Source organism: Ochlerotatus camptorhynchus, unplaced genomic scaffold (genome assembly GCF_037179485.1).
Source record: "Ochlerotatus camptorhynchus isolate MF236.1 unplaced genomic scaffold, CSIRO-AGI_Acam_v1.1 ptg000257l, whole genome shotgun sequence".
Taxonomy (NCBI): Eukaryota; Metazoa; Arthropoda; class Insecta; order Diptera; family Culicidae; genus Ochlerotatus; species Ochlerotatus camptorhynchus.
Window position 1 is genome coordinate 1529049 of NW_027040747.1, and position 114388 is coordinate 1643436.

Consider the following 114388-nt stretch of genomic DNA (forward strand, 5'->3'; position numbering starts at 1 on the left):
TCATTATTCATTATTCATGAACATTCATATGTTCATCAGTGCATGACCTCATATCCATCGGTGCACTCGTCCATGTGACCACTTTTTTTTTCTATATGTCGATTGTTATCTCTGCCCCTTCAAACGGACTAGTAGCCTAATATTGTTCTATATCTCGATCTCTCTATATCTCGAAAACCCCTTCAATATCGAGATATGGACAGTTGACTGTATGGAAAAATAAGATAAAGATAATGTTAAAGATAAAGATAGAGATAAAGATAAAGATAAAGATAGAGATAGGAGATAGGAGATAGGAGATAGGAGATAGGAGATAGGAGATAGGAGATAGGGGATAGGAGATAGGAGATAGGAGATAGGAGATATGAGATAGGAGATAGGAGATAGGAGATAGGAGATAGGAGATAGGAGATAGGAGATAGATATAGGAGGTAGAGATAAAAATAAAGATATTCCTTGTTATTACCATATTATCCTTCTCACAAAGAAACTATTCATGTGCCTAACCAGTAAGTCAAAAAAGTCATGTTATCGTAGCAGCTGATTGATTAAATTTACGACCAATACAAAAATGATCCCAGTGTTCTTTTAGGGATGAATGATCTTAAAGGTTAAAATCCCTCAAAAATAAATAATCAAATAACAAACATCCAGTGTTTTTTTTTTTCATATCATCCTTTTGCCACCTCTGCGATATCAGCTGATAGCTGCGGCCAGTGTAACAAGAATGATTTTTTTTTATCTAGTTCATTTGTAAGGCTCAATCGCGTTAGCTTTACGGAGCCGATAATTCATTGTTCTTTGTTTGTAACAAAATTCACTTCATTCTATGTCTAGTAGGAGTTGCGCCGAATACTCGCGGCTTACTCGAGGTTAGAGGGGTACATTGTCGAAGGATAGGAAAAGGGGAGGATCTTGGGGGTAAGGTTTCGTTGTCTCACGAGAGCGATGTCGCCAGTATGAAAGTGTGGTTCTAGATTCGTCTGGAGTTTGACAAGAATGATATCTTTGTTTGCCATATATGATTTATAGGTTCATTTACTTTTAGATTTGTCATGAAAAAACATAATATAAAAAAATTTAATTTTACATTCTGAGTGCTACCTTCGTAGTTGAACACAGTTTAAGCAGTTCTAATCGCAATAAAAATATTGATTTTACACAATCCAAGTAAATCGAGAACAGTGGATACGGTGATTGATGATTCCAACACACGCCTTCGTTATGCGGTATGTAGAAAAAAAAACAAAACAGTTTCATTTTCAAGACTTATCCACGACTCGCTAAAATATAAACAGTGCTTCAATAAGGATAATCTCCATGGCTTGGTACCCATCATAATCATTATTTTATTCTGTTTTGAGTTTCAAGCAATCATACACACTTAATTGCATTCTCGATGTTCGGTACTTTTATTAGCGGACTATACTCGGCAAAACTATTAAATTGCTACACATTCGGCTATTTTACCATGTTTATACCGAAAACAGTAACGTGAGTAACTGAAGACCAGTATTTTCTAATATTATTTACTGTGTTTTGCTATTTTCATTACTGATATGTTCTGTAAACTTAAATTCTCTCCTGTGGCCAATTATTTCAGTAATAGCTCTTACTGACGTCTCGCTACTTTTACTAAAAATTCATCACTTCATTACCGAACGTTTGTTAAAATTTACTGAACAAACTGTTATTTTTGATTTCACGTGGAACATCTGTCAAAAACTTCAAAAGCGCGCCATTTTGTATTGCTAATTTTGTCGTACGCAGTGAACATTGAACTGTTTTAGTTTTTCTAAAAGTTTTCACTGATCTTTGTCTAAAAAAGGGAATATGGACGGAATTTTCGAGCGGATCGAACAGTGCGATGTAGGAGCGAAGGAAATACTTTGTAAGTACATTTACTTTCATTATGTTTTCTCCGTAGAATACTGCGACGGTAGACGACAGCATAATCTGTTTTTTCTGCCGGCGATCGGTTCCCGGATACTTGGAAGGCTTAGGACACCACTTATCTTGGCACATACAAAACGGGGACTTTCAAAAGGATGCAATTTTTTATGATTGCACCTTCCAGAGGTGTCATATGCGGTACACAAACCAAAAATCCCTCAAGCGGCACATTAAAGAGAAGCATCCGTTGCTGTCGGAAGCTTCTTCCCCAAAATTTAAGGAACTGCGGGAACCTCCTCTCCTTGAAGAGGTCTATCTAAGACAACATGAAAGTAACACCGGGGGTAAAGCACAACCGTCCGAGGAAATGCTTTCTCTCGATGAAATTAAAAAAATAGCTTCGTTGAGCATTTGTCGCTTAGCTGGTGACGTTGGGCTTCCGCAAACCAAGGTTTTGGAAACTATCAAAATTTGCGAAAATGTTGTTTGGCAAGTAGCAGAATACTTGGAAAAGAAGGCTGTTATTTTCCTTGCATCAAAGGGCGTTGATATAAACAACGATGAGGCGCAACAGTTCTTCAATTCGTTCAGGAACATGGATCTGTTTGCGGATGTTAAAACGTGTCCTCTTCGAAAGTCGTTTCTTAAAAGTATGGCAGTGAATATACCAGAGCCAGAACCAAAATGTGTAGGTAAACGAACCGTAACGAGCCATGCACAAGATATGCCGTACGAAATGTATGTCAATGAGACATTTTCATACATCCCCATTATTGACACCCTCAAGCTTATTTTTCGAGACCCGCACAACCGACTTTTGCTGACTGAAACAGATCCTCTAAACACTAGAGAGGTTCTAGAGTACAGCTCTTTCAGGACAGGTTCTCTGTTCAATAGTAATGGTTATTTTAAAGAGCATCCAAATGTGATCCGTCTCTCTTTATACCAGGACGACGTAGAACTGGGTAATGCCTTCAGTTCTCGAGCAGGGAAAAACAAAATATCAAACGTATGCTTCAAAGTTCAAAACTTTCCAGAAAAATGGAATAGCTCACCCAGTACGATTTTTCCAACAATTTTTGTGTCGTCGAGTCTTGCAAAAAAACACGGTTATAACAAAATCTTAGAACCTTTAGTTGCTGATCTTAAAAAACTTGAACAAGGTGTAACTGTTTACTATGGTGAAGAAATATTCGTACTCCAAGCAACAGTTACGGTGTTCTGCGGAGATTCTTTGGCCATACATGACGTTTTTGGTTTACTCGGACCGAGTGCGAAATATTTTTGCAGAGTGTGTACGATTTCCCGGCCAGAGTTTCATGAGGTTCCAACAAGAGAGTGTCCTTTGCGAGACACTGCATGGTATGACGCTAACTTGAAAGCTGTTCAAGATGGTGAACAAAGTCCTTCCGAATGTGGTCTCAAAGCTTGTGGAAGTATTTTGAATGAGTTACAAAACTTCCACATAACAGAAAACTGGTCACTCGATGCTATGCATGACCTGGCCGAAGGCATCATTTCGTTGACGTTACAACTGGTGTTGAACCGCTATGTAAAGCAAAAGGTGTTATTCTTCACTAAATCATTTATTAATCATCGAATCTCCACATTCAATTTTGGTTATGTGGACCGCAAAAATCGACCTATGGCCAACATAACGGATGAAATGATATCTGCCCCGGGCGTACACAGAATGAAGCAGACGGCAACCCAAAACTTCGTGTTTCTCAGGGCTTTTCCATTTTTGTTTGGACACAAAGTACCAGAGGACTGCAAATATATGGTAATGATTGGGCATCTAATAAATATCACTAGAATCCTTCTTTCACCTGTCGTCTCAGCTGATATGCTAGCTTGGTTTGATGAGCATGTGCGCTTATACAATAGGCTATTTTTTGAAAATTTTAAAAAACGAATAAACAAAAGCCAGAATCTCCAACATTATTCGGAGCTTATTCGACGAAATGGAAGCGCTAAACAATTCAACTGTTTGCCATTTGAACAGAAAAACAAACCATTAAAAAACCAGGCTGCGACTTGTCGTAACTTTAAAAACATCTGCAAAAGTGTTGCCGAGCGACAATGTTTCCGTACCGTTATTGATCTACTTGAAAATCCATTCAGTGATAAGATCACGTTTAGACCTGGTCCAAGAATGCATAAAGATAACACGCTTAGCAAGTTTTATCTGGATGAAAAATATCAGTTCGTTTTCCGTCCTAAAAGTATAATAATCAATGGCATCGAATTTCGAAACAATACGGTAGTTGCTGTCAAGAACCACGACAATCTATTGTTTCCTAACTATGGCATCATCCGCGAAATCATGGAACTGGATGGCCGGATATACTTTCTGTTACGAGTTTGTGAAACTGTATGCTACCTATGATGAATTTGTACAAGCTTACGAAGTGCAAGTGAGTGGAGGAGACCGTTTCATCAGTATTGAAATCATTTTTCAACACACGACATTTTCATTTTGGAAGAAGTACGACAATTCCACCAAATATATATCGAGGCGCTTTTATAACCAAGACTATTGAAAATATCCTAAATACATTATGTTTTTAAATAGAATCTTCATCATAATTAAGGTTTGTACGCTTGAAAACATTGTCTATAGCATTGATAATAATGTTTCCTCTATCTCCGTGTAGTACGCTGATCCATGCACCACATTCATAACATATTTTCGTATCTGGAGCTATCCAATGAATCCGCTTATCAGCTACTAGAATCAGCTGACGTCTCCCGAGGTATCAATGAACCTATTTCCGATCACTAAAATTGAATAATGGTACAATGTTTTATTAGGTAAGCTTATGTGGAATGAAATACATACACTCGAAAGTTCAGCACACAGCAGCAAAAAGTCGACTAACGATTAGCCAACACCATTTCCCGCAATAACTTTCTTCAATTTTCCCAGCGAAGTTCTTAAATAAATGCAAAACATAACAAAAACAACGCTGTTCACTTTTTAGATTGCTTTGATCAAGGTTCCTATTTTTGAGCTAAGAAACTTATTATAGAAGCTTATACAGTTTCAAGATAAACAAGGAGGACCCAACTTTTCCGTGTTCAAAAATTTGTTAATGTGACACCACTGGATGCATCAAGGGCCAAACCAAGGTGACTACATATAGGTGTTCTAATGTGTCAAATTCATGATTCAGCCATGTTGGATTTTTGTATGGGACAGCGACCGAGTTTGTTTACAATTTGCTCTAAAACTGCACTTTCCCTTCCCCCCCCCCCGCGACCTCCACGCCTATATAGTGACAAAGCTGTATCACCATGTATGTACCCACCATGGGCCAAACCGTAAAAAATAGAAAATTGCAGTTGCTGATATTTTGATTAGTGTTTATTTGATCAAACATTTTTCTAACGTCATTTACATCAAGGTGAGTACATATAGGTGTTCTAATGTCAAAGATTGTTGGAGGAGCAACCGAGTTTGTTTACAATGTGCAACAACAGAAGGATTTTCGAACATTCTCATTTATTCTCATTCATAAGTGCTGGTCAGTTTTTTTTAATTAGGTTGATTTGTTTTTTCATTTTCAGTGGATGAAGGCATAGACGACTTACAAACTTTCATGGAGCTAGATAACAACGATTTTGCACGCCTTAAGCTGCGTACCAAGGTTATCAAACTAATTCAACGCATACAGAAGGAGCTTTACGACGACACGGTTATTGAAGAAAGACTTGAGGAATATCACGAAGGAGATGACCATCAGGAAAAATATAAAGATATGACAACAGAGGAAACTGAGTCTCACGAAGAGGACACATTGGAAGGTTTTAACGAATACCGGGGAATGATTCTGGAAACGGTAAGTAAGAGTAAATTACGTTTTCATCAGCATGTAGATCTTGCTCCAAGCATTTAGGGTTTCTTTTCCGAAGTAGATGACACACAGGAAAGAATATTGTTTACCCCTTGCATGAAATAATATCGATGCTGATAAAGACGTATTTCGCTGTAATTTTAAGTAATGAAAACAAATGTGCAATGAACGTTTGATTTTTAGGTCATCGACATAAATCTAATTTTCAAACGCACTCCGAACGGTAAAGCAATAATGGAACTACTCAATGAAGGGCAGAAACCAAGTGACAATTGCATGAGTGCAATAAAACGGATTCTCTGCGACTATCTTAAATCGGTGTATGGATTGTAAGTATGAATGTATTTAATTTTGTGATCATTTCTAAAATGTAACGATTCTTATTACTAGCCGCCCGTCTGCTTATCACAAAAACCTCCTGGCACAAAGTCTCGTGCATACATACCCGGCATTGTCGTCGTCAACTCCGGATGTACCGCAGGCATTATGGTTTCATCCCAACGGTCGGGGTAAACACCGCCACAGTGGACGTTTGCATTATCATATGGAGTATTTGGCAAGGACATCAGGAGATCGCGTAATAAATCGACGTAAATTACAAGCTGAGGAGATCAACGTTGGAGGAGAGGTTGATGTCGGTCCAGCCAATCCGGAACAAGAGGTTGATATGGAAGCAGTGGTCAGTAGTAGATGTTTTGTGTATTAGTTTATATCCATAATTGTATTTTATTTACATTATAGACGCGAGAATTTAAGTTTCTATGTCCTGGACCAAACACCAAACTACGTGCTGAAGAGCTTTGGCATCTTACTTTCAATGAACGGGAAGATTTGCGCCAAAAACGAACATTCTACACGTATCTTGAGATCTATCCTGTTGCAACTGCCTTCAATGGGTCCATGGTAAGCATCTGTTATTGATTGCGAGTGTCGTTACAGTTTTACACTCTCAGCAGATTTTTCTACCAAGTAGACAAAAAGGGTTCCTGAGCAAAGTACGTTAGCAAAATGAAATCAAATCTTTGTTTGCTGTTCCTATTTTAATCAAAACTATTTTGATTTTAATTTTCGCGACAAAGGTCTGATATAATTTAAAGCTTTCATTATGCAGTCAAGAGTTTTTTTTTATTGAAGCAACTTAACACAACGCAGCGCAACCGGATCTAATGTGGGTGGTCCTTTTCAGTGTGAGAAGCATGGATGCTAACCATTTATGCCCAGCCCGTTGATTTAATAGAAAGCAAATTAACGAATCAGTTTTTTGACTTGATATCCTTTTTAACTCGGTAGCCTCTTCAATATTGTGTTGGGAAGAGCCCACACTTATGATATTTGTATACGTAATTACAAATTTACTCTTTTATCATAGATTTCTTTGGAATTTCACATGATGTACCCGAATGCTCCGGATTTCCAAGAAAAACTCGAATATCTGCAACCAAAATTGTTGTCACGCTATCGCGATCTTTTCAAACATGTGAAAGACGGTGAGTTAAAATGTTTAGAATCTGATAACAATTATTCTACTGCTGACCTGTTGCCTTTTTAAGATTTCATTCGAATGCTCATAATAATACGGCAGAAGAGCCCGATTCGTGGAGCCAAAAGGACCCGGGACGCAGATCCAGCAAAGGACAATACTGTAAAAGGAATCGTAGAATGGATTAAGGTGTGTGCTGTTGTGTCAGTTATGGCTACTGGGAAAATAAATTGTTACATGTTTTTGTTATGTTTATGGTTACAGCCTGAAGACCCGTATCCCGATACGAATGAAGTGCCAATGCTTTATGTAAAAGGAAATTTTCTGGAGAGTGGATCAAGTGCAGCTGTTACATGGAAGCGGAATAACATTTTGATGGAATCGGATCTGAAGCACTGCTTCCGTGTGCTATGTGAATCAATGGTAGTATTCAACTCTGCATGCCATCCAACGGATAAACAGTTCTACACATTCATCTCGAATGTTTTGCTTGGAATTGGTCAACTAACCACAACTGGAGAGCGACTTATGCAAAGCATCGAATAATTAACCTGTATTTGCTTTCATTTCGTTTGTTTGCCATGATAAAAATGCTTGTATTTTTTTTTTTTTGTTTATTAATTTATTTGATAAGGCTCAACCGAATTAACTTTACAGAGCCGAGGATTCTTGGTCACTATACAATACATCTTAAAACTATAGTCAAAAGGTACAACACAATAAACACTTTATCTTCCGCTATCCAAAAAGCCTCCTCCATCAGAACTGGAGCCGCTTCCAGTAGTTTCATTGTATGGCAAATTGTTGTATGCCAACGAGGGTCAGAGCGCGTCCATTGCAGCAATGGACACAAAACGTGGTCAGCACTCACACACTCATCACGATACGGTTGCTTTCCAAAGTCGACGACGCATCGACCGAAAGAACTGCTGATGAAGAACAATTAGGAGGACCACACAATGGTTGCTGTCGAGAAAACAGACGATCGCGTAGCACACATCGAGAGTGGCCTGCTTTTGTCGACAGCCGAGTGAACACTGAATGCTTGTATTTGTTATCCTTAAAATTCTGCATCTGAATGATTATTTTCGCGGAATATCAATAACATTTATATTATTTTTTGCAGCACATTTTTCTTTAAACCATAGAGAGACGAACCAGCCTATGTAATCATTCTATAAAATAATAAATAAAACTTCACTATAAAAGAAACTCACGTCTATCCTTTCCCATATATGTCTATATAGGAATCCCCCAAATAGTGTGGAGGGTGGTGAAGTCCACCTACAGCGATTTCTTGGTTGTTTTACTGCCAATTGAACTGATAATGTGTAGATGAATAGTTTTTAATTCCTCATTATTATAAATTCAGTTAAATTGGGTGGAGGACAGCTGAGAAATAGCGGTGGGTGGACTACACCACCCACTACGCTATTAAAAAAATTTCCGAAAAAAAAACTGCTTTTCAGTAAATAATTTAAGGAACAAAAAATATTCTTTAATTACTGAACTTCGTCAAAAAAAAATACTGAGTTACTCAGCTATCGATCAATGCAATTTATATATTTTTGCTGAACAATTTTCAAAAATGTACTGAGTTGTCCTCACGCTAATACAGTCTATTCGGTTAGATTTGACAGCTCGCAAGAGTGTCATGATCTATATTTTTGCCGAAAGTTTTTCAAAAAATTACTGAGTTGTTGTCACGCAAAAACAATCCTTTCGGTTTTTTTTGACAGCTCGCAAAAGTGCCTTGACTACCGATTGCTCAGCATCTGTTGAAATTACCGAAACGATCGCCGAGCGCTCAGCTGTTCTAATCTCGTCAAAAACTATACTGAGTTCGGTAAAAATAAGTTAGTGTGTACACACTTAAATTTTTTCGCCGAGATTCCAACAGCCGAGTAATTCTGCAATTTATTTTGCTGAGATTCAGTCAAACAATTGCCGAGACTCAGCTAACAAATAAAATTTTGCTGAGATATCAGCTAACAAACAGATATTTTGCAGTGATATCAGCAAAAGTGAATGCCGAAGTAATCGGCTGTTGGAGATTTTACCGAGCTAGATTAAGTGTGTAAAGTTTTAAAAACAATTTGAGTTATGAGGCCATTTTGGCGCCAAAGTGGGTTGCCTGAAATTTGAAAATTGCTTGTCTATACTATCAACCGACATACAGTCAGTCAATGGCATCGATGATCTCTCATGCAAAATTAAATGTCACCCATCTCCAAGGCCACACCAGAAAACTTTTCATCATTCACACTAATCTATTTGGATCACCCCTAATGATGAAACGAAACCTTGTCGCGTGCGCTATCGTTTAATCAGGGTGGCCAGACCTACCGATTTATCGGTAGTCCTATCGATTTTCGGGATCCCTACCGATTCACAGACGAAAGGTTAAAAACTACCGATTTTTCACTTTTCTTACCGAGAATCACAGATTTTTAGTAATCTTGACAAATGTTCAATAACTTCCAATGTTTTGTTTTCCGTGTAGTCATAATTAGAAATATTGATTTCGGCACGTTTAATACCATTGACAGACATACAAAGCAGTACCGTTGTACCATAGAGGTAACTCTAAGACTAGTAGGTCCCGAAGAAACGTGCTCAACTTTTTTGCTCAGCTCTGGTACTATCTTCGGTCCCAAGCTAATCGATTCACCCCTCGAAACATAGGAAAATCCACGAACCCCTCATTTTATCTGTAAAACTTTCATAACGAATCAAAACAAACATAGTGTAGTGCTGAAATTTCGACTAGAATGGGATACGTTAATCGATTTGCTTGGGACCAATAGGCTAGTCAAGTAGTGAGCCAATTTAAAATCGTTAGTTTTGTATTGATTGTTGATAAGAGTCTCCTCTTCCTCTTAGGTTTAAAGCAGAAGAACTGAAGGACAGTGTATTGTTCTGAAGCAGAGTATCCCCCCCCCCCCGCTCACAAAGGTTTCAAGTTTCGGGAAAGCCTTCTTGAGACGGCCTACCGATAACTACCGATACAAGTTTTGAGAAGCTACCGATAATGAAAAAAATAATCTGGCCACCCTGCGTCTAATACAAACGCATTCTCTCTATCTAATAAAGTGCGCAGTTTTCTAAACTAATTCATTGGCCTTCCTTCTGCAATGGAAGGCGGTGAAAATTTCGCAAAAATCAGCAAAATATTGCACCAACCACCGTTTTGTTTTGCTACATCATCGTAGAGAGGTAGGTAGATGAATGACATTTGCATTCTGGTTTATAACCGTCCACGACTGGTAGGGTGAGACCCCTATACCATCACCATTGCATCCAACCCCCTCCCACGACATTTATGATTCTTCAGACAGCAAACCGAAGTAACGCGACGAGACAGCGGGAACAGGTTTTCCCACTAATGCAGAAGCTGTAACGGATCGGGTGTGTAGACCCAGAAGTTTTATGAGAAGAGCAATTTTGGCAGGCGCGCAAAAAGGAAATTGTGCCATCCTCTTCAGAGCAGCGAACTTCGCCGAGGTTCAGCTCGTTTTCGGAAATTTAATTAGTTCAAGGTAAACCACTAACCATCATCGTCCATTGTCAGTCTGTGGCCGTTGTATAGTAGTTGTCACCGATGTTGTCAAATTTGGCGAAACAAATTGGTACGTTTGTGGTTCAACCGCTTTGCTGTTTTCTTGTGCGCAGGTTCTGCCTTGTTGAAAGTTTGTTCTTTCCTAATCTTCTGTGCGGCGCGCGGTGGAGGGAATTACAGTTGTTTGACACATTCTTGTTGACGCTCTACGGAGATTTTCAACGATTGATTACGCTTTCGATTAATACTTATAGTTAGCTTCAGCATATTGAAATGGGTACCATTAGAAAGTAGATTTAATTTACTTTATTTTTCAATCACTATAGTTATGAATACAGTCACATACGAACGCTGTTAGAAGTCGAACACGTGATGACGAAATCAAAAATAATTTTATTCGACTTGTTATCATAGAGATTTTTCGATAAATATTTGCTTTTTTTTATATTCTCCAAACATTGTCTAAAGTAAAGCCCAATTGGAATTAACAGCCACACAGATACTAAGAACTATACTTGAGATGTAGAGGCGAAGAACCAATTGGATTGGGTGAGCGGTGAGCAGTTTAATGATTTGGTGACGTGACTGGTGGTAGAATGTGCCCTCGGGGCTTATACATACCTTCAAATCGAGGGCAGCTCGATGAAAACTTGTCGTAGGCATACGAAAGCTGTTTGACAACAATGAGTTCGAGAATCTTCAACGTATTAATAGGTATAATACAAAGATTTACTTACAATGTCAATGCGATAGCTGTCATGCGAATGAGGATGAAGTAATTGAGATCCAAGTACCGTGAGGTACTTATTCACCACTCGACGGCTATGTAATGCTCAAAAATTGAATTACCTATGTACGTTTGACCGACTAATTTACTCATCTCAAGCATGCGGATCATGTTTAGGCATCTTCACTGTTATTTCACTGATCAACATCGGTAAGGATAGCTTTTGTTTGCATCCACATGAATGGTGAATGGAGACCCAATCTCGGTCGAGGGTCCCATTTACCGCTCACTCTAAAAATAAACATAAAATAGACATTATGACCTGAGCGCGAACTAAAAAGATTTTGAAGATTAGATTAATCGTGTTTTTATTAGGGTTTTTGATCTAATTTCCGTCCTACTAAGCACAACCCGCGCTTTACCTCTCTTTTCTGAACGAGTTTAAACAAAAAATGGAATATTTCTGTCAAAAATGACTTGCAAATTTATTCACCTTTCCATACGTACCGTTGGGTTTGATAAAGAGTCACAAATTGATGAGATATTGTCTAAAATCTAACACTGCTTCTTGATTCTAAATTCGTTCTACGAGTTTCAATTCCGTCCTAACGCATTGAAACGCCATTAGATTTTCTTCGTCCTACGGATAAACGTAGAAAAAGGGGATGTGCTAGGAGCGCTTCTTTTGTTTTGAGAACAATGAGCGTAAATATTCATAAAATGCACTCTAACAGGGTTTATGTTGTAGCTAATGAACTAGCGCATCGGAACAAACCTATTATTGATTTGTGCACGGTGAAATAATTGATATTATTGATCTCTTCTGATCGATAGAACGGAAATGGGCGATTACGACGAAGTAGCGCTCTACCCTACTTCATGCACAAATTTAACGATTTACCAAGTTGGACATGCTTAACGTCAAATATAAGACCTTAAGTGGTCATATTAAACGATCGATGATGAGATAAAAGTATAGAGTTGATAGTTCCGTTCAGTACGGAAGTGTGAAAATTGTATGTATAGAAAGTAGAAAGCGAGCAAAAGACAATTTTGATGAAGGTACGAATCGGATCATCCCCTTTACCAAACTCATCCGTTGATGAGGAATGGTGAAGGGTGTTGTAAAATTTCAAAATAGCGTCTTTGAAATGATTCAAAAAATTCTAGCAAGGAAACGGCGTTTCTGATCGAAATCAAAAAAAAGTTTTTAATTTATTTCAAGTTAAAATTTAAAAAGCAAATCATGTTTTCATTGCATAAATAGTTGTGAGCGAAAAAAAAGGAACAGATATGTTGGTGTTCATATTTTCGCTCATAGAATAGGAATTGTGCCCGTTTAAAAGTTGATGCACTACACTGCCGTTAGGTGCTAAAGGGTGTTCCACATCAAATTGCATCACGGAAAAAACGCTGTAGAAAATTACCCGTTGAATATTTTCTATTGAAAATTTTGGTAGAAGTAGTTTAGAGTGTATTGTTTACACTGTATTTTTATCGCTGTCAGTTTTTCGAAAGTCGGAAAAAATGGCGTCACCCAAATAGCAACGTCGCGAATTGATTTTGCGCAAGCACCTGGAAAATCCTCAACTCTCTCATCGGGACTTCGAAAAAAAAACTCGGAATCCTGCAGTCAACGGTGAGTCGTGTGATTAAACGTTACTACGAAACTCTGAGCATCGAACGGAAGGAGAAATGCGGTCAGAATGGATGTTTTATTAGAAATCAGGATCACAAGCGTGTCGTGGAAGCGTTTAAGCGGAATCCGAATGCTTCGGTCAGGGATGTGGCCAAAAAGTTGAATCTGTCCAAGTCTTTCGTTCAGAAAGCCAAGGACCGGGAGGGACTGTATACGTGTGCCCAGCACAAGTTTGATGTTCCGGAGGAAGTAAGGAAGCAGAAACTTTCAAAGTTTGCCAAGAAATACATGATTTGGCAAGCGATCTGCTCTTGTGGTAAACGGAGTGCGTCGTTCGTGACTACCGGGACTGTAAACAAGGAGATCTGCCTCAATGAGTGTCCACAGAAGCATCTGCTTCCTGCAACACGAGGGCCCTATGATCTTCTGGCCGAATCTAGCTTCGTGCCATTATTCAAATGTTGTCCTGGAGTAGGAATGGGAATTCCTGGAAAGTGCTTAGGTGTACTTTTTGGAACTTCAAGTTGCTAGGAGTACGCATCGGAACTTTTTGGAGCCTGAAGTTCCTCGTGTGTTTTCTATAGCTTCTTAAGTAGCCATGTAGCTGATGTTTCGGTTTGAGAACACTTAATTTTACATGAAATGTTTGTTTACGTTCTATGATTTACGTCCAATATGGATTACGTCTCGTGTAAAATTAGTTATTTCTAAGTCTGTAAATCTACACTAACATGACAAGATTTGATGGTTTAAACATGATTGAACATGTTTTGAAATTATTTTTTAATTCAATGGACTTTAAAATGAAAGTCAAAGTTTTACCGAACGGTGAGCTGTTCTGATTTTGGTAAAATTTAACGAACACGAAAAAAAATCTTAGTGTTACCGTATCAAATGCTCACTTTAAGTCTGATATTTGACGCTAATCATCTCCAACTATATGCATAATTGTTTGTTATTTGCAATCATTGACATTTGTGCTAAGACTCGCAGATTCGGCACTGATGAAGTCTAGAAGTAATAGACGAAATACGCGTGTCTGTAAAAGATAAGCAATTATAACGGACTAAAAGGAAATAAATCAACACACTCAAGATGCTCCTCAGTACTGTTAAGTGTCATACATAATAGCAAAAACACCTTTCTAAAAATGTCCGCAGGTAAACACAAGTTTGAACAACCTTTGATTTGAAAAGGCACGGGTTGCGCGCAATCTTTAGCCATACATATGAAGTACATTGTAATCATAATCAACTCCTAACTCTGATTGACGACACAAAAATAAATAAATAAAATAGCTACGTTACATTTATATATTTTAAGATATTTTGGTCCAATTTCACCCTCATAAGGTTGTCCCTCCCATTGGCTAGTTTTTGCACCTTGTTGGGCGGGATTAATTTCATGCTTTATAGTGGAGTGTTGAAGATGGTAGGTTCTGGCTCATGCCACGATAGAATGGCGCCATGGGCGATAGGGATTACTAAGCTTCCCCCTCTCTGATGAACCACTGCATGAGAAAACCAAAGATCTAGTCCAGCAGTGATAGTATCACACGTGTTACTCCTTTGTTTGAGAGCCGCGTTGTAGTACGTTTACGGCACTGACGTTGGGTGCGATACTGGCGGGTTTATTTTATTTATTTTTACGGACATAGAATTATTTGGGTTTGCAAGAGAATTATACTATTGAAATATTTCACAAAGTGCCCAACGGTGCTACTTCTATTTGCGTGACAAGCTTTCATTGTTGTTTTCATTGAGGTTTTACTCAGGGAACAATGTTAAACATCATTTTTGTACATGGTACTGTAACTTATCTTATATGTGCTTCATTTTGATTTGGGATAAGTGTTTGAACTATGGCTCGGGATTTCCACTGTGGCGTGCTTCTATTGTGACATACCCATGCGTATTTTTGTGGAGCGACATAGTGGACGCGTGTGAGCATAGTTGGAGCATATACCCTATGTAATTTAAAAATCAGCTACGAAACTAACTTCAAAATGAAGCATTTTAGTCACCTGGGTCGAACTAAGATATAATAAATAGGTATGGGTCAAAATCAAAAGTACTTGAAACACGTTTAATTTCAGATTACAAGGACAAATGCAGGTACTTAATAAAGCATGGGTTATGATTGATTAGGTGAAATAGAGGTTTCAATAATTTATTAAATTAGACTAATGAGATATCATAATCATCAACTGAACTTAAATAAGAAACTTCAGAAAGTCTAATAAAATTATGTAGATTAACAAAAGAATTAGGATGCGGGGGTCCGATTAAGGAGGCAACTAACCTTTAAAGTTGTAGAATAAATCTTCCTATTTTGTCTTGAACTTCAATAAGAAAACGCAAGCAGATTAACAAGGAGAGGAATAGTTTAGAAAATAAGTTAATGTAGAGGTATGTGACAATTAATAACTTTTAATCTTTTGTACACACTTAGAAATACCTAATCTTACACGTGACGGAATCCATATTTGACATAAAGGATGAGACGTTAACAAACATTTCATGTAAAATTAAGTGCTCCGAGACTGAAAAGTTCGAAAGTACGTTTGATTGAGCTGAATTTCGCGTCTATTATGACTCAATTTTATGTTAAAATTGACGCTCGTATATGTCAGTCTCAGAGCACCTAAATTTACATATTTTTTTCTAAGTGTGTATGTATTGTTTTCCCCTGAGTTTATTGTACTCGATTACTATATTATTCTCTCAATACGTGAAATCTCTGATATATGCGGCAGTCCTAAGTATGTACCTAAAAAAGTAAAAAGTAAAAATGATAAATGTATCCATACAATATTGAAAAACGTTCTTTAAAAAACATCCAAATGATCCATTAAACACCACAGAAAATCTCTAAACAAAAGTGTGAATTATCCATTAAAAATATCAATATGATCCATATTTTATGTAACACTTAGCAACACAATTGTAAAAATGTACCGCCAAATGTCTAAAGAATGAGCATTGAAATTGTGAAGTCCTTGAAAATGATCCATAAAACATTCAGTTATGAACCTTAAACGAAGAAAGTGATCCATAGAAAATCAAGTTAAAAATATAGGCACGATCCATAAATTATATGTTTTTATTTAATTTGATCCATAAACCTTGGAAAATTGCTCCATTACTGTGGAGCTAATCAGGTTTACTGTTCTGCCCGTGTATTTTTTTGTCAGAAGAGCTGAGAGCATCTAAAAAAAATATTCTATAAAATATTCCATAGAAAGCTCCTTAGCACTCCGAACACGATGCCTCCGGAAAAAATGTGTAACGGAAAATTGGTAATGTTTAAAAAAACCATTACTCAGCAATTTATAAAAAGGTTTAAAATTTATTTATAAATTGCTGAGTAACGATTAACGATTGATACTCATTGATTTCAAACTCATCAATAAATAGCTGAGCTATGATTTTTCAAAAATTAAGAGTTTGCCGTTACACATTTTACCAGAGGAGTGTTAAGAAGAATATTATAGAAGCTTTTTTTGGAAGCTAATTCTAGACGCTCACCCGTTGCTTTGCACTTTTAACTAAAACACCACGGGTATGTCAGTAAATCTAAGTAGCTACGTAGTAATCGAGCAACTTTTCAAGGTTTATGGATCAAAATTAAAAAGTTAGTGTCCAAAAATTGAACAATATATTTTTAATTTAATAGATCATGCCTATTTTTTTTTTTTTTTTTTTTTTTTTTTTTTTTTTTTTTTTTAACTCTTTATTTGTTCCAAATTCAAAATAAATTACATTTCATTTTTAACCTAGGTGCTCCAGTTACTACAGTAACTTACCAGCCTTAATTGTTATGATATATATCTAAGTGTTTTTACATTGTTCCTGTCTTGGCAATTCAGTATTTTAAACAGGTTTTTTAAACCTGCATGTCAGTATAACAATTGGTAGCTTAAAACTAAATAACTAAAACTAAATCTTATCTAAGTATAAAGGGAATTAATCGTTGCAATTGAGGATTGTAACGATTTTTGCCGGAAATTATTAATTATTTTGTTGGACATTTGTGCTAAAGTCTCAACATTCGAAATTCTATGTACTTCGGTAGTACTGTACCAGGGAGGCAACTTCAAAATCATCTTCAGAATTTTGTTCTGAATCCTTTGAAGTGCTTTTTTCCTGGTAGTGCAACAACTAGACCATATTGGCACAGCGTAAAGCATGGCCGGTCTAAAAACTTGTTTAAATATTAGAAGTTTATTCATCAGGCAAAGTTTGGATTTCCTGTCAATAAGAGGATACAAACATTTTATATATTTGTTACATTTGGCTTGAATGCCCTCAATGTGATCTTTAAAAGTTAATTTATGGTCAAGTATTAATCCACGATATTTCACTTGGTTTGACCAGGAAATTGGAACTCCGTTCATAGTGACTATGTGACTACTACTAGGTTTCAAAAAGGAAGCCCTGGGCTTATGTGGAAATATTATAAGTTGAGTTTTGGAAGCGTTGGGAGAAATCTTCCATTTTTGTAAATAAGAAGAGAAAATATCTAAACTTTTCTGAAGTCTGCTGCAAATAACACGAAGACTTCTTCCTTTAGCGGAAATGCCTGTGTCATCAGCGAACAAAGATTTGTGGCAACCCTGAGGCAAATCAGGGAGGTCCGAAGTGAAAATGTTATACAATATAGGCCCAAGAATGCTACCCTGAGGAACTCCTGCTCTAACAGGTAGTCGATTAGATTTGGAATTTTGATAATTTACCTGCAGAGTTCTGTCAGTTAAATAATTTTGAACTAATTTCATAATGTAAAGTGGAAAATTAAACTTTTTCAATTTAGCAATCAAACCTTCATGCCAAACACTGTCGAATTCTTTTTCTATGTCTAGAAGAGCAACTCCAGTTGAGTGGCCTTCAGATTTGTTTGAACGAATTAAATTGGTAACTCTCAAGAGTTGATGAGTAGTTGAATGCCCATGGCGAAATCCAAACTGCTCATCTGCAAAAATTGAGTTCGTATTGATGTGAAGCATCATTCTATTCAAAATTATTTTTTCAAAAAGTTTACTTATTGAAGAAAGCAAACTTATTGGACGGTAGCTAGAAGCTTCAGCTGGATTTTTATCCGGCTTCAAAATTGGAACAACTTTTGCATTTTTCCATTTATCAGGAAAGTATGCCAAATGGAAACATCTGTTAAATAATTTTACCAGGAAAGACAAGGTACTCTCTGGGAGTTTTTTGATGAGGATATAGAAAATTCCATCATCACCTGGAGCTTTCATATTTTGAAATTTTTTAGTTATAGACCTTACTTCGTCCAAATCAGTCCCCCAGGAATCATCAAAAATATTTTCCCGAGAGAAAATATTCCGAAAATCCCGAGCAACCTGATTCTCAATAGGACTAGTAAGACCCAAACTGAAATTATGGGAACTCTCGAATTGCTTAGCAAGTTTCTGAGCTTTTTCCAAATTTGTGATCAACATTTTACCACCTTCTTTAAGCGCTGGAATTGGCTTTTGAGGTTTTTTCAAAATTTTTGTGAGTTTCCAAAAGGGTTTGGAACTCGGGTCTAATTTAGAAACATTATTTTCAAAAGTTTTGTTCCTCAGGGTAGAGAATCGCTGAGGCAGCTCTTGCTTCAACTATAGAAGTAGTCAGAGATTCAAGAGCATAATTAATTTCATCTTTGGTTTGCAAAGGAATATTTGGATCGAAGTTATATTCCATAAATGTTCGATATTGCTCCCAATCAGCCCTATGGTAATTGAAAGTAGAGCTGTTGGGATGAGAAATTATTTCTTGAGATATTTCAAAAGTTACTGGAAGGTGATCAGAACCGAAGTCAGCATGGGTAACCAATTGGCTACAAAGTTGACATGAATCAGTTAAGACCAAATCAATAGTTGAGGGATTTCTTGCAGAAGAAAAGCATGTTGGACTGTTTGGATATTGAATAGTGTAATAACCTGCAGAACAATCATCAAACAGAATATTGCCATTGGAATTGCTTTGAGCATTATTCCATGAGCGGTGTTTTGCATTAAAATCACCAATAATGAAGAATTTAGACCTATGACGGGTAAGTTTCTGGAGGTCACCCTTGAGAAAATTCTTTTTCTGGCCTACGCATTGGAATGGCAAATAGGCAGCCATAAACGTAAGTTGTCCAAATTTTGTTTCAACAGAAACTCCCAAAGTTTCAAAAACTTTGGTTTCAAATGAAGAAAGAATTTTATGTTTGATTCGTCTATGAATAATGATGGCAACGCCACCACAGGGTCCATCAAGACGATCATTTCTATAAATCAAGTAATTTGCGTCCTTCTTAACCTTATGGTCAGGTTTAAGGAACGTTTCAGTTATAACGGCAATATGCACGTTATGAACTCTCAAAAAATTTAAATAGCTCGTCTTCATTATCTTTAAGAGATCGAGCATTCCAATTTAAAATGTTTAATGCTTTAAAATCCATTACTGAATTTTAAAGTCATGACAATATTATTTGCAAATTTTACTCCAGTTTGAATAGCATCAAACATGGAGTTAGATTTAAGCATATCAGAAATCATGTCAATTAATGATTTCTGTAAAAATTCCATTTTAGGGGCAGTAATGCTTACTAAATCAAAATTGTCAAAATTTCCGTTAGAATTACTTTGGCTAGTATTTTGATTTCTACCCGCTGCAATAGCAGCATAGGTAGCTCCATTAACTCGCTGAACATTGTTAGCAGCGAGGGGAGTAGGTACAGATGAAACATTTGAAGCAGGGGTGATATTTGTACCTACGGGTACGAATGTAGAATTTGTTCCTCGCTGACCGTTGTTAACAGCAGAGGAATTTGTACCTGGTCGGAAACGTGGAGCGTTTCCTACCTGTCGGTTAGAACGAGATTGTAGGATCGCTTTGCGAGTCTTACATTCCCAAAAATTGGATTTGTGGTTTTCACCACAATTTGAACATTTAAATTTCTTAGGATCTTCCTTCACAGGACAGTCGTCCTTTGCGTGAGAGGAATCACCACAATTCATGCATTTAGCTGGCATGTAGCAATTTTTAGTTCCGTGACCCCATCCCTGGCACTTACGGCACTGAGTGAGGTTTTGGAAATTTCCTCCAGTCTTCCTGAAATGTTCCCACTTCACTCGGACATAGAGCATAAGGCTAGCTTTTTCTAAGGCCTTAAGGTTGTTTAGTTCACTAGACTTGAAGTGAACTAAATAAAAATCATTAGAAATCCCGTTGCGCGAATCGCCAGGACGGGATTTCATTTTCATTTTGATTACTTGGAGTGGCACAACTCCAAGTAATTTTGCCAGTTCATCTTTGATCTGATCCAGGGATTCACCACTGGGCAGTCCTTTCATGACAACCTTGAACACACGTTCAGTTTTGGTGTCGTAAGTAAAAAATTTGTGCTTCTTCTCAGTAAGATACTTGAGAAGACATTTAAATCCGTCCAAGGTTTCAGCCAATACACGACATTCACCCCGACGTCCAATTTGTAGTGAAAACTTAACTTTCACGAAATTCAAAAGTTCCATGCGAAGAGCATGGAAATCGGTAGTGGTTATCACAATAGGGGGAATCTTTTCCTTCTTGGCATTAAGCCGGGAAAGTTTACTAGAATTTTTCTTGGATGATGGATCATTCTCATCATCCGTGAGCAAATCAAATTGATTACTCAAATTAATTTCTTCAGAAGGGGGGTCAAGAGTTTGCCCCTTTCTTTTGCGTTTAGGCGCCATGGCGGCAGTAAATTTTTTATCCAAATCGACTTCCAAGCAGATTACTATAAGAATCTGAAGGATCGAAGAGGAATTTTCCAAATCGATATCCAAGAAGGATTACCTCGGGTAGGGTCCAAACAAGGATCGAAGAGGAATAAGAGGAGTTGAACAAGGTAGAAAATTTTTACAGGTTGAGCACTGAAAAGTGCTGTTTAAATTTGTTGTAGCTTTAGGTAGTAGTAACACTTCCTTAAGCAAAAAGCAAATAGATCCGCACGGCAAGAGAGCACGATGCGGACTGATAGATCATGCCTATATTATTAAGTGCGCAAACTTGGTTTTCTATGGATCACTTTCATTAGTTTAAGGTTCATTGCTAAATATTTTATGGATCATTTGCAATATGTTTCTGAGAAATTCGTGCAATTTCAATGCTCATTCTTAAGAAATTTGGCGGCACATTTTTACAATTGTTTTGCTAAATTTTACATAAAATATTGATCACATTGATATTTTTTATAGATCATTCACACTTTTTTAGGGATTTACACTGGGGTTTTGTGGATCATTTTTGTGTTTTTTAAGGAGCGTTTTTAAATTTGCTATGGATCATTTATTGCTTTTTATATTCTAAAGTATGTTTGCCGATATATGCGGTTAACTTATGTCTTAGTGTTCAAGTACTTACATTCTGAAACAGCAGTAAATGTTAATCCATGAACTAAACGCTACGTGACTGTAAAATCGATCTATCCTTATGTGGTATTGATGCATGTTTAACTTTTTGCAGCTGTCGGAATCAATGCGCCTACATCTACGGAGCTTACGCAGAAGTGATTCGCAATTCGGTAGAACTTGCTAAAGGTTTTTTTGAGCTTATGTAGTTTAAGATTTGTTCGGTACGGTCGCGAAATCTTGAAATGATTGATACGTTCTTCAAATTAACTATTTTGATACAAAGCTCAATAGTAAAATAAGGAGAATATCTAGGAAGGAAACCAAAATTAATCAACTTGCCAACATAGGCTATCACATTAATTTTGGTGGCACTCTTTAAATGATAATAAGCCTTTTTTTCTCGTTTCAGTTATCTCGCACGGCTCTCGGAACTCGTGCGGTTTTCGCAACTTACATAATTGAGATATTTTGTTCGCAACGGATTTACTTATTCAATCGGTTTACTACGCGGATGTATCTACGCGCACACGTCACAGCATTTTTTTTCCATAACTATCTTGAAACAATACTCACGGAATCCAGTGTTCAAGCTTCCAACATAGGCTAGTCCTTCTGCTGTATTGTCAAAGATAGAAGCAAAATTTATTCAAATGGGTCAAGTCCGGAAAACTAAGCTGTCACGCAGCTCCAGCTTGATACCCAAAAAAAACATGTCACCCTCCATAAGGTTGTGGTTTGATTTAATTTTTATTTAATTAAAAAAAAATATGCATCAATTTCAATCAACGATTTCCATGTCAGTCGTAAATAATTCATTGATGAATATATTCACATGTTTAAACATGTTTTCCATAATAAAATGTGAATGTTGAAAGGTAGGGATAGATTTTTTTGGTTTTGGTAGCCCTATTTTTTTTCTTGATTTGTTTTTGATACTGAGTACCATCAACCGGTGGAAACTAACGATTTTAAATTGGCTCACCACGATTAACTTAGCACCGAAGAGAGTACCAGAGCTGAGTCAAAAAGTTGAGCACGTATCTTCGGGACCTTCTGGTCTTAGAGTTACCTCTATTATACCACTGCTAGCGAACTCAGGGAAGCAGCTCCCTAACCTGGACCATACCTATCGATCAATCAACTCATGGACCGGGGACCAACGGCTTTAATTCCCATCCTAAGGAAGGCGTGATCAGAGATTTTATGCCTTAGAAATTCCCGGTGGTGCTTTTTCGGTGAGAGGCTATCACGCTTACCACCACACCACCAGTTTTTAGCCCTATGCCATCCCTACTTACGGTACATAGGAAAATTGCTCCTATATTCCAAATTCAGATTACAAAATTGCAGCGAAACCACTTTCGACCAACGAAGTATTGAGTTTTCATTGTTTCTATAAACATGTAAAACAAATAACGTCTAGACAAAACATGTAAATATAAGAATGAAAAACTGAAAAATAAACTTTAAATGTAGGGGAAATGTCTCTAATATTGACCTATGGATCTAAGATTGGGCCCATCGCTAAAAATCTGCTATTTATCAATTTTATCTAGATGAACGCGTTATTGGGACGTTACTAATGGATATTTTTGGTTGCTATTGAAAATTTATTCGATTGCTGAATTTATGTATGGGCCCAAATTAGGGACACTTAGGCCGACATTACTTGCATTTCCCTTACTTATGATAGACAAAAAGTTTCGAAAATCAAGGAAGAAAAAAAAATGGTACTTTTGTAATTAAAACTTACTGCTCCAAAACAGTGCGTCCAAGAATGGTGTCAGAAGTTAATCTGTAGGCAATGTTATGCACATTTTCAAATATTTATTTTTGTAAATGGAGGATGACTGACTTATGAAAAAGGGGTATTTACATTACAAAAAATAAAAACCAAATTTGACTTTCCAATATTTGATATTATTTCAACGATATAAAAGCTTGTCCGTCTTACCGCATCACTCTGTTCACAAATGCAGCTTTCATGTGGATTACATTGCATCCTACATAACAGTGAATAATAAATTGGCTCCAATTTCTCCAATAATAAAATGTTTGGACCCAATCCGCTTAATTCCAAAACCCAGACAGTAGTAATTGTCCAATTGAGACTCATTTCGATACCCAGGCTCGAAATATTACTCAACCAAACTTCTAAAAATGAAAACACTGCGTCACCAACAACCCCCGATCAGCTGCCAGTTCAGCAACTTGTTCTTTTTCGTCGTTGCAACCCAAGCTGCTGACGGCAGTGGGGTAAACCACTGCATGCCCACCGACCCGAAAACTCTTTCAGGTAGGGTAAGCGTGATGAACCGGAGAAGAACCCCTCCCAGGCAGAGCCTACCTAGGTGTATTGCCATTTTCCTGTCTATTTTTCGCCTCGTTCCGTACGGAGCCTCTTGCCCGTATACCTACATTCACATTCAAACGCAAAATACGAGATCTGGTGGGCAACTTTAGAGCTTCGATCGCTGCTAACGGCAAACCGCAACCATCGATTGGCAGTTGAGTTTCGATCGTCACCGCGTCAAGATGACTGTGTCCTACGGAGTGGAAAAGTGTCCCCAGAAGTTCGCTGAGTACCGTAGTACTCTGACGAAAAAGTACCAGCAGATAGCCAAGGAACAGCTCCGCGAAGAAGACACCCTTCGCACACAAGCTCTAGAAGGGATGAGAGCTTGGATCGCCAAACACCCCTACATCCGAAGGTGTCGCACGGATCCGTTGTTTTTGTTGAGATTCTTGCGACAGAGGAAATTCTCGATCCCACTGGCATGCGAAACACTGGAACGATATCTGTCCATGCGACAGACCTTCCCCCACTTTTTCCAAAACTTGAGCCCATCCCACGAGGACATGCGCGATCTGGCAGCAGATGAAGTGTTCCAAGCTCTGGGTTTTGACGAAAACGGACGCATTGTGATTCTGATCAAGTCCCGGCATTTCAACGTCGAAAAATACACGCTACACCATCTGGTTCGCTATCTGCATATGTACATGGAAATTCTGTCCTGCGACGAGAGGATCCAGGTGGCCGGAATCGTGCTGATAATAGACTGCTTCGAGACGACGATGATGCACTTTACGTTGTTCAATTTATCCGACGTGAAGAATATGATGCCGTACATCAACTTTCTGCTGCCGGTGCGCTGCAAGGAGGTGCACGTGATTCGGTTGCCCAAGATGAGTGCGACGCTGGTGGATATTTTGTTCACGTTCGTCAGTGCGAAGATCAAGAATCGGTTTTTCGTGAGTATCTTTTTCATGTTGCTATTCGAGTGTGTGTGTCTGAATTTGCATAAAAGTGTCGGAAAGTGGGTCACGAAAGGATCTGCCACACTCGCTGAAGATCGGTTGGTGATTAATACCGTTGGTTGTGTAGACAGAGCTACGTTTTTTGTTATGGGGAGGAACTTTCCATAAGTTTTGAGCAACGAAAAGAGGACAAGGTTGTGTTGAAGCCAAATGTCACATCTAGTGAATCTATTTTAAGGCATTCCAAATTAGTGTTTTTGATATTGAATTAGCAAGCGAAAAGTTCATAATGTTCTTTATATAACAGAAGACATCATATCAAGAAGACTGGTGACTTTGCGATTGTGCATGTCTCATAGAAAGTGAGCATGTCTCAAGAGAAAATGGAAGAGTTTCCTCACAGCAAAAAAAAAATATGAATTTTAATGGTGATGTAAATATCCAAGCATGCTAAAATTGAAGCATGTAAACTTCATTTTCACGTAAACTAGCAACTTGCAAGAAATGTTGCTTATACCGCAGACACACTTGGACGACAAACTATGAGCATGAGCATTATTTGTATAATAAATTATAAGCACATCCATGGTTACACTAGTAAAGTTTGTGTATAGTTGTTGTATAGTGCTCATAATTATGTGTTATAAAAAAATGCTCATGCTCATAGTTTGTCATATAAGTGTATCCGTGGCATTACATAGATGGATGGTTGCATACAATATTTTGAATATTTCATGAGCTGACTCATTTATAAATTTGTATGATATGTGTCGCTTCGATTATGTACTTCTTAGTGACAAAAATGTACACTACTTTTTCGAACTGTGCAGTTTTTTTTTTAAATGTTGTCTTCGATTTTACGTACCGGGGCTTGGGTCGACACAACAATAGTAGCCCGATGGTAGCAAATCGGTCGTAAAAACTTCTATATGACTTATGTCAGTCAACTTTTCACAACGAAAGCGTGCTACTCGAGAAGTCCTATAGTTACAGATACCATAATCGAATCTTCAAGCCAATGAACACGACTTAGTGAAAAGGCACATTATGAAACTATACTACCGTGCTAATTAAATTAAATTGCACCGTATGATATTTTTTGCGCCGATCGATAGGTAGAAGAAACCTTCAGCACGTCCAATCAGTATTGGCTGTATTTCAGCTTTGTTTATATAAGCAATAATTAACATGGATTCCGTAGAAATCGATCAGTCCTCAATTGGGGATCAATCTAATTCTGCGCATGTTTGCCCGGGGGGAGGGGGGGGGGGTGTACGGATTAAAAAAAAATTATTGAAGAACTGTGAAGCGATTTACTGGAAAAACTTTTCCCACTCATCTGTATCGGATTCAAGAAAAAATAATGCATTTTAACTATTTATTTGAATTAGGGTATACGTCCCTAACCTCGGTTTAATATGCAGCCATAGATTACGTTTTTAATCATAACTCATCAATTAATTTACCTGCAAACGATATTCTACTGCTAAATGGTATGCTTAGATATGCTTATCATGTCGTTTGCTATCAGGAACCGCAAAAAGTTGAAAAACTTACTTTTTTTAAGACAAAAACTCACCAGGGAAATGTATGTAATATCGGTCTATTGTCCCCAAATTGGGTCTATTTATGGATGCAACTTCGTCCTATCCTGTTTGATTCTCAAAAAAAAACGCTCTTGGTAACGTTTTCTTATGTATTTTTTTTATCACTATCACTGTTAACTTAATACTCTTCATTCCTCAAAACATTTCTTAGAGAAAATTTTACGAAAACTACATTAAATCACTCAAGTTAAAAATTAAAAATTAAAAATTTCGCTTATCGTCTTTCGACCGCAGAATATCTAAATCAAAACATTGTGATGTTCATTATACAGATTTGGCAGAAAAAATCTCCCTTCCTGTTCGTTCCTTATCATCCAAATGCAAACCACATTGTTGACGTTACTCTTATTGCTATATGCTGTCAAATGAATTTCATGGGCCAAAGTTAGGAACATAGAAAAGAAATGTGTCCCTAAAGTTGGGTCCATGATTTACTTGTGAAAACGTTGTTAAACAATTAAAATAAACATAAAATATTCAAACAGTAACTGTGAGTTTTACGTCTAGTGTGTATTATCAGGTAATTCCATTCAATAAATGCCATAATCAGGCCATTTGATGATCGTCAGTGCAACCTTCCCATCTTAACCTTAGAAGTCATGGCGGCTAAAAACTCCGAACAGAGTGATATTCTCAACCAGTTTTATTACTTACGAGAGCTGAAAATGTATTGAAATGTTGTGATATAAATTGATTTGTGTGTGGTACACATTTATCAATCATCAGTGATCAATATTTTCCTTATTTTTTGTGTAATATTCCTTAATTAATTATTTATTTGCGTGATAGGCCGAATGAAAGGACTAGACCCACATTACATACCGTAACCCTACTTCTGCGTGGAAATCTTTAAAATTTGTCGAACCTCGAACAATTGAAGAACAATTGACACTTCTCAACAAGGGATTAGGATATGCGATCCCCTCAAAACCTGACGTGGAAGAGGCCATTGTTGACATGGAGACTGCAATTACTCACACACTTCCTATTCAATTACACGAGACTGCCAGGAATATTATTTCAGAGACAATACAAAACGGAAAGGGTCATTCACTTAGTAAAACCGGAAAAGAAGAAATACGAATCTTCAAAGAACTAAAAACAAAGCCGGTATTCTATACAAAAGCGGACAAAGCTAATGCAGTAGTGATGTTGGACAAAGAGGACTATGACAATCAGATGACTGAGAAAATTACTAGATATTACCCATATAGACAGTTGAGCATTGACCCCCTCCCATCTATGGTTAAACATGTGGATAAAACGTTGAAAGAGTGCAAGGCGTTTATTGGCAGCGAATCAATTGACAGTTTCAAACCCTATTCTATCTAGGATCAAAGGTTTACCAAAAATTCACAAACCAGGAAACGAAATGAGGGAGATTATCTCGGCTGAAAGATCCCCCACTCATAAGCTTGCCAAATGGCTAGTAAGGGAATTTCAAAATATGCCTAAACCCCTTACCACTCGCTCAGTTTACAGCACACAGGAATTCGCAAATCAACTTCAGGCATCAGGAGAGATTCGGGAAGATGAAGTCATGGTTTCGTTTGATGTCACAGCACTTTTTTCGAGTTTACCAGTAAAGGAAGCCATCAGCCTTTTAGAGGATTGGCTTCTAAAGCAACGCACAGTGGGAAAAAATCGACATAAAAGGAGCAAAATTCATTATCTCTAATCAGCGCTGATTTAACCTTTGCAAATATAATCATTCTTATGGGAAAAATTCTCAGGAATCCAGTGGGAATAGTCATGTGCAGAATAGGACAAGTTGGGGTTTTTGGAGCATTTTACTCAAACTTCTTAAAATTTTGTAAAAATGACTTAAAAATACCTCATTGTGGTTGATATACGTTCTGAAATATTGTGACTCTTGTAGAAAAACATCTTGAGAATCCATTAAAAATGGCTTTAAACATCACCAGTCTGTGCATACTATGCATTTTAGACAATTTTACCCCTATTACGTGCGGACGAACAATTAGGACCATCGTATTTTCACTCTCGCTTAAATTGTGTGGAGTGGATGATTCGGACAGCAGCAAAAAAAAAAACGGTACCAAGACACCCGGCCCTCACACATCCGGACGTGAAATCTAAAGCCAGACAGATGGCGAACAAACTCGAAGGGCGTTTCAAGATGCACGTAAACCGGCCGAAAATTGGAGGTAGTGGAAGTTCCAATAATGGAAACATGGCCAGAAGGCTACTCTCTGAGCCAGAAAAGTTTGCAAAAGTTCTTAATGCGGATGCTGATGTGATGAGAAACCTGTGTTTGATAAGCTATTTGGCCTTGTCACACCAATTTTTGAACAAGGACAAGTTAGCAGAGTTGTACAACATCTTAGAAGAGCAGGTATACAATGAGTTTCCGTTTATAAGAAATCTACCTCCATACAAACATTTAGCAGAATACGTAGATAAGTTGGTAAGATCATTGGTTACTAATCTACGCATTATAAACAAATTAATTTTGTTTATTTTAAAGCCATTTCCATTGCATTTTGTTGATAAATAAGCTGGTGAATCTTGCCACAAAAGTTACAAATATATCCCCATCTTGCTCGCAAAACATCTCCAGAGGCTAATTTGTCAGATTTGATAAAGTCTGCATTAGCTCGTTCAGATCCCAAGATCGAGTTTTATATCAACTTCCTGTATCCTAACCCTGTCACTGTAAAAAAGATAAACCGTCACGTCTTAACCTTGAGTAAGTCATGAATTTATGATTTCACGTCACACGCATCGTAAACAGAATCGGTTTGAGCAGCAGGGTTAATATTTTCCATTATTTTTCATCAAATCCAATATTTTTGTCAGTGTCTGTTTTTATCATTTACCATCACACGCAAGGATTAGCGCTTCAACCCAGTGTAGGTTAAATGCGTTTGTTTTAAAAATCTTCGCTGTTACGTACGAGCGAAATGAACAACGAATACGCGTTTGTTGATATTCACCAGTGCTTAATTATCCAACCCAAAATTGTCAAAATCAGAAATGATCCTCAGAAGCAAAATAATTAAATTCATTTTGGGCAAAGTGATTATTTTTAATATTGTTGACTCCAGAGCCCAAAACCAGGATTTTAACATCAATTCAGCATGAGGCATTAATTTGCCATCGGTTTGTGTGTAAAAACTTGCACGACACGTCCTTCAGCGCTATATTTGTTAAAAATGAAAATAATCATTATGCATTTGATCGTCAAAATCATCCCCGCCAAGATGAAGACGAATAATAATATTGACATCAACGGAGGCGATAATGAAAATCCAGCCACGAATGAAGAAAAACAAATGTTGATTACAACACTCTGAAGTTGCATTGATATAGAGAAAGCTGTTATGTCAAAATTCAGATTCCTGCAAGTAGTTGGTCTTGTTGTTAAGGTTGTCTCATTTTCAGCTATTTTGAGTGTGGAATAAATGATTTTTATCAGCACAGATCTTTGTATTTTCTATTTACTGGTTCATAGAAATAATCGTTTGGAGGGATATAGGTAAAAAAAATAAGCGGTAAGGAACATACTCTGTAAGGAATTACCTACTAGGATCAGTTGAAACGGAACTGAATTGGAAAAAAGCTCTGATATTTAGAAAGTTTATTGATTGTTGTTTGTTTCCTTACACACGAAACACGGATTGTGCAACATCTGAAATAATTAATTTTATGTGATACATAAAGTTATTGAATGATATTTCTACGGTATGTGAGGTTCACTTAAGATGGGATTATCACCATTAGATGTTTTCAGTAGGACAGTGCTTGAGGGTTTTATATGGCGTATATGATTTTAGTTTTTTCTTCAATAAAAGGAGGCAATCGGGCAAAATGTTTAGTTATCTAAATATTGCGAAAGATGCGACAAGCATGTTTTGAAGTTTTAAACATATTTACAATGATATAATAAACGAGTATTCGATATTACATGCGTGAATTCGAATAATACTTGATTTATTAAATTAAAGGAGATCATCAAGAAAATAGGTAATAAGCTGATATGATCACAAATTGAGACAATCACCATTAAATTTCTCATCCATTTTTACAGAGGGAAAGTGCGCGAACGATCAAAATAACAGGCCTTAATTCGTATAAAAGTATATCATGACTTGTTTTCTTCAGTAAAAGGGGGAAATTGGGTAAAATGGGTAATTTACTGAAATTTTCTCAAGATGAAATCATCACCATTCGATTCCTCAGTCATGTTTACAAAATAAAGTACACGAGGGTATAGTATGACAGGCACTAACGCGTATAACCGTGTAACACTACTGATTAACTTCATAATTAAGGGAGTATTAGGGAAAAAAAATGGCTCCATACATCAGCCTACCTTTCAATGTAATCTAAAACGTATTTTTTTGATCCCTAAGGTGTTTTCCTTCAAGAAGGACTACCATTGGACAGGTTTTCTTATCACTGACTACTGTCTTTTAAAAAATATCGAAAATAAGGTAATAGGGGTAAAATTGACTAAAATGCATAGTCTGCACAGACTGGTGATGTTTAAAACTATTTTTAATGGATTCTCCAGATGTTTTTCTACAAGAATGATAATATTTCAGAACGGATATTAACCACAATGAGGTATTTTAAAGTCATTTTTACAAAATTTTAAGAAATTTAAGTAAAATGCTCCAAAAACCCCAACTTGCCCTATTCTGCACAGGACGAATCTATTCCCACTGGATTCCTGAGAATTTTTCCCATAAGAATGATTATATTTGCAAAGGTTAAATCAGCGCTGATCAGAGATAATGAATTTTGCTCCTTTTATGTCGATTTTTTCCCACTGTGCAACGTGAGGATTCTGCTTGGAAAAACAAAGTTCGGTCATATCTGAAGCTTACTCGTCTTTGTATGGAGGACAATTATTTCATTTTCAGAGGATTTTTTTTTATAAACAAACTAAAGGCGCTCCTATAGGCAATCCGCTTTCTCCATTTTTATGTGAATTGTTCATGGCTAACCTAGAAAATACTCAGGAGGATAGGAATTTGTTGCCCAAATGTGGATGACATTTTTAGCATTGTCAAGAGGGAAGATTTATCAAAAACTTTGGAGGCCATAAGTAACGTTCACAAGGACATCAAATTTACTCACGAAGAAGAGAGAAACGGCAAACGCCCCTTCTTAGATCTTAGAACGAAACTTCTTCGTTCAATTCTGAAATCAATAGGAAACCAACAAATACAAAGAGAGTAATACCAAGCACTTCAAACCATTCCCATCAACACAAAATGGCCGCTTTTCACCACACGGTTCACAGGATGCAAACTCTTCCTCTTAGCGATGCAGGCAAATCAAAGGAAATAGCTCACATTTTTTAAATCGCTAGATTTAATGGGTATCAAGAAAAAAAAAACAATTCAAGCAGCAATCGATAAAAAAAAACAAGGGATCATTTTAGGCGTCTTTCGACAACTCTTATACCAGCAACTGAGAGTTTAAAACGGGTAGCGGTGAATTTCGACAAAAACATTACCAAACCATTGATTTCGAAGTTTAGAAGTTAATGTCTTAGAGAAAGCCGGAGTCTACAAAATTTCTTGTCCAGATTGCAATAAAATCTACATTGGTCAGACTAAAAGGACTTTGGAAACAAGGTTTAAGGAACACATCGCAGAGGTAAATCACTTTGCGAAATCACATCGTTTAAAAAAGCAATCATTGCGATCTCTCTTCGCTTTTTGAGCTCATCTAAATTAATTAGCATACAACGCGATGCATAGCATGGAAGTGAAAAACTCGTATAACCCAACTTTCTTAGAGCAAACAACAAGAACTGCTTTTGAACTGATTCAATGCGGTTCACATGTGTATCATGATATGGAGCCCAAACTATGCTCAATATTCGAGAAGAGGCCTCACATATATGCTTGCTTTGTAGATAATGTTATTGTAGTGATCAGTTGGAGTCGAGGATAACACCTATGACTCTGACTTGATACGATCTTTGGATTGTTTTCTGGCTAAGAGTAATTGTGTCGTGTGTTATTTACATCGTGCTTTCTTGTGAACGATATAGAATTGCATTTATTAACATTTGGTTCTAACATTTTTTTTTTCTTACACCATGTTGAAATATTTGAAGATCAGGTGCTTTAAATATCTCCACGAAAAGTTTCATGTCTTCAGTCTGTGTGGAACAAGTTTGGGTGGCCGTAGAACTGAGCGATCGCACACTGTACCTATGAGCGGTGTATATTTCACCTGACCGGGTTCGTGACAACCCATTGCCGGTCCGTTTTCACCATAATGGAGAGTGCGACACCAACTGATGAGATAATCGTTCTGGGTGACTTCAATCTACCCGGTGTTTCCTGGAAACCATCTTACAGCGGCTTTCTCTACCCAGACCCTGTACACTCTGTATTTCATACAGGATCAGTTAGCCTTCTCGACTGCTATAGTACAGCAACACTATCTCAAATAAACCACGTAGTCAACGAAAACAACCGTAAAGGGTGTCCACGATGAAATTGCCACACACAAAATTGATTCGCAAAATTCGAGTTTTCATCCGATTGCCATCAAATTTTCAGGGATTGAGAAATAACTATTAAACTTCATTTTACCATTTTACTCGTATTTTATTTACAGTCCATACGCAAATGCCCGCACCTTGGCCTTAACCCCGGCCATAAGATTCTGCACAACCTGTGAATCAACCGTTTTTTGCATCTAAACCCATACTTTCTTCAGTTCCTCGACTGTCTTCACTACCTTAGGTCGTTTAAGAAGGTGCTGCTTCATAATCGCCCAGTACTTCTCGATGGGGCGGAGCTCCGGAGTGTTGGGAGGGTTGAACATTTTCGGCACGACATTGACCTTATTGTCCGCATACCACTTCAGCACGTCCTTGGAGTAGTGGCATGAGGCCAAATCCGGCCAGAAGATTGTTGGGACGTTGTGGGCCTTCAGGAGAGGAAGCAGCCGCTTCTGGAGGCACTCTTTTATGTACACCTGTCCGTTCATCGTGTCCTGGGTCACGAAAGGTGCACTCCGCTTCCCGCACGTGCAGATGGCTTGTCAAACCAGGAATTTCTTCGCAAATTTGGACATCTTCTGAGTGCGGACATGCTCCGGAACGCTGAACTTATCCTTGGCCGTGAAAAACAGGTTGCCGGGGATCTGTTTGAAGTCGGCCTTCACATATGTTTCGTCGTCCATGATGCAGCATTCAACTTTCGTCAGCATGTTGAGGTACAACTTCCTGGCACGGGTTTTGGCGGACTTGTTCTGCTTCTCGTCGCGATTAGGGGCCTTTTGTACCTTGAACGTTCGAAGCCCAGCCTTAGTTTTGGCCTTCTGGACAAAACTTCGGCTTAGGTGCAGCTTCTTAGCCACATCCCTAACGGAGGCGTTCGGATTTCGGTTGAAGGCCCCAACTACGCGGTTGTGATTTTTGGTTTTGTACGGAATACTTTTTCCTTCACTTCTGGGCTTCCGATCGGTGGTCAACCGTTCCTCGAACCGCTTAATCACTCACGACACCGTGGAATTCGCGATTCCCAACGTTTTAGCGATGGAACGATGCGAGAGATCCTTGTTCTCGTGATGAATGCGCAAGATTTTATCACGCACGAGCTGTTCTTTCGACTCCATTTCCGCGAGTTTTGATCACAGGACTTTAAAACTTGCAGGATGTAAATAATGCACTATGAACTAAATCCACCCAAATTTTCATTAAATTCTACCCAACGGTTAAAAAGTTAGAGCAATTTCATAGTGTGGCAATTTCATCGTGGACACCCTTTAGCCTGGACCTCTGCTTCGTTAGCGTTCAGGACACCGCTCCTTTCATCTCCACGGCACCTTCTCCACTAGTAAAGCAAGTACATCATCACCCTCCCTTGGTTGTCACTGTTGCTGACAATCACGATCGGGTCTTTGACGACATTTCCACGACCGTGTCATACGATTTCCGGAAAGCCGATCACCGTAGTATCGTCAACGTGCTATCTAGTATAGATTGGGAGAGCATCCTCGATCCTGATAATGATGAAACCGCTGCCGCAAACATTTTCACATGTCTTGGCTTATGTCATTGGCAGGCACGTTCCGAAAAGAGTTCACCGTAAAATTTCTTATCCTCCCTGGCAGACGAGTGAACTGCGTAGGTTGAAGTCGACCAAGAGAGCCGCATTAAGAAAATTCACTAAGTATCGTACGCTTTCGCTGAAACGTCACTACGTTAGGCTCAATTATGAGTTCAAGCGAGTTAGCCGTCGATGCTATTCGCGATATCAATGAGGGATTCAGAGGAAACTCAAGTCGTACCCGAAGTCATTCTGGAATTACGTAAATGAGCAGCGCAAGGAATCCGGCCTACCTTCTTCAATGGTGTTGAATGGAGCAGTTACTTCCACTCCTCAGCAAATCTGTCGCTTGTTTTCTGAGAAGTTCGCCAGTGTTTTCACGAATGAGAGATTAACTGACGAACACGTTACCCTAGCAGCTAGTAATGTTCCACTGTACGGTCAAACACTGGGTGCGATGGATGTCAACGTCGAGATGATTTCCACTGCCGCATCACAACTCAAGTCGTCCTTCAATCCAGGACCCGATGGCGTTCCATGCGTATTCCTGAAAAAGCATATCGCCAGCTTGCTGATGCCCATGCTTCACCTATTTCGATTGTCCATCTCAAGTGGTACATTTCCATCTTGTTGGAAATTCGCACATATGTTTCCTATCCACAAAAAGGGCAGCAAACGGGATGTGGACAATTATCGTGGAATTACGTCGTTGAGCGCAGTTTCGAAGTTATTCGAGTTAGTCATCATGGAGCCTCTACTCTCTCATTGTAAGCAGTATCTAAGTGGTGATCAACACGGCTTCACTTCCGGTCGTTCTACTTCCACAAATCTGCTGTGTTTGACATCGTATCTTACGGAAAGCATGGCAGAGAGGACTCAAACAGACGTCATATACACCGACTTGTCAGCTGCCTTCGATAAGCTAAACCATGCCATCGCGATTGCCAAGTTGCATAGACTTGGGGTCAGCGGCAACCTCTTGCGATGGTTTCGTTCATATCTCACTGATCGGCAACTGATGGTTGCCATTGGTGACAACCGGTCCAATATCTATCTAGCTACGTCAGGAATACCTCAAGGAAGTCACCTGGGACCTTTGATTTTCTTACTCTACTTCAATGACGTAAACTTGGTCATCGAAGGCCCACGACTATCGTATGCAGACGATCTTAAAATCTACCTACGAATCCACTCGATTGATGACTGTCACTTCCTTCAACGTCAGTTCGAAGCCTTTGCCAGCTGGTGTAATTTGAACCGAATGGTGGTTAACCCCACTAAGTGTTCAGTGATCACTTTTACTCGGAAGAAAGAACCAATCACATTTGAATACAAACTTATCGGCACTGTAATCGACCGTGTGAACCATGTGAAAGATCTGGGTGTTATTCTAGATTCTCAACTTACGTACAAGCAGCACATCTCGTACGTTGTCGACAAGGCGTCTAGGACATTGGGATTTATCTTCAGGATAGCAAAGAATTTCTCCGATATCTACTATTTGAAGTCACTGTACTGTTCCTTGGTGCGATCCATTCTGGAATATTGTTCTGTGGTCTGGAGTCCAAACTACAACAATGGTGCTGAGAGAGTTGAGTCCGTTCAAGGCCGTTTTCTTCGATTCGCTCTGCGGAAGCTGCCTTGGAGAGACCCGTTTCATCTGCCCAGCTATGAAAGTCGTTGCCAGCTGATTGATCTGGAGCCTCTCCGAACTAGAAGAGACACCTCTAGGGCCCTGTTCATTGCGGACACTTTACAAGGTAGAATTGATTGCAGTGCAATCTTGGGGCAAGTCAACATTAACGTCCAACCCCGTGCGCTACGTAACAACGTTATGCTGAGATTGCCACTTCAGCGCACAAACTATGGCATGAACGGTGCAATAGGTGGGCTGCAATGAGTGTTCAATCGAGTCTCGGGCATCTTCGATTTCCATATGCCTCGACAGCTGCTACGAAGATACTTCTCATCGTTCTTTTCTGGCACAGTTAACCGTGAATGATTGTGTGTTTTATTTATGTATTTTATTCTTAGTTTTTATTTTTTGATTTACCTATATAAGTTACTTAAATCATCATTGGGACTTTACATAGCCTGTTGATGCAGACAAATAAATATATAGAAACATGAAGAAATTTCAAAATATGTTCTATATCGTTGACAAATAAAATAAACAGTAAAGGACCAAGATGTGAACCTTGTGGCGCACCAAATGTTACATTAACTATGGTGGGCAGATTACCTTCAAATCTTACCTTTTGCGTCCTCCGTGATAGGTACACGACTCGATCCATTTCAGTAGACTAGGATTGAAGCCTAACTTGGATAGCTTAAAAAGCAAGAGTGGTAATATCAACTCTGTCAAATGCTTTTCTAAAATCAGTATATATAGCGTTTCTACATAAGGAAGATACAAATCGGTTTGATCATCTCTCTTTACCAAACTCCCTCGTTGGAAAGGAATGGTGAGGGGTATCTCCCCACCACCACTGACAAAAAAAGATGATCACCGACTCGCTCATGTACCGACGATGTCTTTGAAACAGTTCTATCGATTGTACCGCACTCAAGTTTTTATCTGAAGGAAGGCATCCAGTCGTAGGTTTGGAAATTGCAGCTATTGTTACCTCTACCACGGTATGTGCTCCTGTCATCGTCGATTTGACGATCTCGAGGGGACACGGAAAGGGGAGGTGCTGCTACTGTACCTTTCGACCAATAACAGTAATTGATGGTAAGCTCCCATCCAGAGTTATGTAGTTTAACTATTTGTTTGTATTACTTCTGCGTGAAGTCAACGATTTACATAGTAGAAGATGCTTATTTCAAATTACGGAATTAAAGTGGAAACAATAGCTGCAAAAGTTTAACCCCATTGAACGTTCCTAGCTTGTATATGCGGTGAAATCTTATGTTTAATATCCATTTCGTCTTAGCGGTCCATCAAAGATGTAAACAATTGTATATTTGACGCTGGGTGGTCTATAAAAGGTTTGATGATTACTTTATCTATTAATGCAGATGGTTGGTACACATAGCACAAGTTTCAGATCCGAAATCATTCACTAAAAGTCTCTTTAATATTGAAAATAAATGTGATCTGGAAAATCGCAGAGCTCTAGAATAAGTTACACACTAAGATTATTTTACCGAAATCTGTGAAATCTTACCGAAATCTCAACAGCTGAACGTTCGGTAAACAGTTTTGGTGATTTTTCACAGTTTTCCTGTAATTGTCCACCAGAGCAACCCGAGCAGGAGAAACTAACTAATGCATACCTTATTCTGACCTGATACCAAAATTTGGTTTTGACCAGCATGACATAAGAGGTAAAATACCAAAGAACCATACCAAAAAATTACATGCAAAATACTTTGTAAATAACAAAACCTGATATTTGAATAACAAAATAATACCTGTATGGTATTTTTTTTTTGGTATTGCATTATCATAATGTGGTATTAGAATGGTATTGTGGGAACATTATTTTGGTATTATGTTTTGGTATTTTACCTCTTATGTCATACTCATCCATACTACTTTAAGGTATCGAGATATTCGTTCCTGCCCGGGAAGAATCGATATCTTACTGATAACAAATGAATATATTAATTAGGTATGATGCCTTATTTTGGTATGCTTGAGGTATAAAAGTTTGTTTTGCTATTATTGAGATATCGAAACACTTTGTAAAATATCGATTAAATTTCAAAATGACAAAATGTGATCTTTCAGATTTCACAACAATAACAGTAAGTCAAATAAACCTCAATTATTACGACACTGCACCGCTGTATCGAGTCCCTCCCGATAAAGGTAACTAGGTGGCGGATAGAGCTGGGATGACTGCAATACAAGTTATGAGCAGAAACCCCATTCAAGAAGAAGGTTTCTTGATCACCAACATTAACGGGATATTCATATGCTACGCACCCGATGGACGATGGAGCAATTCCACGAGACGCTGGTTCTGGTATCAGATCAGAATTAAGTATTCATTAGTTATTTCTTCCTGCTCGGGTAGTCATGCTTAGGCAGTGAAGTGGGGAAACAGTTGTACCAATGCAAGACGGCACATTCTGCTGGAAGCTCTGGCGAAGCTGGAAATTAGGCTGTTCAATAAAGGCACCAACAGCACTTTTGGCAGAGATGGCCGGGAATCCATTATCGACGTCACTTTATGCGAACTGCAGTCCGTCGCTGGTGGAAATCATGAATCGTGACCATCAGGCAATCCGATATGGCATCGGCCAACGGAATCCTGTGGCAGTACAGAGGACGAGAACTTGCAACCTGTAACCAGTGGTGTGTCTATCTGTCTAAGATTGTTGAGATTGTCGCGAATTTAGTGTTCCGATTTAAATGTTATGAATGCCAGGAAAGGATTCAAATATTAGTGCCAACACCACCCACCACCCACTGGACAGCACGCAACCACTCCACGAAGTTCCGCTACTCACAGCCAGATGCCGCTGACAGCAGGATTGGGAGGCCATCGGGAGGTGGTGTAAAAGAGGCCATGATGGGGCGAAATTGGGCTGAAGGAAAATGGATCAACGATCGGGAGCGCAAGAAAATCACCCGCCATCGTTGCTAGCGAATTGCCTGGCAAAAGTCAAAACTGGTAGTCGAAAACCAAGCTAGACAAACTCAAATCGAATGTGATATACATCATAGTGAAAGATTGTTATTCGAGTTAAAGTTATTAGTCTGCACGAGTCTTGAGGCGCGAAGCCAACTTACTGAAATATCCAGGACCCCGTAGTTTATCTACGGCGTGAACCAGCCGCGTTTACTAGTCCGTGTTCATCGCCAATGTGGATCGGCCTTGAGCGTCGTGGACGCGTTATACCGTTCGCGAACGGCTCGGCAAACGGTACCGTGGGAGCACCCGTAGGAGAAGAGAAGAGTAAAGGGTTAAGAGGTGAATCGACTGGGCAACCCACAGTCGAAACCGAGGGACGAAGAACAGAAGCAAAGGAAAGGAGAAAGTGAAGGTGAAGGTATAGCGGAACGGAGGAGAAGGGGGCCCCCATCGACAACGGAAGACGAAGGAAGAACTAGTGAAGGCTAAGGTAGGAGATAACCGATAAGAAAGTGGGAAAGTTAGGGAAGTAAACGAGACCTGTGTGAGAGTTCATCGGGGTGTGCTAAGAGTATTTGAGTGTTTCCTTGGCCGCGATAGTCACACGTGTATGCCGACCCTGAGGCAGTGTAGAGGGGGGTCTCATTAATGCTGGGCAGGGAGTACCCCAACTGTTACAAACCTGAAGTGGAACCTCAAGCTTACTGCTGCAACGAGGCAATTATCACCTACCGCGCTAGTTGTCTCAGAGCCAGAAGACGTGTTCAAAGAGCAAGAACAGAAGCAGACAGAGAGGAACGTAGAGAAATGTTCCGAGCACATAAACAAGAGATAAAGCAGAGCAAGTCAAACTGTCAACTGGAGCTGGGTCGAGACGCTGCTGCCAACGACGCACACCGTGTCGTGATGAGGTAGATCAGATGTCAAGTCATGCCCGCTGAAATATGCTTCGAGAACCTGAAAATTATCGTGGAAGGACGTTTCTCGAAGCACGATCCAATGACCTGGCCACCTACATCGTACGGAGACGGAGAGGAAGATAACGACGAAGTCACCAACGAGCAACTCGTAGCAGTGCCTGCTGGATATGCTGGGAAAACTCTTGGAGAGGATCAACCTAAACAGGCTGACGAAATGCACGGATTGTCGGAGAGGCAGTTCGGATTTCGAAAAGGAAGAGTAAAAGTGGATGCAATTCTAGAGAGCCGAGAAGACGTCGAATCAGAAGTGGAGAGGAGATCGATATTACGATGTGATAACGATCGACGTCAAGAATGCGTTCAACAGATCCAGCTGGGAGGCCGACGCTACTTCCAGGTGGGGATTCCACAAGGCTCCATCCTTGGTCCAACGCTCAGGAACGTGATTTAAAACGGCGGTCTAGCGCTGAAGCTATCCAAACGAGCTGAGATCGTTGGCTTTGTGGACGACGTCGTTTTACGGTAATAGGCAAGACGCTAGAATAGATGGAAATGTTGGCGACCGAGGCGGTCGACATGATTGGAAACCTAATGCATCCCGAGCAGGAGAAAATAACTAATGAATACCTAATTCTGGCTTGCATTATCATAATTTGGTATTGGAATGGTATTATGGGAACATTTTTTTGGTATTATTTTTTGGTATTTTACCTCTTATGTCAGGCTCATCCATACCAATTTAAGGTATCGAGATATTCGTTCCTGCTCGGGATGATAGGATATGACAGATAGCCCACAACAAAAGCGAGGTGGTATTGATCAGAAACTTTAAAGCGCTGCAGCGGTCAGAAATTACCATTGGGGAGCACGCAATAAACTAGAAGTGCATGTTGAAATGCCTGGGAGTGATGGTCGACGACCGTTTGGCTTCAATACGCCTACGAGAAGGCAGCGAATACCATCAACGCGGTAACCAGAATCATACCGAACATCTCGGGGCGACTCCTGGGGTCTCGGGGTATTCTGGCATTAAAAAAAACGTTTGTCATCCGTCAGCATGGATGAATCGCTCTTTCGGGACTTTTTCATTACTTTTTAATATAGAGTCTTAACGTTAAATCTAATTGAATTTTCAGTTTACTTATCTAGATAGTTTAGTGTAATTAATCTTCCTATCAAAATTTAAAATTTCTGCACCGCAGAGTGCGGTGTTTTCAATAAAGGCAGACCCCCCTCACTCTTTGCAATTTATTGAGACAGATAACAGCGCCAAACGGTTTGTGACGAGACAACGTTGAACTGCAGCGTTGGAAGAAAACACGCACAACAACATCTATGCATGTACGAACCCACACCACTGAGCAGAGGGTATAGCGCAAATTAAAACACGAAGCGGTGTCATCACTCATCGTTATCATTCGTGTTGACAAATACCTTCCAACGTTATAAAATAGGAAAGTAATCATTATTCCAACGTAATTTTTGAATAGAATGCGTGCTACGTTGACCAAGGAAGACGGCATATTTTATTACGTTTCTTACGTGGCTGGAGTGCTGGAATAATGTTTAAGGGAGAGGGAATGTTTTTCTATGATTACTTCTAGGCTTATAAAGAGTATTTTGAGCAACAGTTTCACAAATCATCAACTACCATTAGATGTTGGATAATTTGAAGCTCTGTCACTCGAAAGAAAAACATATTCACCAAAAATCTTATTTTCGTTCGAACCGTATTTTCCATACAAAAATAAGTTTGGAATGGAAAATACGTTCCGAACGAAAACATGCATATGGGTGATTCCAAGCCCATCATGATGTGAGCTTGGATGTGTGATTGTTTTCTCAAGTATTTCTGTTGCGTAATGATTGAAAACAGAGCAATCGATTATGACAACGAGGCTGATATCGTCCTCTTCCGTCGGCTGATCATCAACGTCCATGCTGGCATCTATCATGTTGACACCTGTCAGTTATTGAGCCCTGGTGGTGAAGTTGGCCGGGAACTCCCAACAGTTTCAATGTATTTTCACCATATCCCGAGCAGGAACGAATATCTTAATACCTTAAATTGGTATGGATGAGCCTGCACAGCAAAAAAAAATGTAATATCGATCAACGTAATTCAAGCTGATGTATGAAATAATGATGTAATAGGAAAAAGCAGATGCAATATTACATCAATGGATGTAATTTTGTTCGCAAAATCGATGTACATCGTACAATGTGATATTACTCAACCGATGGATTGACCTGGTTGCAGCAGTTTCGATGTAATATTCAACAACTTTTTTTGCTGTGTGACATAAGAGGTAAAATACCAAAAAATAATACCAAAAAAATGTTCCCACAATGCCATTTCAATACCAAATTATGATAATGCAATACCAAAACAATACAACCCAGGTATGTTTTTGGTATCCAAATATCAATTTTTGGTATTTACAAAGTATTTTGCATGTAATTTTTTGGTATTATTCTTTGGTATTTTACCTCTTATGTCATGCTGGTCAATACCCAATTTTGGTATCCGATCAGAATTAGGTATTCATTAGTTATTTTCTGCTGCTCGGGATGGCACTGCGATCACATAAGGGTGGTGTATCCATTGCTTTGTTCGAGGAATTGATTAGTGGGATATCTTGTTAGTTAGATATCTTTGCTAAAGGTCAACTTGAGAGTGCTCTCGAGTGCACCATCAGTGAAAACAGAAAGGGTGGCTCTACGTTGTGGAGCTTTTGCATTTCGATAAGAAAATAAATAAATTTGAACTATCTATTCAAATTGGATATTACGTTAGCATCCTAAAGTAATGGAAAAGCCCCAAAAGAGCGACAGTCTGTCCATCAGTTATTAAAATATCTAAATTATTTATTAAATCGTAATTCGAAGAAAATAAAGCCTCATTTTTTGGTATTTTATCTCTAACGTCAGTACCATATTTACAGGGTGATTCGGAATAACTGTCCCTTTTTAAAATGGTGATAACGATTGAACGCTTGCATGAATTTTTGATATCATTATATTCCAGATATTCTACATATATAATCTTCAACTAAGCATAGTTTATTTCAAATCTCTCTCCCTTTACCTTAATTATCAGCCACATTTGTCATGAAAATTACCCACAGCTGGCACGCACGCTTTAGTTCCAGCACTTTTTGAGTCCTGGTGATGCGTTTAAGCTCTGATATTGAACGGATTTTCCAAGCATGGTTCCTTTGTACCTCTATAATGATGCAAAAATAAATGTTACATTCTTTTGAAGGGATTTCAGTTTCTAAAAGATAACACACGATTTTATGCCATTTATGCCATTCTCCATTTTGACGTCAATGGCTGCTTGAAATCACAAACGAATGAAATTTTAAATCCTACTATCAATACAAGCTGATATTTGTACACACTTAAAACAAAAATACTTGAACATATACCCATTTTACCCATTGAGAATTGCATATTTGTGGAATCGGTGACAGTTATTCTGAATCACCCTGTAGGAAGTCAGTTATGCAATTTTTCTTCCAGGGTCCATATTTCATGCTCTTATATGGAAACTGCGTGTTGCAAAGTGATTTTTTCAATGTTGGCATCGCTGAAATAATCGATTCATTGTCATCAGTTGGCAGCAAACGCTGTTAAACTGAATTTTGCGTAAAGCTCAATCGTGACTCTTTCGTTGTATGTTTTCGTTGTAACAATTCGTAGCACCCCCGCAGTAGGTTGTCCAGATTGTGCCACGGTTAGTTTAGTTTTCGTATTTATGTTGATAAAACAAATCAGGAAAGTGTTTGTGCTGTACGTTTTGAACTCTCAGCTAGCCACCCTATCCGCAAGCTGCCTTACCAAAGGAGTTCCGTTACCCACCACCAGAAGTCGATCACAGCACGATTGTAAAGCCATTGAGAGGTGACGTAAAAGGGGTCATGATCGGGCGAAACATATTGCATAGGAGATGGGACATAGGTCGAGGTTTTGAGAAAAATGGCCATCGTGGAAACTGAATCACCTGACAAATTTCCATAGCTGATGGATCAACCTATATTCACAGCTAAATAAGTTAGTCATAGTGAAATTATAATCATTGATGAAATCGTCGTTATTAAATGTTCGCTGTAAAGAACATTGTGGAAGGTCAACAAAAGGACAAGCAGGTAAACATATCGTGGATCAAAACTCGACCGTTTCAACCTATAATCACCATTAGGACACAGAAAATTGTTGTCTTCCTCAAAGCTTCTTAATTTTAACAAGCTTAAATAAAACAGCGAAAAATGTTATCTTCCACTTAATTCCACTTAATTAATTTCGTTATCCATGACAGATACGTATTTCGAATACATTGTGCAGTCTTCATCAGTGATATTCCCACTAAAGACTTATCAAATACCTAACCCTCTTGGGTACTCATCCTTGTCTGTACAATGTGCAGTCTTCATCAGTGTCCTATTAGTTGAGTACAGGGTAAGAAAAAAGTACCCAAACGTAAGTTCTTTTCACTTATCTCGGCACTATAGTGCAGGAACCCAAAAGTAGGTAAAGCGGACCAAAGTAGTTTTCATTTACTTGTGTGCAATTCGTATGGAATTTTCCACTAGCTTTCTACCCAATAGTAAGTTAATTGTACCCAAAAGTAGGTAAATATGATTATACTCAACGTTGAGTTCCCACACTTTACTACCCCTGTTGGGTGGTTTTGCTCCTCTGTTTTTGACAACATTAGAAGGCGAAAAGGAGACAAACTAGTCAAAAGTAGGTAAAAGTGAACTGACCGTTGGGTACTTTTTTCTAACCGTGTAGGTTCCGATTCTACACATTGTAGTTTCATTTTTATACCTGTGATCTTGACATTTTTACCAGGGGGATGAGTACTTAAGGGGGTTAGGTTTTTGATTAGTCTTTACTTAAGACTGTACATTGTAGTCGAAATACGTATCTGTCATGGATACCAAAATTAATTAAGTGGAATTTTTATCTGAGTGTCCTCAATCAAAAATGTTCTGAATCTTAGTGTATACCCCCCTCAAGCAAAATGTTCAAAGTACTCTAGAGACATTCTAGAAGACATCAAAATGCTATACTCAATAGTTTCATCGCAAATGGCCATGTCCCTCTTTTTTTATTTCATCCCACTGTGTGCTGGTTGACAACTCTGGCGTAAGTTACAAAGTCGTCGGCTTCACTCTTGATGAGCTGGAGACAGTCGTAGCGCTTGTTGAATATCCACTTTTGCTGACCAAAAATCGGCTTCAACTTGGGTGGTTCTAGCAAGAAATAATTGAACAATTTCTCGAGAAATTGAACGCTGAGGATGCGTAGCAACAGCCGCACTCTCATCGGATCGTCCAGGTTTCTGCCATCCTGCCTGAAGAGATCCTCGTACTTGGAGAAGCGGTCGAACGTTAATCCGTCTTCGGGGTCGAAATGGAATTCTTTGATTGCTGGTGAGGGAGATTCTATGATGTGCGCAGGAACTCTTCGCTGTGCTGCTGGTGGTGCTGACTAGTTCCAAAAGGACCATGAGACCGCAGACAAACATACGTATCTCTTCATTCTGGATCATCATTCACGCAGTTAACGACTGATTTGAATATTATCACTTCCGCGAACTACTCACTGCAGGGCTGGCATCGGATCACTTTGACGTTTCTATATATTCTGTTTACCATGCATGCAACATTTTTGCGACCTAGCTAGCTTGCGTGTTTTTAACGAGAAGCTCAAAAGTTGTCGTTACTGAGGTCCTATTTTCTTAGGTACAATGTTTTCAAGAAAAACATATTCAAAGAGTTACGTCTATTTGTCTGTGATGAGACCATGAGGAGAGAAACCGGAGAAGTACGAAAAAATTGTGAGAACGGTGTCGATGGCTAAATGGCAGCAGGAGTGGGATGCAGCGGTGAACGGTAGATGGACACACAGGCTAAGACCGGTTCTTTCGACCTGGGTGCACAGGAAGCATGGAGAAGTCAACTTCCTTCTTGACGCAGTTCCTGTCATGGCTGCTTCAGGAGATGCTCGCCCTTAGCGCGGAGAATGTCGTCGAAGAAATGTGTCGAGAGGAGGGCACCTTTAACGCCGTCAGCAGAGCAGTAACGCAGATCGTGTCAGCGCTGCAGCGAAAATGGCGAGAAGACTAGCTAGAAAGTAGTAATGTTCTCACACAAGTGCGAAGTGAAAGCCAAAACCGGGAGAACTCTTCGTCGAAGTAGGCTCAATCCGGCTGAATAGAACGCGACAATGGGAGCTAAATGGCTCACAAATTGGAGAGAGGATCAGCGAACTGGAAGCGCCAGTTAGCTGAGGTAAAGTGAGGAGCGAAATGCACAGCCCCCTCCGAAGTAATACGACAAGTAGTTCCGGAGGAAAAGGGCAAGGCGTCCAAGGAGGTTTTGTTGCGGTAAGAATGCCACACACCATGTAACCGCGACCGTGCGCCCGGTTGTCAAGCGGTAGCATGATGGCCTTTTTAAATGTTTCCTCCTTGTCATAAAAAAAAAAAAAAACACACACACACACACACACACACACACACACACACACACACACACACACACACACACACACACACACAGAGACACACACACACACACACCACCTGGCCACCTACACCGTACGGAGAAAGAGAGGGAGATAACGTCGAAATCACCAACGAGGAGCTCGTAGTAGTGGCGAAAGGATTGAAGGTGAAGAAAGCTCCCGGTCCGGATGGAATCCCCAACGTAGCGTTGAAAGCGGCGATCCAGTCATCCCCGGACATGTTCAGGATGGTGCTGCAGAAATGCCTGAACGAGGGTCACTTCCCTGACAGGTGGAAGATACAGAAGCTAGTGTTGCTGCCGAAACCAGGAAAACCGCCGGGGGATCCAGCATCATACAGGCCTATATGCCTGCTGGATACACTCGGAAAACTCTTGGAGAGGATCATCCTAAACAGGCTGACGAAATACACGGAGAGTGAGCACGGATTGTCGGAGAGGCAGTTCGGATTCCGGAAAGGGAGATCGACGGTGGATGCAATTCGGACAGTGGTCGAGAGAGCTGAAAAGGCGTCCAAACAGAAGCGGAGAGGAGATCGATATTGCGCCGTCATAACGATCGACGTCAAGAATGCGTTCAACAGCGCCAGCTGGGAGGCCATCGCCGAAGCACTGCATAGAATGAGGGTCCCTGACTACCTGTGCAGGATCCTGAGGAGTTATTTCCAGAACCGGGTTCTGGTCTACGAGACAGACATGGGACAGAGATCGATTAGGATCACAGCGGGAGTTCCACAAGGCTCCATCCTTGGTCCAACGCTCTGGAACGGGATGTACAACGGCGTGCTAACGCTGAAACTGCCCAAAGGAGTTGAGATCGTTGGCTTTGCGGACGACGTCGTCTTGACGGTAACAGGCGAGACGCTGGAAGAGGTGGAAGTGTTGTCAACCGAGGCAATCGACATGATTGGTAACTGGATGAAAGGAGCGAAGCTGCAAATAGCCCACCACAAAACGGAAGTGTTATTGGTCAGTAACTGTAAAGCGGTACAGCGGGCGGAAATCACCGTCGGGGAGCACACCATAGCCTCGAAGCGTGTGTTAAAATACCTGGGAGTGATGATCGATGACCGGCTAAACTTCAACAGCCACGTCGAATATGCCTGTGAGAAGGCTTCGAAGGCCATCAACGCGATAGCTAGAATCATGCCGAACAACGCTGGTCCCAGCAGTAGCAAGAGGCGTCTTCTGGCCAGCGTGTCATCATCGATACTGAGATATGGAGGTCCAGCCTGGGTTCCAGCGCTGGAAACGAAGCAGAACCAAAGGAAACTGAGCAGTACGTTCCGGCTCATGGCCATGCGAGTCGTGAGTGCGTACAGAACCATCTCGTCGGAAGCAGTATGCGTTATCGCCGGTATGATCCCTATCGGCATCACCCTGGCGGAGGACAGTGAGTGCTACAGGCAGAGAGAAGCCGGAAGAGTACGGAAAGTTGTGAGAGTGGAGTCATTGGCTAAGTGGCAACAGGAGTGGAACACGACGGAGAACGGTAGATGGACACATAGACTAATACCGATTCTTTCGACCTGGGTGAACAGAAAACACGGAGAAGTCAATTTCCACCTAACGCAGTTCCTGTCTGGCCACGGCTGCTTCAGGAAATACCTGCATCGGTTCGGACACGCAGCGTCACCCCTCTGTCCGGAGTGTGGCAACGTCGATGAAACGCCGGAGCATGTGGTCTTTGACTGTCCAAGGTTCGAGGCAGTGCGAACGGAGATGCCCGTCCTTAACGTGGAGAATGTCGTTGATGAAATGTGTCGAGAGGAGGACTCTTGGAATGCCGTCAGCAGGGCAGTCACACAGATTATGTCAGAGCTGCAGCGTAAATGGAGAGAAGAGCAGCGATCTAGCAACGCCAGCTAGCGCTGAGAGTACGACAAGTGCATGAGCACAGCCACCCCCCGAAGTAGTCGCTTCACAGTGGTCCCGGGGGGATCCAGGCAGAGGAGAGAGTAAGGAATGGGTTTTAGTGGAGCTGCACTAGGCAACTAGTGGATACCACACCGTGCCACCTTCACTACAGGCCAGGCTTCTTGAAGCTTTCCTAAACCTTACTATAAAAAAAAAAAAAAAAAACACACACACACACACACACAAATCGTCTAAAATGATCGACGGCCACAAAGTCTAGTGTATCACGTGGACTATCAAAAACCACCTGCTAATTTTAAGAATGTGACTTTTAGTTCCAATCCCTATGGCAGATATGGTGGTAAGGGTGCTGTGAAAAAAAAACATCAAATAAGGTAATCGTCATAAACCTGATAAATTGGCAGTGTATCAAAGCTTGTCTCATTCAAATGTGTGTTGACAATCGATTAGCAGTTGAGCTTCGATCGTCACCGCGTCAAGATGACTGTGTCCTACGGAGTGGAAAAGTGTCCCCAGAAGTTCGCTGAGTACCGTTGTACTCTGACGAAAAAGTACCAGCAGATAGCGAAGGAACAGCTCCGCGAAGAAGACACTCTTCGCGAGCAGGCTCTAGAAGGGATGAGAGCTTGGATCGCAAAACATCCCTACATCACCAGGTGCCGCACGGATCCGTTGTTTTTGTTGCGGTTCTTGCGACAGAGGAAATTCTCGATCCCGGTAGCATGTGAAACACTGGAGCGATATCTTTGCATGCGACAAACCTTCCCCCATTGGTTTCAAAACTTGAGCCCATCGCACGTGGACATGCGCGATATGGTTAGCGATGAAGTGCTTAACCTGCTGGGTTTTGACGAAAACGGACGCTTTGTGATTTTGATCAAGGCCCGAAATTTCAACGTCGAAAAGTACACGCTACTTCATCTGATTCGCTATCTGCACATGAACGTGGAAGTTTTGTCCAGCGACGAGAGGGTCCAGGTGGCCGGTGTCGTGCTAATAGTGGACTGTTTCGAGACAACGATGATGCACTTTACGATGTTCAATTTGTCTGACATGAAGAATTTGATGCCGTACATTAACTTTCTGCTGCCGGTGCGCTGCAAGGAGGTGCACATGATTCGGTTGCCCAAGATTAGTGCGGCGCTGATGGATATTTTGTTAACGTTCTTCAGCGCGAAGATCAAGAATCGGTTTTATGTGAGTATGTTTTTGATGTTGCTGTTGAACGAGTTTGTATCAATTTGCATAAACGTGTCTGGAAGTGGATAACGAAAGGATGTTGTCGTGGGTTATGCGTATTATTGACGAGCTTGACATAAGAAATGAAATATCAAAAATAACTCCTTCGTAGTGGTCTACGAATATCGAACTAATAAATAATTTAGTTATTAGAAATAACTGACGGAGAATCAACTCTGTTTTTCATGCTAGAATACCATAATTTGTTATTTGTAAGGTATTCTAAAACAAAACCAATAGCTCTGTTAGGTGATATAGAAACAAACTGAAAGATCATGTTTTGCTATTTTAGAATTTATTTGATATTAAAAAAAAAATATTTCGATGACTACTGTCAAAACTAGATTTTATACCACAAACATACCAAAATAAGGCATCATAACTAATTAAGATATTCATATGTGATCGGTTAGTTATCGATTCTTGCTCGGGAAGCGCATCAAACGACTCACTTTTGCATGCATTGCGTCATTGAACCAGCAATAGTGCTTTTGAGTGATTCAGCCTCGGTGTGATTTATGATTGTAGAACATTACTCAAAGCTCATCAATTTGAGTTAAGTGTCATGCGATGCAAGCTGAGTTACAGACGGAATTCTCCCGGACATCATTTGAGTGAATTTTTGCCCGGGGAAGTTCGATCGATTATGGCACCTGCTTATAATCACACCCTTATTTAAATGTATTCATGTATTCACAGATGTTTGAAATTTATCCGGGTATCCGGTTATCAAAACGAGTTTCTGGGATTTTTTTCAGCAATTGGTGTATCAAAGTTAGCTCGCGTGAAGAATAGAAGAACTATGAAAATAATGATGATTTCAAAATCGGAGGAGTAAAATCGTAAATAGAGTATTTTTAGAAATTTGATTTCTGCTGCAGTAAGAGAACAGTTGAAATCTATTTATGCAAGTAAATATCGAAGGCACTGAAAATTGGAAATTGCTCCAATGTTGGCCTATGGATCTAAAGATTAGGTCCATCGATTAAAATCTCGTGTTTTATTTTTTTAATTTTTCTTAGAACCATGCGTTATCTGGGCAGTATCAGGACAGGTTGCTAGTGAAAAATTGACAAACAATGCTTGCCTTTGAAATTTATGTATGGGTCCAATATTAGGGACACTTACGCTGACACTAACATTAACCCATATTATGCGTCTATAAGGTAGCCCTTGAGTTTTCTCCCACCTTTCAAATAACCAGCTGCTTTCAGAGTAGTTTTGTGATTGTGATTGTGATTGTGTAGTATAGAAGGGGGTCATGGGCCAGGTCTCCGATACTTTTATGCACCGTACATGCTATACCAGTAGACAGGGGGTGGCATCACAGCATCTTTACCAGCCGGTTAAATAAGTTCTGTGTAATCCACGAATGTGAAACAGGGTAACATCACCGGTAGGGTAACGTATCGGCAAGACCCCATTAATGTATTAGCTGCCATAATGGAATAGACAAGGGAGGGGGGTTGGGCTTGTGTCGATTTATAGATAGCTGTAACTTAAGGTGATTATTTCGAGTATAAGTAAAGTATAGGTAAACTTAGTAAGAAATTACCTGATTGTTTATGATGCCTGACTTTACCGTGATGTTAATGCTGGCGCTCTTGATGACGCCGCCCTCTATAGGTCTGAAGATGAGTCCGATGAAAATCCCAGCATGGCGTGTATTTCCTCATCAGTGAATCCCTCGAATTTCGTTGGGTAAAGGTCATCGCTGCTGCTATCGTCTGATACTGTTCCATCGCTCGCGTAGTGGCGTTGTAGGTGGCGTTTTGAAATTGAAGGAATGGCCCGATCTCTTGATATCCTGTTTCACACTAGTTTTCCAGGTGTAATACGGCGACCAACTTTTTTCTTCCCTATGATTTATGATCGTTGTCTTCTTAAAAACTTCATCGTCTTGATCTAAAGAAAATAAAATCGCCACTCAATCGAGCCAAATTCAAAGGTAGTACCTGTATGATGTCGCATTCCAAACGTGTTAAATGTTAAACCAAATGAAAATTAAAAAAAAAATTGCAGCTATTAGACTCAATTATTTAGAAAAAAAAAAATCATAATTCTAAACTACACAATTATTTTATTTTGGTTTGCAGTTAAATTCCAGCAAACGTTTGGTCCGCTACATCACAACTGGAATCACTAGTGTGCATCTTGTGGTTTGTGTAGGAATATGAATTTGAGCGGGTTTCTCCCTGTTTATACTCTTCAGTATGGCGCGCTTGACATAGACGGCCCACAGCGACTCACGAAGAGCTACTGATTTCGATCAAGAGCGATGCGACTTCTTCCTCCTTCTATGGATGCTCATGTAGGCTGCAGCTCGCTGCTTGCGGGAGCCTTTTGTTGTGTACTGGAGAACACCACCACTTACCACGCGGTGAATGAATAAACACCGTTTGGTAAGATCGGATGGAATTAAACTTTGAAATCTTTGTAAGGGAAATCGTTTTTCATAGTCACGTCGGTCAAAGCTTGTTATGATTGTCTGAACCATGCGTAAAGAGAAAATCGAAACATTGAACGTCGTGTGAAAGTAGATCTTAATGAAGGCCTAAGTACTCTTTCGTAGCTTTTAGTTTTAGGATTTCAAAGATCATCGGTTGCAGTGGCTTGCTTATGTACTGAGGAGAAAAACGCGGTCCCAGATCCTTTCATATTAAAAATAGGTATAAAAACTTGAGTAACGCTATAATGTGATATGAGAGGCTCGGTGGCCTTAGAGCAACCGTTTTTGCTTACTGAGCAGAACATCATGAGTCTAATCTCAAGCCCATCCACATTCAAGATTCGTCAATGATTAAAAAGGAGCTCGTCTGCCTAGTGGCAAACGTTTTTGCTTACTGAGCAGAAGACCGTGGGTTCAATCTCCTTCGCGTTATACGATCGTTAGGACATCAATTCAGCTTATCGTTTACCAAAACGAACCCTGCTGCTAACCCAACCCTCTTACCCAACATCCCTGTGATTCCTCGTGGAAGTGCAGAGGACTCCTCGGCTTCCATCAAAGCGAGTGTCACGTCAACACATTCCTACCCATTCCTTTCTTGACCTGCGTTCAGGTGCGGCTGGCGCTGGTATTGCCTAATTCGAGATCACCAGTTTTTACACATTGAGGATGATTGCTAGTCCCAAGCATCGTCTATTGGTTCTCTGTGTAATTACAGCTGGTCTGGCAATAACAGAGTAGCAACCGTGGGCGGTCAATAATGATCATGCTAATGCTCAATGCTCATTTAAGGGAAATCGTTTTTCACAGGCGAACGGTGATAATTTAATTATTATAGCAACAGTTGCACATTTGTGCAACTTTCAATAGTGACATCTTTAAATATGATATATAATTATAAAATTATTGAAATTGGTCCAGGGGCAGCTGAGTTATTAATGTTCAAAATCTTTCATAAATTTGTTACATGTTCCATTTTCGGTTTTCACAAAGTTTACCCCCATATAGAAATCATAGACGTACACACTTAGAAATTTTTACAGAAATCTGTAAAATTTTACCGAAATCTCAACAGCTGAACGTTCGGTAAACAGTTTCGCAGATTTCCTGTAATTTTTCACAAATATCTGGGAATTTTTCACAGAAATCTGTAAATAATTACAGGAAAACTGTAAAATGGTTTACCGAACGTTCAGCTGTTGAGATTTCGGTAAAATTTTACAGAAATCTGTAAAATAATCTTAGTGTGTAGTCTTACGTCAAATATGTCACAAATTAGATGGGAAAATGTGGGAAGATCAAAGGGAACTTTTCGAAAATCCCAGGGGAACTTTTGGGAAGTTTCAAAGGAAAAAAAAATGAATCGCTCAAGTTCAATGATTTTCTTCCAATTGCCATGACCTTCTATCAATTTCCATGTTTTGTAACATTCTTTCAACTTCTGTAAACTTTTACCTAGTTCTGTGAACATTTTGAACTTTTTGGATGCTACATAAACCTGATGGATTGTTCCGTAAAGTTGTTGAATGCTCCTTTAAGTTGTCGGAAGAACAGTGAACTTTTCGAAAGGTCCGTGAACTTCTTGTAAGTTCCATGAATTCTTGGGATCTCATGGAAGTTCCAAGGGACCTTCAGGGAAGTTCCGAGGGACCTTCAGGAAGTTCCGAGGGAACTTCAGGGAAGTTCCGAGGGACCCTAAGGGAAGTCCCGAGGGACCTTCAGGGAAGTTCCGAGGGACCTTCAGGGAAGTTCCGATGGACCTTCAGGGAAGTTCCGAGGGACCTTCAGGGAAGTTCCGAGGGACCTTCATGGAAGTTCCGAGGGACCTTCAGGGAAGTTCCGAGGGACCTTCAGGGAAGTTCCGAGGGACCTTCAGGGAGGTTTCAAAGGACCTTCAGGGAAGTTCCGAGGGACCTTCAGGGAAGTTCCGAGGGACCTTCATGAAAGTTCCGAGGGACCTTCAGGAATGTTCCGAGGGACTTTCAGGGTAGTTCCGAGGGACCTACAGGGAAGCTTCGAGGGATCTTCAGGGAAGTCCGAGGGAAAATCAGGGAAGTTCCGAAGGACCATCAGGAAAGCTCCGAAGGACCTTCAGGGAAGTTCCGCAGAACGACTTTCAGAGTAGTTCCAAAGGACCTTCAGGGTAGTTCCAAGGAACTTCAGGGAAGTTCGGAGGAACTTCACTGAAGCTTCTTCAAAACTTCACAAACCCTTCAGAAACGTGCTGAGGGAATACATTTAAGAAACAGCCTTGGCATAGTGGCTAACATCCATACCTCGCCAAAAGTCACAAGTTCAAATCTTATCCCCGAACAAGTTACGAATGACCCCAGAGCAAGCAAGAGAAAAATCGTTTCATTTTGAATTCTATACTCACTCATACGCATACGCAGAATCTTAAGCGAGCCGCACTGATTTCGTTCGTATTTTTGGTTTGCTTCTATTTCCTTCGATGATCGCAGAATTGAGCAAAACAGACAACTGAGCGTACCATGATTGATTTTGAGTGTAGTAGTGTGGATGATTCCTGACTTATTATTGTTAACATGCTGAGTCGATCACGATTGTATCCAGCTGAGTGATCTGAGAGAGAAATTTGCAGAAAGAATCACTATTTATTACCAAGGTTTAAACATAAATAAACACATTTAAATTGGTATTGACAATGAGAAAAGAATTATGTTGTACACAGAAAAACATTCTGAATTTTAACTATCGCGTAAAATCTCCCTTCGTTTCATTTTGAGCTATACTTGGCATTAACAGCGAAATCGTTTACAAGCTTGCATACAAGATTGCTAATTTATGCGATTTTGCGCTTAAATTTAAACGAAATATCGTGTAGATTTATGCCAAATCTAGCGTTAATTTTACATGAGTTTTTCGAACGGTGTAACATATAAACGTAAAGTATCACGCATGCAGTTTCCTGCTTCACCTTATTGAGTCCGAGCCATGATTACTTCGGCAGTAGTCAACTATGATGAAAATCGCAATAATCTTTCCAGTATTAAATTTTATTCTTCTTCAATACTGATATATAATAAAAAAAAGATTAAACTTCAATCAAAAATTATTAAAATCAAATCAAAAATGATTAAAATTTATTCAAAAATAGATAATCTACAATCTAATCAAACATAATTAAACTGGGATTAATATCAGATGCTTATTTTTTAGAAAGAGAGGATTAATTTTTAATCATTCGATGTGATTAAACTGAGTATAATGTCAAATAGATTAAATTTCAAGCAAAATGAGAGTAGTTCAATTTATCAGTGTAGACTTTTTTGACGTTTAATTGTCTTTCTATATCTAGCACACATGGATGAACGGATGGTTTGTTTTCCCACCAATCTGTTTCACTCTTGCTTGTGTCCATTCGTTTTAAACGGTGCAGTAGTGCACTGCAGTTTGGCGAGAGGTTCAAAGACGTTGACCTGACCTGATACATTTGCTATTGCAACGCTCCTTGATCCCCGTTTCAAGACACTGTACCTGGAGTATTCAGCTCACGCTCGGGCAGTTAAAATTGTGTCTCAGCAGATCTATAGTACCGAAAGAGATACGATGATATGCACACTTCACTAAAACCAAACGGAGGCCTGTGGGATATTCATAACGAAATCTCGAGTAACATTTGAAATGGGCCTATGTCCAAAACGTAAACAAGTCGAGTTTTAATACTATTCTTTAGCACCGCTTGATAGCTACACGCAGGCAAAAGAAACACTTATGAATTTTAGCCACAAGAAATCAGTATGAATTTCATTGATTTGCCTTATGAACAATAATGTTGACAAAACAATAATAAATCGGAGCAGACTGGAACCGAACCATGGACGTTGAGATTACGGAGTTCGTGTGTTGACCACTCGTCTTTCAACGCTTAAGAAAATGGAATGGCTAAAGGCGTATAAGAGCCACGTTATGTTAGATTAAAATCTTTCATAAGTCGTGCTTATGAAATTCATATTTGTCGTTCATAAGTCGAGTCTTATGAAATTCTTAAGTCTATTTGCCTCAGTGTACTAATCGTGTAGGAAAGCTCCGCAGAATCGAGAAAAATCATTGAAAATAACTCAATTTTCAAAACGGCCGATCAACGAAATGTTTCGATCCATTAATAGATCCGCACGCTAAAACGGCCAACCATTTATTTATTTTATTTCATTGATAAGCTAGTAGAAGGACCGATGATTGAAAAATTTCATACCAAATCTAGGCCCTACTGCTTGAGGCAGGGCCGAAAATTTGTTTGAATTTATTTGACGTTACGAAAAGTCTTAGCAAAGGGCGTTCCATTTCTGATGACAACCACAACGGCTTAACAAAAAGGGCCTATCCATTGAAAGATTCACAAAAAGGCTTAATCCTTTATGAAATTGAACTGTTATCGATTTTCATATATTTTTGAAAGCTTTTCACATATTTTGGATGTTGTATACGGAGATACAGTTACTATTGTTATTGTGAACAATATAAATGCCTAAAATACTTAAATTTCTTGACTATGAATTGAATAGAAGCGGTATAATTTAAAATTCATTTTCTGGTTTGTTTACGTTGGCCTATGGATCTAAGATTGGGTCCATCGCTAAAAATCAGCTATTTATCAATTTTATCTAGACGAACGCGTCATTGGGACGGTACTAATGGATATTTTTGGACACTATAGAAAATATAGTCGATTGCTGAATTTATTTATGGGCCCAAATTAGGGGCATTTAGGCCGACATTAAATCCATTTCTCCTATGTACAAACATTCACTTCTTATGACATATATCAGGTTCATCAGTCCTCTGCTATGTCAGAACTGGATCGCCATGGGGGCATATCGGCAGAATTACAAAATTTCTTGCATCAGCCTGTTTTCCCACGTTCTGTTGAGAAAATCCGTAGCGAATATCCCGCCAACCTGGTTAAAATGTCATATTCAATTATCTTAAAGATAAATCGTCCAGCTCAAACCTTTGTAGGGGTAAGAGGTGGGACCATCATCATCATCATCATGTTTACTCCATTGTTCGAGACTATTTATCAAGAATTATAACAAGTGTTCCGTCAGAGAGGCTCTAAAACTGGTGAAACCACACAGAATCGATATCGGCTCAATGCAAAACGCATGGTTCAATTAGCTTTCTTGGGGTCTTTTTCTGATGAGTTTGGGATATCTGAATTTTAAGTACTTCCCGTACTTGCTTTTACCCTCCGACCATCTAATCGTTTTGTTTCATATGTTAATCTTTCGTTTTTTAAATCGTTCATTTAATACCAATAAACCGAATATTATAACCTATTAAATCACTCACCTAATCAAGTCATCCATCATTCCATCATCCTGAGCAAAAACTTCCACATGTCAAATGAATTCAAAATAGTTATTTACTATATTCTCATCATGCATGTATGTTACACTCACAACTTTATAATAATCATGGGAAACAAAACTTATGATCACCTTTTCCTAGTCATTCACTATTCTACATGAAATTATCACAAATTCTAAAATTGTGGAATTGTGATTATTGATTGATTTAGAAGGCAATAGCTTTCTGATGTGAAAGAATCGGATGATTCGAATAAATCACCACTACATTGGGCACACTGGAACTGCTCTTAGGTATGCTGTCAGATTGAGACTTGAGCCAAATCCCGTGTAAAATTTCTCGAATATCAAAAGCATATATTTGTTGAAGTCTTAACAATTTCATTTAAAATTGAGTCGTTATTGCAGTCGTTCTTGGTTCAGGGTTACAAATGCATTCATAAACTGTATAACGTCAATTCTTCTGACATCAGGCACTGTACCACTTAAGTACCGCACCCCTGCGCCGCAACATTCAAACTCTAGAAATGCAAAATCATCTAACAATCACCTTATTGAATCTAAACTGCTTTTAACCTGTCATGCGTTGCCCATCGTTGTTGTCGCCAAGTTCCGCACCGATGTCAAACCCTTCATTCTTCGATCGCATGACAAATAGACACTTTCAACTGCAACCTTCTAAAGTGCGTCGCCGTCGCGCTTGGTTGACTAAATAACGAAAAGATTGAAGTACCTGCTCTCCACAAAATGTCTAGGCGGCGGCTTTTGACATTGACCCAAATGGGACAGATTTCAATTCAATTTTCACACACAATTCCACCCTGAAGTCAGTCCTCGATCTCGAGTGAATGACGCTCATTCTTGAGTTGCCAAATCTGCGTACGTAGCTTCAAAAGATTTGTTATTTCAAAAAGCAGCTTTTTTTATTACACCACCTTATGGCCACACCAAACGATGAAGACACACCACAACAAGCACTTGGTGCGAGAACTGACAATTACCGATCGGATCGTTTGTTGTGCCCCATCAAATGAGCCTAATTATCTCGAATTACCCGATCTTTCATTGATCTGCTGCATGCATTAACTGGTATGGAGCAAGTCAATCGAGAGATCTTTGGCAATTGTCATTGTCGATGGCTTGCGGCTTTGATCGAACTCAGGTGCCAAATGACTGCAGAAAGAATCGAATTTCAGCACGCAGCCTGTGCTGACATGCAACCGCACTGCTCTCGGTAGCCTAATGCACATTGCGTCTAATGAACCGGCAGACAATAGCCACAGGCAGATCATTCACTAAATGGCTAGAGCAAATGGACATAGGCCAACGGAATAGCGACTAATCAGCCACAACGCAATAAATTGGTTACAATGCTTTGATCTTTTCACTCAAATAAGGCAGAGGTAAACCAGGTAAGACGATTGTTGATGAATTATTCACGCGTTTTGTCAACTCAAGTGTACCTATGTACCTGGAGTACCTATGCTGGAGTACGTCAGGTGTTGCGTGGGTCTGCGTGTTGTACGGCTTGGTTTTGGGTCAAGGATGAAAGGCCAACATTGTACTTCATGTTATGGTAAATACGGAGTAATCGTGGCTTATCCACGTACATCGGGTGAAATAGTCATTCTTTGCATTTTCCCGCCTTTTGTTGGTAATGGTTGTTCACCCGAACAAGATCATCCAAACAGAGACGGGACTAGAAGTTAATCTGAGTTGGAGCTTACCGCCAATAATGTTACACTGATAAATTGAACTATTCCCATTTTGCTTGAAATTTAATCAATTTGACATTCAGCTCTGTTTAATCATATCGAATGATTAAAAATTAATCCTCTCTTTCTAAAAAATCAGCATCTGATATTAATCCCAGTTTAATCATGGTTGATTAGATTGTAGATTAACGGCGCTGGTGGTGTAGTGGTAAGCGTGATTACCTCTCACCCCAGCAGGCCTGGGTTCAATCCCAGTCGGCGCCGCCGGGATGTTCTGAAGCATAACATCTCTGATCACGCCTTCCTTCGGATGGGAAGTAAAGCCGTTGGTCCCCGGTTCATGAGTTGATGGGTCGATAGGTAGGGTCCAGGTGTGGGAGCTGCCTTCCTGGCACGTCGGTAGCATTGGTGCTCAGCACGGAAAACAAGATCGACGGAAAAAAACAAACCAAAGAAAAAAAAAAGATTGTAGATTATCTTTTTTTGAACAAATTTTAATCATTTTTGATTCTATTTAAATAATTTTTGATTGAATTTTAATCTTTTTTGAATATATATCAGTATTGAAAAAGAATAAAATTTAATACTGGAAAAATTAGTTCGATTTTAATCATGCATGACTACTGCCGAAGTAATCATGGCTCGGACTCAATAAGGTGAAGCGGGAATCTGCATGCTATTTAAGCTTTTTTGATTTAATTTATCTTTGAGTGTACATAGTTGGAGCTTAAACATGGAGTTCTTTTTGAATATGTCGCATGTAACAAATGTAAACAAATTTAGATTTTTAAGCTACCAGACACTAATCCGATTATTCTTCGTACAGGCGAAATTTGGGCCAGCCACCTCATTTATGAATAAAATAGAAACAATTTGCACGGAAATAACACATCTTGTTTCACTAATTTGCAACAGCCTACTGATGTTTTCGGCACACACTTAGAAAAATTCATGTAAATTTAGGTGCTCTGAGAGTGACATATACGAGCGTCAATTTTGACTTAAAAATGAGTCATAGCAGACGCGTAATATAGCTCAATCAAACGTACTTCTCGTTGAGTATCGAAATTTTCAGTCTCAGAACACTTAATTTTACATGACATGTTTGTTTACGTCACATCCTTTATGTCAAATATGGATTCCGTCACATGTAAAATTAGTTTTTTCTAAGTATGCAGTTTCATTAACTGGATCACATTGCAAAGCGCTCATTACACATGTCAATATATATGTAGTGAGATTTGAGAATGATTTTCCGAACACTGCCGATTTGTAAGATTTTATACCGATATATACCGATTTTTTAAATAATCAAAACCATTGTTGCCAGCCCGCACTGTCAGAAAATACTATTGGTTTGTTGAAATATCTTAATTGATTAAAAAATTATTATTCTATAAAAATTTCTTATGCTTGATAGTTTTTCAACTAGTCTTAACGTCATACCCAGGAATCGAAAAACAGCGGATGGTTCCTGGAAATCGGAAAATACTTTCATCCAGTGACCTGAATTTTATTTAATTTTTGCTTGGAAGTTTCTTCCAACTTTCCCAGAATGTATTTTCCGATTCTTCCCTCGGAAGTATCTTCTGGCTTCGCTCGAAAGCTTTTTCCGTCTTCTGCCACCAGTTTCTTCAACTTCCCCCGGAATATTGTGCTAGCTATTCCTAGAAGATGCTACCAATTTCCACCGGAAATTTCTTTCTTCCGGATTGATTCCCCAACTTCTGCTATTTCTGTTGACTGCCCCGTAAATTCCCTTGAAAGCAATTTGACAACGCTGGCCGAGAGTGCCAGTCAGGCTCATACCCCATGCAAGGTGCTTATATTGTTCCCTCGGTCTTAACGATGGGTGATGATCTGTAGCGTGCAAAAGGGGGGAGGCATTAGGGACATGGGGATGGGCATGTCCTTCAAAATGGTTGTGTTTCATACCCAATGCGCTCTCCTGATGCTCTTCATGCTAGGCCTTTACTGCTAACGCTCTCCTATTATTAGCTATTAGCAACCGGTGGAAACTAACGATTTTAAATTGGCTCACTTCTTTACTAGACTTTTGGTCCCAAGTACATCGATTAACGTGCGCTATTCTAGTCGAAATTCTTGCACTACACTATGTTTGTTTTGACTCGCTATGAAAGTTTGTCAGATACAATGAGGGATTCGTGGATTTTCCTATGTTTCGAGGGGTGCATCGATTAGCTTGGGACCGAAGATAGTACCAGAGCTGAGCCAAAAAGTTGAGCTCGTTTCTTCGGGACCTTCTGGTCTTAGAGTTAGCTCAAAGCTACTAGTCTTAGAGTTACCTCTATGCTATTAGGGTGTTCAACATGGATGAGGCTGGCGAGCTGCATTTTGAGGGTGACGCGCTTGGCATAGATGTCCCACAGCGGCTCACGACGAGCAACTGGGGCTCTTGAGGGCTTGATAGTTAGCTGCTTGCGGGGACCGGGTCCACCACTCATCACAGGCTTCTTATTCTTCTTGTTCGCATTTCAAGCTTATTGCTTAGCGCATATTAGCTTATTGTGTACTCTCAACTTAGTGTTCTAAATGCACTTCCACAGTTATTAATTGAGAGCTTTCAGTTGAAGATTAGATCTCATTGCCGATAGACGTTTTGTTCGATCGCTGCGTTGTTTTTTTTCGGTTGCTTTTGATAGCTATACAGTACGGTGAAATGTCGAGTGTAGTAGCCGTCACGAATACCATTGCTTTCATATTCCCGAATAATCAAATTTGGGAAGATTAAGCGCTGTGTGCGGGAAAAGTATCCACCCGGATATCAACTGGATTTGTTCACTGGTGTCCGCGGAATTTACATGGATGTGGAAAAAGAAATTCCACCAGCGCTCTACTTCCTTAACAGAAGAGGAGTGGGGTGACCCCGGCGTAGTGGTTAACATCCATACCTCTCACGCCAAAGTCACGAGTTCAAGTCTCACCCCCGGACAAGTCACGAATGACCCAAGAGTGTTAAAATGACTATAATATAAAAAAAAAAAAAAAAAAAAAAAAAAAAAACAGAAGAGGAAGAATTTTCTACAGTGGAAATAAATTGAAATGCTTTGGTTGTGGACAAGAGGGACATCAAAAAAAGTCTTGCGGAAGGAGGAACGTAAAAATAACAAGAGACACCGGAGCAGGTGTCGAAAAAAAAGAAGACGGGAAAACACATTCGCTGCCGTTCTCGCAGGAACGAGTTCGTCAGACAATGTCGAGAAACAGGCAATAGATTTGGAAATAGAGATGCTAGAGGAGGAGGAAGAAGAAGAAGAAATCGGTACAACACTGGAAGCTGAATTGGATCACGGAAAACAGCAGAACAATCAACACAACCAGCAGCAGCAGAAGCAACCGGTATTACACTACCAACCGCAAAAGCAGCAAAAGATTGGAAACTGGACTGAGCACGTTCAACTGCATACAAAGCTGCTGAAGCAACAGCAGAAACAACAGAAGTATGCCAACGATAGTTCACCGCCCAGGAAGACCTTACGTCCCAGCTCTTCACGTTCGGGCACTGGATCAGATTAGTTTTAATAATTCAAATGAATTGTAATTATTCATTCTCTTGACTCTTGGCTCCGTAGAGTTTTAATTAACAGTTGAGCCTTACAAATAAATTAAATGGATAAAAAAAAATTGAGAGCTTTCGATGCCAATACCAATGCATGAATTTGTATATTGTGTGGCAAGCACAATGATACTCTATGCCCAGGGAAATCGAGAAAATTTCCAACCCGAAAGATTCCCTCGACCGGACCGGGAATCAAACCCGCCGCCTCCGGCTTGGTAATACCGTGCCTTTACTGACTAGGCTATGAGGCCCCAACTCATCACATGCAGTGATTGAATAAACACCGTTCGGCGAGACCGGATGTTATTCGATTTTGAAATCTGTGTTAGGGAAAGCACTTTCGCAGGAAATCGATGATAATTTTAATTATCATAGCAACAGTTGCACATTCGTGAAATTTTCAATAGTGACCTTTTGAAAATTGATAATGCCTTAATTTTAACAGATTCTTAGACAACTTCCCTATCGATTGGTGTACTAAGAGTTAAAATCCATCATCTCTGAATCAAAATCGGACCACTTTTATGCCATTTTTGAAATTTCACCACCAATGTTGCCCAAAAAATACATGGTATGTTAGATTTAAACTTATGAGAACTGACATCTGGTTGATGACCTTGAAAAATAGCCAGAAAATTATCATCAACAAATTATTGGTGGTCCTGAAAAGGACCGTTTTGTCGTGATGGTTGAGTTATTAGGGTGTTCAACATGGATGCGGTTGGCGATCTGTATGTTGTCTGGAACGAGGGTGACGCGCATAGATGGCCCATAGCGACTCACGAAGAGCTAGGGGAAAAGTTGGCTTCGGCAATACCTTAACCTATTATCGTCAGGGGGTGAACAACGTCCTTGAGAGCTTAATTTTCGCATGTGGATACATTGTGTTTCAGAGCAACTATTGGCCAAATTTGAGTGCTCTAGGACTTTGTTTACCCCCTGACGATAATAGGTTAAGGTATTGCCGAAGCCAACATTTCCCCTACTGAATCCGATCTATAGTGGTGCGACTTCTTCCTCCTTCTTCGATAAATGGACGCTCATGTGGGTTGCAGCTCGCTGTTTGCGGGCAACCTTTTGTTGTGTACTGGAGAACAATGTTCAACGACTCGCACCGAAAGCAATCTAATCTAAAATATTAATATATAATTAAAAGAGATTAAAATTCAATCAAAAACGATATAAATAGAATCAAAAATGATTAAAAAAATTAAACATGTTAACTTTCAATTTTATTAACAACTGGAGTTTTTATCAGATAATTGAATTTTAGCAAGATATAATTAATTTTTCAATCATTCAATTTGATTAAACTGAGTTTAAAGTCAAATTGGTTAAATAGTAAGCAATATGAGAATACTTAAATTTATCAGTTTAACGAATCAAAACAAACATAGTGTAGTACTAGACTTTAGACGAGGATGGAGTACGTTTATCGATATACTCGGGACCGATAGGATGGTTCAGTGTGACTTACTTATTTACTTAAGGGTCCTGTGCACCACCAGCGGTGCAAAGAGCCAACGTGAAAGACTTCCATCCTGGGCGGCTGCTCGCTTTTGCCTTGACCTGGGCCCAGGTCAGATTCCTATCGACTTGCTTAATTTCCTTATTGAGGCTCCGCCGCCATGAGCCCCTGGGTCTGCGTCTGCTGCGGTGTCCTGGTGGATTCCAATCTAGCGCTTGCTTGCAGATTTCATTTCCGCCCCGTCGAAGTGTGTGGCCGACCCACCTCCACTTTCGCTCTCGAATTTCTATTGCTATCGGCTTCTGATGACATCGACGATGGAGCTCGGCATTCGAGATCCAGTTGTGAGGCCACCAGGCATGAATTATATACCGCAGGCATCGGTTGATGAAGACCTGCAGCTTTTGAGTGTTCTCCGCTGATACACACCACGTCTCGCTGGCGTATAACAACACAGATTTCACGTTCGAGTTGCTCGTGTTCACAGCAAAAAAATAATTTTGATATCACGTCAAAGTGGATGCACTACAATCATGTCGAAAATATGGTGTAATATTACTTGCTAAAAAGGACAAAATTATCATTAATACAATGCATGAACTGACATTACGCTGCTTTTACTGCATTTGTTTATTTATGTGGTCTTAAAAATTACATGAAATTTTCGACATGATTGTAGTGCATCCACTTTGATGTGATAGGGTATACGTCCCTAACCTCGGTCTAATATGCAGCCATAGATTACGTTTTTAATCATAACTCATCAATTAATTTACCTGCAAACGATATTCTACTGCTAAATGGTATGCTTAGATATGCTTATCATGTCGTTTGCTATCAGGAACCGCAAAAAGTTGAAAAACTTACTTTTTTAAGACAAAAACTCACCAGGGAAATGTATGTAATATCGGTCTATTGTCCCCAAATTGGGTCTATTTATGGATGCAACTTCGTCCTATCCTGTTTGATTCTCAAAAAAAACGCTCTTGGTAACGTTTTCTTATGTATTTTTTTTTATCACTATCACTGTTAACTTAATACTCTTCATTCCTCAAAACATTTCTTAGAGAAAATTTTACGAAAACTACATTAAATCACTCAAGTTAAAAATTAAAAATTAAAAATTTCGCTTATCGTCTTTCGACCGCAGAATATCTAAATCAAAACATTGTGATGTTCATTATACAGATTTGGCAGAAAAAATCTCCCTTCCTGTTCGTTCCTTATCATCCAAATGCAAACCACATTGTTGACGTTACTCTTATTGCTATATGCTGTCAAATGAATTTCATGGGCCAAAGTTAGGAACATAGAAAAGAAATGTGTCCCTAAAGTTGGGTCCATGATTTACTTGTGAAAACGTTGTTAAACAATTAAAATAAACATAAAATATTCAAACAGTAACTGTGAGTTTTACGTCTAGTGTGTATTATCAGGTAATTCCATTCAATAAATGCCATAATCAGGCCATTTGATGATCGTCAGTGCAACCTTCCCATCTTAACCTTAGAAGTCATGGCGGCTAAAAACTCCGAACAGAGTGATATTCTCAACCAGTTTTATTACTTACGAGAGCTGAAAATGTATTGAAATGTTGTGATATAAATTGATTTGTGTGTGGTACACATTTATCAATCATCAGTGATCAATATTTTCCTTATTTTTTGTGTAATATTCCTTAATTAATTATTTATTTGCGTGATAGGCCGAATGAAAGGACTAGACCCACATTACATACCGTAACCCTATCAAAATTATTTTTTTGCTGTGTTGATATCCAACGATTTGGTCTTGTTGACGTTGATGGTGAGACCCGCCGCAGAGGAGCGTTCGGCTAGGTCATTGAGCTTACTCTGCATATCAGAGCGCCGTTGTGCTAGTAGAGCAACATCATCAGCCAAATCGAAGTCGTTGAGATGCTCCATGGTGATAGGCTGCCAAAGCAGCCCACGGTTCAGTACACGGTCAATTGCACCTACCATGATCTCGTCGATTACGATGAGAAACAGTAGCGGTGATAGTATACATCCTTGTCTCACACCAGCGACTACCCGGATAGGGTCGGACAAGGCTCCGTTATGCAGAACTCTGCACGTGAAAGCCTCATACTGCGCTTCGGTGAGGTTGACGATTTTATCCGGGACTCCCTTGCGTCTCAGGGCGCCCCACAGATTCTCGTGATTGAGACGGTCGAAAGCTTTTTCGTAGTCAATGAATACCAAATAAAGGGACTCTTGGAATTCATTGACCTGCTCCAGGATGATGCGGAGCGTGACAATATGGTCCACACAAGATCTTCCGGCACGGAATCCTGTCTGCTGCCGTCGGAGAGTCGCGTCGATCTTTTCCTGTATCCGATTCAGGATAACTTTGCACAGAACATTGAGAACAATACACAGTAACATGATGCCTCGCCAATTGTCGCACACAGTTAGATCCCCCTTCTTTGGGACCTTCACTAAGATGCCCTGCATCCAGTCGGCCGGAAAAGTCGTGGTGTCCCAGATATTACAGAATAATTGACGCAACATTTGTGCGGATAGCATGGGGTAAGCTTTGAGCATCTCTGCTGATATGCGGTCGAACCCCGGGGCTTTGTTGGACTTCATACTTCGGATGGCTGCTTCTATCTCCTGCAACGATGGAGCTTCAGTGTTGACGCGAGTAACGCGCCTAACCCTTGGCGGATCATGCCGAGATGTTGATGGTTTGTTGACCGCTGAAACTTCGAGAAGTTGTTCAAAGTGCTCAAACCAGCGTTTCAGCTGGTCAGTGGGGTCGGTAATCAATTGTCCAGTCGTGTCCTTCACTGGCATCTTCGGGTTCATCCTGCTCCACTCAGGCGTCGTGAGATATCGTAGAGGAGACGTATATCGCCAGTGTTTGCGGATTTTTCCCCTTCGTCGGCCAGGGAGTTCACCCACGCTCACTTGTCCCGTCTGCAAGAGCGCTTGACTTCCTTATCTAGAGCCGAGTACCGTTGACGGGCTTCGTTCTTGGCTAATCTGGTTCTCGCCCACTCTATCGCGGCTTTTGCTTCTCTACGCTCCTCAATCTTCCGCCAGGTTTAATCTGTGATCCACTCTTTCCTCTGGGTGCGCAGCTCACCCAAGTTGTTCTCGCTTGTTTCTATAAAGGCAATCTTGATGGCCGTCCATTGTTCTTCTACGCTGCCACCTTCTGGAACGTCTAAATCTGGCAACGATTATCCCCTCATTAACAGGCTCCCACTTGATGAGCGCAGCACTTGCCTGGACGCTAAGTAGGAGACCAACTCCACGAAGGCGGGGAGCGTTTTCACCTCGAATACCAGAGTATAGTAGTACCTGTCCCGACGGCAGTTTGTGTTCTCCAAAGTTTGGCCAACGAACTTCACTCAGTCCCAGGATTTATAGCTGCATGCGTCGCGCCTCGTTGGTGAGTTGTGCCAGTTTACCCTGCTGGGATAACGTCAATACATTCCATGATCCAATTCGTGTCCGTTGTTTTGCTCTAAAAATCGTTGCCGTTAAATCAGCTCTTTCTCTGATGGTTTCTGTAACAATTGTAAAGGTTTCAGAGACAGGTCTCCTATCCGCCGTGATGTGGCTGCCATCTTAGGTGTAGCTTCCAGGGAAGAGCATTTCTTATTCAGCCGCTGGATGCTCGGGTTGGCGAAGCATTTCCTCTATCACCGTGCTATGGTTACCGCGCCAGTGTTCGCGTCGCACCTCCTCACTCTGCTATTGTCGGATTGACAACATTGCCCAGGCTACGCCAACGAGCTGTGTCCATGTTTCAGCTGGCAGTCTTTTGTGATCATATGACTCGTGGAGGCGTGAGTTCCTGTGAAGACCGGAGCTAGGTAAAGGGTGTCCACGATGAAATTGCCACACACAAAATTGATTCGCAAAATTCGAGTTTTCATCCGATTGCCATCAAATTTTCAGGGATTGAGAAATAACTATTAAACTTCATTTTACCATTTTACTCGTATTTTATTTACAGTCCATACGCAAATACCCGCACCTTGGCCTTAACCCCGACCATAAGATTCTGCACAACCTGTGAATCAACCGTTTTTTGCATGTAAACCCATACTTTCTTCAGTTCCTCGACTGTCTTCACTACCTTAGGTCGTTTAAGAAGGTGCTGCTTCATAATCGCCCAGTACTTCTCGATGGGGCGGAGCTCCGGAGTGTTGGGAGGGTTGAACATTTTCGGCACGAAATTGACCTTATTGTCCGCATACCACTTCAGCACGTCCTTGGAGTAGTGGCATGAGGCCAAATCCGGCCAGAAGATTGTTGGGACGTTGTGGGCCTTCAGGAGAGGAAGCAGCCGCTTCTGCAGGCACTCTTTTATGTACACCTGTCCGTTCATCGTGTCCTGGGTCACGAAAGGTGCACTCCGCTTCCCACACGTGCAGATGGCTTGCCAAACCAGGAATTTCTTCGCAAATTTGGACATCTTCTGAGTGCGGACATGCTCCGGAACGCTGAACTTATCCTTGGCCGTGAAAAACAGGTTGCCGGGGATCTGTTTGAAGTCGGCCTTCACATATGTTTCGTCGTCCATGATGCAGCATTCAACTTTCGTCAGCATGTTGAGGTACAACTTCCTGGCACGGGTTTTGGCGGACTTGTTCTGCTTCTCGTCGCGATTAGGGGCCTTTTGTACCTTGAACGTTCGAAGCCCAGCCTTAGTTTTGGCCTTCTGGACAAAACTTCGGCTTAGGTGCAGCTTCTTAGCCACATCCCTAACGGAGGCGTTCGGATTTTGGTTGAAGGCCCCAACTATGCGGTTGTGATTTTTGGTGTTGTACGGAATACTTTTTCCTTCACTTCTGGGCTTCCGATCGGTGGTCAACCGTTCCTCGAACCGCTTAATCACTCGCGACACCGTGGAATTCGCGATTCCCAACGTTTTAGCGATGGAACGATGCGAGAGATCCTTGTTCTCGTGATGAATGCGCAAGATTTTATCACGCACGAGCTGTTCTTTCGACTCCATTTCCGCGAGTTTTGATCACAGGACTTTAAAACTTGCAGGATGTAAATAATGCACTATGAACTAAATCCACCCAAATTTTCATTAAATTCTACCCAACGGTTAAAAAGTTAGAGCAATTTCATAGTGTGGCAATTTCATCGTGGACACCCTTTATATCGCTCCTTCCAGATTGTCACTCACCATTTTGTAGCCCTAGGTTCAGTGTGAGCCAATTAAAAATCGGTAGTTTCCACCGGTTGGTAGAACCCTTTTAGATTGAATAGCTTAAATTGAAATTAAACGGTGCTCATTCAGAATTTGCTTAAATGGTACCCCTATACAGGTATCCAATTACGTTACGCGCCTATGTAGGGTTACCAGTTAAACGAACTCTAAATGAACGCCGTTTAGTTGCCATTTTAGTTTTTTATATTAACGGGGTTCTGTTGAATTATATGTCCAATATAGGGTCGTTCATAAATAATGAGACAAATTGAAAGGGACCGAGAATCATCATAAATGACGCCCCAACGGTAACTAAAAAAAACACGAGTGCTGACTGGTTGACTAGTGCCGAGATGAGTAAAATTTTGGGTACTTTTTCCTTACCGTGTACAATGACTATACCCAAGTAACCTTCAAGCCCGTTAATAGCCCGATAAGGGCCCTTTTTGCAATATAATGCAGATATACGGTTTTACATTTTCATTTTAGCCTTATATCAGCTTTAGATATCACTTTTAGCATAAGTGGGCTTGATGGTTACTTGGGTACTTCTGACTATGGTCGCAAAAATTGACTCCGCTTTTTGATCGATCGTAATTCCAAAGATGAATACTAAGATGAAACTGTCGGAAGAAAAACTTTCTATTTTAGTGTCCTTTTTCACGGTCCCTTTCTTCAAATGAATACCCCCCGTATGCAAGGTATTTTTTTGGTTTTGTTGCCCCCTCGGTAGAGATGCAATTGTGCGCACTTTTTTTTTATCAAAACAATCACACCAAAATCAGAGATGTCCCATTTTTTAATTACTCGATTACAACTAATCGATTATTTTTTGTTCGCTGTGCTGCCATTTTTCCACCATTGAGAGTGCAGCACATGTTTGGAACAATCGGTGATGATCCTCTGGAGATGTTAATGCTTATATCGGCATGACATAGCCGATTACAAATATTTTACTTTTCGGTTCCTTAATCGATTAATCGATTATTCGAATGAAAATCGGCCATCACTAGATAAATATGAAACGTCATTTCAAATATAAGGACCGTACATAAATAATGAAACAATTTGAAAGGGACCGGGGCTAATCACAAATTACGTCCCCACGGTAACTGAAATAAACACGAGTGTTCACCGGTTGGTAATTCTATCCGCCAGACTATTAATATAGTGACTATGTTTATATTCTGACCCATCAAAGGCCTTCAGATGCAGATTGTATTCTTCATAGAAGTAGAAAATTGTAGTGTTTGATTTCCTGCTCAGTTTAGATATCACTTCGGTAAACAACCATCAGGCCTTGCCGTTTTTGCAACGCCATTTTTTGTGCGTGAGTCTAAATAATTCAATACCGGTGGCCTCTCTAACGCCTATTACTCAACCGCCCTTCTTTCCAAAGCAAATAATCCACAACCGATTAAGTTTGACAAAACAATCTAACTGACTGACCATCGCGTCTAAGTATTCCAATTCTCACTATTATGTCAAACACAGATCGCCCCAGGTGACACACCGGTGCTAATGATTCATTTTTCCTGCAAAGCTATAATATAAAGCAAACACCAACTTGATCAACAGAAAAGATTAATTGACTTTTTCTGCCTCCCTCCCCAGTTCCACAGAACCCTGATCGATGCCAAAAAGCACCTGGACAAGTCGCTGCTACCATCGGACCTGAACGGAACCAACGACTCGATGGAGCTCTCGAATATCTTCCACAAACAGGTACGTGAGTCCGAAGCCGACCTGGCCCTGCTCGACGAGATGGAAATCGACGTCACTAAGTACTCGGCCCTGTGGAACCAGAACCATCCGGCGGGCGGAGGATGCGGCAAGGAGAGCGAAATCGAAAGTGGAATGGTGGGCAGTTTCCGGAAACTGAATATCGATTGATCGACCTCCCCTCCCAATTGAAAGTGGTTATTGTGAAAGTTGTGTAGAATCGTAAAAACCGCTAGGAATGGCGTTCCGGCATCTACAGTGGTGGCCTTTAAATTAGCACAATAGACCGAGGGGTGCGACAAATCTAAATCTCGATTTTAAATGATCGAAAAATCTCACACTAGCGAATCAATTCATGAAAAATCTTTTACATCTCTTGCATCTACAGCCATCTACTCGCATCGCTCTCCACCTTTTTGCAGGAAATCTTCAAAATTATAATCAACCATTCACAACAACAAAGCAAAATTTTTCCTGCATCTTTGGCATGTTGAAACTATGTTTTGTTATGATCAATTGAGCTGTAATTTTGACACAAATTGTTGGAAGCGCTTGCCGGAAATTGACGGGCTGGTTGAAAATGACCAACTAATTAGCACATTTATAATTCGAAATTTCCGAAGTCTATTATTTGGGAAATTTTTGACTATACCGTAAATAACTATCTTAAGTACGCCGTAATTTATTGGCAATATGGTTGAAAATTTTAAAACTATAATACTTCGGAAATTTCGAATTATAAATGTGCTAATTAGTTGGCCATTTTCAACCAGCTCGTCAATTTCCGGCAAGCGCTTCCAATAATGTGTGTCAAAATTTCAGCTCAATTGATCATAACAAAACATAGTTGCAACATGCCAAAGTTGGCTAGTTTTTATGAAAATCGACCTATTGTGCTAATTTAAAGGTCACCACTGTATATGCGAGGCACACCGGGTGATTTGAATAAATGTTGCCAAAAACGTGTTTTGTACCATAAAATTAACATTTTTACCTTCAACTGGTTCTCCGCCCGACCGTTGAAGAAAAAGAGTCAACGGCTTTTCAGTTTCGTAATCTTTAGGGGGAGAACAATCCACAATGCACCTCTGCGGTAAAATTGCCCCACGCAGTTTTTCGGTGCTTTCCCATTACTGATTCTGGTAGTTTATGTGCCGAAAAGCTAGTTTAAGTACTGAATTACCATGCTACACGTCAAATCCACGCATTGATGATGGGAATGCTATGAAAAATCACTAGGGGCCATTTTACCCCAGAAATGCGTTTTGGACAGTGCTACCCTACCCATATTAGCGACGACATCGGCATAGCGGTAGACGACGAGTTTTGTTCTGCTTGCAAATGTTATTTACCATTAATAACCAGTTTTTCAAACTGCCCATTAGAATGTAAGAGAGTCTGTTTTATACGTATACGCTGAGTATGCTAACACTGCTAGTGTTGGAATATATAATATATGAGTGAAAATAAAGTTATATTTTTTAATAAGCACAGCCACAACGAAAAGTAATAAATAATCTATAAATATCACATCCATATTGATTCAACAATAAAATCTAAGTTTATTAATAAACTTGTTTGTTGTGAACCCGTTCTAGTAGATTTAGAAAAAAAAAATACATCCAAGCAGACAAATCCTCATGGCCTTTTTGAAATTAATTCCAAAACTCCTACTACTAAATGCGCCTTCAAAAACATGCATGTTATTCCACAAGAATTCCTTTAGAGAGGTTTAGAGAATCGATCATCCCATCTTATGTACAACTAGCTTCACCTTAAAACATAATTTGATGCCAACATTTCATTAGGTCGAAACTATTTTGGTAAACAATGACTTCATCTGCCGATTTCTAGCAAATAAACGCTCACTCCTGCGAACTAACCGTATCAAATGGTAGAGGAACATTCCTCTACTTGGTGGTATATGTAATTTGTGCGTGGGAACTTTTTTTCGCGAGAAATCAACGGTTAAATCATTGCTTACAAAAGCAGTTTCTCCGTTTTGAAATGTTGATTAAGAATTTATGAATAATGATTTTTCTCAACGTTTACATGTTAAGTGGTCTTCGAAGGGTCAGTGCAGGTTCAGGTTGCAACGTAATGAGATTTAATTTTAAAAGGATGATAAGCATTGGATTCAGAGTCAATGGATCACATCACATCAATGCATTAGGTCCTAACTAACATTGACAGATTCTCTTCGTCGACTTTCTCTTTGCATCCTGCACACAGATCTATGAATTAAACTATTGTCTGGCGTCTAATACGATAAACACGATAAGAAACGGTTCTGTATCCAAGTGATTAACGAAAGAGAAAGTCGACGAAGAGATGAGGATGTAAACAGAAAGTCGACGAACAGAATCAGTTAATGTTACTAAACATGAAATGTATTGTTCAGTTTGATTTGTTACTCTACAACCTCGATAAAAAGTTTTATTTATAATTGCTAGGTTTAAGGTTCAATTTACTATGGAAGCTTTTTCTGAAAACAATCAAAAGCTGGTTTTTCCACACATCATTTCCGATTGCAAAAACATCTCATCGCTCTATTCCTTTTGCTATTTTCAATCTCGCTCAACTTTTTCTGATCAATTATCTTTGGATCGGCCGTGTAAAAGCATTTCCAGCTGGTCATAAGTAACATCGATCGATTCTCTTCGTCAACTTTCTCTTTCGTTAATAACATGAGCACATAGCCGTTTCTTTTTTTTTTAACTCTTTATTTGTTCCAAATTCAAAATAAATTACATTTCATTTTAACCTATGTGCTCCAGTTACTACAGTAACTTACCAACCTTAATTGTTATGGTATATATCTAAGTGTTTTTACATTGTTCCTGCCTTGGCAATTCAGTACTTTGAACAGGTTTTTTATACCTGCGTGTCTGTATAACAATTTACATCTTAAAACTAAAAACTAACACTAAATCTTATCTAAGTATAAAGGGAATTAATCATTGCAATTGAGGATTGCAACGATTTTTGCCTGAAACCATTAATTATACCAGGGAGGCAACTTCAACATCATCTTCAGAACTTTGTTCTGAATCCTTTGAAGTGCTTTTTTCCTGGTAGTGCAACAACTAGACCTTATTGGCACAGCGTAAAGCATGGTGGGTCATAAAAACTTGTTCAAATATTATAAGTTTATTCGTCAGGCAAAGTTTGGATTTCCTGTTTATAAGAGAATACAAACATTTTATATATTCGTTACATTTGGCTTGAATGCCCTCAATGAGATCTTTAAAAGTTAATATTTGGTCAATTACTAATCCATGATATTTCACTTGGTTTGACCAGGAAACTGGAACTCCGTTCATAGTGACTATGTGACTACTACTAGGTTTCAAAAGTGAAGCTCTAGAATTATGTGGAAATATTATAAGTTGAGTTTTGGAAGCGTTGGGAAAAATCTTCCATTTTTGTAAATAAGAAGAGAAAATATCTAAACTTTTCTGCAGTCTGCTGCAAATAATACGAAGATTTCTTTCTTTAGCGGAAATGCCTGTCATCGAACATCAGATTTGTGCGAACAAATAGCGACCAAAGATTTGTGGCAGTCCTGAGGAAAATCAGGGATGTCCGAAGTGAAAATGTTATACAATATAGGCCCAAGAATGCTATCCTGAAGAACTCCTACTCTAACAAGTAGTCGATTAGATTTGGAATTTTGATAATTTACCTGCCGAGTTCTGTCAGGTAAATAATATTGAACTAATTTGATAATATAAAGTGGAAAATTAAACTTTTTCAATTTAGCAATCAAACCTTCATGCCAAACACTGTCGAATTCTTTTTCTATGTCTAGACGAGCAACTCCAGTTGAGTGGCCTTCAGATTTGTTTGAACGAATTAAATTGGCAACTCTTAAGAGTTGATGAGTAGTTGAATGCCCATGGTGAAATCCAAACTGCTCATCTGCAAAATTGAGTTCGTATTGATGTGAAGCATCATTCTGTTTAAAATTATATTTTCAAAAAGCTTACTTATTGAAGAAACCAAACTTATTGGACGGTAGCTAGAAGCTTCAACTGGATTTTTATCCGACTTCAAAATTGGAACAACTTTTGTAATTTTTCAATTAATCAGGAACGTATGTCAAATGGAAACATCTGTTAAGTATTTTTACCAAGAAAAACAAGGTACTCTCTGGGAGTTTTTTTTTATGAGGATATAGAAAATTCCATCACCACCTGGAGCTTTCATATTATGAAACTTTTTAGCTATAGACCTTACTTCGTCCAAATCATTCCCCCAGGAATCATCAAAAATATTTTCCCGGGAGAAAATATTCAGATAATCCCGAGCAACCTGATTCTCTATAGGACTAGTAAGACCCAAACTGAAATTATGGGAACTCTCGAATTGCTTAGCAAGTTTCTGAACTTTTTCCAAATTTGTAATCAAAATTTTACCACTTTCTTAAAACGCTGGAATAGGCTTTTGAGGTTTTTCAAAATTTTTGTGAGTTTCAAAAAGGGGTTTTGAACTCTGGTCTATATTAAAAACAGTATTTTCAAAAGTTTTGTTCCTCAGGGCAGAGAATGGCTTTTTAATTTGTTTTTGCAAATCCCGCCAGATAACTTTCATGGCAGGATCGCGTGTCCCGAGTAGCAAACTTTCCTCACAATAAGTTACAGCACCTTGTTTATGACTGAAATAAGTCGTATATAAGTTTCTACAATTGATTTATGACAAGCGTGCTACTAGGGGTTCTATGATATTGTCTCCTACGGACATTTTTAAGACGGATCAAGAGCTGAAGATCGTCGTCTATTATAATTGAATCGAATTTAACCTCGCATTTTGGTACTAAGGCAGCTCTTGCTTCAACTATAGAAGTAGTCAGAGATTCAAGAGCATAATTAATTTCATCTTTGGTTTGCAAAGAAATGTTTGGATCGAAGTTATATTCCATAAATGTTCGATATTGCTCCCAATCAGCTGTATGGTAATTGAAAGTAGAGCTGTTGGAATTACAAATTATTTCTTGGGATATTTCAAAAGTTACTGGAAGGTGATCAGAACCGAAGTCAGCATGGGTAACCAGTTGGCTACAAAGTTGACATGAATCAGTTAAGACCAAATCAATAGTTGAGGGATTTCTTACTGAAGAAAAGCATGTTGGGCTGTTTGGATATTGAATAGTGTAATAACCTGCAGAACAATCATCAAACAGAATATTACAATTGGAATTGCTTTGAGCATTATTCCATAAGCGGTGTTTTGCATTAAAATCACCAATAATGAAGAATTTAGACCTATGACGGGTAAGTTTCTGAAGGTCACCCTTGAGAAAATTCTTTTGCTGGCCTATGCATTGAAATGGCAAATAGGCAGCTATAAACTTAAGTTGTCCAAATTTTGTTTCAACAGAAACTCCCAAAGTTTCAAAAACTTTGGTTTCAAATGAAGAAAGAATTTTATGTTTGATTCGTCTATGAACAATGATGGCAACGTCACCACAGGCTCCATCAAGACGATCATTTCTATAAATGAAATAATTTGCGTCCTTCTTAATCTTACGGTCAGGTTTAAGGAACGTTTCAGTTATAACGGCAATATGACGTTATGAACTCTCAAAAAATTAAATAGCTTGTCTTCATTATCTTGAATTGATCGAGCATTCCAATTTAAAATATTTAATGCTTTAAAATCCATTGCTGAATTTCAAAGTCATGACAATATTGTTTGCAAATTTTACTCCAGTTTGAATAGCATCAAACATGGAGTTAAATTTTAGCATATCAGTAATCATGTCAATTAATGATTTCTGTAAAAGTTCCATTTTAGGAGCAGCAATGCTTCCTAAGTCAAAATTGTCAAAATTTCCGTTAGAATTATGTTTTACAAGGTTGCATTAGCAGTATAGGTAGCTCCATTAACTCGCCGAGCATTGTTAGCAGCGAGGAGAGTAGGTATAGATGAAAAATTTGAAGAGGGGTGATATTTGGTCCAACGGGTACGAATGTAGAATTTGTTCCTCGCTGACCGTTGTTAACAGCAGAATAATTTGTACCTGTTCGGAAACGTGGAGTGTTCCCTACCTGTCACTTAGAACGAGATTAGAAATAAAAATCATTAGAAATCCCGTTGCGCGAATCTCCAGGACGGGATTTCATTTTCATTTTGATTATTTGGAGTGGCACCACTCCAAGTAATTTTGCCAGTTCATCTTTGATCTGATCCAGGGATTCACCACTAGGCTGTCCTTTCATGGCAACCTTGAACACACGTTCAGTTTTGGTGTCGTAAGTAAAAAATTTGTGCTGCTTCTCAGTAAGATACTTGAGAAGACATTTAAATCCGTCCAAGGTTTCAGCCAATACACGGCATTCACCCCGACGTTCAATCTGTACTGAAAACTTAACTTTCATGAAGTTCAAAAGTTCCATGCGAAGAGCATGGAAATCGGAAGTGGTTATCACCATATGGGGAATCTTTTCCTTCTTGGCATTAAGCCGGGACAGTTTACTAAGTCTACTACTCAAATTAATTTCATCAGAAGGGGGATCAAGAGTTTGCCCCTTTCTTTTGCGTTTAGGCGCCATGGCGGCAGTAAATTTTTATCCAAATCGACTTTCAAGCAGATAACTATAAGAATCTAGGATCGAATATTTTATCGATATGTGTGCTGAAAATACCTGGGAATGTCTTAAGATGGCCGTGGGAATGCAAAGAGAAAGTCGACGAAAAGAATCTGTCAATGATACTTAGGACCTAATGCAATGTTCAGCTTGAATGGTCTATTTGAAAATTGGAATGATGCGTCGATAAAAAATGTTTCGAATTTTTCAAAAAATGCATCAAAGTAAATTGACCCTTAACTTTTTTTTAAGTTAGTTGCCTCATTTTCTTATAACCATCTAGTAGAAGGACGTCCCAAAACTGCTCGACTATGTGATTGATTGCGGCGATGATCTTTAACATTAAAAACATATTATTAAAAGCATTAAAAACCAATTCATGAAACGGGATTCACAGCCAATGAATCAAACTCATTTATTGAGTTCCGCTTACTAAAATGCCAAAATTGCAGGTCACTCATAGACTGATTCAAATTTCATCGAAATTCCTGTAAAAAATTAATTAATTTAAGATTTCATCCGCTGCAATATGACGAATATCAAAGAAAATTTTAATCAATTTGTGCCTACGTTGATACGAATTTGAGTAAGCGGAACTCAAAGTTGAGTTGAAATCAACGACCGTGTAATCATGGCCATCGATTGATTATCTGGTGCTCGCGACATGCATTGCATACGTACAGGCTCAATCCATGCTCCCATTCAGGGATGTCAGATTTTTTCTCGCAGTCTGAATGACTAGAGTCGGTGTATAATAAGTCACGCCAAGAGTGAAGCCAAGTCTACCTATTGAACTGTCAAACCGGCTACCTATCGTGCAAAGTAAATAAACGTTACGATCCTATGAAAGGCCCAAGAAAGGTATTGCAATAAAATATAAAATATAATCGAAGAAATGAGCATAAACACGCAGTGAGCGTTAAATTGTCATGGGATACGCTCGGTAATGATTAGTAATGAGAATTTCTACTATTTTTTGTTAAGATAATTTGACAAAATCACTTATATAATGATTTGCTACAGCCGCGATATTTTTTCTCTCGCTAGAAGTCATTTGAAGTTGTTGTAAAAGTCCTCTGTTGCCAAGTGAAAAGAATGGGAATCTTCCGAAAACCCTGATGCGAGTTCAACTGTTTTTCTCTTGGCGTGACTCATTATACACCGACTCTAATTCAGACATGTAATGTTTTTTTTTTAATTAAATCTAATCTTTAAAAAAATATAATTAATTTAAAGACATGTTCATCAATTTGGAAAACTAACGAAAACTTTTTGAATTTCAAGCCTACAAGTGAATATTATGATTGATTATGAATATTGTAAATAATTTATTAAAAAAATATCTACTGGACTTAAATCTTCGATAAGCTGAAGATCTTTTGAATACTTCCTAGGGTGCCACTATTTTGGGAAAATATCTGAGAGACGTCATTAGAATTTATAGTTTAAGATTTTCCAGATCATGTATATTTATCCAGAGGACTTTATCGAAATGTTCTTTCAGTTGGAAATCTTTTGAATAATTCTTCATCAACCAGCTGTCTTGGAGGATATCTGAAACATGTAATTTGTACTTATGAACAATTGAAGATTTTCAGTTAAGAAAGAATAATGAGGTGTTTATGTTTTCGCTCCACGTTTTTTTTTTCTTGCTTTAATGTAAAGTTGGGGTGAGAAAAAAATAGTTCAAGTTTGGAATAAAGTGTTGGTGCAGCCGCTTAAAACGACTTCAAGTAAAGAGTCAAGTGGCAGTTGAGAAAAAATCTACTGAATTCCCAACTTCCTATTGTTTGATATAAGTCCACATCAAGGAGAAGTAACTGATGGAGGACTCCATTCGTGAAATTTCATAACATTTTTTTAGAAACTGGAAAAGTTTATGATGATCACAGCATTGCATACCATCCGTTTTGGGGAGACTGATCCATTTTGTCTATTTTTAGGTGTTAATCATTTTATTCATATGTATTGCTTATGCATAGTATACTTCAATCTATAAAATACAAAATCGCTATCGAACGCGATTTAGATCAGTCGAAGCAGTGTGAAACACAAAGTTAATATACTCGGTAGGATATGAGGGGTAGACTGATGCAAAATTTGAGACGTTCAGACCACAGTGCTCAAACGGTTCCAAATTGGACCCTGATTAGCCTCCCAAAAATTGACTCCATTTGGTAAGAAACTGACTTGGCACAAACCATTTTAATTTTATATAAGAAATCCAAACTTTTTGTTCATTGTCTTCTAGTCTTTTTTCATGTTGCACTATTAAAATGATCTATAGCCATTCTTAGGGAAAACTTTCTCAGCTACAGCTTTGTAGAATTTAGTTTTTAAGTCGAACGTCAAATAAAATAGTTATTAATAGTTTAATCGATAGATAATTTTTTGGTATGATCAAGCAGCTATTTTGTACACTGTATTCTGCAGTGTGACACAGCAACCATGATTTTTGTGCTCTAAAGTCTGGAACGCGCAAAAATTAGTCAACTTCAAATTGGAGTGTTTCTGTTAAAAATGCATAAAAAAAACTGAAATGCTGCATTTGGAAGTTGAGTGTATACACAATGGTTGCTACACTCAAAAAACTACACACGTCTGATCTAACTGTTTGAACACTTGATATTTCATATGCACAATCACATTTAGTTTAAATGTATTTCACCATGGTTCAATGTGTTCTACACGTTAATTTCTTGTGTTTCAAACTTTGAAATGTTGACGATCTTTCTCTATCAATTCAAGTGTATGCACATTGAATCGCACTACTGTTCAAAACAGATGGATTTGAAGTGTTTTGCATTTCAATGCAATGTGAAATGCTTGTTCTGCAAGGTAAACATTGAAAACATGAGTTGTGACTTCATACTTGCCAACCAGCTTCATATATGAGAACAACCATGGACCAGTGAGATCGAACGAAGACAGGTGCAGCAGCACACCCCAGCAGTTCAGGATCAATTCCCAAATCAGACCCATTAATAAAGGCATGTGTATGCTCTACGCAGTTTTGTTTATATATTTGTCGATTTAATATTGAGTCGGTAAAGTAGAAGTCGACAAAGTAGAATATTGTAGAGCATTGAACTATGATGTGCAAAACTATTGATATCATCATGTGAGGCACATAGAATCCAAGTGCGTTACAATTCGAACCAATAGTTTTGAGGCATGGTTCAAAGCATAAGATTCACACATGAAATGGATGTGTTTCACAATAAGTGCAAAATTAAGTGTGAGGCACATGATGATGACGTGTGAAATTTTTTGAGTATATGATGAGTTTTCCCCGTTTGCTCTCCAGTTTTCACAATGACCGCCAAGCTAGAGAAACAGCGTGTTAAAATTTTGCTCTCAGCAAGAGAATCCGACGTTCTCACACGCCAAGTTGGCAAAATTGCTGGATGTGGCCAAAGCGACCGTGACAAACGTTTTTAAACTGTTCGGGGAGCGTCTGTCGACCGCCAGGAAGCCTGGAAGCGGTGGCAATCGTAATCCAGACGTGGCAGCGACGACGAAGAAGGTGGCGGTGAAATATAAACGGAATTCTAACCTCTCCATCCGGGACATCGCTGGCAAGCTAAATGTCTCCCATACTACTGTGCAGTGGGCCAAGAAACGAGCCGGGTTGTCGACGTTTAAGAAGGTGAACGTGGCGAACCGAGATTACAAACAAAACACGTCGGCTAAGCAGCGAATCTGCTCACATAGTTCGACTGTGTCGTCATGGACGACGAAACTTATGCGAAGGCAGATTTCAAGCAGCTTCCGGGACAGAAGTTTTATACCGCATAAGGAAAAGGGAAGGTGGCTGAAATTTTCAAAACCATCAAACTATCGAAGTTCCCGAAAAAATATCTTCTCTGGCATGCCATACCCATGTAATAATTTGGGTTTTATTAGGGTTCTGAAGACCATTATTTAGACATGTAGAATGCTATACAACCACGACATAAATGCTACTTGGGTATGCACGTGTGGTCTAAAAAGCGGCATTTTCATTACTACGGGAACCATCGATCAAGAGATCTTCGTCCAGGAGTGCCTGGAAAAGCGGCTGCTACCATTCCTAAAGCAACATAATAGACCTGCGCTGTTCTGGCCGGACTTGGCAAGCTGCCACTATGGGAAAAAGGCAATCGAGTGGTACGATGCGAACAACGTGATTGTGGTACCCAAAGACCACAACCCTCCCAGCAGCCCAGAACTCCACCCTATCGAACGGTATTGGGCCTTGGTCAAACGGAATCTAAAAAAAAACTAATAAATCCAAGGAAAACGAGCAGCAGTTTAAATCTAACTGGCGTTCGGCGGCAAACAAGGTCAATGAAACCACTGTGCAAAATTTAATAGAAGGGGTTAAGCGGAAGGCACGGCAGTTCGGATTTGGCAAACCAAAAGAATAAACACATTTTTTCCTTTAAATATATGAATTGAACAATGTATTCCTGATCGGTTAGAACCTCAAGTAACAATTTTGGTTTTATGGGGGTTCTGTAAACGATGTTTTAGACTTGTAGAATGCTGTCGATAGATAGTGCCATTTCCTACTTTAACGGGAACTCGGGTTGATCCTGGCCCTCTATCTCTGCAGGCAAAAGTCTCCGGCCAATGAGACTACCACAAATCGATTAGCTATTTATCAATTTCATCTAGATGAACGCGGCATTGGGACGGTACTAATGGATATTTTTGGTCGTTATTGAAAATTTAGTCGGTTGCTGACTTTATGTCTGGGCCCAAATTGGGGGCATTTAGGACATTAGATCCATTTTCCCAATAATATGTTGACTGAAACCGTTTGACAGCCGAGACATTCAATTTAGTCGAAAATTGAGAATCGCCTGAAAATCATCGGCATATTTCTTTTTCGTTTACAGCGCATATTTTATTTTTTGTCAATTGACGGTTAACATCACCATATATTTTCTTTATAATTATTTGGATTACAATGGAGCAAATACACACTACAATATGGCTGTAGAACCGCTATCATTTTATCATATGCGAAATGCCCAACATCGCCTGTCGAAGAAACTACTTGTGGGCCATTTTATTCATCTGCATGCTTAATAATACTTCCCAAGCAACATTGCAACTTTTATCGAGGTTTTATAGCATTCTTCCAGTCTAAATCATGGTCTACAAAACCCTTATAGAACCAGAAATGTTACTTGGGTTGTTTTAAATAATAACTTCTGTTCAGGCTTTGTTCACACAAATCTGGAGAACTTATTCAACCACAATATTGAACTACTTGGTGTTGTATAAGGTATTTCGAGAAGCTTTTATTCGACTTACATAAGTTGTAACAGAGCTTATTCAATATATTATTTTTTTATTATTATTATTCAGCGTTTCCCTAATAAACTTGTTATGGTAATTTTGCTTAACGACGTGTTATTGGTATCTTCCAAACCATTTGTGGAAAAGTTCGATCATGTACGGTGGGTCAAAACCCATAGATTGAGAATCGCCTACATTTCATCGGCATATTTGTTCTTCGTTTCCAGTGCATATTTTATCTTTTGTCAATTGACGGTTAACAATCGACCTGGAAGTCTGGATTCCATCGCCATATATTTTCTTTATAATTTTTTTTATCTGCGATGGAGCAAATACAAACTGCAATCCCAAGCAATCTAAAGTTTGGATTTTACTTGAGAAACGAACTCAAAAGTTCACATCTGTTGTTCAAATTTAGTTCCGTGGAACTTTCTTGCTGATTAACAAGGCACTAAACGTACAAACAGAGCCTAATGCTCTTTAAAGTACCGCCAATATTGATTGGAGACTTGAAACAGAAGTTTCTTGTTCCCGTTCAATTGAGCTGTGAAATTCACAAAAATTTAATAAAGAACTTGTTTCGAACCTCTTACACAAAGTTCAATCTAAGTACTAACCGTACCTTTAAGCAGCGTGGAAGTTCGCAACTAAGCTATGTTGAACTTTTTTTGAGACTTAACAGTGCACGTAACGTTCTAAATAAAACTTTGTAGCAACTTAAGAAAAATATAAACAAAATTCGAAGGAAGTTGAACATGTCAATTTAAGAAATGTTGTTTACGTTTGAAGACTAAAACGGTGTTCTGTTCCAAGCTTGACTATAGGTACAAAAGCGTAAAATTGATTTTTTGAAAACAATAAAAAAAAAAATGCTTATTTTATTATCATCGCAAACAGCGGCGCTGGTGGTGTAGTGGAAAGCGTGATTACCTCTCACGCCAGCAGGCCTGGGTTCAATCCCAGTCGGCACCGCCGGGATGTTCTGAGGCATAACATCTCTGATCACGCCTTCCTTCGGAAGGGAAGTAAAGCCGTTGGTCCCCGGTTCATGAGTTGATGGGTCGATAGGTAGGGTCCAGGTGTGGGAGCTGCCTCCCTGGCGTCGGTAGCATTGGTGCTCAGCACGGAAAACAAGATCGACGGAAAACAAATCAAAGTAAAAAAAATATCATCGCAATAAACTGTTTGCCAAATGGGAATAGGAAAACAAAGCTGCCAATCAACCAGGTAATATATTGTCTTGTAAGTTTTTTAAAAAATAGCAAATACCTAGGCAAATGCTCTTATTTATTTTACAGTAAATCAACAGCCTACCACATCTAAACATGCTCCGATACAAAAAGAAATTGATACAGATCTGGACATTTCCTTCAGAGATTGTCTCAAATGCAGCGGGTGGTGGTGGTGGGGTTGGTGTTGTTACTTCAGGGAGGATTTTATCCCTAACGCTTCCTTGAAATGACCGAAAGCTCCTTATATCCTCAAGGGTTCAATGTTTCTACTTAGGTAAATGGCATTACTGCAAGTAAAAACAAATATATTTTATTTTATTTTATTGAGGTTTGCGTTCCACTACCATATCTTGATGAGTTTCTGAATAAAACAAGTCGCAAAACACGTAAATTTACTACAATTGAGTCAAATTGTTTGATATTTTTCGAGGTTACTGAAAATTTCTGCGGAAAACAAAACAAGCTGTCAAATGTCAAACGGCGCAAGTTCACAATAAGTTCCTTATGATCTTTTTAGCAACTTTCAAGAACAGATAGGGGTCTACATGAACTAATCATATACTTTGAAGTTCAAAAATAGTTCTTACGGCACTTGAAAATAGATTTGGCTACTCTGAAAACCATTATTATGAAAAATATGAGTAAAATCATATGATATTCCACTTCGTTCGGTTTCAAAGATGAGGACTCAAGTTCGAAACTTGTGGTATGTAATTTAAAAACATGTATTTTAAATTAAAATATTTGGTTATATTTCAAACATTTATCTTCCGACGACGCAGCAGCTCATAATAAATTAGAAGAGAACGTGGTAAACAGCAAAATAAAATATATATTTCGACAGTGAGCATGCATAAGGGCGTATACGCGATGATCGATTCTCTTCGTCGATTTTCTCTTTGCATTGCTTCAGCTAAGCGAAATAATTTTCTAGAATTTTTTCAATGCAGAGTTGTAATAGCTTGTATTGGCTATCAAAAGCAACAGCAAACGCTCCGAGAAACATTAAATCAAGCGAGTTATTAACAAAAGAGAAAATTCACGAAGAGAATCGATCATCGCGTTTACGCCCTTATGCATGCTCACTGTCGATTTGTTTTCTATTTTGGTTTGTTGATTTCATTCAAGTTTTCTATTTGGGATGAATAGCATTCCCTCCAACAGTTAAACGAACCTTTTGTGACCTTTCAAAAAAGGGCTTTTATCCGAACTTTTAGTTGCTTGGGATCTTGTTGTACAACCGATATGGTTTTATCATATGCGAAACGGTTCAACCATACGTTGTATGGTAAAACCTATAGCGGTTCAACAACTAGATTGGAGTGTGTATTAATCCCATAATATTTTGCTGTCAATAGTTTCGGTAACCTGTTAAACAAAATCCGGACGATGAAACAGGCTGTTTCATCTGACCCACGCGACCGTTGTATATGAGCGAATGCGTAAGATTCAACGGCCGTGCAGAATCAAACTCAAATTAGAACATAAGATTCTCATAACTGCGCAGTAGCATTTTTTTACCGTCAAGCGAACCCCACACGTATCAATATATTGACGCCAAGGGGAATTATTGGCAATAATATTGATGATATGAGCGCAGAAATATTGTCAAAACAGATGTATTGACGTCAATATTAAATGTATTGACAATACAATTATTGTCAATAAAAGCAATCGTGTAGGGTCCACTTCAGTGCAAAAATGAGACCCTTTTCGCACCATCTCAGTGAGCTGGACGCTTAAACGTGCGGGGGTCAAGTGAGGTGATTTAATTTTAATCAAATTGAAAGCGAAAAGTTTGACATTGACGCTCAATTCTCAGCTTGAATCAGTTTAAAGTCGATGGTAGCCATCTAAACCGGACATAGGAGATTTTTTGTTCATTTTGGGGTTTTTCCACTTGTCCTCCTTGGGTTTTCCCATTCCGCTTTGTTTCAGTGCATATAAACAAAGATGCAACGAAAACCCTGTTAGCCTACCTGTCGCATGGTCTGTACTTTCGAACCATCAAAAGAAACCCAATAACTAGTAAACCGGCACAAGTCATCGCTCTATGCAATGTCCGAATTATCAGCACATCATGAAAACACACAAACCAACCAGTTCATCTCTATCGGTGGTGGAAGATTTAGAACTCTGCAAACAATGACGTCAAACGGCGATTCTGGGTTCTTGCTTATCCATACATGAAACCATTGGCAACGTGAGCATTGTTTTCGATGAATTCAAGATGATTATTTCACACCGGCCAAAACTTTCAGCTAATGATGCGTTTCAGATAATAGACATCGGATAATTAAGTCGTTCGTAAAATGACGTTGTTAATTTGTCGATCTAAGATTATTACTACTCTAATGGTGGAAGCTAGAACCGGCATTACCCTCGGATTAAATCCCGATCAAGAATGTTCGACTGCTTTGATGTCGACATCGAAGTTAATCAACACGACGCTAAGCAAACAATTTGCAAATGTTCCAAACAGGGTCGGAATTAAAACTTACTCCGAGTGGGAGCCTACCGCCATAAGATGCGGCTCCGTACAGCGGGAGGAGACACTCTACAAACGGCAAACAAACACTCTCGTATGTATTCCAAAACACTATCATCAATTGAAATGATTTGGAATGATTGTAATCAACGGCAGGGCGGTACTGCGTTTAGATGATTAAATTCTAAAATGAACATTTTTTTAAATATTGGTGAGGAATAAGTTGCGCAGTTTGACTGGGACTGAATTTCCAAATTTTACTGGCAACAACATGTAAATTTGAAAAAATAACTTACAATCAAAACACCGCCGAAATAATCGTCGTTCAAACTGGAATTTGCTTTTCTGGAAATGCCATCCGCCCATATAGTGCAAGCACATCATGACTTCATCCTCACTTTGACGCTGCTGTTCACAGAGTGCCCTTACAACTACGTCAGTGCGGGTGTAGCTCTCCTCACGAGATCAGGGTCATTAGAATAGAAGTTTTCGTTACGTGAATTCCGTTGCCCACCATGGCAGATTTCAGTGATAAGAGTGAGATAATTGTTCCAAACGGGAGTCGCTTGTTTAGTTTTCCCAATTTGAACGAACGCTTGCAGCGCGTTGCAGCGAAGGAACTCAAGGAGAATGAGTTTGTGCGAAAACAGTCACTGGAGCAGATGCGCGAATGGATCGCCAAAAATCGACGGATTAAAAACTGCCGCACGGACGATCGGTTCCTGCTGCGATTCTTACGAGTCAAAAAATTCTCGGTGATGAAAGCGTGTGAAATGTTGGAAAAATATCTCACCATGAGACAGTCCTATCCGAAATGGTGTAAGAATCTTGACCCGTTGGACAAAGATCTGCAGCAAGTTCTAGATTACTGCGCATTGGTTCCGGTCGGTCGTGACAGTGAAGGTCGGATAGTGATCATGGGGGTCGTTCGGAATTTTGACGCTCAAAAGCACAACTCCGATCAAATGATCCGCCTCAACATGGTCGTGACAGAATCGTTGTTCGACGACGAAGCCAACCAGATTGCCGGTTTCACGCACGTGTTCGACAATACCGATATGACACTGGCGCATGTCACCTGCTGGTCGCTGGAAAACATGACTGGCTATCTGCGCAGCGTCGTCAATGCCGTCCCGATCCGGCTGAAGCAAAATCATTTCGTCAATGTTCCCGGCTTTGCCGCGCAACTGAGCAAGTACTGCCTGTCTTTTGCCAGCGATAAGCTCAAATCACGAATTTATGTAAGCATCCGTTGCGTGATGGTGGTGGAGATATTGTGCATGTCATTTTCTGATTTTTTTTTTTGTTCGATTTCAGTGTCACCGAAACGTCGATGATCTGAAGCGGAACATCGACGAGAAGCTGCTGCCTCGGGAGTATGGCGGGGAAGTACCGCTGGTTGAGCTGAACGAGCGGTTCAAACGATATCTGATGACAAAACGGGAAATGCTACTGGCACTGGACGAGATGGAAATCCAGTTGACCGATCAGGTGGAAACGGTGCACGGGAGTGTGGATATCGTGGACGCTGGAGCGATTGGCAGCTTTAGGAAGCTGCAGATCGATTAGAACGCCAGGTTGGGTGGTGATTTTTGTTTTTTGTTTACCTCGCCGTTGTCTTATCTGTTGTGATACGTATACAAATAGACTAGTAGACACTTTCTGTGGGTCTTATCAGAGAGTGGCATTATTTAGCATCCGTGACAAAATGATTTTGTTTATCATAAGTGCAAATTTGAATATAAAATGGTTCAGCCAAAACAGGATATTACGACATCAGAGAATGTGTTCTTATTGGTGTGCATGAAATCTGCAACCTGAACCTGCAATCTGAATGGATGACAGGTGTGATTGTATTAGCAAACTGAAATATCAAGTTTATCTACCTGCGAGTTGATCACTGCTAGTGTAGGTTGCTATTTGCGTTCTGTGAGTGTATGTAATAAATGAATTTTTTGTTTTTGAGTTGAAGGTAAATGAACCTTGTGAGCACACTCTAGACTTATTGAGCGCTACACTGCCAGTAACTGCAAATCAGTCCCATCTGTATTGTTATCAATTTTGAGTTAGCATAATTATTCAGTTTATCTTTCTTTCTATGGTGCTGTACTTCTTGGGTTACCGGACCCTTCCTAACACCGTTGAGGGGGGTAATAAAAAAGCACTGCCGTTTTATGGGGTGGGAATTCTTTGCGTCCTTATGAGTGCCGGTGTTAGGCATTCGTTTGGGATTCCTTCCATTCAATTTCACACACAACACAGCACATTCGTCCATCGAGTATTCACATAACACATTTATTTCCACATACAATTTATTTACAACACTTTAAATATTTACAAGATCCATTACACAACACACATAACATTTTAAATTTTTGTGGCTCTACTTTATCCATCCTTCTGTGAGAGTCAGAACCGACTGCCGTATCCTAAAAAAATTATACCAATCTGTCCCTAATAACTAGACGATCACTACGTGACGTGAAGTTTACGATTTTCAGAGTTCGGAGGAAATGCTATACTAATATCAACATGAAGCTTTAGTGCAATAATTTATTAGCATGAAAAAGTTCTGAATAGGATATATTGGTAGTTCCGCTAGAGTACGGCAGTGTGAAAATTGAACAGAAGTTGAAAAGCTTTACATGTGAGGTTTTTATGTAAATGTTTTATCGATTAAGTTCAATTAAAATTAAAATAAATGTATTTCTCATTAAGAATTCATTCAGTAGTGAAATATTTGATTTGAAAATAACCGATCATGAAACTTTAGTAATTAATGTCTTAGACAGTGTTAACGATAACGATAATTTTGTAAAATTGAAGTGCTGGAGGAAATATTCGAAGCAAGCTGTTTCGAATCTTGTTGAGAGAAGCGTGGATTTTCCATTAGTTACCGGAACTTTAGATGAAGATGCAGCTGTTCTTACTAACGTTTTGAAAACTTGTACCAATAAATTAGTTGAACAAAAGTTTGTTTCTTTGAAAAACTCGAACAGCTGGTACAATTTGGATCTTTTGCGTCTTAAACGTAAGAGGGACAAATGGTACAAAAAGTTTTGTAGATCTAATAGTGATAATCATTGGAATAGGTACACGGTCGTGCGTAATAAATATTCACAATCGATTAAGAAAACTCGATGTGAATATATTCAGAGGAAAATTGATCAGCATCAAAACAACAGCAAAGAGTTATGGAAAATTTTGAAATCTTTGATGAAGCCTAGTAATTGTAAATCGCGGACCATAACTTTTGATGGCATATTAGAACAGTCAGAACCAGTAATTGCTTCTAAGTTTAATGACTATTTCGTCGAGAGCGTTTCACTGATCAATCAATCTATTGAACTGATCAATGAACCGGACGAAATAAAACAGCCGATTAATAGTAATTGTAGATTTAATGATTTTCACCCAATTACATTAGATGAACTTAAAAATATTTGCTTTTCATTAGGAAAAACGGCTGGAGTAGATAATGTTAATGCTAGAGTTATTCAAGATTGCTTTCATGTCATTCGACACACTATGCGGGACCTTATTAATCAATCATTGCAATCTGGGCACGTGCCGCATATTTGGGAAGAATCTTTAGTTGTTCCTATACAAAAAGTTGCTGGGACGATTAAAGCCGAAGAGTTTCGTCCCATCAACATGTTGCACACATTAGAGAAAATTTTGGAACTTGTTGTAAAAGGCCAGCTGTTAGAATATTTAAATAGTAACTGTTTGTTGATACCGGAACAATCGGGATACCGGGAAGGCCATTCTTGTGAAACCGCGTTAAACTTAGTGTTAGCTAAATGGAAAGAAAATTTGGAGCATAAAGATACGATTGTTGCTGTGTTTTTGGATCTAAAACGCGCTTTTGAGACAATTTCTAGGCCCTTATTGTTGAGAACAATCAAGCGCTTCGGAATTTCGGGTTCTGCATACAAATGGTTTCAAAGCTATTTATCTGACAGAACACAAAGGACGGTTTTTAATAATTTTGTATCTTGTCCCGTTGACAATGACCTTGGAGTGCCTCAGGGAAGTGTATTAGGGCCCCTTTTATTTATTATGTATATTAATGACATGCGACGAGTTTTACGGTTTTGTGATATTAATCTTTTTGCTGACGATACTGTGTTATTCATTGCAGCTAAAGATTTAGATGATGCCGTTTTACACTTGAATGAAGATTTGCGTTCTCTAAGTAGATGGTTGAAGTATAAGCAGCTAAAATTGAATACAAGTAAAACTAAATTTATGGTGATTTCGCGGAATCGTGTAGATGATGATGTCTCTGTTGTTATTGATGATGAGATACTTGATCGCGTTCAGGAAATTAAATATCTTGGCGTGATTATTGATGACAAACTCAAGTTCAATTCTCATATTGACAATGTCATCAAGAAAATTGCCAAGAAGTATGGAATCCTATGTCGCTTGAAAAACGATTTAACTATTGGTAGTAAAATACAGTTATACAAATCAATCATCTCCCCTCATCTAGACTTTTGCCCTTCCATTTTATTTTTGGCCAATGAAACACAAATATCGAGATTACAGCGTTTGCAGAATAAAGTAATGCGTTTGATTTTAAGATGTAATAGATTCACTTCCTCAACTTTTATGCTGGACGCTTTGCAATGGCAGTCAGTGAAGCAAAGAATTGTGTTTTTGACTATGGTGTTCATTTTTAAAGTAGTTAACGGTTTGCTGCCTCGATATTTGTGTGATCGGATTGAAAGAGGAAGTGATTTTCATAGATATAACACTAGAAACGCGGATGAAGTAAGAACACCACATCTTTTGAATAATGCTTCACAAAATTCATTATTTTTCAAAGGTATAAATGTTTTCAATTCGATGCCTGGACACATCAAGCTTGCAACTACACTTACAGAATTTAATTCACATGTAAAAGCTGTTTATTGAGCAGTTAAATTTTTATGAATGGATAAATCATGTATCTTTACAAAGTTATCTCTAACGGATTATTTTGTATGGAGACTGTCATAAAGACATTTTAGTAATTTGTGTAGCTTATACAAAAAACTACATTGTTTGCCTCGATGGTGATGATGGGTTTTTAGTTTTTTGATTTTGTAGTAGTAATAGTAAAAATAGCTTTGAGTACTCTACAATGGTTTGAGCCTCACACGCGGAATACAGGTATAAATGACTAATACGTGGAAATTGTAGCAAAAGCCTTGAATTAGTAAAGGGTTGGTTGGAAGTCGTTTCCTTGGATATATGGCACTGCGGAAGCTTAAACGTGTAAATCCCGGGTCACGTGTAAATGGAAGTATTGTCGAGGACTATACTTGGACTTTTGATAACTAGTTACACCTTTGAATGTTTTTGGTTGATGCCTATAGCATATTTAACAGGACATTTATATCTGTAATTGTAACTTGATTTTGTTTGCAAACCTGGTTAAAATGTTTATATTTAATTATCTTAAAGATAACTCGTCCAGCTCAAACCTTTGTAGGGGTAAGAGGTGGGACCATCATCATTCATTCATCATATTTCGAGCGTTTCATAAAGTTCTATGTCGAAGTTATGCGTTATTTATAGTTAGGTGTCCTAGAAAGCTGTGTTATATTTGGCAATTAAAAAACTTATCTTTATAGATAAGGGAAATGTCTCTAATGTTGGCCTATGGATCTAAGATTGGGACCATTAAAAATCTGTTATTTATCAATTTTATCTAGATGAACGCGTTATTGGGACGTTACTAATGGATATTTTTGGTTGCTATTGAAAATTCAGTCGATTGCTGAATTTATGTATGGGCCCAAATTAGGGACACTTAAGGCCCAAGCGCAATGGCAGTGGAAGCGGAACGGCAGCGGCAACGGAAAAGCCCGATCAGAGTACGCCTACTTGTCGGATTGAAAACAAGTTAGAATCAAATAGACTTCGGCTAGGCAGCTTGATGTCATTAGTGACAACTGTCAAACTTTCCGTTTCCGTTCCGCTTCCGCCCACATTGCGTTTGGGCCTTTAGGCCGACATTACCTGCATTTCCCTTAGTAGCTTTCATTGCACATGCTTTCGGAAGGCGCCATGGAATACTTCGCCTTTCGTTTAGATTGGCGCAATTTTTAAATAAAGGAATCGATCTAAATTTCAAAAGAAGAATGTCGTTAGGAGCTTTCTTCTCCGCAAATCGGCTGGTGAACAGAAATGCGTGAATTATGCCTTGCCTTAAAAAGTAGTTAAATATAGTGAGTGAGATTTTATTTCTCAGAAGTTATTTTTATTAAAATGTTTTTTTCTTTGTACAGTGTAGCAAAAATATCTTTTGAATTTCGCGAAATCTGTACGTTTAATTTTATTAGTGAATTTTGTACAAAAAGGTAATAATTGAATTTAGTTTTATATTAGTTTAATTATTTAATTAATGTGAGTTCGCGTTGGATTTTCAGCGCTTTGCGCTTTTTTGTATGGGCTAGAAAAATATCTTCGATTCGGCTGTCGCTAAACCGGTCAAGGGGTTCCGTTTAAGTGGCATATTGATGAGATAATTTTTCTGGGTGACTTCAATCTAGCTGGTGTTTCGTGGAAACCATCTCACAGTGGCTTTCTCTATCCAGACCCTGTACGCTCTGTATTTCATACAGGATCAGTTAGCCTTCTCGATAGCTATAGTGCAGCAACGGTATCTCAAATCAATGACGTAGTTAACGAGAACAATCGAAGCTTAGACCTCTTTTTCGTTATCTCCAGTTATCTCCACGGCACCTTCTCCACTAGTAAAGCAAGTTCCTCATCATCCTCTTTTGGTTGTCACTGTCCAAGATAGTCACGTTCGGGATTTTGAAGACATTTCCACAAACGTGTCATACGATTTTCGGAAAGCTGATCATCGACGTGCTGTCTAGCATAGACTGGGGAAGCGTCCTGGACCCTGATAACGTTGAAACCGCTGCGCAAACTTTTTCACATGTCTTGGCGTATGTCATTGATAGACACGTTCCAAAGCGAGTTCACCGAAAAGGGTCACACCTTCCTTGGCAGACGAGCTAATTGCGAAAGTTGAAATCGACCTAGCGAGTGGCACTAAGGAAATTCACCAAGTATCGTACGCTGTCGCTGAAACATCATTACGTTAGGCTCAATCATGTGTTCAAGCGAGTTAGCCAATGATGCTATTCGCGATATCAACGTGGGATTCAGAGTAAACTCAAGCTGCACCCGAAGTTCTTCTGGAATTACGTTAACCGGCAGCGCAAAGAGTTTGGCCTACCATCGAAGAAGTTGCTTCCACCTCTCAGGAGATCTGTCGCTTGTTTCCAGACAAGTTTGCCAACGTATTCTCTGACGAGATATTAACCAACGACCACGTTACCCTAGCAGCTAGTAATGTACCACTCTCCGGTCAAGCGCTGGGTGCAATTGACATCGACGTCGAGATGATTTCCACTGCCACACAACAACTTAAGTCGTCCTTCATGGTGCTGTGATCAACACAGCTTCGTTTCCGGTCGTTCTACTACCACTAATCTACCTTGTCTGACACCGTATGTCACGGAAAGCATGACAGAACGGGCTCAAACAGACGTAATTTACACCGACTTGTCGGCTGCATTCGATAAACTGAACCATGTAATTGCGATTACTAAGTTAGATAGATTCGGGGTAAATGGCAACCTCCTGCGATGGTTTCGCTCTTATATCAGTGATCGCCAGCTGATGGTAACCGTTGGTGAATGTCAGTCTGCTGCTTACCCAGGCACGTCAGGGATACCTCAAGGAAATCATCTAGGCCCGTTGATTTTCCTGTTGTACTTTAACGACCTGAATCTGGTCCTCGAAGGCCCTCGTCTATCGTATGCTGATGATCTTAAAATCTATATCCGGATCCGTTCTATCGATGACTGTCACTTCCTCCAATGCCAGCTCGCAACCCCGCCAAGTGTTCAGTTATCACCTTCTCTCGCAAGAAGGAACCGATCATGTTCAATTATGTACTTCAGGAAACAACTATAAGCCGTGTCAACCACGTAAAAGACCTGGGAGTTATTCTGGATTCCCAGTTAACGTATAAGCAACACATCTCGTTCATTGTCGACAAGGCGTCAAGATCTTTGGGATTCATTTTCAGGATTGCAAAGAATTTTTCCGAGATATATTGTCCCAAATCGCTATACTGTTCTCTGGTCCGGTCAACCCTGGAATATTGCTCTGTAGTATGGAACCCAAGCTCTAACAATGGTGCTGAAAGAGTTGAGTCCGTTCAGCGTCGATTTCATCGATTTGCCCTGAGGAAGCTGCCTTGGAGAAACCCTTTTTGTCTACCCAGTTATGAAAGTCGATGTCAACTGATTGATCTGGAGCTTCTACGTACTCGGAGAGACACTTCGCGGGCCCTGCTCATGGCGGATAGTTTACAGGGTAGAATTGATTGCTCTACAATCCTGGGGAAGATCAACGTGAACGTCCAACCCCGAGCGCTGTGAAATAACGCTATGTTAAGATTGCCTCAGCATCGCACTAACTATAGCATGAACGGTGCTATAGACGGCCTTCAACGTGTGTTCGATCGAGTTTCTTCAGTGTTCGATTTCAACCTGACACGAGAAATGCTACGCCGGTGCTTTTCCCGTATTTTCTCTGACGCAGTAAACCGTTGAATGACCATGTATTTTATTGTATTGTGTATTTTGGTAAGCTGGGCTATGTATTTTAATATTATTCACTTAAACATCATTGGGGCTACACTCAGCCTGTTGATGTAAACTAATAAACAAATTAATAAATATTTCCAGTCTGTAAGGAGGATCCTGGTAGGGCCTCCAAATTCCGACTTATGCGCCAGACGACGAAAGTCGTCTGCCAGAACTCAAGGTTGGATTGCCCAGCTAGCTCTTTTTCAACCCCACAACGGAATCCACCTCCTATAATGTCCCAAAACCTTCCAAAGCTTCCTTCCCAATTTCCAATCCCAAGAGTTCCTTAAATTCGAATTATAGTAGGTATTCCGATTCAATAAATTGAAACTAAATTTAAAGTTTTGATTGACAAATAATAGAAAACGATTTATTTCTCATACAATAAAATGGTTTAATTGAAACGCTTAAATTTTGATTTCCAAAGTCTATAAAAGTTGGATTTATGTTTGCATGGTGATTTCCTTAAAACCTTCCCTTTTCCTACTTTCTCCTAACGGGTGACGTCATTCAGTAAGTGTGTTCCCTGAACGTGAGTCAAACTACTTGCAATAGATTCCCCCCATTTCTTCCCCTACTAATATAATAGTTTGCCCTACTAATGCTGGTGGTGGGGTGTGTTCGTGTGGGTACTAAAAAGTGGTTCAGGTACTTACAGGACTCGTCGTTGATCGGAGGTTACCTGGTCGGCCAACGGCTGGTTGACCGAGAACGACGTCCTCGTCGTTCGACGCTCAGGGGTGCGGGTTGCACGGACGGACGACTTGAATGCTCTTCAGGAAGGGGACTCCCAGTTTCCTGTGGGCGGATATTTTGCTGACGCCCACTCCGACGACGGTTCGTCACACAATGATGCAAGCCGGGCGGAGTGCCGACTTCAGGGACCATGCAGTGTACCCACCACACAATTTGGATGCTCAGATAGCGTTCGATGGCACCGGGAAGGGGCGGCCTTCGGCGCCGATGGTGAATGAAACTTCGTTGATATAGGCCGGCGAAATACCGACTCATAGGCCCATGCGGTTCGCACGGAGCGGGACTTCGGTGCTCTCTAGCACCAGGAAAGTGATTCGCGGCTTCTTCAGGCTACGTCGGAGATGTGCACTTGATTGCTGGGCTCTGATCGGGACTGGTCAATACCCTCTACCCGGGACGTGAGTCTGGGCGATTCTCTCTGGCGGTGGCAAGCTTTCCCCGTACAGATTACTCGCGGATTGTGGCAACCACGTTGTAGCGGAGTGGTGCTCGCGAGGCCGAACTTCCTTCACCGATGACCACGCTCTCTGCAACTATTCTTAGCGGCACGCAGCCGCGAGGCGAAGAATAGTCCCAGGGGATCGCCCCCAGTCTCACCGATAGCACGCGGATAGCTTTTGGATGCTGTTGAAGCCGTAGCTAGGAGAAACTTCCAGCCCGCACAATCTCCACGAAACGCACTCGCCAAAACCCCAATGGTGCACGTGTTCACGTGTGGTGACTCACGTTTTTTTTTAACTGCAATGTCTGATTTCTTATCAGTTCTTTTATTTGGACTCACGTTTTCTTCCTTTACAGGATTTTCAACTTATTCACGACTCACGATTTTTTCTTAATTTATATAATTTAATATTCACTTGTTAAAATGTAGACTTTACTGTTCGGCGGTCTCAACGGGAAAGATCGAGCGGGTGCTCTTTCTTGATCCAGAAGCCTCAATTTTCCTATTTTCCGTTTTTATTCCGGTTCTGATTTCTTGATTCTAAAATTATATATTCTAAATTTTCTTCGCGATTTGATCGGTAAGTTGACCTTTTGATCACTGACGTATAAACCCCACCCACTTAACACCCATCATTACTGATTCGAGCACATTGGTTGCCTACCACGAAGGCGCAAATTTAAAGCACAAATAGGGTTCTTTATGAAACGACGGTGAGCCCGTTTCAAGTCGTCCGTGTGAAACGGACCATCAGACTCGTGTGCCCAAGTGATGGCCCGCCTGTTAAAGATATCTAAACGGAGAAGAGTGAAGTTCGCTATTCCTCGGAGCGAAATTTTCCCAAGGGTCGCCAATCAACCGTCGACGAGGTCCCTTTCCCACTACAAACCGCGTGGACCATTTTTTCCGAGAGCGCGTTCAGCGAATCTCCCGGGAAGGCACGACTACGGTCGATGCTTACGTTCAGTTTTTCCTTCGGTTCTCGCTTAGTTGAGTAAGCATTCCTTCTTTCTCTTTCCGTTTTGATCATGTTTTGGGTAAGTCAGAGTAATTATTTCGTTCCGTTAATACTTGCGGTTCTACAGGAATAGGCGTTTTACCTTTAATAAAGCTAATAACTAATGCACCTTGATTGAATGTAATAACTCAATGCGGGAGTAACCTGATGATGGTACAGCATGCAACACCACCACCCTACTGCTTCTCTCTGAGATGACTATGTTGGTCATGACGAGAGATGCAAAATAATATGGGTAAATAAGAATAGCATTATAACACACCATCTACCATCTCACCACTATTCAGCAGCCGCAGACAGTATATGAGCAAGTCAAACCTGTGGATTTGAGGACATACCTCATATCCCCTCATCCATCAATGTGTGAGATAGGTAAAGGAAGTTAATGGAACTGCCCTGAAGCTGTTTGATATCCCATTAAGTGAATTTTTGTGAATTCTTTGGGGCCGTGTTGCTATCGGAACTAACCCTTTGAGATAAATATTTGAATTTTCTCGTAGTTCTAGACGTTCTTGATGTTCTCAGATCTACCTTGAAGTTTTCGGAACGTCCTTGAAGTTTCCGCAATTTTTCTGATGTCAATGGAACTACCGCACAAAGATCAACCGACCGAGACTGATACATCACAAGCTAAAATATTTTTAAATGTTTGGATTATGCTTACTCATGTCATTTTAATATTTTTTTAATTTGTTAAGTTTATTTTCAAACATTAGGTTAAACCACTAGGGGCGGAGCAATATTCCTTTATCTTTGAGGTGCAACGATCCAGAAGCTCGGACTCTGGTACAACTTTGCATTTTCCAGGGGTAAATTATCTGCTAAATTCGATCGGATAACACACAATAACAAAAGTGCCCGAGATTAACTCCTTAGAAAACTCGAAGAGATAGTGCAAATGCCTATGGTTTGTGGACGCTGGATCGTATCAACTTAAGAGCAGCTATTTAAAATTTACATTCAAAAATATCTTACTGAATTTGGAGATGTTGATTTCTGTCTTAATATGAACGCATGAGCGTTCATGAGGTGGCTCTATTAAGGTGATAGTGACTACAGATTTCGACATTGCATGGTTTCAATTCTACTTTCACCCACTTTGAGTAACTGTCTACAAGCAATAAAAATGTATGGTGCGAGGAAAAGAAGAAGTATACATGTATCCTGCTAAACGACCTTATTGCGGGAATCCATTCAGATTCAACTTAACGCTTTGGAATAGCTACCATACTGTTGCAAACATCGCAATTTTTTTTTATCCCGGACCAATATACTGACTCCCTTGTCAATCTCTTCATTTTTACAATTCCAGTATGATTACTATGTAAAATCTGTGGCACGACCACTCGGTCTTGATATAGTAAGCAGTCATTCACTAGTTCAAGCTCATGAGAATTAGAAAAAAAAATGTCTGCAAGGTTTTTGTCAATTCGTTTAGGCCAACCATGTTGCATAAATGAAATAATCTTCAACAGAAAATCATCGTTTTTGGAAGCTTTAGCAGCTTTCACAAAATCTTTTGGCAAATCCTTACCAAAATTTATACTTCTCACATAGTTGGTCTTGAACTCTTTAGAATAGGAAACGGGAACATAAATCCGCATTACCCATCTTGGCAGACGGCCGGTAATGGATTTCTAAATCTTAAAAGGACAATTCTAAAACATAACGTTGCAGCCTTGTAACGAATAACGAGTTATTTCCATCTTTACCAAAAAATCCAACTAAAGATCTGTGGTCTGTAAACACTAGAAACTTATCCTGTAAAGAAAATTATGAAATTTCTTTATAGTACATACAAAAACAAGAGCTTCCAAATGAAGGATAGGGTATGATTTCTAAGTTTTATCTAGAGAAAAGGAGGTAAAGCTAATAGGTTTTTCCACGCCCTCTACTGTATGGCCAATTACTCCTCTAAGCCCTCATACCCAAAGCATCTGAAACTACTACCAGTGGTTTATTTGGATCATAGAATTCAAGTAAATCTGTTATGAGTCGCGCACTTTTAGAATCTTCAAAAGCTTTATTGCATTTGCTGTACCATGTAAATTTCACATTCTTTTTCAATAAATTATATACGTGGTATAGTTTTGCGGAATGATTAGGTATAAATTTGTGGTAATAATTGATCAGTCCTAAAAATGTTTTCAGCTCTGTCAAATTTTGAGGAATACTAGCGTTCTTAATTGTAGACCAAGCTCTTTTCAAAAAAATTACATTGTCTAAATAACCTTTTATGTTTCCATTAGACAACCTATTTAAAACTTCATACAACTTTGACATACAATCATCTAAGTCTTTTCCGGCTATAAGCACGTCTTCTAAGTAACAATAAACCCCTTTGATATAATTTAAAACCTGGTCTGAAATATTGCCGCACTTGATGATTATAGGTATATACACCTTTAGTTGTATTTATGACCATAAACTTTTTAGACCTTTCTGTCAATTCCAGCTGAGTGTATGCTCCTTCTAATTCCAATGCACAATACATTTTACCTTGCAAAAAAAAAAATAATCTTGGGCGGATAAGTATTGGGAATGATCACTTTGTTAATGGAAACTTAGCAATCTATAACAAGGCTGATAGATTAGTCTCTTCGGTTTGCCTTGAAGTTAATTGAATGTTTTTATGTTGTATTTTTATCGTGAAAACCGTTTTTATAAATCTGACCGTTTATTTTCCGTGGATGTACTGTCTAGTGTATATGTTTTTACACTGAAGGTCTGTGTCAAAGTGAGCTGCAAACATCAAATCGAACATAAGTGAAAGTGATCTGTTCTGTTTATTTCTTATTGTTCGACCACGTCATTCAATCCACCATGCTGTATCTATCCCAGTACCTATTGTGCAGTGTTCTCACTAGTAGCTGAAGAAATCATTTGTGGATTTTATTTCGCCTGTGCATATCGTATCTACATTTTGGCGTTAATCCGAAATCTAGTCATGGCTTGCCCGCGTTGTCAAAAAGTCATTTCTGACTCTGACCGCATCGTCTGTCGTGGGTACTGTGGCGCATCTTTTCACACCTTCTGCGCAAATGTGGACATTCCGGTGCTTGACGTTCTGGGGCTGCATGAGAGGAATATTTTCTGGATGTGCGACGGTTGTGCGGATTTATTCTCCAATGGACATTTCCGTAGCATGACCGCTCGCTGCAATGATAGCCCCACGAGTCCAGCCGTTTCAGAAACAATCAACTCGCTGAAGGACGACATCTCCAAACTAAGTGATGCTGTCGCTACGCTCTCAGCCAAAGTTGAATCTCAGCCAAAATCGCAGATTGCACCGGGTGGATTTCGTTTTAACGATTTTTCGAACAAACCGAGCACACCAAAACGTAGGCGTACTTCTGATGAAACTGCTTCTCGTAGTACTCTTAAGCTGGCTAAAAATCGTGGTACTAACAAGGCTATGGGTGAAGCCATAAACACCGTTCAACTGAATAAGACCTGTTTTGGATTTATCTCTCGGCGTTTGATCCGATGACTACCGAGCAGGAAATTATGGATTTTGTTCGAAAATGCTTGAACATGAACGATGACCAGCCGAAGCCGAAGGTGGTGAAGCTAGTTCCCAAAGGCAAGGATATTTCAACAATGAGATTCGTGTCTTTCAAAGTCGGTGTTAGTAAGGAGATGAAAGGTATTGCGCTCTGTACTGATTCCTGGCCAGAAGATATCTACTTCCGTGAATTTGATGACCGCACAAAAAACGTAGCGCAGATTGTGAACCGGAGCAAGGATCAAGCAACAGATGGAGGTACAACAGAAACTACGGACACACCGATGGAATAATGGAAAAATCAGCGCTTACCTCCGGAAGCACATCCACCAACATAGCCGTTCGTATATACTCCCCAGGACGCATTGCCCACAGTTCTATGGGAGCCCCGGATCCACCCGACCCAGTCGTTAAGCAAGACGCTATCTTGCCTAATTGCTTTACGAGTTCCAGTAACCCTCGGAGTGCCATTGATGTCAGCACCAATGCTTCTGATCCTCCTGCTGAGCTTGTAATTCGTGGCCGGGATTCCAATTCCACTGCAATAATGGCAGATAACTCCTTTACGCTGTCAACCCAACCGGTGTCACGTGAAAACATCCTCTGTTATCCGAATTCGGACAAAGTATACCCTCAAATTCATTGGATGCCACCAGGACGCACTGTATACAGCCCTTTGGAAGCCCCTGAGCCACTCGACCCAGTCGTGTTTGATGCTGTTTCCAGCCATCGGAGCCGTCCTGGTCCTGCGGTTGAGATCGGTGAAGGGATCTTCCAGCCTGTGTTGCCAGGCAAGTATTCTACACATCAAAACATTTCTCTGCCTGACATACATTCGCGTTGCAGTTTACCTGAGCGGAATGGTGCATCTTCTGGTCTCACCGCACCCAACGTCACCGATATATCATCTGAGCTACACCTGTACTACCAAAATGTTCGTGGCCTTAGGACTAAAATTGATCAAGCTTTTCTTACAACCGCCGAATTGGATTACGACGTGTACGTGTTCACAGAGACTTGGCTGGACGATCGTATACAATCTTGCCAGCTATTCAACAACGACTACTGCGTCTATCGCGTTGACCGTTGCGCCTCCAACAGCTTGCGTCGACGTGGCGGAGGCGTACTAATAGCCGTGAAGCGAAAGTACGCTTCTTCAGTTGTCCAGCTTACAAGCAACATTGAGCAGCTGTGGGTGAAAGTCGCTGTTTGTTGGTGCACTGTACATGCCGCCAGATAAAAGTCAGGACCAGAATTTTGTTCAGCTTCATGTAGATGCCATCTTTGAAGCAAACAGACGGCATATCGATATGGGTGAGCTCGTTTTGTTCGGTGATTTCAATTAACCTCGTATGTTCTGGAAAAGTTCAAGCAGTGGATACGCCTTCGCTGATCCGATACTGTCACAGACTTTAATGGCCAGTCAAATTATTCTTGATAGTATGGCATTTCTTGGATTGAGGCAGCTTAATTTAATTCGAAACTGTTCTGACCGAGTACTAGATCTAATATTTTCAAACGATTCAATTATGACTAATGGTACCATAACATTAGCAGCTGAAGAAGTTGTGCCAATTGATCGCTATCATCCAGCTCTCTCTTTCTCTGTGGTTTGTGTGCCTCCTGTATCATTTCATGAAGATGTTGACCTTTCTGAGCGTAACTTTTGTCGAGGGGATTATGATAACTTGAATGAACTGCTGTCGCAAGTTGATTAGTCTGAAGTATACCAACGCCATGACGTCGATAGCACCGTCAGGTCCTTCAATCGTATTTTGCATAATTGCATCATTCAAACTGTACCGTTAGAAAGGCCCCCAAGGAATCCTGCTTGATCCAATGCGCATCTTCGCACCCTGAGTTGACGGCACGCCAAGTTACTGCAGCGATATTGTCGTCAACGATGTTTGTATCTAAAGCACCAGTTTGACGAAGCTAGTCGAATCTATCGTGAATACAATCGTTTTTTGTACAAAATGTACGTTAGATGGAGACAAGATGATCTTCGGCGAAACCCGAAACGGTTTTGGAGCTTTGTAAATTCAAAACGTAAGGAGACCGGATTGCCGACTACGATGCACTTAGGAGATGTTCATGCTCTTTCTGCAGAAGCAAAGTGCGAGCATCTCTCTCAAAAATTTGCTAGCGTGTTTGAGAATCGTATGCCAACTGTGGAAGAGATAGTTGTAGCTGTTGAGCTGGTACCAAGAGACGTGGTGGATCTTGATGTATTCAACATCAACACAGCGACGGTTGAATCAGATCTACAGAAACTTAAGCAGTCTTATCAACCTGGCCCGGATGGCATTCCTTCGTGTGTATTCAAAAAGTGTAGTGCACTTTTGGTTGCTCCTCTTCAAGTAATTTTCAACCAATCATTGCAGCAACAGTGGTTTCCTTCTGCTTGGAAGACCTTCCATATGCTTCCAGTGCACAAGAAAGGTGATAAGTCAGATAACTACCGTGGGATAACTTCGTTGTCAGCTGGATCTAAGTGCCTCGAAATCATCGTCAATGAAGTACTGTTCAGCTCTTGCAGGAACTACATCAGTGCCTCTCAACACGGATTCTACCCCAAACGATCAGTGGACAGCAATCTGTGTGAATTTACCTCTTTTTGCATCGGCACAATGGAGCTCAGGTTGATGCTGTATACACCGACATAAAGGCTGCTTTTAACACCGTGAACCACGATATTCTTCTTGCCAAGCTACTTCGACTAGGCGTTTCCAGCAGAGTATGTAATTGGCTTCGTTCGTACTTAAGCAACAGGCAACTCGTTGTTAAAATTTGATCAACAGTGTCTGCTCCGTTTACTCCGTGCTCTAGTGTGCCTCAAGGTAGCAACCTTGGTCCATTGTTATTCGTATTATATTCCAATGACGTGACGATCCTTTTAGCAAATGGAGGACTGCTGATTTAGCAAACGATTTGAAAATTTATCTCGTAGTACGAAATGAAGCCGATTGCAGGCAACTTCAAGAGTTACTGGATCGATTCGCTCATTGGTGCAACTCCAGCTTCCTCAAAGTGAGTGTATCTAAGTGTTGCATCATCTCGTATCGGCGGTGCAAAAAGCCTATTCTGTACAACTACACGATCGATGGACAGGAACTTGAGCGCGTTGATAAAGTGAAGGGTCTTGAAGTGTTGCTGGATCACCAACTCACATTCAAGATGCATTATTCAGCTGTTGTTGACAAAGCCAACCGTCAAAACTTTGCTTGCGTGCTCTTTATTGCTCTCTAGTTAGATCAATGCTAGAATTTGCATCGGTTGTTTGGTCACCGTATGAAGCTGTGTGGATCTCCAGGATCAAATCTGTGCAACGTAAATTTGTCCGGGCTGCACTACGAAGTCTACATTGGCGTGACCCAGTAAACCTACCGCCTTATGAGCATCGTTGTGCCTTGCTGATTATCGAACCGCTGGCAAATCGTCGTAAGATGGATCAAGCTGTATTTGGAGCTAAGATAGTTAGCGCAGGGATGATAGTTCAGCCTTACTGAATCGTATGAGGATTTATGCCCCAGAGCGAGTGTTGCGGTCACGACAACTAATCCAACCAACTCCGAGGAATACTTTATATGGCTTCAATGACCCTGAACTCTATAAGCAGACGGTTTCAAGAAGGGTATCATGTTTTTGATTTTAATATGTCTACAAACACTTTTAAACAACGTTTACGATCTCTGCATATATTAAATTAAACTATAGGATTAAGAATATTTCATTAGGACCACGATGTCAGATGATAGATAACAATAATAAATAATAAATAAATAATTTGATTTTTTTATAACGATTATCACTGGAGATGCCCATTCACTAAATTTTACTGGGATAGTAACTTTTAGTTTTTCTAAATTATCCAAATAACTATAAGGAACGTCATACGCTTTTTTTGAAAATTGGTTCATCAGTTTTTAAAACCAATTCATTCGCTTGGAATCAATAAGCCAAACGATCGACCCAACCACAAAATGAGGTTCCCTTACGATAGGGTTAAATCATGGTTGCAATGTCAGGTAAAGCTATTGCACAATGGGGAAACTAAAGAGCTTCAAACAATGTCTTCAACCGTAAGTCATCAAGAAATTATTCTATTCGAAAAGTTCAACAACCTATAGTGAACAATCAACCGACGCCACTAATCAAATTGACCGGGCGATGAAAAATTGTAGCCACACAACAGACAATGGAAGCGCATTGATTTAAGCATAAGGCTGAATATTTATCTTGCCCACAAGTCTGCAGTAGAATTTTCGCACTATCGCTATGGTAGTATTAATTTTCCCTTACTCTAGTAACGGTTTACACTTTTACTTAACCAAAATGCCGATAAGGAAAAACCACCATCAACTTTTCTCGCTCCTGAAAGCCATTTGCACTACCCGTCGCGCCGTCCGAACTGCAACTTGCATGATTACAATAACAGATCTTCCATTTACAAATTATAGCAAACCTACACGGAAATATTTCATTCGTAGAAGTGAGGACATAACAGTGACCTAATGAGTGTTTTGTGTGAAATAATAAAAGGAAAACATGTCTCAGAGAAAATCATATTTGAAATTTTTATTTACTCACTACGTCATCTGATGGGTACCGTGCCGATTCAAATTTCGGACACTTAAACTCGAATTTCGGACACTTTTAAAAGTTGATTATCTCGGTCGAATATGATCCACATGTCTTGTAAATTTTAAATTTTTTTGACTAGTGCCCTCCACGATCATCTAACATTATTACTTTGTTTCTAACTGGATGTAATATTTAATTAAAAATGAAAGTGTCCGAAATTTGAATCGTCCGAAATTTGAATCGGAACGGTACATTGAATTTTTCATACAACATAGAAATTCAGACATCATGAAATCATTCTAATTTCTTCTGTTATGCGCCTTTGAGTATGCAATTATAGTATGGTTGATTACAGTTAGACCTGAGCGTCGCTGCCGATCAACTGCTGCGCGCCGCCGGATAAAAATCAAACTTGCCGTCGTTGGTAAAATGTATGTCATGCCGGTGATTTTTTGTACTTTTTATATTTATTGGAGAACTGGGGATCAAATGAACACCGTAATCAATTTTACCGTTTTCTCGTTTATAATCCAATAAAATGATGGACGTATTGCGTAGAGCAAAGCTACAAATCATATTCGAAACAGTAGACAATAGAAAAGTATCAAAAACCTAGGGGCACACAATAACCTTTAGCTCCAACGCAGGCAACGGCTGTAATTGAATTAATTCCATTAACTACTGCTTTAATTACATTAATTATACAATGTAGAACATTAACTACGTTTTAACTCCATTAATTACAGTTGAAATTTCGTAATTTAAGTACAAATTACATTTTCAATTGGCCATTGTTTGGAAACGAAAAGTTGAAGTTTTACCTGAATTTTACAACTGGAAAAAATACTGCTTGGCATTGAATGGGATTCAATAAATTACTGATTTAGGTTGCCAATCGAGCTCAGTCGTTTACTCAGTTCGAACGCAAACAGTGAAACAAATTTCATCGAACATGACGGAAGGAATAGGACATCATTTCAAAGTTCCAAGTTGCATAAAAGCACCGGAAATGTAGGTACGACGATGAGACGCTTGAGTTGGACCCCATTTACGAGGCACTGGTAAAAGAACTCGAAGAAGATGAGAACATTCGTAAGCAAAGCATCCAGCAGCTTCGCGAGTGCACCGTTTCTGCTAAGATTCCTTCGAACCAATAAGTATTCACTCCTGAAATCGGCTAGATGCTGGAGAGCTTTCTGGCATGCAGAACCGTCCACAAGGATTGGTTGCGCGGTTTGGTTGTCGATGATCCTGGCTTAAGTCGGTTGACCGACGGTGAATATTTATTTTCGCTGCCGCAGAGGGTGGTGTTCTTTAGTTGTTCGAGTGGATTCGATCCAAACAGGTCGACGATGACCAGCGTGATTAAGGCATTTCATATGATTGGAGAGATCTATTACGAAACAAATGAAATTCAGTGTGCGGGGTGTGTTATGATTGTCGATATGGAGAAGATTGATATGACCGTGCTAGGAATGCTGAGCGTCCAGGACATCCGGACGTCGGTGGACCTGTTTAGCAATGCTTCCACAGTGCGGCTTCAGGAGATGCACTTTGTGAACACTCAGAAGGTGGCGAGAACGGTGGCCAATATGGTATTGCAGTTGATTAGTGAGAAGGTAGAGTGTTTGTAAGTTGTTCATGTTGAGATACAAGTAAAGATTTTGAAAATTCTTTTTATTATTTTTCAGTGCCACTCGTCGGTGGAAAGTCTTCACGCCAATCGAATGCTGCCGAAGGAGTTTGGTGGAACGATTCCGGCATCTGAAATGGTTGCTAAATACAAGGAAACGTGTCGGAAAATGAGTCCGCGTTTGCTGGCACTAGATACGATGGAACTCGAAGTCGAATGAGACAGACACGTAATGTGGAAGGAGTGGAGTAATAGGTTCATTCCGGAAGCTAGAGGTTGATTAGTGCATTTTCAGTTTTGTTCTGCATCGCAGCAAATGACGAGGGGTTGTGTAATACTATGGAATAAATAAATAACTATCACATTGAATTCAGTTTTAACACTGAATAAACACTTCAAGTTTTGTTTTTTCAACCACCGTCGTCATCAGAAAAACGATTGATCTGAACACTTAAAACCATGCTGTTGCAAAACGGCTAACCAAAAATTAATTCTTCAAGATCTATCACTAGTTCCATGTTTTTGAACACGCAAGGTCTCTGAAATAGATGCAACACATGGGTGAACAGCACCTAAACCACCATGCATTTTGACATTTTTGCTTCTTATCAAATGTGTAAAAAACCAAACCATCGCGAGACTTACAACCAGCTATAGAAAGTGGACGAGACATTTGAACCATTAACCGTTACTAGCTGGTGTGTATATTAGGGTGGGTCATCTTTATATGGCGTATCACAACCTCCTGTTCCCCACTGCTCTTCCGATGTGTGTTGAGGTCTCCAACAACGGTGTTAAATTTAAATGAATTTGCGGGAGAATTTTAAATTTTGTATAGGAAACGAAACAAACCTTTTCATTTACTTGCCAAAAATTCAAGGGATGCTAAAATGTCATCAAATTTCGGAAATATAATGGGAATGCTATGCAAAACAACTTCAATGATCAAATTGATTTGCAGTCTTCGACAAAATTGTTTTGTATAGTATTCACAATCTATGTCCGAGATTTTAGCAATATTTGGATTTTGATAAGCAAATGAATAGGATCGTTCCCATACTAAATTTAAAATTTTACTGCAATTCGAGACCAAATTCGTTGAAATTTTGCGCATTTTTTGGGGATTTCAAAACGCATTGAACGAGACGAGAACGGGGGGTTGTAAAGTTGACCCACTCTAGTGTATGTATTATGTATGGATCTATAGAAGATAAATTATTAATGTCTTGATGCGTTCGTAACGCAAGCAATGCAGCCAATTTGTTGATATAGTTTTTTTTTTGCGCAGAAGTGTGTGGAAATTTTTGCCTGTCTGCAGCCAATTGATAATTCGCTTGATTTTTCTGAAGGTGAGTGCATTGACTGTGACTGTATTTAGCAAATGAATTCACCTGATAGCTTGTAATGTTAGCAGGTATAGCAGATCCTCTTGTCATTCATTCAATAATGATTGGCTGGTAAACCGCTGTTTACTGTTTACCAGTATAACACAAATTAGTGTTCGTTAGCCTCTTGTCCAGTAACTCCTATCCCTACCTCCCTACGGTATCGGTTGGAATACGAGTAAGCCAGGGGACTCTATCCCTGTCAACCACATATAGATGCACCATAGATCACATGATTTTGACATTTTTGGACAATCTGACACAATTGACTGACTACTAACAGCGGTAAAACTGACGGAGGTACGACAGAACACTTACTCTTTCACACTTGCATCGCAGTGCTGAATGCTAGAAAGAGTAGTCTGTTGCAGTCATCTTCATCAACTATATTCATCACATTGATGTGAGCTTCGTCAAAATGCGTGATTGTTGTCCCCATGGAGTACACTGTAACTGGAAAGTACCCATTAATGGGTACTGCTGCTTTCCTTTTTTTAACGACGAATTTGAATTTCAGTATTTTTGAAATAATAAGATTCAAAGATTGCAATCAATTTGAAGATTTATTGGTATGTAGTAACCATTTTAATATTTTAAAAGTTTCCAAAAATGTGTCCAATTATTCTGGATTTGGTTTTCCACAGAGCAGTTACGGCTTTTGAAATTAAATGTTTATTTCATTATTCTTAATGTGTTTAAATATATACAAAGACTAATACCCCGTTCACATTACAGCCTATATCACGTAATATAGGCTGTCTTGCAATGAGCACTCATACATACACCCAACCGGTGGATGTAAGATTCGCTTACAATTATGTGAGATTCATCATCAGAGGATATAAGTGGAGACCGCATGAACCGAGGATGCGACATACCTAGCTGCGGTCCAATGCAAGAAAATTGGAGACTGAAAAATGTGGAGTGTATTAGTGAGTGAAATGAATTATGTCGAGAAAAATAGGAAAAAAGGTTGCCGATTGGACTCGAACCACGAACGTTGCGATTACAAGACCTGTGCTTTCTCCACTGCTCTCTCCATGCTTCTGAAAGTGGGTATCCTAAAAACAAACCCAAAGCGCTCATTTAGTCTCATACTCGACTTCGTATCCTTTTTCTGCTGGAGAGATTCGAGGCAAGTGTGTGCGTCGTTCTACCATGTTATACATGAAAAGCTTACTGGTATAGTCGAAAGTGTAGATAGAACACGAAATAAAAAAGACAAAAAACCATTACATCGCTTGCAAGGTCAAGTTCTAACATTTGCTGCAATGTTCATGAACAGAGGATGATAGGAAGTGGAACTAACATTCATTGTAATAAATTTTTGGTTTGCGTGTAGGATTTCCAGTGAAAACTAGATGTATCAGTGCTCATTGCAAGACAGCGTATATCACGTGATATACGTTGTAATGTGAACGGAGTATAAGAAGCATATAGTCAACACTCCACAAATCGAAATCCACTAATTCGGTTGCATGTTATAGATCATAGTAAACATTAATTTCATGGCTACTGTGATGATGATTTTCTAAGGGATTGTGTCACTATAAACTTGATAATTAACACGAAAGTCTCTTCAACATCGAGTCGTTGAGAGTTCACTGTAGATCACTTTGATTTAAGGACCAGTGAAGATCATAGCAACCCACACATTTTATATTAAAATTAAAAACACAATCGTACAGCTTGTATTCGGCTGTTTAATAACTTACAGAGCACAAATGAGAGTTTCCAAAGTAGATCCGATTATTAAATTACAATAAAATGAAATCGAAAATGTCTAAATACTCTTCAGGTATTTATTATTATCTTTTTAATATTGATTGGAAATTGTGAAACATTTCTTCAAACTTTTTTTTATCGCACTTGCTCAGTTGAAATTGATAAGCATAGGCTGTTTAAAATATGGAAGGAAACCCAAGGGACTGAGGCAGACAAAGTGAGGAAGATGAGTCTGGAAGTGTATGCGGCGTACAACATTGACGAGTCTTGTTTGAATGGATGTGATGTCGAAAGGGCTCTGCTTCCGATTTGCAAATACTTCACGAAGCTGTATCGCAAGTTCCATCGAAGCGAGACAAAAATGATAAATTGCCACATCCACTACATCAGAAAATCCTTCAAACTCCCCAGTCTCCTACTCTCTAGCCTTCCTTCAGCTAGCCGAGGAAGAACACCGATTTGTTTTCAGGATAGTTCTGATGCTCTAAAGCGCCAAAAGACTGCTAACCTAAGACGAGGTCATTCAGCTAGCAAGTTGGCTTACGCTACGCAAATGAAACTACGTGAAAGTGAACCATTAACAGGAGAAGCAAACCGTTCACTATTCTGAACTGGAAGCTCTAGCACTGATAATTGATGCCAACTTAACCAAGTCGCAATACCTGAAAATCCAAGGAGATGCAAAAATTAGAAATGTGAACCTTTATCCGTCTTACAACAAAATTGTCATTGCCAAAAAAGAGTGCTATCCGGAAGATCAGTTCATCGTGGTCAATGAAAAAAAAGCCGAAGTAAATCTTCAAAAACTTTTGGACCATACCTCCAGTAGGATTGTCTTAGTGAATAAAGAGCGTCTTGATGATTTCACAGATGATGAGCTTAAGAAGGTTGTACTTTTTTTTTCGTTGATGCGGCTTTAAACAAAAGATTTATCTTCTTCAGGTTGAACTTTTGATAAAATGGGGATTTGATGGTAGCAGTGAACATCCGGAGTACAAACAAACATTTGAAAACGATGACGAAGAATCCAGTGATTCTATAATGTTCAAAACTACCTTAGTTCCAATTAAGGCAGAAGCAAACGGAAAACTTCTGTTCCAAAATCCGATACCATCATCAACACGATTCTGTACTCCTGTTAGGATTCAGTTTGTCTGTGAAACGACGGAAGTGTCGATAAACAAGAAGAAATATATAGAGAATCAAATTGACCAGCTCACTCTAACAGAGATCACGGTAGATGACAGAACCATTATTGTATGTTATAAAATGGTTTTGACGATGGTAGATGGAAAAGTTTGCAATTTTGTCTCGGGTTATAAATCATCACAGACCTGCTACATTTGCAAGGCAACAGCGAAGCAAATGAATGATCTTGATTGTGTGAAGCAACGCGAGGAGAACAGTGAAACTTTTCAGTTTGGACTTTCTACATTGCATGCCTGGATTCGTTGAGATTTGTTAAACTTAAGTGCATTAGGGTTTAATCTAATTTAAACTTTCATAAGTTTCATGGAATACTTTCTCTACGTGTCATACCGTCTTGACAAATGACAGATAAGAGGAAAAAATGCTGAAGACATGAAGATTCGAAAGAAGTTAATTCAAAAACGGTTTAAGATCGAAATCGGGTTGATTGTTGACAAGCCAAAGCCAGGAGGGTCTGGATCATCGAATGATAGGAATACTGCATGTCGTTTCTTTTCTTATGCTAATAAAACATCTGCAATAACTGGGCTGGATGTAACAGCACTAGAAGATGTGGTGCAATATTGCAGGTAATAATATGGGATTATGATTTCAAGCCTAATTAATTAATTAATTAATTAAAATATTGAAATGTTCTTAGGTCTTAGCATGTGGATCAAAAATCAACACAGAATGATTTTCCGATTATTGTTCTGAAACAGCGAGGTATCTGGTTCACTTATACCCGTGGTATTACATGCCAGCTTCGATACATAAAATCCTGATTCATGGCGCCCAGGTTATCAATCATTTCAATGTTCCAATTGGCCAGCTTTCCGAAGAGGCTCAGGAATCTAGAAATAAAGATCTCAAGCGATATCGACGAGATCATACAATGACTTAATTCGTCGTTTGCTTGTATCATCGGACCCACTAATCTCCAGTATGCGACAAAATCCCAAAAAGGAGACAAAAACGTTGCCTCAAGATGTAAAGTTCTTGTTGAAGATGGACAGTCCAGAAGAAAGTGTTTCGGAGATTGAGCGTGAAACTTTCAATGATTTTGAAATTTAGTTTATTTTGTAAATTTTATTTTGTTTGTTCCTTTATTTGAATGCTTTCTGTTATTGTTCTTATAAATTAAGATAGAATTAACCAACCAGATGTTTCCTAAACAACAGAGCTTTGTAAGGGATTCTCTATTTAACTAGCTTCAACATTTTCCTAGTTTAAAAAAACGATAAAAAAATTAATTGAACTGTGTGTTTTTTTTTTTCAAACAGTACCATGCATAAATCAAAATTCTTTGTTTACTAAAAACCACCGCATTCCCCAGGATACTAACGGATACTTATGATCTTTGCACAAAAATAAAGATCTGGTTTTAAACTTTCAAATGTGTGCAGCGGTTTGCAGCTTGCTTAGTTATAGGGCATTAAAAAGGGTGCTTAAAAATCGCTATAGCTCTCACAAATGTAAACATAACACTTTAGTGTTTTCAGCAAAGTTGCTTATTATACTATTTTATAAACCTTCGCAGAACATACCTCAGAGATACAACGTGATTAAAGTATACAAAAGCTTAAACAACTGATTTTAAGGTACAACTGTCAAAGAATATTCTAGGCAAATTGAAGTCATGGCAACTTGATGTCTTGAGCAAAGTTTCTTGAAATAGTATTTTAACTAAAGTTTAAGGTGAATATAAAAGTTGCGGAACAGACCATTATGAAAATCATTGGAACACGTCAAATGGCTGAAATGTACACAAACATCAGGATACAATTAAGTTCACGAACTTTCACTTTTAAACCACTGTGCGACCTCGGCTGGGATTGAACCAAGACCCATTGGGGCGAGAAAGCAGTATGCAATAGTGTTAAGCTTAAATATATCTGTTCAATCTTTAGATCAGCTAACTTATTGAGGTTGAATTATGGGGATACAATTCGCTTTATGCACTACTAATCAACTATATATTCAGCCTGGTGTTAATCAGCTTTGTACACCTTAAATCAACCAATACTCAGCTTCTGTTCTTACTGTTCAGCTTGAATTGTTACTTGGGGTCTTTGTTCACCCTTTTGTCTACCTTAAATATTCACAAGCATTAAGAATAGAGATCGACGATCGAGAGTTCATGAATAATCCCAACGATCAAGAGTTCATGAATAATCAACAAAGCATCGTATTACACTAGCAACCCCGTAATCTGATGCTACCATAATTTTCAGCAATATCAGGTATGCTCACGAGTCTATAACTGTTCAATATAAAGTTGTTCAACGTTTGGTATATCTAGGCATCGAAGTGAAATCATCTATCATTATTTATTTATTTATTATATTATGAATATTGTGAAAGGTCAAGAAATGTGGTGTTCTAATTTCATCCGCGTTTCAAGTATTATATCTATGAAATTCAATTCCTCTTTCAATTCGACCACACAAATATCGAGGCAGCAAACGGTTCACTAGTTTAAAAATGAACACCATAGTCAAACATACAACATTCTTGCTTCACCGATAACCACTGTGTCCAGGTGTCCAGTTTCAAAGTTTAAGAAGTGAATCTATTACATCTCAAAATCAAACGCATTATTTTATTCTGCAAGCGGTGGTTGATTGATTTGTAGAGCCGTATTTAACTGGTAATAGTTAAATCGTTTTTAATTCGACATAGGATTTCATACTTCTTGGAAATTGTTCTGAATTGAACTTAAATTTGTCATCAATAATCACGCTAAGATATTTAATCTCCCGAACGCGATCAATAGTCTCATCATCAATTACAACAGAGACTTTCTCATTTACTCGA

The 114388-nt window shown here is 39.4% G+C and overlaps 3 protein-coding genes and 1 pseudogene across 4 annotated transcripts; all 4 read left to right on the plus strand.

Annotated features, from left to right (window-relative positions):
- The first annotated feature begins 1833 nt into the window (after positions 1-1833).
- Positions 1834-7776, plus strand: LOC135705098 (uncharacterized). Its single transcript, XM_065226673.1, has 8 exons — positions 1834-1891; positions 5464-5735; positions 5934-6079; positions 6141-6429; positions 6492-6653; positions 7120-7237; positions 7301-7419; positions 7495-7776. The coding sequence occupies exons 1-8, from the start codon at positions 1834-1836 to the stop codon at positions 7774-7776; spliced, it is 1446 nt and encodes a 481-aa protein (XP_065082745.1).
- A 16276-nt stretch (positions 7777-24052) lies between these two features.
- Positions 24053-71452, plus strand: LOC135705080 (alpha-tocopherol transfer protein-like). Of its 2 annotated transcripts, none has more exons than XM_065226652.1 (2): positions 24053-24793; positions 70963-71452. In XM_065226652.1, the coding sequence occupies exons 1-2, from the start codon at positions 24077-24079 to the stop codon at positions 71239-71241; spliced, it is 996 nt and encodes a 331-aa protein (XP_065082724.1). In that variant the 5' UTR covers positions 24053-24076; the 3' UTR covers positions 71242-71452. The 2 variants fall into 2 exon arrangements, with proteins under 2 accessions (XP_065082724.1, XP_065082723.1); XM_065226651.1 differs by lacking the exon at positions 24053-24793 and adding an exon at positions 48840-49568.
- Positions 71453-87060: 15608 nt separating this feature from the next.
- On the plus strand, positions 87061-88454 carry LOC135705041 (retinaldehyde-binding protein 1-like). Its single transcript, XM_065226594.1, has 2 exons — positions 87061-87910; positions 87987-88454. The coding sequence occupies exons 1-2, from the start codon at positions 87185-87187 to the stop codon at positions 88236-88238; spliced, it is 978 nt and encodes a 325-aa protein (XP_065082666.1). The 5' UTR covers positions 87061-87184; the 3' UTR covers positions 88239-88454.
- An 18138-nt stretch (positions 88455-106592) lies between these two features.
- Positions 106593-107493, plus strand: LOC135705099 (clavesin-1-like; annotated as a pseudogene).
- The last annotated feature ends 6895 nt before the right edge of the window (positions 107494-114388 follow it).

Coding starts and splice junctions, on each gene's coding strand:
- LOC135705098 (XM_065226673.1), top strand. CDS start 1,834: ATGGACGGAATTTTCGAGCGGATCGAACAGTGCGATGTAGGAGCGAAG. Junction 6,080..6,140: donor CTTAAATCGGTGTATGGATT/GTAAGTATGAAT, acceptor TCTTATTACTAG/CCGCCCGTCTGCTTATCACA. Junction 6,654..7,119: donor CTGCCTTCAATGGGTCCATG/GTAAGCATCTGT, acceptor CTTTTATCATAG/ATTTCTTTGGAATTTCACAT.
- LOC135705080 (XM_065226652.1), top strand. CDS start 24,077: ATGACTGTGTCCTACGGAGTGGAAAAGTGTCCCCAGAAGTTCGCTGAG. Junction 24,794..70,962: donor AGATCAAGAATCGGTTTTTC/GTGAGTATCTTT, acceptor CTCCCTCCCCAG/TTCCACAGAACCCTGATCGA.
- LOC135705041 (XM_065226594.1), top strand. CDS start 87,185: ATGGCAGATTTCAGTGATAAGAGTGAGATAATTGTTCCAAACGGGAGT. Junction 87,911..87,986: donor AGCTCAAATCACGAATTTAT/GTAAGCATCCGT, acceptor GTTCGATTTCAG/TGTCACCGAAACGTCGATGA.